The 134,665-nt window shown below is 47.1% G+C and overlaps 28 protein-coding genes across 28 annotated transcripts; 18 read left to right on the top strand and 10 right to left on the bottom strand.

Moving 5' to 3' along the window:
• Positions 1–927: 927 nt before the first annotated feature.
• On the bottom strand, positions 928–2,592 carry F5J12DRAFT_783530 (uncharacterized protein; the record flags this gene model as incomplete). The annotated part of the gene is made up of 8 exons (XM_051742859.1): positions 928–1,462; positions 1,536–1,558; positions 1,688–1,855; positions 1,906–1,966; positions 2,008–2,102; positions 2,152–2,256; positions 2,398–2,500; positions 2,543–2,592. The coding sequence occupies 8 exons, from the start codon at positions 2,590–2,592 to the stop codon at positions 928–930; spliced, it is 1,140 nt and encodes a 379-aa protein (XP_051598995.1).
• Positions 2,593–14,782: 12,190 nt separating this feature from the next.
• F5J12DRAFT_906149 (uncharacterized protein) lies at positions 14,783–19,047 on the top strand (the record flags this gene model as incomplete). The annotated part of the gene is made up of 18 exons (XM_051748748.1): positions 14,783–14,810; positions 14,920–14,993; positions 15,018–15,078; positions 15,130–15,375; positions 15,431–15,522; positions 15,571–15,804; positions 15,856–15,914; positions 15,945–16,294; positions 16,350–16,638; positions 16,696–17,029; positions 17,110–17,169; positions 17,212–17,377; positions 17,433–17,788; positions 17,915–18,026; positions 18,131–18,283; positions 18,342–18,473; positions 18,513–18,706; positions 18,760–19,047. 18 exons carry the CDS (start codon positions 14,783–14,785, stop codon positions 19,045–19,047), a joined length of 3,228 nt encoding a protein of 1,075 aa, XP_051598994.1.
• Positions 19,048–19,573: 526 nt separating this feature from the next.
• Positions 19,574–20,105, top strand: F5J12DRAFT_893642 (uncharacterized protein; the record flags this gene model as incomplete). Its single annotated transcript, XM_051747676.1, has 3 exons — positions 19,574–19,903; positions 19,959–19,993; positions 20,024–20,105. 3 exons carry the CDS (start codon positions 19,574–19,576, stop codon positions 20,103–20,105), a joined length of 447 nt encoding a protein of 148 aa, XP_051598993.1.
• Positions 20,106–21,877: 1,772 nt separating this feature from the next.
• Positions 21,878–24,403, top strand: F5J12DRAFT_783528 (uncharacterized protein; the record flags this gene model as incomplete). Its single annotated transcript, XM_051742858.1, has 9 exons — positions 21,878–22,150; positions 22,270–22,485; positions 22,543–22,618; positions 22,747–23,038; positions 23,169–23,241; positions 23,282–23,560; positions 23,621–23,885; positions 23,917–24,101; positions 24,155–24,403. 9 exons carry the CDS (start codon positions 21,878–21,880, stop codon positions 24,401–24,403), a joined length of 1,908 nt encoding a protein of 635 aa, XP_051598992.1.
• A 436-nt stretch (positions 24,404–24,839) lies between these two features.
• Positions 24,840–26,882, top strand: F5J12DRAFT_783527 (uncharacterized protein; the record flags this gene model as incomplete). The annotated part of the gene is made up of 11 exons (XM_051742857.1): positions 24,840–24,882; positions 24,930–25,097; positions 25,152–25,229; positions 25,280–25,476; positions 25,606–25,759; positions 25,815–25,889; positions 25,963–26,088; positions 26,140–26,342; positions 26,396–26,497; positions 26,522–26,713; positions 26,745–26,882. The coding sequence occupies 11 exons, from the start codon at positions 24,840–24,842 to the stop codon at positions 26,880–26,882; spliced, it is 1,476 nt and encodes a 491-aa protein (XP_051598991.1).
• A 13,202-nt stretch (positions 26,883–40,084) lies between these two features.
• On the top strand, positions 40,085–41,123 carry F5J12DRAFT_837968 (uncharacterized protein). Its single transcript, XM_051746019.1, has 2 exons — positions 40,085–40,273; positions 40,342–41,123. Exons 1-2 carry the CDS (start codon positions 40,196–40,198, stop codon positions 41,083–41,085), a joined length of 822 nt encoding a protein of 273 aa, XP_051598990.1. The 5' UTR covers positions 40,085–40,195; the 3' UTR covers positions 41,086–41,123.
• Positions 41,124–41,917: 794 nt separating this feature from the next.
• On the top strand, positions 41,918–44,593 carry F5J12DRAFT_837967 (GH3 auxin-responsive promoter). The gene is made up of 9 exons (XM_051746018.1): positions 41,918–42,781; positions 42,841–42,877; positions 42,935–43,176; positions 43,233–43,382; positions 43,438–43,620; positions 43,674–43,811; positions 43,871–43,878; positions 43,935–44,101; positions 44,162–44,593. Exons 1-9 carry the CDS (start codon positions 42,167–42,169, stop codon positions 44,416–44,418), a joined length of 1,797 nt encoding a protein of 598 aa, XP_051598989.1. The 5' UTR covers positions 41,918–42,166; the 3' UTR covers positions 44,419–44,593.
• Positions 44,594–46,486: 1,893 nt separating this feature from the next.
• F5J12DRAFT_913681 (uncharacterized protein) lies at positions 46,487–50,514 on the top strand (the record flags this gene model as incomplete). The annotated part of the gene is made up of 11 exons (XM_051749099.1): positions 46,487–46,610; positions 46,674–46,902; positions 46,957–47,158; positions 47,212–47,432; positions 47,478–47,567; positions 47,633–47,758; positions 47,824–47,908; positions 47,993–48,288; positions 48,345–48,531; positions 48,654–50,406; positions 50,458–50,514. Exons 1-11 carry the CDS (start codon positions 46,506–46,508, stop codon positions 50,512–50,514), a joined length of 3,351 nt encoding a protein of 1,116 aa, XP_051598988.1. The 5' UTR covers positions 46,487–46,505.
• A 58-nt stretch (positions 50,515–50,572) lies between these two features.
• On the top strand, positions 50,573–53,620 carry F5J12DRAFT_154292 (uncharacterized protein). The gene is made up of 9 exons (XM_051738171.1): positions 50,573–51,006; positions 51,066–51,089; positions 51,142–51,159; positions 51,209–52,012; positions 52,076–52,277; positions 52,335–52,423; positions 52,475–52,513; positions 52,566–53,271; positions 53,361–53,620. Exons 1-9 carry the CDS (start codon positions 50,605–50,607, stop codon positions 53,459–53,461), a joined length of 2,385 nt encoding a protein of 794 aa, XP_051598987.1. The 5' UTR covers positions 50,573–50,604; the 3' UTR covers positions 53,462–53,620.
• Positions 53,621–60,497: 6,877 nt separating this feature from the next.
• Positions 60,498–62,255, top strand: F5J12DRAFT_783522 (uncharacterized protein; the record flags this gene model as incomplete). The annotated part of the gene is made up of 5 exons (XM_051742856.1): positions 60,498–60,871; positions 60,922–61,013; positions 61,077–61,358; positions 61,405–61,478; positions 61,707–62,255. The coding sequence occupies 5 exons, from the start codon at positions 60,498–60,500 to the stop codon at positions 62,253–62,255; spliced, it is 1,371 nt and encodes a 456-aa protein (XP_051598986.1).
• Positions 62,256–62,429: 174 nt separating this feature from the next.
• On the bottom strand, positions 62,430–62,747 carry F5J12DRAFT_722564 (uncharacterized protein; the record flags this gene model as incomplete). The annotated part of the gene is made up of 1 exon (XM_051741385.1): positions 62,430–62,747. A coding segment is annotated over one exon (318 nt), but the record flags the coding sequence as incomplete, so codon positions are not given.
• Positions 62,748–67,733: 4,986 nt separating this feature from the next.
• On the top strand, positions 67,734–68,169 carry F5J12DRAFT_783521 (uncharacterized protein; the record flags this gene model as incomplete). The annotated part of the gene is made up of 2 exons (XM_051742855.1): positions 67,734–67,869; positions 67,904–68,169. The coding sequence occupies 2 exons, from the start codon at positions 67,734–67,736 to the stop codon at positions 68,167–68,169; spliced, it is 402 nt and encodes a 133-aa protein (XP_051598984.1).
• Positions 68,170–71,334: 3,165 nt separating this feature from the next.
• F5J12DRAFT_154272 (uncharacterized protein) lies at positions 71,335–73,375 on the bottom strand. Its single transcript, XM_051738170.1, has 3 exons — positions 73,258–73,375; positions 72,571–73,196; positions 71,335–72,516 (listed from the first exon to the last, which is right to left on the bottom strand). The coding sequence occupies exons 2-3, from the start codon at positions 73,121–73,123 to the stop codon at positions 71,516–71,518; spliced, it is 1,554 nt and encodes a 517-aa protein (XP_051598983.1). The 5' UTR covers positions 73,124–73,196; positions 73,258–73,375; the 3' UTR covers positions 71,335–71,515.
• A 1,379-nt stretch (positions 73,376–74,754) lies between these two features.
• On the bottom strand, positions 74,755–75,846 carry F5J12DRAFT_722504 (uncharacterized protein; the record flags this gene model as incomplete). The annotated part of the gene is made up of 6 exons (XM_051741379.1): positions 74,755–75,018; positions 75,076–75,129; positions 75,186–75,389; positions 75,448–75,460; positions 75,525–75,623; positions 75,683–75,846. 6 exons carry the CDS (start codon positions 75,844–75,846, stop codon positions 74,755–74,757), a joined length of 798 nt encoding a protein of 265 aa, XP_051598982.1.
• An 886-nt stretch (positions 75,847–76,732) lies between these two features.
• F5J12DRAFT_837913 (uncharacterized protein) lies at positions 76,733–78,137 on the top strand. Its single transcript, XM_051746017.1, has 3 exons — positions 76,733–77,255; positions 77,315–77,369; positions 77,439–78,137. Exons 1-3 carry the CDS (start codon positions 77,116–77,118, stop codon positions 77,955–77,957), a joined length of 714 nt encoding a protein of 237 aa, XP_051598981.1. The 5' UTR covers positions 76,733–77,115; the 3' UTR covers positions 77,958–78,137.
• Positions 78,138–78,447: 310 nt separating this feature from the next.
• On the bottom strand, positions 78,448–78,708 carry F5J12DRAFT_706623 (uncharacterized protein; the record flags this gene model as incomplete). The annotated part of the gene is made up of 1 exon (XM_051740571.1): positions 78,448–78,708. A coding segment is annotated over one exon (261 nt), but the record flags the coding sequence as incomplete, so codon positions are not given.
• A 1,506-nt stretch (positions 78,709–80,214) lies between these two features.
• Positions 80,215–81,798, bottom strand: F5J12DRAFT_837909 (uncharacterized protein). Its single transcript, XM_051746016.1, has 5 exons — positions 81,672–81,798; positions 80,772–81,615; positions 80,658–80,723; positions 80,538–80,612; positions 80,215–80,483 (listed from the first exon to the last, which is right to left on the bottom strand). The coding sequence occupies exons 2-5, from the start codon at positions 81,411–81,413 to the stop codon at positions 80,400–80,402; spliced, it is 867 nt and encodes a 288-aa protein (XP_051598979.1). The 5' UTR covers positions 81,414–81,615; positions 81,672–81,798; the 3' UTR covers positions 80,215–80,399.
• Positions 81,799–83,982: 2,184 nt separating this feature from the next.
• On the top strand, positions 83,983–85,686 carry F5J12DRAFT_722558 (uncharacterized protein; the record flags this gene model as incomplete). The annotated part of the gene is made up of 2 exons (XM_051741384.1): positions 83,983–84,432; positions 85,447–85,686. Coding segments are annotated over 2 exons (690 nt in total), but the record flags the coding sequence as incomplete, so codon positions are not given.
• Positions 85,687–89,924: 4,238 nt separating this feature from the next.
• Positions 89,925–90,828, bottom strand: F5J12DRAFT_837897 (uncharacterized protein). Its single transcript, XM_051746015.1, has 5 exons — positions 90,678–90,828; positions 90,547–90,619; positions 90,447–90,499; positions 90,312–90,400; positions 89,925–90,247 (listed from the first exon to the last, which is right to left on the bottom strand). Exons 1-5 carry the CDS (start codon positions 90,773–90,775, stop codon positions 89,982–89,984), a joined length of 579 nt encoding a protein of 192 aa, XP_051598977.1. The 5' UTR covers positions 90,776–90,828; the 3' UTR covers positions 89,925–89,981.
• Positions 90,829–90,923: 95 nt separating this feature from the next.
• On the top strand, positions 90,924–92,600 carry F5J12DRAFT_906145 (RNA polymerase Rpc34 subunit-domain-containing protein; the record flags this gene model as incomplete). The annotated part of the gene is made up of 7 exons (XM_051748747.1): positions 90,924–90,992; positions 91,059–91,139; positions 91,192–91,219; positions 91,446–91,534; positions 91,638–91,786; positions 91,858–92,035; positions 92,097–92,600. 7 exons carry the CDS (start codon positions 90,924–90,926, stop codon positions 92,598–92,600), a joined length of 1,098 nt encoding a protein of 365 aa, XP_051598976.1.
• Positions 92,601–95,348: 2,748 nt separating this feature from the next.
• Positions 95,349–95,678, top strand: F5J12DRAFT_893626 (uncharacterized protein; the record flags this gene model as incomplete). Its single annotated transcript, XM_051747675.1, has 1 exon — positions 95,349–95,678. The coding sequence occupies one exon, from the start codon at positions 95,349–95,351 to the stop codon at positions 95,676–95,678; it is 330 nt and encodes a 109-aa protein (XP_051598975.1).
• Positions 95,679–96,633: 955 nt separating this feature from the next.
• On the top strand, positions 96,634–97,857 carry F5J12DRAFT_154005 (uncharacterized protein). Its single transcript, XM_051738168.1, has 7 exons — positions 96,634–96,682; positions 96,740–96,847; positions 96,897–97,078; positions 97,133–97,165; positions 97,215–97,387; positions 97,460–97,542; positions 97,598–97,857. Exons 2-7 carry the CDS (start codon positions 96,775–96,777, stop codon positions 97,843–97,845), a joined length of 792 nt encoding a protein of 263 aa, XP_051598974.1. The 5' UTR covers positions 96,634–96,682; positions 96,740–96,774; the 3' UTR covers positions 97,846–97,857.
• Positions 97,858–110,910: 13,053 nt separating this feature from the next.
• On the top strand, positions 110,911–113,394 carry F5J12DRAFT_783511 (uncharacterized protein; the record flags this gene model as incomplete). The annotated part of the gene is made up of 8 exons (XM_051742854.1): positions 110,911–110,993; positions 111,068–111,144; positions 111,195–111,511; positions 111,686–112,184; positions 112,231–112,418; positions 112,512–112,694; positions 112,745–113,266; positions 113,377–113,394. The coding sequence occupies 8 exons, from the start codon at positions 110,911–110,913 to the stop codon at positions 113,392–113,394; spliced, it is 1,887 nt and encodes a 628-aa protein (XP_051598973.1).
• Positions 113,395–119,756: 6,362 nt separating this feature from the next.
• F5J12DRAFT_783510 (uncharacterized protein) lies at positions 119,757–120,517 on the top strand (the record flags this gene model as incomplete). The annotated part of the gene is made up of 4 exons (XM_051742853.1): positions 119,757–119,829; positions 119,982–120,065; positions 120,101–120,289; positions 120,315–120,517. 4 exons carry the CDS (start codon positions 119,757–119,759, stop codon positions 120,515–120,517), a joined length of 549 nt encoding a protein of 182 aa, XP_051598972.1.
• Positions 120,518–121,308: 791 nt separating this feature from the next.
• On the bottom strand, positions 121,309–123,597 carry F5J12DRAFT_783509 (uncharacterized protein; the record flags this gene model as incomplete). Its single annotated transcript, XM_051742852.1, has 11 exons — positions 121,309–121,589; positions 121,678–121,764; positions 121,793–121,916; positions 122,029–122,114; positions 122,158–122,289; positions 122,532–122,577; positions 122,697–122,726; positions 122,949–122,996; positions 123,056–123,198; positions 123,235–123,461; positions 123,554–123,597. 11 exons carry the CDS (start codon positions 123,595–123,597, stop codon positions 121,309–121,311), a joined length of 1,248 nt encoding a protein of 415 aa, XP_051598971.1.
• Positions 123,598–127,555: 3,958 nt separating this feature from the next.
• Positions 127,556–128,087, bottom strand: F5J12DRAFT_722565 (uncharacterized protein; the record flags this gene model as incomplete). The annotated part of the gene is made up of 2 exons (XM_051741386.1): positions 127,556–127,800; positions 127,838–128,087. The coding sequence occupies 2 exons, from the start codon at positions 128,085–128,087 to the stop codon at positions 127,556–127,558; spliced, it is 495 nt and encodes a 164-aa protein (XP_051598970.1).
• A 1,300-nt stretch (positions 128,088–129,387) lies between these two features.
• F5J12DRAFT_906144 (uncharacterized protein) lies at positions 129,388–130,291 on the bottom strand (the record flags this gene model as incomplete). The annotated part of the gene is made up of 4 exons (XM_051748746.1): positions 129,388–129,564; positions 129,670–129,792; positions 129,859–130,005; positions 130,061–130,291. 4 exons carry the CDS (start codon positions 130,289–130,291, stop codon positions 129,388–129,390), a joined length of 678 nt encoding a protein of 225 aa, XP_051598969.1.
• Positions 130,292–134,156: 3,865 nt separating this feature from the next.
• Positions 134,157–134,655, top strand: F5J12DRAFT_783506 (uncharacterized protein; the record flags this gene model as incomplete). The annotated part of the gene is made up of 4 exons (XM_051742851.1): positions 134,157–134,204; positions 134,286–134,371; positions 134,417–134,542; positions 134,587–134,655. Coding segments are annotated over 4 exons (329 nt in total), but the record flags the coding sequence as incomplete, so codon positions are not given.
• Positions 134,656–134,665: the final 10 nt, after the last annotated feature.

Genomic DNA, 134,665 nt, shown 5'->3' with positions numbered 1-134,665 from the left:
ATCAGAGTGGCCTTGAGATGCCAATCTGTGTAAGATGCAGTAGTGGCAGTATCAAGGTTTGTGAGGCAATTTAACTCATTCTGGAGACCATGCTACAAACATCTGAGTGTATGTTGGGGTGAGAATGATTGTAATATAGCAAGGCTGGATAGCAAACAAGCCCATTGGGGCCACTTATCAGCAGCCTGGTCTCAGAAGGAGCACTCTGCATTTGAGAAGGGTGGGACAGCCCCTGGTATTACTTCTACTCCAGAGAGTACAACTCACAGCTCAAGTTATCCCCATTGACTCACCATTCTTCACAATGATAACATCTGGGAGATCTGTGATGATCATGACAAGATAGCTTGCCATCATTATTTTGCTGTCTGGGCCTATCGCCAGGGCAACATATCAGAGTCTGAGAAAGGAGAGGAGGAATTCATTGAGTGGATCCATTGGGCCACCTTGCAGAGCCAAATGGTGCTGTGGAGGCTTGTTGGCTGGATCTTGAGTGCATGGGTAAAAGCACCATTGCAATGGTGAGTTGTCCATATTCTACACCAAGTGGGAATCTTGCATGGAGCACAGGGGCATATTTCTTTACTAGATAGAGTATCCATTGCATGGTCAACCAATGAGTGGGAACCAAGGATTAGAGGCCAACAAATGCATTCTCTCTGACCCATTGGTCTGGGACCAGATGTGACCAGATGCCTGTGAGGGGCTGGGTGCTGACATCATCTTGAAGAAGTTAGTGGATGCCACTGGCACAGCCTAGTAGGCAGTGTTGCTATGAGCCTACTAAGTGCATGATGTGGAAAGGGTATCCGACAAGTGGTTATAGCTTGTGCCAACATGTAAAAATGATAATTCAGGATAGCATGCAGATTGTATTACAGTACTTGAAATGTATAAAGCATGTAAACAACTGGTAGATGCACAAAATTACAGAGGCTCTGCAGCGCAGATTGTGTATTTAAGCCACCCAGATGTTGTGTTGCCATGGACCACTTCATATTCAACCAGTAGAGGCTGAGTACACACTTCAAAGCCACACTTTCGGCATGTGGATACTCGAGTCTTTGGGTGATAACCAGATGGAGGATGAGAGTCAACCTTCAATTGTGCCCATGGATGGATGGCACCACATTTCAGGCATCTCATAGACAGAGAAGTGCCCCATGGGCGCTGATGGCTGTGGTACCATGAGTACTTGTATCCAGCAATGAGAGGGGTGGTGGTGAGAGGGGAGGGGCTAAGTAACCACTGTGCCCATGGTAAACCTAAACCTGAAATATGAAACAGCACCACATCAGTGTGCATCCAAAGTTCTAGTGAAACATTGAGTAGGTTGTGGATAATGTCTTCCAGGGCCTGTCCTTCAATCAGGACTTTGACACCATAAGACACAATGAAAGTTTTGATGACTGCATTGAGGAAATCCTTGGCAGTGAATGCGACCATATACTCTGGCCAGAGTCTTAGCAATGGTTAGTAATGTTCTTTACAGATCAATGATCGATAGCTTATGGTGTGATAGATTGCTTCAACACCCCAAATGACTGTTGAAACGATACTACAGGACCACATGTCAACATAAACAGGGTAGAACCATAGATTATGTTTTGAAGGGGCAAAGTGAACAAGCATTTCATGAACTGAAAAGGATGAGCATGAAAGAAACCTGATTATTTCAGTCACATACCTCACCAACCTCCATTGCAACATCCTCACCACTCTCGCCCTTCCCTGCAAACAGGTTGCCATGGGTGACTTCACTATGGACAGTAATGAATATTATCTTGCACTTGAAGCCATATGCAGTCAACTTTTCACCCAATTTCTTGATCTTCGTACTCCACCAATTAAACTTCTGTTCCGTACCAAAGTCAAAGACCATTTTTTGATACAGAAGGGACTCACTTGTAATATTCCTTGATGGTTGTCTTGAGGAGCAACAGCAATGAACCTTGAATTTCCATCCCTGTGCAGATGAGATCCAGAATAAGTGTGGACTCAGCACACACTTGCAACTTTGACACCCTTTCACAGATCCCTGAGATGATAATTGGCTTATCCAACATAGGAACTCTCTTCCCATGTACAGTACACTTGAATGGCTTGGATTCATGTCAGCTTCATTCAGATTGTGAATCATGAACAACTCACAAAGTATGAATGTAATTCCTTGTGCTTCACACCACCCTCTTCAAGTTTGTGGCAGCCAGGACATTGGAAGTCAATGTCTATGGTGTGTGCCTTATCCATGAGCCACTGGGGTAATCCTAAGCAGTGGTCACACACGATGTGAGGGCAGGAATAGCACTTGAACAAGTATTTGGCTCCATTGTGGCAAAGGTAGCAATACTACTTATCATGTTAGCCATGACAGAATGGAGGACTTATAGTACATACCCAGTTATGCCACTCCTCAGACAGAGGGCTCTGTCCCTGAGATGAGGGAACAGGTGCCAATGAACTCAGTGACAAACTGGCCCAGGATTCAATGGATATGTGTCTGATGGGGTTGGCATGAGCAGCACAAATAATTTGCACTCACAGCATGGTACTGGATGTGGTTTTATTCGCATTCTGCCTTGTTCTGGCCATGAATAGTTCCTTACCGAAATATTAACACAAGTGACAGATGAGCTAACTTGGTTGCAACAAGAAATATTAATACTAATTGACAGAGTTGAAGAGAAAACAAGTCCATACAAGCTAACCGACCACAGTACATCATGCATGTTCAAATCTGTCTTGGCAGCTACTCTGAGTCAGGCTAATACTCTTGAACACTGCAGGATCATTGAAACTGCTGGCTGACCTCTGTCACCCATATCACTTAGTGGGTGTTTACGATTTCTCTGCTCATTGAAACAGTTGGCCAATGTCTGTTGCCTGTTTCACTGAGCCCTACTGCTTGTGATACTGTTGGCTGACATCTGTTGCCCATATCACTTAGTAGGTTTTCATGATTTCTCTGCTTGTTGAAACAGTTGGCTGACTTCTGTTGCCCTTCCCACAGTGTCTGCTATTTCCTGCAGCTTCCTTAGGAAATCAAGGACTGAACATCCATCTTGATGACATGCTTCAAACTTATCATGCTGTTGCATTCAGAAGTCTGCAGGGAATATGTAATCAAACAGTTCTTCAAAGAATGTGGTAAGGGTATATCTTTTCTTTCAGATCAAGTACATTTCATCTGTAGAATCAGTAAGCATGGCCACTAAGGTACTTCCCAGCAAGCCTGATACACTTTTTGCAGTCCAGTCGAGCATGTGTCACCCAATCATGTAGCTATCACCCAGTGTCCTAACAAGTCCTGAGGACCTGTGAGCTAGCAGCAAAGTCATCTCATCAGGCATGGTCTGATAACCATAATCAGCACCCCTTGTGACTCCTCCAAACTGGATTGAGCCAACCCATTCTGGCTCAATAGCCCAGAAATGGCATTGGATTTCCTCATTTATAGCTTTTGGGTTAAAAGGAGAAGACATCAGTATGGACATTAATGTTACAACTATGCACCGGTTGGCCAGACCAATAGTGAGCAAGCAATGTCAAAGTTGTAAGACAGGTTTTAAGAGAATAAGAGCAGAGGTTATGGAGGCAGTTCAAAATATGTGGCAAAAGTGACACCAGAGTCTGCTGACTTTGACCAAGCAGTGTGGTAGTTACCAGAAAAGCAGTTACAGAATTCATGGCAACTACCACTTCTCAATATAGACAATGCCCCCTGAGTGACAACCTCTGTCAGTGTTTGAAAAAAATTCAGATTGGAATGTTCCCATGGCAGGTTACCCTGTCACAAATATTGATAATTTGCGCCTGTACTGTGGCTATACAGATGAGCATGTGACCAGTAGATGTGATGGTTATTGGCAGAGGAATCCGAGGATGGAAGGGGAAAAGGGCAAGAGCTTAAAGACAAGCACTTGCCTTTATGATTGGATAGAGCGTTGAAAGTAGTTTGGTATTTGAGTAGAGCTGTTGAGGCTCATAGACGATAGAAGAACAGTTAATTTGGTGAACTGAACTGAGGGGATACAACAGAAACCCCTTGGTTTATATACATGCAGGTATGTGCACAGACCAGGTGACACATTTAGTAAGTAAAGTTACTACCTACTATGTAAAGTAATGAATGTCATGGAACACCATAGAATAAGTGGAGTAAAGTGACGTCATTGTGGAGTCACTTATAAAGCAGGACATCATATGAGTAAAACTCATCCAATAAGCAAGTCTAGAACTGGTAATGAGAAACACCATATGCTGGTATTTCCAACACTCCCCCTCACTCTAGAATGGTAGATTAATGAGACCGAGCAATGAGCAATTGGTTTCGAACTTCTGCCACATGAGAGACTTGGTTAATCCATCAGCCTTTTGTCGGTCTGTCTGGATATATTCAATGGCAAAGAGATTATCCTGGACACATTCTTGAATGAAGTGCCACTGGACATCTATATGCTTTGAACAACCATCTGAGACAGGATTCTTGGCTATAAAGCAAGCACCCATATTGTCACAGTAGAGAATAGTTTTCTCTAATTTTAGGTCAAGTTCATCAAAAAGCATATTTAGCCATTTGATTTGATGGGCAGAATTGCATAAAGCCATATACTCGGCTTTGGTTGAAGAAAGCGCAATAGTCTTTTGTTTGCATGATCGCCAAGAAATTAGGGAGGTGCCAAGAAACATGGCATATCCGGTAGTAGAATGACGAGTATCCACATTGGCAGCCCAATCAGAGTCAGCAAATCTGAAGGTGCGAGATTCGGTCCCAGATTAGTAAAGTGCAAGTTTTGGTGTTGATGCAACATATTTTACTATGTGCAGCGCTTTTTGTTTGTGATCTTCTGTAGGATTGGCCATGTATTGCGACATGTGAATGACCACAAAAGCAATATCTGGGTGAGTTCCCAGAGCCATATAAAGCAGAGATCCAATAATAGATTGATACTGGGAGCGAAGTGAAGAAGAAGCTTGATAAGAAGCTTTGGGTTTCTTCGGTTGGTAGCCAGATGGAAGTGGAGTGCAAACATTGTGTGCATTCTCCATTTGGAATCTTTTGATCACCTTTTTGACATAAGGGATCTGATCCAGGTAGATCTCGTGCTTTGCACAATTTCTGTGGATCTGAAGACCTAGATATTCTTTACATTTGCCTAGATCTCTTGATTCCCATTTCTTCATAAACTTGTCTTTCTTTGCTTTTAAGAGTTTAGGATGATGATCCTAAGAATAACCCATTGTCAACATAGACTGAGGAAAATGACCATGCCTGCATTGGATTTAAAATATATAAATCCCTGCATCCACTTTGGATCGAATGAAGCCCATGCGAAGTAGGGAAGCATGTAAGGCTTTGTTCCATGCTAATGCTGCTTGCTTTAAGCCATAAAGAGCATGCAGCAACCAATAGACCTTGTGCTCTTGACCTTTCACTTTGAAGCCTTCAGGTTGTTCCATATATATTCTTCATCCAGATTGCCATATAAGAAAGGCAGTCTTGACAGTCCAGGGTGCTCATTTCCCAGTTTCGTTGAGCAGGCTAATGATAAGTATTATTCGCACATGTCTCAAAATGAGTGACCAGTGAGAAGGTATCTTCAAAGTCTGTTCCGAATTCTTGTGTGAAACCTTTGGCCACAAGATGAAGCTTTATAGCGACCATTCGCTTTTTATAGTGCAAAAACCCATCTGCATTTGACTGGTTTGTGATCTGGTTTTGGATCCACAAGAGTCCAAACATTTCTCTCCTCGATGGATTTAATCTCATCCTTCATAGCATTGAACCATTTCTTCTGGAGTTCTGGATTAAGTTTAAGGATGTCTTTATAATGTTCTGGAGACTCCTTTATGCATGCAACAAGAAGGAATTCAAAGGTATTGGCAAAATAGCCTTTTTGGTCTTCTTCTTCTTCATCAACACATGTGGTTCGAGAAGGACCTGCTTCAGGTGTAGGTGGAGTAGTTGATTCAGGTAAGGGAGTTAATGGAGATGTGGGAGGATGAGAAATCCATTCCCTTGGAACAACAGGAGCCTGTGGCCTAAAAGGTGATGGAGGTCTCCTTTCTTCCTGTGTTTGTCTCCTATATTCCCTAGAATTGCAAGCATGTTGCTCAGCATTTCTAATCCACTCCTGAGCAGTGTCTCTATTTTTGCAAATTTCCCTTTCAATCTGAACTGGAGGTTTGGCTCCATAAACATTTTCAGGTCGAGATGTGGGAATAATTCTGTGTTTAGGATGAGGTTCCCTTTGTTTAGCTTGTTCTGGGTGTGCCCTTTGAAGTTTTCTATTATCACCAGGAACAGGATATGGTTGATGAGGATGCTGAATAAGATTGGGAGGAACACCAGGTGCTCTGTGTGGTCTTTGTGGTTGTTGTACTGGTCTGTTTTGTTGACCACCCTGCTGTGGGTTTTGATTACGAGGAGGTTGTTGTGGATTCTGTGGTTGGACTGGATGAGGTCCAAGGTTGGGAGGATCAAACCCAAAATCTGGTAGGTTTCCACCAGAATCGCTAGAACCAGAAGATTGGTCATTATCAGAATCAGGGTCACTTGAGGTATTGGATTTTCTTTGAACACTATCTGAACAGAATGGAAAGGAGTCTTCTATGAACTTGGCAGTACAAGATAATATGATCTTTTGACCATGGAGAAATTGATAGCCTTTTGTTTTGGGTTTTTATCCTAAAAATACCATTTCAATTGCATGTGGGTCCAGTTTGTCTTTTCTTTGTTCCTTTGGCACCCAGACATATGCCTTGCAACTGAATGTGCAAAAATAAGAAATATCTGGAATTTTGCCAGTGAATAATTCAGCTGGAGTTTTGAATTGAATCCTTTTGAGTGGTGTATGATTGTACACATGTAGTGCACAGTCAAATGTGAAGTTCCAATATTTCTTTGGAACACATGCATAATGACGAATTGCTCCGGATTTTTCCAGAATAGTTCTGTTAAACCATTCTGCACAACCATTTTGTTGCAGCTGATCAGCTATAGAAAGCTGATGTGCAATTCCTCTTGAAGTGAGGAGTGCTTTGAAAGTATTTCCCATGAATTCTCCCCCTCGATCCAAACGGAGAGTACCCAGTTCAAGATTGAGTTGGCATTGCATAGCAAGAAGCCATTTGGTAAAGTGTTGATAAGTATCAGATTTCTTCCACATATAAATGCAGAAACTGAAGGAAGAGTAGTTGTCCAAAAGTGTAAGAACATATTTGGGCTGGAAGTAAGAAGCAATGGGAAGTTCCAAAAGGTTGGCATGAACAAGTTCCAATGGGTGAGTAGCACATTTCCAAGATGGTTTAAATGACTCGGAAGCCATTTTGCCTTGTGCACAGCCCTTGCAGGACTGAATTCTGTGTAAAGGAATTTCAGGAAGACCTAATTGGCATAAATGATGCATGATGTTGTTGGCAGGATGTGCCAGCCGATTGTGCCAGAGTGTTTCTGTATCCATTTTGACCATCAGGCAAAGGACTGAAAAAGCATTGGTGGGTGGAAGCGGAATGCCCACAAACCAATGTAATGGTGAATTAGGTGAAGCTAATTGTGCTTCAACTAAAATCTGGCCATCAGGTGTTTGGATTACTTCATTGTATGAAGTTGCTTCACTTCTATATCCCCTGTCAAGAAGCATATTTTGAGAGCATAATCACTTCGAAAATTGAGGGCTATACACCACATTTTCCAAGGAAAGAGTGGAGCCATTTTCAAGCTGCAACACTACAGTTCCTTCACTGATTATGTTGACTCTTTGTTTTCCAGCAGTATTGGCTAACTGCAGAGAATTATATTTCTTGAATGATAAAAAGTCAGAATAATATGTGGTCACATGATGTGAAGCCCCTGAGTCAAGCATCCAAATAGACTCGCCTTTGGGAAGTATGATGTTAGCTGACATGTCACAAGGGTAACAGTCATAAGCATCTGATGCATTGTGGTCGAATTCACCAGGGTTGTAACCACTGACAGAATTCTCTGGGTTAAAATCAAAGTCCGGTACATCAAGACAAATAAAAGGACAAGGATGAATATAAGTCCTCGGATTTGGTACACTCACATGAAATTCTGCTAATGATAATTTAAGTGGTCTGTGAGATTTTTGGGAAGACTTGGTAAAATGTCTGTTTCCTTGAATAACCTGTGACTCATTATCTGCAGAACTCCTCTCTCTTGCCATGCGTAAACCAACCAGGCTGGTAGCTCCCATTCCATTCTCGGGTTGGATGGACAAGCTATGTACAGCCCTGGTTCTTGACTCAGTAGAGGGAAACGGAATCCTCCTCGATAGAGGATCCGAGTTCTCCCATTGTAGGGATTCCTGAAGGGATGAACCCATTCTGAAACCCATTGATTCTGAGGAGCGGTAGGAACGCATGCAAATAGTGCAGAGGCAAGGAGAATTAGATCTCAGTATGTTGACACGAGGAGTTACTGACTCAACTTCAGTAGTGAAGGAGTTCTGAATCTCCTCCTGATACCATTCCGAGAGAGTACCATCTGGTTGGATAGGTAAACTTGGAACATGTCCAACATGTTCCATGGTCATTTCAATCTCCTCAGTGGTTAACTCAGGACTAGGAACCCGAGAAGTGAGAATAGTGTGGGAACCAAGTGTGGTTTCCAAAATAGGATGAGAGTTTTGAGTGGTTTCGTCATCCAGAGAATACTCTGGGGAAGTATGGCGGAAATTGATTGCATTGATGTCAAAATCATCAGAAGGGTATTCCTCTGGAACTTCTTCAATAGATGCGAGGTTAAATTCCTCAGCACCTTGTCCAGGGATGTCAAGCTCGTTGGTTTGGGCTTTTGCCTTGCCCTTACCATGGCAACGATTTTGGTTTCGTCCATGAGTAGATGAACCTCCTTGCTGATTATTTTGATTTTTTTGAGGGTATGGCTGATAAGAGCCTCCCCCTCTTCCGCAATTTCCACGAAAACCACCACATCCTCCTCAGCCACAAGAAGAGCCACTTCCACCACAATGGTCTTGAGTATTATGAGAACCTTTGCAAATATTGCAAAGGGGCAGTTTATTCATGCAAGATAATAAGGAGTTAGACTCCTTTTTAACTTGAGTGGTAGAACTCGAGGATTCTCCAATATGTCTTGGTAGCATAGATTGTCCAGACCGATGAGACCATAATTCCTTCATATGAGGAATTACTGCATCAGGGCCTAAGTGTGCAGGATCGATGGAAGATAGAATATTTGTGGGAGCTTGGTCCCAGGAAGCTGTCATGGAATGAACGAGAAGCAATGACTTCATTTTATCATCCAAGGTTATGCCCTGACCAGTAATGGTCTTAAAGAGCATATTGATCTCAGCAATTTTAGCCATGAGATTGTCCTTGGGTTTGATTTGGATTTTAAGGAGTCTTTGAAACTCCATGAATGTCATCATGGCAGAAGGTTTGCCATATTTAGACTCGAGGTCATCCCATTTTAATTTTGATGTGGCATGTGCATCGACAGAAAGTGCAATCATCGGATCACAGTAAAGGGTGATACACCCCTGAGCACGTGAGTCCGAGATCCGCCAGATTCTAGCTTCGTCGGCATCTGCTGGTAAAGCTTCCATTCCTGATACGATTCCCCACACTCCAAGAGTTTGAAAATAGGCCTTCATCATGACTTGCCAAACAGCATAGTTCATCCTGTTGAGTTTCAGGATGTTCTTTCCAAGACCTCCTTCAGAAGACATTCTAATAAATGTCGAGGATTAGATGGTCATAGAGGAAAGTTTTTCTTGGATCAGTGATAGCAGGATTAAAAGTTCCTTGGAGGACGGTACACATGCGTTTACGACGCTTGCAGGTGCGGGACTTTTGTCTGGGTCGATTCTGAGTATGTGGTGATCGGCATTTTATTTTTGGCTCTGGTTCCATGCCTTTCTCAGCGTAATGCCTATCGGCGATGCGAGAACTTCGCTGAACATTGTACTCAAGAAAATCGAAGCACAAGTCAGGGAAGTAGTGGTAGGATAAAAATGACCAGCCCATTTCATGAAGACAATGGGGGTTCAAAAAACCTAACCACTCAGAGGCACAAGAATAAGGAAAAGGAAACCAGCCATAAATCTGATTACTGTACTCCCTAGAAGCTAAGATTTCGTAGACATTGTACAAACTATCTAGGCAGGGTTCGAGAGATCCATCAGGATACTCGAGGAATCGGCCTGCAGATGCATATGGTACGTCCATGGTACTGGGGAGAGGATAATTTGTGCTTAACTTTGGCAGCTGCACAAGACCAAGCAAGAGCACTGGCAAGTAATCCACGACATCTGGGTTGGATGAAAGACAACCCAGTATCACAGGCCATCGCATGTTCGAGGTTAGCCAGAACCGATTCTGTTCCTGGCCAGTAAATGAAGTGTTTGTAACTGGTAGCTTCAAGGTACCAAAGAGTACCTCAAGTTTTGTTGTAACTGGTTCAGGTTTTGTCCATATCTGCAGTCGCCTTAAAGTTGTTGATGAACTCCAATAATTGGAGGTCAAACAGATGTCCCCTGGGTCGTCACTCTCTGAAGAAGAGGGGGACACAGTCGATGTTGGTAATTCCTTCTCTCCAAAGTCCTCTGTAATGGCCTTCCAAATTGTGGAGGCCAGTATGGTCCAGAGGGCAGGATCTTCATAGGTTAGACTGGGCAGGTCACAACCATTGAAGTGAGCGATAGCATTAGGAGAGGAAAGGAAGGAAATTTTAGGGGCGAAGTCAGTAAGGTAACTGTGGTAGGCAGTATGGATGCCCAGGAGTTCGAACAGTGTGTTGATACCTGGATAAGTCGGGAAGCCATCCCAAGTCACCTCAATCTGAGAAAGAGGGACATGGGCGAGCAGTGGTTGCGGGCACATGAAGAAGGATCTACTAGAGGGTACTGCATAGCACCAATGGGAACAATCTCTAACATACAATGCCTCCATATATTCAACGACTTTCTTCACATACTCCTCCCTCCATTTATTCCCAGCATACATGCCATCACGAGAGTGGGCAATAGTGATTTCGGTATGTTTTGCGATGACGAGAGACATGCTATTGGAAACGCATAAGATTTCGTTCATAAATAACAAGGGATGCAGCTAAAAAAGCAAATTGAACTCGGTGTTGTCATTACCAACAGCGAGATCAACCTCAGCGATCAGGTGATTAGCCTGAGCGAGTGCATCACCGAGTGCCAACACGAGCTCCTGTGGAGGAGTTGGTTCATGACAAGGAGGAAGAGGATCAGCTCCTCCGTCAATTGTGTAAGGTGGAACGGGATTGAGGTTGGCATTGTCATCATGATCAGGAATAGCATGAAGGAGATAATGGGGAGGCGGAGCCTCAACCATAGGAGGGTGAAGACCGTCGTGAATAAGACGTAAATCAGCTCCCATGGCAGCAGCTATGCGAGTGTGTACCCAGTAGAGATAAATGTTGTGCCATAAAGGACCAGCTAAAGCTGCAGTCCAGAACACGACCAAACACACAAACATCTCCCTAAAAGGTCCTTATCCTCCAAGGGACAAGTAAAATATGGTAGTATAAAAAGCCATCAAAAGTGACACAATGTAAGCAATAATGCTCCATCCTAGCGCATCTGGGCTGTCAAATGGCATGCTGATATGGCCATCACCAAAGATCAGTAAATGCACATAAGACAATAGCACACTGACGGTTTAGACATCGGGGCTCATAACCTATTGGCAGAGGAATCCAAGGATGGAAGGGGAAAAAAGGGTGAGAGCTTAAAGACGAGCACTTGCCTTTATGATTGGATAGAGCATTGAAAGTAGTTTGGTATTTGAGTAGAGCTGTTGAGGCTTGTAGACGATAGAAGAACAGTTAATTTGGTGAACTGAACTGAGGGGATACAGCAGAAACCCCTTGGTTTATATACATGCAGGTATGTGCACAGACCAGGTGACACATTTAGTAAGTAAAGTTACTACCTACTATGTAAAGTAATGAATGTCATGGAACACCATAGAATAAGTGGAGTAAAGTGACGTCATTGTGGAGTCACTTATAAAGCAGGACATCATATGAGTAAAACTCATCCAATAAGCAAGTCTAGAACCAGTAATGAGAAACACCATATACCGGTATTTCCAACAATGGTCACATGATGAGTGACATAAGCAGGGATGACCCTAGTGTTGGCATTTTCATTTCCATTATATCTCAGCAACTACTGGACCAGACAGCCTGTGCCTTTGACAATGTGTAGCAACATGGTAGCCTATTCTACACACAAAAATTCAGATCCATATGTCAAGAATTGAATGGGTGGGGACACAATTCGCATTTTTAGCACAGCCACAAATGCCCAGCATGCAAATAGGGGGGGATTGCTGGCCATGTGATATGGATTGAGTCACGTGCAGAGCGCTAGAGGTGAGATCACATGATGAGTACAGTCATGTGACCTATTACATAAGCCAATGGTTCAGAGAGTTATTGCCACATGATCATTACATAACAGGTCACATGATCTATAATTGTACCTTGTCATGTGATGCTGCAGGAGTGGTCACATGTCTATTGTCTCACAATCATGTGACCCATTACATAACCAAGTGTTCTGGGGAGAAACTGACATGTGATCATTATGTAATAGGTTGGATGATCTATGATTGTACCTTTTCATGTGACATTGATTAAGTCACATGCATATTTTCCCACAATCACATGATAAATTATGTAACAGAATGCTCCAGAGGATCACCATCACATAATCAATTGCATAAAATCATGTGATCTAGGGTCATCCCTGCTTATGTCACTCATCATGTGACCATCACATCTACTGGTCACATGCTCATCTGTATAACCACAGTACAGATGCAAATTATCAATATTTGTGACAGGGTAACCTGCCATGGGAACATTCCAATCTGAATTTTTTTCAAGCACTGACAGAGGTTGTCACTCAGGGGGCATTGTCTATATTGGGAAGTGGTAGTTGCCATGAATTCTGTAACTGCTTTTCTGGTAATTACCATGGTCATTTGGTCAAAATCAGCTGATACAGCTGAAAGTGAGTTCACTTTGGTCACATGGGGGTAGTCTGCCCATTCTCATAGCCTAAGAGTTGTTCTTATGGTCACTCAGGAAGAACTGGTTGAAAGATCTTTGTTTGAGGTCGACTGGGGAATACATCAGTATGTATGACTTATATATGTTCAGAGTGCAGCAGGAGACAAACAAGTAGCTAAAACAGGAGGCATAAAGAAAAAGAAAGAAAAGGGAAACAGTAACTACATTCCGAGGCATTATCTGTTGTTGACAATCATGAACCATTACCCCCATATGTTGTACCTGCTTGACCTAGAAAGAGAAAGAGACATATGATTGGCATGGTGGTCATGTATAAGCAAGTATCGTAGATATAGTTGCACTGTGTGATGTACCAGCCTGACTAGACCCTCCAATTATTCATGTTCATGGCCTCTTCAGATTGCTTGGTAAACTGTGGAAGCCTCTGTGGCATATGCAGAGGTACAGCTGCTGGAACTTCAGGTGGCACTAGGCCCACTGGAGTCATCCCCTGTAACATGTGAGAATAGCCTCCACCCAATTGAATCCCCCAAGTTGCATTGAACTCCCAATCAGAGATATAGTGAATCTTGACACTCTTCACCATACTTTGGAATTTGCCTGGGGGTGGATCCCCATTAAAGACAGCATTGTCCAGTATGCACCCACAGCATCTATGTTATCACAGACCCAATTGGAGTACTGGAGGTGCTCAAAACCAGCATCCTCTAATTGCACAGCCAATTCACAATATGTGGCCACTATAACTTGATCAGTATGATTTGTCATGATAAGGCTTATATAGTGAACTGAACTGAACTTACATGTGTATGAGTTTCACCCAGCTGGCAAGTCATCTATAGTGTTGTGGGTGTAGATATCATATAATAAGCCATAGGTGCCTTCTGGCATGTCAAGCAGACCTTCATAGATCATAACAGGAATGAGAGGGACTCTGTGAGCATCCATGTTGATCTGAGTCCAAGTCAACACTGGGTGATCAACTGCAATACATATACAATGTAGATTCAATTGATTTATTCTTGTCACCCATTGGGGTTGGAGCCTGAGATGAATATGGTTCACCAAGGGGAAGTAACCTACATACACAGCTCTGTTCTCATAACAGGAACACTTAAGGGAAGTATGATGTGGTCATACCAACTTGGAATTCTGCAGTAAAATGAGATGAATGCAATGACATCTACAAAATTTTTATGGAGGTACAGCATGGGGGCACAACTCTTTAGTCTGCAGATGATGTTTTTCTGTATCATCATACTGCATCTGCAACTTGAAAACTACCTGAGGGAGTGAGCAGGTTATACCTGCCTCCATTTGGAAGTAACTTGTCATAAGACTTGCTAAGACACTTGTTGGCCAATGAGAAGGCTCACTCAAGTGTGAAAGAGCTGTTAACAGCTGTGTCACATAGCTGTTTCCCAGATGTGGGTGCTCCTTTACTATGGTTGTACCATATGGCACATGTGACAATGCTACATGGCCACTCTTGTGACACAAACAAACTGAGTCTGAGAAATAGGCAGAACTGCATCACATGAAACATGAGTTTGACACAGTCCTGATTAGGTTGGATAGCATTTTCACTATGGTTTGGGCTAGACACAATCTTAAAAACTTTTTTTTTTGAAACTGTAGTGGATGCAAATGAAATGCATCTTGACATTTGGAAGCAGTGCTTAATGTACTTTTTTTTTTGCAAAGTTCAACTCTCCCTGTTGTATTATAGCAATGACCAAAGAGTTTGCACATCCCAAGTGTAAGTCCCACCCATAACTCTGGATTACTTCAGGTTACTACATCTAAGCCTCAGCCTCCACATTGCATCGGCATTGCCAATGCATTGACTCCACAAATGATGTAAACAGTCTGGGCAACAGGTGTTGGTCACAACCAGTACAAGTGGTCATGCCTCACCTGCAAGGACAACAAGTGGCAAGATGTCTGTTCTGCTTGACAACATGAGAAAACCACTCTCCATCAAGAGAACGTTGGCCACCTTCTATCCACTCATCTTTGCCCTTTGAGTTCCCCACCCTGACCTGACCTGACCTTGCCCCTGCTTAACCTTTTAGCAGATTTCTTGGAATCAGGATCCCCTCCTCATGGTGTGCCATGGGTGGCTACTCCCTCTAATAACGATGGTAGTTTTCAACTTGACTGGGATGCCATTGACCATGAACAGCTCTATTTACCATCTGCACAGCAACTAACAATGATGGCCAGCAGCTTGGCTGCATGGTTGGCTGATGGTGATGATGCAATCTCCTCTGATGAAGATGTGTCCAACTCCCCTGATGTCGAAGGCAAAGAATATTGTCCAGGTAAGAAGCAATATACGCTTGTCACAGGTTATTGAATGCACTGATCCTTCCACAGAGCTGCTTCAGCCAGGCATGACATGCTCGTCTCAGCATGCAGGTGATGCTGCACCTGCAAATCCTGCATGGTTCCTGTGGCCCAATAAACAGGTATGTCGTTTCATATATAATGAGAGCATCATTTCACTCAATTGACAGACATGCATACTTGATATTCTACAGCACCTCCTGCATTTGTTATTTTCAGATGTGCAACTTCAGGTCATCCTCTGGAGACTTGCAATCCTCAGAGTTGATAATGTTCCCTCCACAAAGACACTCAAAGATATTGACAATTCCCTCCAGGCCCAATACAGGATTCCATCAGTCCATTATCAAGGTGTACTCAGCCATATCTATTATGTCAACCACCTGCCTTCTATCATCACACAAGTTCATTTTTTAGCTTGTGATTTGTTAACCAATAACAGTGCACCCTTGCAGGAAATGGTGAACCTGCACATCTGCCCACATATCCACCATTACCCTGAAGATGCTGGGGGGTGACTTGACCAGCTGTGGCAAGCGACAAGGTGGCTGTATGAGATTGATCCCACTGTTGCCACACCCATGATTCACAAAGGCCATCAAGATTTTTATGTGTTTGAGCTGGCAAAGTTGATGGATGGCACAATGGTCATTCCCAAGCACTGGTATACAAAACCCTCTGCATTACTAACTTCTCCTCCCTTTGAGCTTGAGTATTGGGCCTGCACATGGCAAGCTCACCCCATCATGAATGGTCACATGTGTGGATATGTTATCCACACATATGATACCATCAAGGTGCCAGTGAGCAGTCTTCTCCTCTCATTTCCACACCTGCTTCAAATGCATCAGATCAATGGTCAACCTGACATGTGCAATATCATAGGTGTGTATGGTACCCATCCTTCCCCTCTATTCATTTCAGACTCAGCATGCATTAGGTTTGATAGAGACGAGAGGACATGGTGTCCTCCCATGGACATTGACTGATCCTGTGGTTGGGAATATATGGCACATGCATGTGAAGGGGCACCATGTCCTCAGTTACATGATATGGCTTTATTGTGACAACACCTCCAGCAATATGTCAAAGAAGTGGAACAAGCACAACTTGTTTCTCTTCACTGCAGCTGGTCTCCCACATTCTCTGGTCCACAAAGAGAGCAACATCCATTTCCTCACTATGTCTAACATTGCTCCCCCCCTAGAAATGCTTGATGGTATTGTGGCCCAACTTGAGTAAGTTTTATTTCAACCCTTCTGACCATGTCAGGCTTTCACAACATTGTGCTACAGACATGCACAAATGCATGGCATTTGGGCTTGGGACATAGAAGCAAGGGAGATGGTTCTCATGATCCCTGCTGTCCTGGTGATGCTTGGTGACAATCCAATGCAGAGCAAACTTGCATGCCATGTTGGTCTGCAGGGTAAATTTTTTTGTCACAATTGCTGGGTGCAAGGGGTAGGGGCAGAATCAAGTGAACACCCACAGGCACTGCAACCAGATGACAACACTTGTTCCATTGAAACTGCATCACACATGACTGACTTGGACAGGTCCACTCATGGGGGTGTCACACAACAGCTGAAAGGCAAGGGCCACCACTTGGAGACAATGCAAGGTCTTGTTGATTGAGCAAGGCATTTCTTTGGAGTAAGTATACAATTTGTTAGATTAAGGTATACTGATGTCTCAACATGCTCAAGGCCAACACACCTCGCACCTGGCAACACATGGTGGAGAAACTCCATAGCATGTTCCATGAAGTCACCAGTGGCATGGGCAAGACATGATATGTGAAAATGAAGACTGACATGGGCATTAAAGATACATACATGGACATGTTCATCGAGTGGATCCTCAAGCATGTCAAAGGCATTTGTGTGGGAACAGATGGATTTACTGAGGCTGTCAATGCAATTATGCAAGGCTGTTCAGTGGAAGAATTCATTAGTCCTGTTTGGAGGATCAAAGGTAAGAATCCTCTGCATCAGTCTCATTGTTTCATCACTCACTTACTCAACTTCAGGCCTTGATCCCCATCAAGACACCCCTGTGGAAGTCCTGCATCTCATCTTACTCAGATTCATGAAGTATTTCTGGTGTGATGCCATCTCCAGGATGAATGATGATCAAAAAGCAGAGCTCCAGGTTCAATTGGCATCATTCAATACCTCAGGACTTGGCATCCCTCCATTGGCAGCCCAAACATTCATTCAATATGCTGGGTCTCTCACTGGATGTGATTTCCATGCCATATGCCAAGCAACACCCTTTGTACTCTATGACCTTGTTCTGCATGAGTGCTACAAAGCATTTCTGGCACTATCATCTCTGGTCCCCCTTGTTTGGCAACCATGCATTGACAACATCAACAGGCACCTGGTATGTTGTACATCAACTTTTTGCTAAGACCAAGCACAACTAATGTACTTTTAGGCCAACTTGCATGCTGTGATTGACCACTTCCTCAACTGCATGGCCCACTGGACACCATGATGGTTCAATAAGCCAAAGTTTCACATTCTTCAGCACCTCCCTGACCACATCCAGTGTTTCAGTCCTGCAATCCTATTTGCTACAGAAGGGTTTGAATCTTACAATGCCATGATCCATGACCACAGTATTCACAGCAACAGACAAGCACCTTCCCAAGACATTGCCTGTGGAATGGCATGATGTAATCATGTCTGCCATCTTTGTCCAGTGGTAAATTCCATGCTTGAGGACTCACTGAACTCCCCTACAGTGATAATGAGCATGAGTGGCTGGTGCCTGGCTCTGGGGTCAAGTCACTGACCAGCCTTGACATCCCAATGTTCTGCAATGTCATTGCAGATTACTTCAGGCTCACAGACAATAGAGATCCTCTTGAAGCTGGTGAGTCAATCATGCTTCTGTGGAATACACAAACTTAGTGATATCATTTGCATGCCAGGTTCATGCATGCATGACAAGACACATCCATGGCCACTTGAGAAGACAAATATGGCATTATGGGTCCCATATGCACTGCCTTGGGTCAAACATCATCTTTATCAAACTTGTCACTCCTTTGTTGCAACAAACAGTGAAATATGCCACCTTGGAGACTTTGTCCTCACATGAGAGCCTCATGCTGCTGGCCACAAACTCCCCCTCATTGGATCTCTTCATGAAATTCTTCAGATTTGTCACTCACCAGCCCAACAGTGCAATCAAGCGAACTGGCTATTGCTCAAGACATTCAAAGTGACTGGCTCTGCAGATATCTATCACCTGCAATGCATTCAGCCACTATGTTGGGTCATGTTACCAGTGACAGTAAGTGAACTGTTTTTTTGTATGGACTTTGTTCTGATTGCACTTCATTCCAGGCTGTTATCTGTTGTGTCAATGTCCAGCACAATTGTGCAGGACACAGATGCACTGGTTCATCTACAGTATCAGTCTATGAAGAACATGAGAAAATGACAAAGACTGTGAAATGGATTGAGCACTGTGAACCCTTGGACCTTATACTGAACACTGCACAGATGTGTGATGCCTCTCATGTGCAATGGTTCCACACTCTGGTACAACAGTTGGATCATGATTGGGCAATCCACACTGGTGCAGCTGCTGAGTTCAATGCACAGAAAATCAAGATACTGAAAACCTTGTGAGCCAATGCTACAAAACAACCTCCTAGAAGCATGTCCCAGGCAGTACCAACACACTTTATCAATGTGTTCCATCAGACTGGTAAGTCCATACATCTTCACTGGTCAATCCACACATTTGACTGTGAGATGCAGATTCCTCATGACCATGCATTACATATGACTCAATGTTGCATGGTGAGTGTCAATCAACCTCTCAGAAATTGTTGACAGTGCAATTTTTTTAACAGATGACACTGTTTGGTCAGCCCCAATACCTGGACCTCATATAAGACAAGTCATCCCCCTTCTTTTTTTTCTAACCCTCACAATCAAGTTCTCATACAGATCAGTCCATGTCATAGCAGCACAATCAATATGGCCACTATGTTGCCTTTGAAGATCTGGGAAAAAGCTTCCCAACACCAGAGCTCAGGTCACATCAGAGCATGACAGGTAAGCTTCATGTAATCAGTCGAGATAGAAGATTCAACCTGCATGTCAAGGAACACCATGCCTTTCACAGGTGACTACATTGCATGTGACTGACATGTCTCAGGTGACTCCCAATGTCTTGAATGCAACACATGTGATAACTCCTGATGCATCTCATGTGTTGCCTGGTCTTCCAGGTTCTGATGTGTTGCATCCAATGTCAAGGGCATCTGATGACAAGTTCCAAAGCCAGTTTTCATATGGCAGTGGTGTCAGGGATGCTCTGACAACCCCTGCTCACACACACATGTCCTCCATGTCTGACAATGTTGACAGAGGAATTGAGCTTCTGGAGGTCAAGTGGCTGAAGCTGTGGGCACAGAAAGTTGCAACCAAGTTTGAACTCAAGGCATCTCAGTTCTTAGAGCTCAGCATGCTCATTGATGTAAGTGCTGCATTTGATGATTAATGTTCATACTGATATTTGTCTGCATGCCCAGGTTGGCAAGACCTTGCAGACTGGTGACCTTCACTTGTGAATCTGGCAGCAGGTGACCAACTACAGGGTGTTAAATGGGATTGAGGAGATCAAGATCGACTCAGCAAATATGAAGAATGCTGTGGAGATGGCCACTGCAGGGCTCTGAAGTGGGTTCCAACTTAATGTTGACCAGACAGTTTGTTGTTTACTGATTTCATTATAGTGCATGCTGAATAGCAACACCAGATGCAGATTTTGATTGTATGCAAAGATATGCTCATGCAAGCAGGCCAAACCAAGTACAAGACCCTTCATGTTGACATTGAGGCACATCCCAGCACATGCCATCTCTTACAAACCACTTACATGTATGCACAGGAATGACTCAGATCACATGCCAATTTGTTAGGATTTCTGAGTGTATTCAACAACCCTGCAAATGAATGTGTGCTTTGTGCAGCCATCAAAAAGGAGTGCAGTGCTGTTCGAAACAAGTTCTGCACACTGGTGGATGCTCCATCATGATGAAAACACATCATGTTTTCTATTGACTGCCTACACAGCTTCTGGACAGTACCAGCCAGGAGGAAGGGAAGATGCACATGATGCTGGAAGAACTTACATGGCCAGTACTCAGCAAATCCAAACATGGTGGTGTAGGTTCAGGTTTGAAGGCCAAGTGTCAGCTACACTTTGCCTTCCTGGTACATCACACAAGACTCTTCTCTCAACCTTTACTGATTGACCAAGCTTGCAGTGTTATTATGGGAGGGCCCATCAATATGTTGTGGGGAGAACTGTGAGCAATGATAGTGACTTGGAGAGTGGTGGTGAAGGGGCTGCACAAGCAAGTGCCAAAGGGTCCATGAATGAACCACCTGCGAAATGTGTCAGGACAGTAAGTAACAAGGCCCCCCCTGGCAGAGTCAAAACAGGTTACAACTTCTGGAGCATAATCGACCACATGTTTTCAAAGGATCTTGACTGGCTTGGAAAGGACATGAAGAACAATAAATGGTGTGAGTAAGTAGCTCAAGCTTGTTATTGGTGACTGATATTTATATACTTGTAGGTTTTTCAACTTGATTGTCACTCAGGATCAAGAACTGTATGGCAAGAACATTGGATCCATCCTACTGCCTCTCCCCAGCATGTACACAGAATCACCAGCTACTGTTTCTTCTGCTCCTCATGCACTGCCTACTCCTGGAAATCACAGCACATCTCATATAACCCAGCCATCTGTCATTAGGCAATCCTCCATGACCAACACATCACTGCAACCTGCCTGTGGTCATTGCTCAGAGGGTTTGCATGCCAAGGACAGTAATGAGGATCTGCTGAGCAAGAATTTCTAGTATTAATGGGCCATTATCTATGCTTTACCATTTCTATGTTAACCTATGCATTGATTTATGTATACATGCAAGCTATGCATTTTTTATGTGCAGGGTGAATGAGCATACTGTGATCAGGTGAAATCAGGAGCATGATGGGCAGCCCAAATTGACAGCTCTGGAAATTGTGTCAGCCTCATATAACATTTGGAGCAGGCACATCTGTCATCAATATCTGTCAAACACAATCTGTATGTTGAAGTGTCTGGTCACAATTTTCTAGGTGTCAGGCTTGTGTCACTGTCAATGCAATCCTGATTGTGTCTACAGGGTGGCCATGTATGTATTGCACCACACAACACAACATAGCACAATCCATAAAAGGAAAGTCCCATAAACATTACTGGCCATGTCAATGTATTTTTCATATTGACTCCATATCTCATTAGCTGGGGTCACAAGGCCTGAAGCTTGCAGCCATGCAGCACACAATAACATAGCGTCATTGCAATTGCAAGTATATATGCCCCATAAGGGCTGTGTATACCACCCACCAACCAGTCAAAGCTTGAGATTTGGTATAGAAATAGGGTGAAATTTCATGGGTACAATACAGTATGAATCAGATGCCTGGGATCAGACAGAAAGAGATGATGCTGATGGTGAGCAAGACATAGAACCATCAGATGTGGGGGAAAGGGAGGAAGAAAGGTTTGAAGTGGAAGAGTTGGAGATCCTTGGGCACCAATGCCAGGAATGGAGGCAAGCAGGGAAGAAGAAGAAGCCTGCAGTTCTGCTATCCATATGGGAGGAGATGCAGCGATTGGACAGGAACAAGGAGTTGAGAGGGAGCAAAGTCCAGATGAAGTGCAAGGTATGCTCTAAAAGTTCTGATTCAGATACTCACAGTTCAAAGCACCCTTGTAGCTAATACAAGATTGGTTGAAAAAGCCCTGCATTACCCTTAGATCCAGTTAAAAATACTCTGTGCAGGCAGTGGTCCACAAATTGTACCAAGAGCAAATACAGGAGAAGCTTGCAAAAATGAAAGTAGAAGAAGGCAATACCCATGGAAGCAAGCAGATCCAACAGTATCAGAATGCATTGATGGCTTTTATTCAGGATGACCTGACAGAGGAACAATTGGCTGCAGCTGAAGATATAGCAGAAAGGTGGAATGGGTGGGAAGGCCCCATGCCAGAGACAAAAGTAAGGTGTGATTGTATGAGGTCAACTTCCCAGTCTTCAATTTATCCTGGTTCCCAGGAATGCAGCCAAGTATGGGTACAAGTATGTCTGAAACTCTGTGATGGAGATGTGGAGGTATTGCAGAATGTGCATAGTGTGTATGGCTGGGTGGAAAAATGAGGAGGGAACTATACAGGCATGCACATGAGTCCACCATATTCTCCTCTAGGCCTAGGTAAGACTCATGCAATGACAGTATGGACTTCAATAATGAAATCACAGATGGGATCCCCTTCAATGATGTCTGCACACTGGAAGGAAGCTGGCAAGAGTACCTTGGGGAGACATTTGAGGAACCAGGAACACCACCCAAGCATGATGGTGAGTCAAGTCCTGAACATGCTCAGAAAAAGACAGTGGCCAAAGCAACAAGGACTGGCAAGGTTGACTCTGTGAAATTGGTGAAAAATGCCAATGGAGAGATTTGGATAGGAGAAATCGCAGGCCTTAGCCAGGACCAACTTCAAAAAATGGTTCGCAGATTTGTGACTGCTCACTACTGTGAGTGGCCAGAGTATTTAGTGTCCTCAATCTCTGATGAGTGCTATCAGGATTAGCATGCAGAAATCCCTTGTCAGCAGTGCCATTCAAGAATTTTGGTCATCATCAAGTGGAAATGATAGCAGCCTGCCATCTTCCTGAAGGATTTACCTTCAACTGCAACCCAAGTCACATGTGGATGACAACAGCTACCCAGCCACTGTCCTTTTGGTGCAAGTGACAGGAATCCCATCCAAATGATGTGTTTGGATTTCAGAAATGGATCAATCAATCTGGCAAGCTGCAGCCACCAGTGGATAGAACTTTGGCACCCCTCCAGGTTGTGAGGCAGTGGAAATACCAAAAGACACCTGCCCCCAAATGCAAAAAGAATCCCAGAAGGAAAAATGTCAAGGGCAAGGGTAAAGTGCAGGAAGAGGGAGTGGCATATGATAGTGTGGATGATAGCATGGACAACAGCACAGATGACAGTTTGGATGACCACAGCAAGGCTGAGGTGAGCAATGTTGGAACAGATGGTCCCTCTGCTAAAAAGGTGTGCCATGTGTGATTTTCATGCACAACAGATCAGTGCTAATGCAATTCTTGTCTTCAGGTATCTGGCAGGAGGCAAAACTGTGCCAAGACACCATTCCCTTCTCATTCCCACTCAAATCCCCCACCAGCTGATGGTTCCCATAGTGAATGGCTCTCTGCACCTCCAGCCCATGCAAAGACCCCAGTGCATCGTCCACAAAATAAAGTGCTAACTGACTATAATGGGCAGGAAAGCAATGGCCATGCTTCCGATGATGAAGCTGATGAAGACACTTATTTGCCCACCCTATCCAATTCAAAGAAAACAGCAACATCCTTGAATAGTGAGCTTTCCACTGTAACTTGTATTTGCAGCAAACCCTGATCTGCACTCAGGGAATGAGTACACAACTGAACTACAGGACCACTCAGAATACACAGATGAAGATGGATTGGAGAGCATTCCTTTCACTGACCACCCAACTGAGGAGGGGTCAACAAGCAGAAAAAATGGTGGAAAGCTGAAATCTGCCCTGAAGCGCACACACCAGGCAAGTTTGGTCATGTTGAATCAGCTGTTATGGCTAACAAGTTTGTGCTGTATATTAAGCAGGCTCTGTCAGAATCTAGTGAGCCAGACGTGAATCGACATCAACCTGGGGCCAAATACTTGTCCAAGTCCAAACATAATGGATCTGTGACCACCAATGCAGCATCTGCAAATGTGAAACAGGGCATCCCTGGGGGCACCTGGAAGTCACCTTGTGTCAGAAAGGCCCCTGCAAGGCCAGATGCAGATGTTCCATCCCCTGATGCAAAGAGATCACACAAGCAAACAGGCAGCAATCAGAAGTGGAAGTAGTTGTCGAATCCCTCAAACAGTCAGAGTGGAAACCTTTTTTGGAACTCATGTATGGTCTATAGAGGGCTTAGCCTAGTGTGACACATTAGAATACAAGTGTATGGCATGTATGGTAGCTCATGACACCATGGTGGTTGTGAGAGGCATCTTTGATATCAGAGAGAGGGATAGTTAAGTGGGATGGTTGAGCACAACAATTGAGCAGAGAGCTGAGCAGGACAGGTCTATGTATTGGCCATGTGGAAGTGACTGGTAGCTATCTATGTAGGGAGATATTTCTGCTCATCTCCCATGTATTGCTGTTACCCAAAATTTGGCTCTGTCTGCCATTGTCCAACCTTGCTTCCCACAGTGTGAATGATATTCTTGCCATTGTTCCTACAAGTTTAAATCTTGATTGATCATTGACCTATCAGTGAACCCATCATCATCAAATATGTCTGCTGAACAGTCCCACAAAGTTCATTTCCATTGTCAAGGTGAGGTTGTCTTCATTGTTGGATCCAGCAACCTAAGCCATCCATAGCTAATGTAAGACCAATTGAGCCAAGGCAATCTAGCTCCCATGTGAAGCAGTCCAAAAATCTGGAGGAGACACTAGTACAACTGCATGAGTTGCAAAAGCCAACCCCTCCACCAATTGTCTCAAGTGGAAGGGTGGATATGGCAGGGTCGAACATGGATATCACAGCCAGTGAGTGAACATGATTTCTCTCCAAGCTAAACAACAAACATTCTTTTGCTATAGATTCATGTGAAAGCTTGGTGGATCAGTTCCTGCAGGAAAGGGAGCCAACTGCTCTGGCAGAGGGCAGAATTGCAGCCAGTGAGTTGGCACAATTGCCCTTCAAGCTAACAAACAAACTAATTTTCTAGTAATAGATCCACACAACAACTTGATGAATCGGTTCCTGAATGAACAGGAACCAACTGCTCCCCCAGCAGATGGTATGAACATGGATCTACTCAAGCAATTGCTGAATGTGTGGGAACCATCGGCACTGCCAGTCATGCACAAGAAATTAAACAGGATGGATGGGTCTTCAACACCTACACAAGACATTACTATGCAGGTTGATTTTCTGGCAGACTTGCAGAATGTGTGGGAACCATCTCCTCTGCCCATCACCCACAAATCATCAAATCTGAGGGACCAATCTCCTTGACCTGATTCTCCAACTAACCTGCTTGCTCAATTGCAGGATATGAGGGAACCAATGCCTCCCCCACTTGTTTCAAATGTACCTGTCAAATCTTTTGACTTGGCAGCAGATGAGGACAATGGTGCAAACCATTTGACTTTTGGCATGCCTGAACAATCAGAGATGAGGGATCTTTTTGAGGAAATATGCAATGGTGAGCATTTATTTGGTTCTATTCATGTGATCAGTGATATCCATTGATTATGTAGGTGAACTTCCATCCACACAGCAATCTCTTCAAATGGAACAATGGGGATTGGCACCTGTTCCACATTGCAATCAAGGTATGGGCATGAGCTTAATCTGATACACCTTTGACATTGATAATTTTAGTCCTGCACACCTTACATGCCACAGTATCTCACTATCATGGAAACACCACTCCCAGTGACATGCTGTTTGATCCCACCCTCAATAGGCACCTTGTGCAGGCTGTGAATGCCATTGCAAGAGAATTGGGCACAGCTGCAAGGGACCAGTATGGTGCAGCCTCTCAGGGCCTTTGACTTGTCAATATGCTTGATTTGATGGAAGTTGTTCATTATCCACATTCTGCCTTTGAAAATTGTCCCAAGCCATTCATCACCAACCAATCACGCCCATCTTGCCAGTCTGTGGTAGAGATGGGTATCCTCTACTTGGTGTGCTGGATCAAGGTGGCCTCTGTACATCTGAAGCAGACTGCCAATATTGTGGGATGGCCTGTGCATTGGTTTGCAAACCTAGCAATGGACTTGGTAGGTTTTACATCAATTTTTCACAATGTGGGACTGATATATAATTCCTTCAGAATCAGCTTAATAGCTTGATTCTGGTGATGGTGTTGCATGCCAGTTATACTCCTCCCCTCCTGGCATGCTACCATGTGTACCTCAGACACCAAGATGATGAGGTTAGCTTCTGCAATCAAATGCAGCTAATTCCCCTTAGTGCATTTAGCATAATTGACAATATCAACGCCATTGTCTCACATTGGACCCCACATGCAGCTGATCCCAATTCTGGCTTTGCATTCCCTTGGTGGCTATATCATTCCAAGGAATATGCAGTGGATTCCCAAAGATTGCAAGGCAAGGGATTGTTTTCCATGGCCTGGGATTTTTTTAAGGTATGCTGCTTATTCTTGTCACTGCAAATAGTTGATGATGGCCCAGGGCTTATGGCCATTGCCTGAGGTGCCAATTGCAGACTGTCTCGATGGCCATATCAAGGAGCAGGTAAACTACTGCATCGAAAATATTCAGAAATATGCTGATGTTGTCAATGGTTGGGGTTGACAAATTGACCATTTCTACACTAGGTGGTGGGCATTGTGTGGGTTGTTGAGCATGCCACTTCAATAGTTTACATGTTTTTGACTGTGGAGTTGGTTGAATATACATTGCAGTGAATGTTGATCATTTATGAGATGCCACCCATTCTCATGATGTCTGAACCCATCCATGCGATGTCCAACAATCTGCCCATCTGCATGATGGCCTGAGTAGGTTTATTTTTTTTGCAGTTTATGATGCACACCCTTTAGCTCTGAGTACCCACCCAATCTATGATGTTGAAGCACCCACCCATTTGCAAAATCTTGGCAACACCACCTGTCCAAAGTTCAAGAGCCAGCATATCCTAATAAAATACAAGATCTGCATCGCCTACTAAATCTTACATTAAATTTTGCAGCTTCAAATCAACAGTTGTCCAGTTGCAACTGGTCTGGGTAGTAGGTTGTCCATCCACAGTGATTGACACATGAGAACATGCACCAACTGATGTACATTGGCATGCATGTAGTATGCCAGGCATGCTCTGTCACTGTCTACAGCTCCCACCCCATGTTCCAATGCTGAACCTGAAAATGCAATGATTGTCCCTGGGTTGTAGCACAGCCACAGATTCAACATTGGAATGACAAAGTCCAAGGGTGGGTAGTCACCCATGGTTACCAGCATATCATACCATGGATCCTGTCCATTGATATCCCTGTGGTAACAAGTTGCCCAATTCACCATCATGGACATCCTGCTATATGTGGAGCTCCATATTGGCAGTATGGAGCTCATATCCAAATCTGCCCACTGTTCCACCTGTTTGCCAAGGTGTATCAACGCTTCCCTGCCATCTGCATACATTCATGGATGGATGACATGCAGGATTGCAGATAACAGGGCATTGGTGTTGGACATTTGGTTGACCCATTCCCTTGTAGAAGTCCTTTCTGTCCTGGATTTGAGCAGCCATGAGGCTTCCAGGAAGCCATTTTGGGGCTTCAAGACAGATGAGCACTTTATTCACAAGGAAAGAAATGATCACCCACCCCATGACCCTGTTGAAACCATGCAGGTGACAGGTTGATGGCACCTTTCAACTCAGCATTATCACAGAAATATGACTTGTCCATCCACCATGCCTGTGGGGAAGCCTTTATGCTCTCCTGCAGTGGTTCCTTCAGAAGATGAAGGTGGTTCCATACATTGGCCTGCCATTGCATTAAGTCAGTAGAATATGAGATTCTGCATTCCCTTACCCTTCTTTTTGGGCTGAGAGCATCTGGCAAATACCAAACACAGATGGCGTTTGAGTCAGTCACCAGAATGGATGGCTCAGTCACTTCCATGTATCTCTCAGCAACTTCTGCATTGCAGGTTTTTCCACCCTGATTTTTCCTGATGTTGACTGCAGAAAGATGAAAACTTCCATTGCACCATTATGATGGACTTACTTGAGTGACGATAGGCCTGTGAGATTACTGACAATATGTGATCTGCTTCACATAACACTGGAAATGAAATCAATATATCTGGAAGGGTGTGAGGTCTGCTGAATACCTCCTCTTGAAATCTGGCTTTCATGTATGACACAATGCAGTCTGTTAGTTCCATTTGCCATCCATGGGGGGTTTTAGACATGTCTTGCATAGTATTCATGCTTGGGGTGGATGAGGTCAGAGTTGTATAGTGGGCAAGCTGCTTGCAGCTTGTTGGAAAATTACAGCATGTCAGGATGCTTGCCTCAATATTTTGCTGTGATCCAATCAATATGTTGTGACGCTATACATGCTATTGGTGTTGGGCCCATCTTATGTTGTGACAGGGGTGGATCTTACTAGACAGACCCATCCTTGTTTTATGGTGATATAAAAGATATTACTGAAGGGCCTGCCCATAAGTTATGACCATATAAATAATACTGCTGAAGGGCCTGTCCTTATGTTGTGACTGCATAAATGATACTGCTGAAGGGCCCTTCCATATGTTGTGATGCTATAAATGATATTACTGATGGGCCCATCTTTATGTTGTGACAGGGGTGCATCTTACTGGATGGGCCCATCTATGTGCTGTGACACTGTAAATGATATTACTGACGGGCCTGTCTTTATGTTGTGACAGGCATACATGTTGCTATTGATGGGCCCATCTATGTGTTGTGACACTGTAAATGATATTACTGACAGGCCTGTCTTTATGTTGCAACAGGCATACATGTTGCTATTGACAGGCCCACCCATGTGTTGTGACCATGTAATTGATATTGCTGAAAGGCCCATCTTTATGTTGTGACATGGGTGCATCTTACTAGATGGGCCTGTCCATGTGTTGTGACCCTGTAAATGATATATATTGAAGGGCCTGTCTTTATGTTTTGACAGGTACATCTTACTATGGACAGGCCTGCCCATGTGTTGTGATGGTATAAATGGTATTTTGGAAGGGCCTGTCCATATGTTGTGATGCTATAAATGACATTACTGATGGGCCCATCTATGTGTTGTGACACTGTCAATGATATTACTGACGGGCCCGATGTGAGTCAAAGTGAGGTTCAGTGGTGAAAACCAACCAAAACCAACACAAAAGACAATGAAAGCAAGTGGTGGTGTGCCTATGTGGTACCTAGATGGTAGAACCTGTTCTTTGGGAGGGTTTTTGCAAGCTACAACACTCAAAGATGAGTGCTGAGGGTTGGGGGTGCTCCTGACGAAGAGGGAGCAAGAATGTGATAGAAAGCGATAGGGTAGACTGCTGTCAGCCTACAGAAGGATGGATGGTGACTTAATTCGATGTCCTAAGCTGTACCGAGCTCAGGGAGGGCTTGGAGTGAAGTATATGGATGATAGATGATGATAAGCAAAGTAGATGATAGCTAGACCCTTAATAAAGTCTCAACTATTGAAGCTGATGAATGATTTACTGAGAGATGATAAATTGCGAACAAGAGGGGCTCTCTGATGTCTTCTTTTTTTTTTTTGCTACCTAAGTACAGTGACTTATATACAGTACAGGGGCGTTGCCTATGGAAAACAAGGTGCAAACACTTGGTAAGTGATTGGTAACTGATGAGTAAGGAATGTAAGCAATGGGTAATCATCTTGGAAAGCATTGGTAAGCATTGGTAAGGATAAGTAAGCCAAAAAGCGAAGAATCGGTAAGCAAAGTCAAAAGATTGGTAAGTATTGGCAATAGGTGAGTCAAAGACAGTCAGAATGTCAAAGTATGAGTCAAGTAATGTCAGGGACTGGGAAAGCACACTGGAATTGCATTAGGGGGAGGCTGTGCATGTCACATCTCGAAGAGATCACTTCTAGGCCAAAGTGGGATGACAGAGAGGCAGCGCTGATCTGATGCCGATATAGTACATCCAAAAGCAGACAGGGTGAGTCAGATGTCAACAGGGGTCAAGCTTTGGGGGTCTGTGGGGTGACAGGAGCATAGGGGATTGCAACTTTCCCCCCCAAACCATCCTCTCAGTGAAGCAAATAAAAACTTCATGAATGAGGCTCTGTTGGAAGAGAGGATGAAGGGGGAGGGTCTTCTGCTGTATCTTACAACAAGGAGGCAAGATGTGCATCATACTCGTCATGGATGCGATCAGGGAGAGTGGAGAACAGTAGATTATACTGTAGCTGTCGCAATTTTGGAAGAATGACGGACAAGACTGGTATGAAGACATTGCAGGGGGCAGGGAGGAAGGATCCATATGCTTCTTGGACTGGAGAGACTGAAACGACCACATAAGACCTTTCCAAGTGAATGACAGACCTGAGGCGACCAAAGAACGTCCTCCTGGAGGTCATACTGACAAAAAGAACACGCTGTCCAAGCTGGATGGGCTGAGAGGGGGCAGATGAGGGTGGGATGTACCAGGATGCTTCAGGATGGAAGCTGGTAGGAACTCCTGGTAGATATATGTAGCCATGGTCCCTAGCAAAGGGGACAAGCAAAATGACTGATGTGGAGGCAGCCATATCAGAAGAATTAGCAAAATGAGCATCTTTTGGAGGGAGTGCTGTAGAAATGTGTGGAGTGCACAAATCCTTTCCAATCTTGGAAGGTAGGATCACGTGGCTGAGCACTACAAGCGAGTGTGGGAATGGTTTTGGTGTCTGCAGAATTGGTGGAGATATGTTGAAAACTGGAATGCCATACATGGGCGCTTAAGAATTTTATTGGCACTTAACCTGCCTCCTCCTTTTTCTTTGGCATTGACAACTTGTTCTTGTGCAAGGGATGACTGCCGACATTGCTGGCTGTCCTTCTTCGCATGAGGGCTATGGTCTTCACCTCCATTCATCAGCTACATCCATGTCCACCTCACCAAACACCTTTGGTGTGTGACAGCAGGTGGTAGGGAAGTAAGTGGAATGCAGCAAAGCGGAGTTTGGAGATGGAGCCATCCAGCTCAGCCAGCAGGTATGAACCCCCAGTGGTCCAACGAAGGATGACCATGGGACCAGTGTACCGTGGTTCTACCATCTAGGTACCGCATAGGCACACCACCACTCACTTTCATTGTCTTTTGTGTTGGTTTTGGTTGGTTTTCACCACTGAACCTCACTTTGACTCACAACACCAGGGAAAATGATTTCCTCTTTGACAGTGGCTGCATGTGGGTTGACTCATGGAGGGTTGGCAGGATGTGCCACGGCTCAAGCTGTGATTTCAACTCTGTCGAAGTGGGCTTTCTTTCTGCAGGGAATGACTGCTCCCTTGTTACCTTTATCTGCTTGGTAGGTAGCCCAAGCTTGAGCAACATATGCTTGGAAGTCAGGGTCGGCTAAGTCTGCGACAGGTTCATCGGTGTCTTGGACAGTGTTTAAGAAGGCAGAAGGCAGGATTTCCAACTGCACATCAATTTCAGGATGAGCAACACAGAAGAGGTTAGTGGTGCCTTGCATGGAGCAGCAGGAATCGCAGCATGCACACTGGCCTGGTCTCTGTCAGCCATGACGTGGTCAACAGCCTCTCTCAGTGAGTTACATTCAGGGAAACGTGGGATTTGGCTCCCATCTGCCAGATAGAGACGGTTGTCTGTACCTCTCGTGATCTTACCAGTGCAGATATAAACTTCAACGAGTGTGCACATCCTTGTCCAGTGGTTGGGGTCCGCACAGAAGCTGCAGCTGGGTCTGTGTTGCTGCAGCGGAGGCTGCATCTGGAAGTTGTATTCCTGTTTAACGACAGTACCAGCAGGTGGCACCTGTGGCATGTAAGCCGACAAGGGAGGTGCAGCTGGCAAGGCCACAGTACCCATCGTCGGTACCATGCTATGAAGAGTGGATCCTGTCAGAAGGAACTTGGCGGCTTTGACAACTTCTGCGAGCAGGTATGGATTGTCAGGGTGGAGGTTGGTGCAGACTATAGAGAGTCAATGATGAATATGATCTGCAATTGCCCTCGGGAAGCCATTCAGGAACATGGAATCCCGTTCTGTCTCTGCAAGCTTTTTAGGTTTAATGAGCAGGGCAGAAATCTTAGCGAATTTCCGCTGGTATTCTCTGAGGTCATCCTGGTTCTGCATAGGCTTGGACTGATATTCTTCAACGAGGTACTGCAAGTCTGCACAGCAGTAGCAGTCATCACCCTCACAGCCAGGGTACAAACCCTTAACAGCTACTACGAAGGCATCCCAGTCATCAGCTGCAGGAGCGGCTTCTGGGAGTGTTTGCCAGACCTCAGCTTCTTCGAGGTCAGCATAGCGGATTGCAGCTCTGATCTTGCCATGGTCATCAAGAGCAGCGAGAGTACTGAGGAAGTCGATGTCTTCGAGGTAGCGCAGAAGCTGCGTGGGAGAATCTCCGCTAAATTTAGGTGAGTTTTGTGTTCCGTGGAGTGGCATCTGAAACTGAGGATTAGCCATTGGTGGGTTAACCTGTGGTGGCAGTGCCAGATTGGCAATGGATGGAATGGGTATTGGTTGTGGGTGCGGAGTGGTTGGTATAGTGCACAAGCAAGCTGGCAGAAGTGTTGGCAGGTTACTAATTGGCTGATGGGTGGTCTGTGACCGAGTGAGTGGTCGTGGCAGTGTGGCAGATGGAACTGAGAGTCTGGGTCTAGATTCGGAGGTGTCAAAGAGACAGGAAAAAGAGGGTGTCGGTGATGGTGAATCAGATGATGTGACGGGTGTTAAAGGTGATGGTGGGGTTTCGGGCCTTCGGGGAGTCGAGTGGATAAAGCCACCAGGAAAATCAGGGGCAGTGAGATCTAGGCAATCCAATGCGGCGGATATCTGATCTGCCAAGATATCAGGAGGAGTGATTGCAGGTAGTACCCATGGAATGTCAGCAGGTAATTGTGCATGATCCAGTGTTATGGGTGAAACAGGGCAGAAAATGTCAGAGTCTTCTGACAGGTTGAGATTGCGAAAGTGCAGGTGTAAATTTTCTAGTTCAGTGTGTTTGGTGGTGCGCCTGAGCAACCTTCTGGAAGCAACAGCAGAATCCCTCGCAGTGGGCTCCAGTTGTAGGAAAAGTCCAAGTAGCTGTATAATATGAGCTAGATGGCTTAGATAACAACAATAAAAAAATGAAGGGAACGAATTGCTCATCCCAAGGGATTCTGGACTGTCGAGACTAGAAGGTGAGACCTAGTGCTTTGTAGTGGTAGTGGTTCGTGACGTGTGCGGCATGGTCTGCAGAATAGTACTGGTGATGCGAGCAGTGCAAGCAGTATACATAGTTTGTGCATGGTGGAATGTGAGATGTGCAGTATAGACAAAGTGTAAAGGAAACTTGTGGTGACCTTCCAAGTGCCAAAAGGTATCATTCTGTACCTAAGTACAGGGCTTTATAGTCCGGACAAACCCAGAACCTAAGTAAGACAGGGTACAGTAAGGGAAAGCCATGCAACAGCGCATACACAGAAGACAGGCCAAAACAGAGGCCAAGGGTATACTACAAGCACTAAAGGAATAGAGACTGTGATAAGAGAAGGAGTCCGAGGAAAAACAACAACCGGAGCACAGTGGCTGCGGGTATAGCATCATGCGAGAGGGAGTGAGGGCATGGGAAGGTAGTGTGTGAACAACGGTGAATGCGAGAGGGGAGTGGACGTAACAGTAGTCACAGAACGGTTAATGATAGGGGCTTACGTGTCCAGGGAATGCGGATTCCTCACAATGGGTACTCACAATTCCGCCTGGGAGGTTTTGCCCCAAGATGCATCATGGGCAGGAATCCACAAACACTATCATAATGCTGTCCACTCCACTGATCCTCTCCCTGTGACTCCCTTCATCCCCATGCCTACTGATCAACTTTGCTATTACCTCGGAGGGCAGTCTCCTGTCCCACCTGACCATGTCCTCTACCACCATGCCTGCTATCAGTGCCATTACCTGGGACATTGGTTGTGCCACAATGGACATGGCTCCTGCTATACTCCAGCCCTTGAGGAACCACCATCACCCATTGCTAGTTGGATGCGCTCCCACGTCTACACTACTCGCCGACCCCTATCCATCTGCCCTCCTAACATGACTTCCAGCCCATCCTCAAGGGTCTGAGGACCTTAGAGGGGGGGTGATGTTATGCTTCCATCAGGGGTCTTTCCTTTTTTGACTTCTCTTGGTCATGTGTGTCACATGCCTCATCACATCCCTAATAGTCGTTGCCATCCTAGGGGCTCAAATGCTCCAGGGAACGTTCAGATCTCCCGTTGTCAAGGTATTTCCAATACCTGTAGAGACCACATTGCCACTGTGATCTGGTATTCCACCACCCTCTCTGATGGATGACTTGTTACATTTCCCACTTTATGACTCATCTCTGACTCGTCTATATTGCTCATATGTTGTACTATAGCTCCAGTGTCTGGCTCCTTGCTGCGCATTGATTGTGCCAGCCAGTATAGCCTTCGTTGCCTCCCTACCCCCATCTTTGACATTGTCTGACTCCTATTTATTTGACTGATCATTTTGTTGGTTACTGCAGATACATGTCACAACTGTTACGGTACTCATACTTAGGGGTACATAAACCTGCATACTCCATCCTGTATCTGCAGTTTTTCAATAGCTTGCAACTGAGCTTCATCCCTTCATCTTTATCCTTGTTCTCTCTCCATGCAAACAACCTTAGGGACTCACCAGTAGACAGAACCTCTGTCAGATCAAGATGATAACTCAGCCATAGGGGTTACAACAAGTTCAGCCCATAGACTCCCACCTTGCATGCTTCATGCCTATTCCATTTGAAGAAGTCACTGTGCTCAGGCATAACACAGCACTCCCTCCAAAAGATGCTCATTTCACTAAATTCTTCTGATATGGCTGCCTCTACATCAATCATTTTGCTTGTCCCCTTTGCTAGGGACCATGGCTACATATATCTACCAGGAGTTCCTACCAGCTTCTGTCCTGAAGCATCCTGGTACATCCCACCCTCATCTGTGCCCTCTCAGCCCATCCAGCTTGGACAGCATGTTCTTTTTGTCAGTATGACCTCTAGGAGGATGTTCTTTGGTTGCCTCAGGTCTGTCGTTTGCTTGGAAAGGTCTTATGTGGTCATTTCAGTCTCTCCAGTCCAAGAAGCATATGGATCCTTCCTCCCTGCTCCCTGCAGTGTCTTCATACCAGTCTCATCCATCATTCTTCCAAGATTGCAACAGCTACAGTATAATCTACTGTTCTCCACTCTCCCTGATTGCATCCATGACAAGTATGATGCACATCTTGCCTCCTTGTTGTAAGATACAGCAGAAGACCCTCCCCCTTCATCCTCTCTTCCAACAGAGCCTCATTCATGAAGTTTTTATTTGCTTCACTGAGAGGATGGTTTGGGGGGGAAGGTTGTGATCCCCTATGCTCCTGTCACCCCACAGACCCCCAAAGCTTGACCCCTGTTGACATCTGACTCACCCTGTCCACTTTTGGATGTACTATATTGGCATCAGATCAGTGCTGCCTCTCTGTCATCCCACCTTGGCCTAGAAGCAATCTCTTTGAGATGTGACATGCACAGCCTCCCCCTAATGTGATTCCAGTGCACTTTCCCAGTTCCTGACATCACTTGACTCATACTTTGATGTTCTGACTGTCTTTGACTCACCTATTGCCAATACTTACCAATCTTTTGACTTTGCTTACTGATTCTTCACTTTTTGGCTTGCTAATCCTTACCAATGCTTACCAATGCTTTCCAAGATGATTACCCATCACTTACATTCCTTACTCATCAGTTACCAATCACTTACCAAGTGTTTGCACCTTGTTTTCCAAGGGCAACACCCCTGTACTGTATATAAATCACTGTACTTAGATAGCAAAAAAGAGAAGACATCAGAGAGCCCCTCTTGCTCACATTTTATCATCACTCAGTAATTCATTCAGCAGCTTCGATAGTTGAGACTTTATTAAGGGTCTAACTATCATCTACTTCACTTATCCTTGTCTATCATCAATATACTTTGCTCCAAGCCCTCCCTGAGCTCAGTGCAGCTTAGGACATCAAATTAAGTTGTCATCCATCCTTCTGTAGGCTGACAGCAGTCTACCCTATCGCATTCTCTTGCATTCCTGCTCCTTCTTCATCAGGAGCACCCCCAACCCTCAGCACTCATCCTTGAGTGTTGTAGCTTGCAAAAACCCTCCCAAAGAACAGGTTCTACCATCTAGGTACCACATAGGCACACCACCACTCACTCTTTTTGTCTTTTGTGTTGGTTTTGGTTGGTTTTCACCACTGAACCACACTTTGACTCACATCGCATGTCTAGGTGTTCAAAGTGTCTGCTGTGTACTCTGCATCTACTGTGCCTTCTGCATTTCTGTGTCTTGCCTCCATGTCTCATGAGTCTTGGAAATACTTCTTCATGCCAAGGTCATCACTTGGAATTTCACAAACAAGTCTACTCATACCCAATTCACCTACATCTCTGCAGAATTATATTCCATGCCCCACATTCAACTCCTCAATCAACTCTACCATCATATTCTACATTTCCTTCCTACTCAGTGCCCCTTGGGTCAAGCCTAGGGATTACCCTGCAGCTTCACCCCCCCCCTAATCACATGCTACCCAGAGGTAGTGTCCCATAACAGATAGTTGGAAAATTTGATTGAACAGATATTGGATGAAAAGCAGGCTGGGAGGATGAAGAAGTACTTGGTGCAGTAGCTGGGGTATGGGCTGGAGGATGATGAGTGGTTGACAAAGAAAGATCTGGAGGATTGCAAGGCCTTGGATGTTTGGGAAAGAGAACACCCACCATAGGGGATGTTGGTGGTTGGGGTCAAGAAAGGGTTGGTGTAGAAGGTTGAGGAAGGATGTTGATGTGGAGATGCTGACAAAGAATACTGAACACATGTGCTGCTCCCCCCATTGCCTTTTTCTTATGGGTTGGGAGGGTGTAAGCATAGTGCTTACCACTAACATGCCACTCACACTATTGACATCACTTGTGCTAACATGTCACACTATCACACCTCCTATTCACACTTTCATTCAGGTCATGCAGATCCCTCCTGTGTTGTGCTGCTTGGACTCTGAGGGTATATATACTGGTGCTGTCTGTGTCCACAGGAGATATCTCTCTTTCTTCCCTTTCTCTCTCTCTGTCCATCATCTTGTATCAGTGTATATGCTTGATTGCTCAAATCCACATGCCTGTCCATGTTCTGTCATTGTTGTGATTGGTTTGAGTGTGCTCACCCCTCTGTGGTGAGTTCCAAATTAGTTCCTAGGTCCCCCTAGCATCCTTGTCATCACGCCATATCCATCGTTGTGTGCTCAGTACTCTCTCAAGTAAAGTTCATCACTCAGACATAGAACACGCTCTCTTTTCATTCAGCTAGCCTCACGGACAGCAGCCGGGTGTGTGTAGATAGAACTTAATGTCTGACAGAAGTATTAAGCCATGATCCCCAATTCAAGGCGGAGCGTCTAAAACAGCCACCGGGAATGGCGGACCGGTGGGGAAGACAAACTTTATCCTCCAGCAGACGCCGGTCTCACATCCACCTTCTCGCGCACCTCACATCCATTCCCGGCCGATTCATTTGTTTCAGTCCCGTAAGACCGGTACACCCACCTGATCCTGTGTGCCTCCGACGACGTCACTCATGGTACTCCCCGTTTGCTAGAGACTCATCCGCCACTCACAAGCGCAGGCGCAGCGGCTGAGAATCTTGCGCCTTTCAAGTAGTTCATCGTGTCCCGAGGGTAATCCAGCCCGTTCATACGCTAATCCGCATTATGGAAGTTGGTTCGACGTGGCAAGCACACATGTTACATACAGATCTCAGTTAACCACAACATCATGCGTCGTTCAGGTAACCCCACGACCCGCTGCCGATGTAGTATTAGCACTCCGGGTATCAAAGCCACCCCCACAAGTGTGAGGGGTGGCCTGAATGAGAGGAGATCACGACTTGAGCATGATACATTCCTCTCACGTCCTGAAAATGCGTGCAGCTCTTCCAAGCGATCGATATCATTCATCCAGTCAGCGGAGAGGTCACTAGGACACTGATCTTCGCGCTTGTAAAGTATTTACACGTTTGCAAGGATGTACTCGACGAGCCTGGGGTTTCCTGATATCACCAAGGATAAGCCAATCGCACGATCGGGGGACGTCTCCTACAGAAGACTCGGTGACGTGGAAAACTATACCACGATGCTAAATACTTACGTTTGTAATACTATCATCCGCGTGCATCCGTGTTAGTGGGGATGGTGGCATGGTGTTCAGTGTTGAAATCACTGCCAAACCGATGGATATATTCTCTTGGACAACTACTTAATTACTTACCTCCAAACAACCTGCCTCGGTTTTGGCTGTCTTGCACACATACCATAAGAGGAACAAATGGCTGTGTGAAGTAAAACGGATGCTGGTTCAGGGTGAAACAACCTCATGTATATTTTCCGTTTAAATCTCTCTGTGGGCGACTTGGAAGGTCAGAAAATGTACTCCGATTGGCTTGCTGTGGACTCCAGAGCTCGTGGCTCAGTCACATCGTCCCATCGCACAGATTCAGCGATCATAGGCTGTGCCATAGGTGTGTACACCGTATCAACGCAATCGCTGCTCTTGTTCTTTATCCCCCGGGGCCTCTTTTTAGTAGGTGTCAATTCCAAGCCGCAGTATTCCTGTGGTCCACGCGACTTAATGGGTGAGGCAATCGACGAAATTCGAGACGCGATAAACGATCGAAAAATATTCGAGAAACTCGATGCGTCCGCTTTGAGTCCTAGGGATGTATAATTCTGGTTATGTTGTTGTCCTTGCCATGCTGTTCCCCGTCTAGAAGCATTGTGTGTGGGCTCACCACTCGTCGTCATACTGCCTTCCCTCTGTCATTCTTTCTTGTACCGAAGCCGTCCAGCAGTACGTCACTCGCGCCCACCGTGTCTATTGTCTTCATTCACTGAGGAGTCATCATCCTGGCTCTGTACTGCAGGGATGCCCTTACAACGCTTTGACAGCACTGCCTGCCCAGGAATTGTACTTTACTATGAATTGTGATGGCGATTTCTTGAGTGCCACTCATTCCCTTTCTCCCTTTCTACCTCTGCTCAACCAGACCGACGTGGGCGGCGTCTTCCACGACAAGGCTAATTGGTAACTCGCAAATTGATACGTTGTCGCTGCAATGAGCCCGCGCGACGAGATTAGATATTGGCGCAACCTCGCGATGCAGCGGGGACACGAAAGCCTTGACCCCGACTACATTGAAAATGCTATAAGAGACATATATGAACATGATCTCCTCCCCGGCGATGGCGATATTCGTCAAACCAGGCGCTCTCGTACCCCGCATCCTCCTCATGCTCATCCCCCGCACATCCCTCACGCCAGTACCTCGCATGGCACGTATGGCAATGAAGCTTATCCTCGCGCCCAAACCCAAACTCGTACACAATCCCGTCGACCAGTCACATCTCCAGAAGAGGTGTTGACCCCTGTCACTCCCTCTAGTACGACACGTGATCAGCTCCCACATAATACCCGGACAAGATATTCCTCCTCAGGAATCGAATCTAATTCGCTACAACAACCTCCTTATCATCGCTCGCCTCCACCTTATCAGGAACGGCCACACAACTCACATACACCCATATACCATCGAACAACGGAATTCGACCCCTACCCCTCACACGGTCCCCGCCACTCTTTCCCGCCATTCTTGAATGAAGGAATTCAGATTAATCCAGGTACGTGGGTCTAGTTCCTCCAACTTTCGACGCCACATATCCTAATATGGGTCACAGAACCAACGCTATTAATTCACCATATACAATGGAGTCCGCCGATCGCCCGTGACACCTCAGAAATGTGGCGAGCACTGCAACGAAGTCCTGCAACCACCCCAGGATTATATGCATTCCGTTTTCCTCTTCGTCCACTACCCCACCTCGATGTGCCAGCGGATACCTTCGGGTCCGGAGATACCGTGTCTGGACAAGAACCCGCGTCAGCACAACAAGGGGCTGTGCCGCGAGCGCAACAACCACCTGATACCCACACGGAAGCCCATCTATGGAGTGGATGGCTCCTCTCTAGTCCATCCTCATGGTGGCCCACATGGGCACCGGGCGTTACACCTGGCTCTGGTAGGGTCCCGCATTGGAATCCAGGCACCTGGCCACCAGTACCACGGGCCACTGAGGTTCCCATCCAACTCTCCCCATGGCTTGCTCCAAACCCCATAGATCCCAATGTTCCCCAGATAGAATGGGATCTGGGTACGCATCCCGCAACAGCCCGATGGTTCACTGGTGCGCATGTTATTCTTCCCCCGGACTCGGCAGGGGGTGGGAGCATGAGCGCTGGAATAGGCCAAGAACCAGCGACCTCGCCTGCATCTGACAAGCTTTTTGTGCTATGTGATGTTAGCTCGATAAACCGATTCTGGGGCCCAATCGTCATCGAACGACCGGGCGGAAGAGTCACGATCAGTGACCTTCTAGAAGGTATCTACATCTTCTTCCAGATGCACCTTTCACGTGCAGAAGTGGACTATATCTCCTCTCTCGGGCCAGAATATTATCGTTTACCACTAGCTGCTTATCAGAGGAGGGTGGCACAAAGAGGAGTACCAAGAGATCGGGATGGGAGGGATGGGATAAGGAGGGTGGATTGTCTTGGGGATGGAAGGCGGTGGTGGGGTGCCTGGGTAACACATAACCCGAATGGCACATGGCAGTTAAATCTGGAACTTAGCTTAAACCGCGATAGTATAAGGGTCACTAGACCATCACGCACTTAAAGCAATGATATTAAAAAAAAAAAATCTGGGACTCGTGAACCTTCCTCACTGAAATACATGACCGGTGCTTTCATATGATATGCCAGGTACTGCTGTATCAGACTCTCAGAATATATAGTGGGTAACTGACAACAACATCAGCTAGGATGTGAATGATCAGCCGCCCCTAGCGGCTAATTTTGGAAACGAGAGGGAACGTGAACGCGCATTACAATATATATTTCCACAGATCATCAACTTTGAAACGCCGTTTTGTACCAGTGCGGTACATCGCATTTGTCGCGCAAGTCTGATATGATCATCCAGTGATCGGATTCAATATTCAATCTCCACACGGCTGTATTCCATTTCTTATGGCTGGGAGCTGTCACAGCGCAGCCCTATCCCAGTAAAAGTTCTGATATTACGTATATGTATACTTCGCTAATTCGTCATGGATGCGGGGCGACCAACCATATGCAAAGGGCCTGATAGCAACTGTTACCTTAGTTCTTTCTCCTTATTTTCTAATGACAAACTCACTGACTCGGAATTTCGATGGCATCGCCGTATGTTATCATAACGGTGCACACTACCGCTTCTCTGTACACTGCTGATCGCATCAGAAAGAGCCTCTAGCTCAGTTATTTATATGTTGTACTGCCCAGGCTATGTAGTGCCTGCGAGTACGGCGGAAACATTTTACGACGAAATCACAATATTTACGGCCATCGCCTTGAAGTAAAAATAGAACAGGAGCATATTGGTGCTAATTATAGCACTACCGCCACAGGGCGGTTACGTACCAAAATATGACCGTTGATCGGTAGTTCCCATTCAATTCAATATATTCATGAAGGTTGCAGTGATTCAATGTCGCCTCAGTCCATGAGAGTTGCATCAGACAGCGACAGATCATAGCCACGGATGGCAGCCACGGAGACTCCGACTCTTCAACGGGTGCAGGCGTATAGCCTTGTCGATCTACCTGGTTGTTATAAAATGACCATGGACTGGTCATGGGGGAAGCAATCACGCCAACCACTCCAAGTCCTTTCGTCTTTTTTCACTCCTCCACTTGATCTCTGTTATATCGTCCTAGATGGATAGACCACCCGCACCCATTACCTCACTCACCCCCGAGCTTGCTGAGCAGCTCCGCGGACGCGCGCTGGACGTGCTTTCGTACCTCGTCAAGACCAACTCTGCTACTACCTACTTCAAGGAATCCGACGTTCTATCACGGTTTCGGTCTGCGCTTCATCTCAGCGATGGCAGCAATGGTTTACTGCAGGCAGTTGACCAGACCTGCTCTTCCAAAGAGTTGTTCGGGGTCTATCACAATAACGTGGCGTTGAGTGTCTACGAGGACTACCTTCCATTTATCTCGCGTTTCTTCGAGCAGCCATGCAAAAAGTCCTCGGTAGAGAACCTCATGGCCCCCGGACTTCCCTGCTTCATTGCGCACTCCTCCGGCACTTCAGGTGGTGCAACGAAGCACTTCCCAAAATACCGCCACCCGGACCATATGTCGATGTCCACGTCCGAGGCGATGAAAATGTCGAACCCGACGAGCAAGAGTGGGGGCAAGAACTGCATCATGTATTCTCTGGGACACCGTCAGGTCGTGGCTCCGCTGAATGAGGATGGAAATATGGACGGACAGATTCCTGTTTGCCTGATGACGAGCGGCGTCATCCGTGTGAGTAATAATATGGTATGTCGTGTCAACAGAACAGACTTTTCTAGCATGTGCTGACAACATTCACTTACCAGGTGGTCGAGAGGGACGCTATCTACTCTACCATAAAGGGTGAGTATATGATTTCTGCGTCTGCATAGCGTCTGAGTGATCCATCCTCGCGTGCAGTTCCCAATTGCTCGTCGCCCCTCGCTGTCTCCTTCATCCCAAATTACAAGTCTTTCTTGTTCATGCATGCTCTCTTTGCCTTGATGGAGCCCAAGCTCGAGACGATCAATACCTTGTTCACCACTACGTGCAGGGACCTATGTCGTGCTATACATGATCAGTGGGGTGATTTCATTCATTGCATCGAAACTGGTACAATCCCAGACCTCGAAGGCATTGAACAAGTGAAGGACGACCTTCAGGTTCGTCGGCAAGAATGCATGCGAGGTTCCAATGATGCTAACTCTTTGATCGACAGCGTTTTCTTAAACCTAATCCCGATCGGGCGGGGGAACTGCGGGAGATCGGAAGGGCGACTGGAGCCCCGGGATGGTTCCGACAGATTTGGCCAGAGCTACGTGCCATCCTGGCAACTGCCAGCGGTCCGTTCGCCACTGTCATCCCAAAGGTATTACCTCTCGCCCCTATTTCTTAGATGCACGGCTTCTGACACCCATAACTAGATTAGGCACTACATTGGACCTGATGTGTCTCTCCAAACTTTGAGTATTGCTAGTAGTGAAGCATTCCTTGCCCTGGCATATGACCCAACGGACCTCAATCTATACAAGATCGTAGGTTCCGACGACGTAATCGAGTTCTTACCTGTGGATGAGCCTGAGGAGTCGAAATATCTCGCTCAAACGGTACTCCTGCCACAGGCTTGTGTACGTGTGACTAATGCTGACCTTTGTACCAGTGGAACGTTGAACTGGGTAAGAAGTACGAAGTGGTTCTCACGACGAGAGACGGGTTCTGGCGGTACCGCTTGGGCGATGTTGTTGACGTCGTTGGATTTGATCCTCGTGATGGGCAGCCCCTCGTCAGATATATCGAGGTATGTTTCCTAGTTTCCCGGTCCATCCGTTTTTTTCTGATCGTCTCTCTGTTCGGTAGCGCCGAAAGTAAGTATTCTACAATACTGGTGTAACAACTATTCAAGATGGGTTATCATTTTTAGCATGCATATCCGAATTGCAAACGAGGTGACAACAGAGACGCAGCTGCGTAGTGTCATCGATACGACCTCAGGCCTATTGGGAGGAGTGTCTGAATTCTGTGTTTGCACTGATTACCGTGAGAGCGTTGGTCGGTATGCTTTCTTTGTGGAACTACAGGGAAATCTTGGTAAGTCCTTTGGAACGCTCTAGGATTATACTCAGACTGATATGTACCTTCCTCTTCAAGGGAAAGATAGTGCTACCGCGCCTGCTGCATTGCACGATGAACTCCAGAAGCTCAACGAGAATTACCTTAGAGACAGTCAATCCGGGAAAATCGGCGTCCCGGCTGTTAGGGTGCTCAAGCCGGGTACCTTTGGCGATTTCAGAGAGTGGAAGATCAGGACGAACAACATCGCTGCTGGGCAGGTGAAGGTTCCCATTGTCGTTTGGGATGAAGTCAATCGTGCATGGTTGGAAGAACGAGTGATGCGTGATATTTGACTTGAAGGTGGGGAACAGCACGGTGAATGTGAATATACTTAGTTGAACGATATTTCTCTGTTGGACAATTTTCCATGATCACTGTACGCTACCAAAGACTACGCGCAACTTTGTCTAACCTGATGATTATGTAATCAAACACTGAACTTGTGAGCGATTTAAAGCAGCCCTTCGGAGTATGCCATAGATCGCACCTTCTAAGACAGCCATCGGCTCTTCGCACGCTACCACTGAGCGACTCGCAGATGCACTGAACCGGGCAGTTGGGTGCGTGAGAAGTCACGCATTCATCCAGTCCACAAATACTCTTGTAGTCTATTTCTTTATCGACAACAAGCACTGACGTAATGCAACGCTTCGATGGCTTCACAGACGTCATCGACACCTTGCATACGACCGTGCTATTGAAAACGATCCACGGGTAAGTGTATTTTCTCAGTGATTTCTGAACATTCCGAGGACTTCATTGGCAGCGTTCACCAGGGGCACGGTAGCGACGTTGCACTCTTATTCCTCCCACCCAAGATATGATATTCCAAAGGTGAATCCGTCACCTGTGGGGGGCCAGAGTGGCTCAACTGAATTTATACAGTGTTCGTTCGCCAGGAACAGAAGCGTGTTAATCCTATGACTTCCGGGCCCTTCTAAGAGTCGTACTTCGATACCCAGAATTCACCCATGGGCAGGCGTTAGACACATTCGAGCTGGAATGGGAGAATCAACAACAAGCTCGGGCAAAGCTTCAACCGGGCAAAGCTTCAACCAGGCCAACCCCAGCTAACCTTCGATACAGGCAAAACGGTACCAACGGTACCACCGATACGGCCGTCGGAGTACGTGATCATTCGCCTTGAAGCTTTCAAACATGTTTCCTTACGGTTCTTTACACGCGAGGGACTAAAAGGCGCGGCAAGGCTAGTGGACTCGAAGCATGTCAAACTCGACTACGATCCCTCCTTCATCGAATTCTTGTTCGCGAAGAACTATTTCCTGGCCCAGCTCGAATTGACCAAGTGGTCTGCCAGGGTTATAGATGCCTTCCATCGATTCTTTTTCTACATAGAAACACACGAGCTACGACTGGAAGAAGAGCGTGGTGAACGAGTCTTGTTGCACTATGCAAGTCGAGTTAGGGCTGACTGGCACAACTGCCCGCCTACGGAGCGTTTCGATATCGCAATCATCAATGACTCGCTGGTCAATGCGATAGCCAGATAGCTAGACTTCAAGGACAACAGACGAGACATAGAACGGTGAGTGCCGTTCACATGGAGTCTTAACAACGTTTAACATTAACCTAACCACACGTTGCTATCAATGCCGCGCGAACATCACCTTTGCCTAAACACACCTTCGTGCTCTCATATTCACGTAAAATAAATGAACCACCAGATTTGAAAGGGTCCTCAGGCCGAACAATACCTCGAGCTTCGGCAAGTGAAGAACCGGCGAACGCTACTCAATCCAGGTGAGATTACGCGAGCGTGGACGCGCATCTCAAGAAGGCTGGAAGATTTCGCGCGTAACCAGACCAATCTGCCTCAGCGGAGAGGTGCATGATTTGGCACGGGTCATCCAGCGCCCCCGACTTTCATCAGTGTGTGCAGCCCAATCCTAGGCTAGTGACACAGCCCGCCTGCCACACCATATCACCGCGGCGAGACACTCCCCGCTATGGTCACATACTTAACTCACTAACTAATAGCTTTCAACGCGCATACCCACCAAGTCTCGTCCACATTCACCCTCCCGAATCACCCGTTTGCTGAGTCGATAGAGAACTCATTATCTGGGACCTTCTTTACGCAATTCGCTCGGACGCACCTCAGCCCTCTTTCCATTTTTACTTTTGATCATCATTAACCTGCTGTCTCGTTCTTGTATCCACATATACCCTCTTCAATTGATAGTATCAGGCCAATAAGTGTAAACTACTCCATATGCTTCCGCTACGGACCCGGTGATCGACTGCAATACTACGCATTCCATAGATGGTAATAAAGATGGACCCCTATTCGATCTGCGATCTCTCGGCAACACCTAGGGTAAGTAACGACAGCCGTGTCGAGGAAGGGGTATGATATGTGATGGGCCCATACGACGACCCCCACATTCGCGACATTCTCTTACCATATGCACGTGCACATCTTACCACCGACTATGTCGAATACACGGAACAGGGAGTGGAGCAGGTATGTGTTATCATCGCTCTATACATAAAAACGCCCGCTAATACACTGAGCACGCACGCATAGATCCTGCTCGAGACGCTGGCCTCCGTGCCATTGGCAGACGCCACGTCTTTCTTACTCCCTACAGACCCGTTCGAGGCGCTCGCCAAACACTTGGACTCGCTCGACCTTACACCGTATCAAGAACGATGGTCTGTCCCACAAGGCGCAATCGAACTCATTAGAGATGTCTTTCCGCCACTCGCCGAACTCAGGTCCGAGAAATGCTGTCTCGAACTACAGAATGATCCTTGTAAGTCGGCAGGCACCCGCATATAGTCATACACGAATATTATACGATGCGCAGACGACAAACTTTCCGAGTTGTATAGACCAATGTCGCCCGTGCTAACTCAGCGAGCGAGACGCGAAACGCCCAAACTTGGTTGCACAGGAGTCCTGGCCTCTATCCCACGGACTAGGTCGTCCCTGCAGGGTCATCTGATCCTAAAACCCGTCCCCGACGAGGTGATCACAGAGCTTCCTACTCCGGATATAAATGACGTCTTGTTAGTAAAAATATAGTCGGAGTGGCCATGTTTACTGATGCATTGTTGCCTAGGGACGTTCGGTACAAGATGGATGCAGCAACACAGGCGAACGTCCGGTTTTTGTTACAAGCAATATCCAAGCCTCACGAAAACGCGTCAGACGGACTGCACGTTGCCAACTTCTTGAGGTCCGAGTCACCAACCCGCCAGATTTCTCTCTTAGATTCGCCTCCGCTCTTTCCGCGCGACAGTGGAACGGACAACCAGTTAACACGGAAACACGGGAACATCTGTGAGAGGACTCCTGGACTCAATTGCGCGGCTGACGGCGACATAGTACCTACACTTGAGCACGCAGCAGAACAAGTCATCGAAGAGGAGGAAGGCGGTCTGCATGGACAGCACATGGAGGTGGTGAACGGATGGTGTGCGTCGATAGCAGCGTTGTGTTGCTGTGTGCTCGACATTGGAAAATGACATCGTTTTTGATAGGTGCATACGTCGTTTCCTCGCCACCGTCCTACCACTCGGATTCATCGTCAAATAACGACGTGGACGAGTTATGGGACATGTCACCACCACAATCACCACCCACCTCGTTGGCTGCTGAAAAGATGGGTATGTTATCCATTTATTCTGCGGCCGGAACGTTGCGACATATCCGTGACGCTTCTCCCTCTTAGAAGAGATCGAAATACCCAGGACTAGGATATTTGGGCGTGGAAACGAAAGCCATAGAAATGCGATAGCTGATGTCGTTGGAAAGAGGTGCATTCACCTTTTCTCTCATTGCACTTGATCTCTGGGCACATTTCGTCATGCGTCTTTATATGCTTATCTGTTCTGTTTTAGCGCTGGGTCTTTCATTACATCAGTCATCTCATCTACTCGCGTCCCGGCGGCGAAGACCTACAGGGCCTCCCCTCTCAGTCCCGCCAATTCGATGCTCGGGCAACCTCCATCAACCACCACAGGGCACGATCACATCGTGGATGTAAAGGTACCTCCCGTCATCGACGCAGTTGCAGACGTAGATTCGGAAGCGGACCTCGACGCCACCCTAACGAAGATCTGCGCGTTGCCTCGTGACTCAGTAGCTTATATTTTGGAGGAGAGACTGGACGAAAAAGATGTATTGTTGATGGATGGTGAGGTCTTTGGCTACTTGCCTCCCCGCTGTGATTCCTAACCTTTGCACGCACAGTGCCAACTCTCCGGCCACCTACGAAACGTCCAGGAACGCTCTTTCCACAACGGATGGCGAACCTGCTGGCGTCAGAGAGGGGATCTAAAGTAGTCACTGGTGCCGTGGAAGAAAAGACCGCCGGCATGCCGCCATTTTTGGATCCTGTGAAGGGATTAAAGGCCTTGTCACTTAATCTATCATGGGTGTGCGTTTCCTTTCGATCGATGGTTTCCGCAATTGTGGGTCGTCGCTTTCGCTGTTGGCATCGCAAGCGCTTCCTACTAGTAATTTTGTTCCGATGAATGCGAAATGCTGAAAGTTTGATAGGCCGTTTAAATTCGGACGATCGATCCCTACAGACGAAGAAGTTGCACGGGTCGATGGCACGTTAGATGTGGTCGACGCCGGTACAACAGGTGCTATCCATGCTGTGAATGACCGAGAAGACGGGGTGGGCGCAGCCAATGTTTTACGGGGATTCGAAGGGTTGGGTGCGAGCCCTACTCCAATGTGCAGACAATCTAAAGACGAAGAAGTCGAGTACGTGCTTTCTCGGTGGGAGAGGGATAGGATTGCAGGGGGTGAGCCGGATAAAGAGGTCCGGAGTGAGGATAGGGAAACAGATGGCAAAAAAGACGAAAGGGCGGAGATGAATCAGTGTAACGAGGAGCTCGATGAACCCCAAGCCGTGGAAGACAGCGATGTGAATCCATGCCTTGACGCAGACCAACGTCCTGAATGCGCGGCACCTCGAGTCACAACTGCGAATGCGGGTGGTATCAGATGCATTGAGGGACCATTCAGTGACGATCCGTCGTCCTACGATGTGGGGTATGGAGATCATTGCTGGGGCGAAACGGACGACGCTGACATGGAAAACATCAATCCCTTCGGTGGTGTCCACGGAGACGGGACCACGCACGGCACTGAGTTCCACCCGCAGTTCTTGTCCCAGTCACCCCCGGGCACGCCTCATCCGGAAGGACCGATGGATTCCGTCGGATTCGTTTTTCACGCTCCTGAGAATGTTATGCACAGTTTCGTGGAAGAACGGCAACATGTTGGTGGTACAAATCCAGAAAACCGATCTTCCAATCATATGCCAGGAATTTCTCGCGACGAGATCAATTCGGCCCGTGCTACAAAACGACGTAAACTTGACCGCCTCGTCCCTACCTCTGCAAGAGACCTCTTCGCGACATTCATCGGACTTCGTAATAAGGGTATCGTACCCCTACCTACGTCGTCGCCAGATCGTCCCGAGACACCACACATGCAAGCCCCGCTAGTTCTCGCAGAATCACCACCGCGGACGGCTCCCGACGAGGTCATCAATCAAAACACGGTTCTACTCCCACCACACTGGATCGATGCGACGACAACCCATCGATACATGGCATCTTTATCCATGATTCAAAGACGCGCCATCGTTCAGGAATTACAGGGCGATGCGTGTAGAGTGATTCTAGTCGAACGGTATTCCCTCGAGGGGGGCGACATCATCGTCGATCCGGGCCGGGCAATTATTTTTGCGCCCTTGTTTGCCCTGCCTGCGCAGATTGAGGTACTCGCAGAGAGGATATCGGGGGAGTCATGGCGGTATGATGAGATTCTTGTCGTGTTCGAGGCATATCCGAGTGCAAGAAGCTACCGAGCGAATGATAAGAGTGGAGATCGAGGTGGCTTGGGGCTGAACGCGTATACTCCTCCGATCCTCAAAGCGATTAGAAGGTTGAGAAGGATTGTGAGTATCGCGGAGGGGTGCAGGACAAAGGATAACAAGTGTTCGGTTATATGGGCGTTTGCAAATACAATCGAAGAAGCTGCGAGGGTGGTAAGATGTTTCGGTGAGGAAGCCTGTGCGAGGGCTGTACAAGGGGGAGCAGACGTGCTGTGGGGAGAAAGGGAGTGGCTGGAAGAAGAGGAAATGGAAGGCGAAGCAGATCTTGCGGAGGCGGATGGTATGAATGCCTTTGCAGCATTTGTAATGTTGTATGGGAGGACGTTGGAAGATGTGCTTGATATGTCGCCCGAGAGCAGGGCGGAGGAATTTGCGGCGTTGGTAGGGCAGAAGCGTGTGGTACGTGTGTGCAGATTCGTTGCTGTTATTTTGCTAATAGACGGGCACTAGGAGAGGCTGAATAGGACGCTAGGGCAGCGAATGTTGGAGCTGGGATCTGAGATCTGAGAACAGGTGATGCCGCTTATGACGCGACATGTCACACTTCGTAATTAGTTGTGTCACGCGTCAGTAGTCACACTCCACCTCATAACTCTCATGGGCGACATAAACCCAAGGCCGCAGAAAAGATTGTGCACGGACCCAAATCTCGTAGATTCTCCGGAAACAGCGTCGGATACACACTGTCCGCCAGCGTTGTCCTCTACTTCTGTACTACCGGTTCGACCACCGACGTCGCCAGGCTTGAAGCCTCTGCCTCCTCATGTGCTGCTCCTGGCTTTGCCAGCGCTTCTTCTGCATCCCCCGACACACGAAAAATATGCCTTATCCCTTTTCTTGTCACTAAAGTCAATACGGTTGTGCTTGCAACTACCGGCTCTGGCCCCTGACGTGGAGTGCTATGCGTGGACCGCTCTTGCAGAGGTGGGTATGCGGGTTATCAAGAGTGGGTTTTGTAAGACAAGTGAACATGATTGGACAATGGGACTCGAAGAAGAAGTGAGTATGTTTATCTGGAGAGGATCGTGTCTGCTTCCACCATTCACCATGTCTCGAAGGTCGAGAAAGCAATTGGGAAGGGGGTAAGTTCGGATCCCTGTCCCTCTCCTATCACTCTTACTCAGGTTTTCGAAGCTCTTACTTGCACAGAAGGTATGCCAGATGCGCATATATACAAGTATTTTGTTCATTGCTTCTCCAGCATCCCATTCTTAGACATCTCCGTCACCATCTCTCGCTACTAAACGCCCACTTTGCATTTTGGCGATCCAACACAAGGTTTGCACGTGCTGTTCTCCGTAGATCGATATCGACCTTCGTTCCATCGGATCCTCCTACAATCGTATATGCGGCCCATCTCACGCTCATAACTCAACTTATATCCTCCCCGCCTGCATCCCCATTTTCTCACGGCAAGGGTACAGAGCCGTCTGTTTCCTTCCATCCACATGCGAATCCTCCGGAAGTACAGGCTGCTCTAACTGCTTTAACAAACCTCTCAGCAATCGCTGCACAGAACCAGCATTTCTCGATGTTGAAACTAGTCGCTGTGTTGCGCCTACGGGTGTTGATTGCGGCTGAGATGTGGGACATGGTGGGAGATGCGCTAGAAGGTGCTGAGAAACTGTTGCTGTTGGTTTTCGACGATGGCAACAGTACCAAGGAAGGCGGTCAGGAACGTGGGATGAAGAGGGAGGCTTCTGAATTTTTGACGCGCTCGTACTCGATAACTGCTCAGGAAGTGCACGATAGTGCGGCATCGCAGTCAAGGCCTCAGACGGCGTCTGACAATAAATCATTGAAGCAACAACCACCCGCAGACGTAAAGGTCGCTGAGGAAGATCCCTTGACTGCTGCCCTTACCGTTCACACCCTTATGCTCGGCATCGTCTACCATACACATGGCGGACGTGCGCGAGCTACTGAACATCGCCTGGCTGCTCTCCATTCTCTAATGGATAGCGGTGCACCAGTCGGAGGTGTCAGCTCTGACGGCCTCGTGGAGGTTCGTGTCTGGCTTGTTACTTCCTAGTATGGCTTCTAAATTCGTGGTTCCTGACTACTGTAGGTTCCCCTCTCTCTGCACCCTCCGATACACCTCCGAGTCAGCCACCCTCGAGTCATCTTCCTACTTACGTTCCTCATCTCCGCTGTGGCGAAGCGTGATCCCGTCGGGCGACGTCCAAAGAAGAAAGTGTTTGCCGAGTCTGGCATTGTTCAATGTAAAGTGGGATGTGATGAAGACGGGGGCAGCGGAATCGAGATAAATGGTAAAGTTCTTTCGTTCTCTGTTCATTTTGAGATGCACTTGCGCTTACGCTATCAAGTCCCGCTTTGGTCTTCACATGGAGATGTGGAGAATATCGATCAGAGTACGCTCAGGATCGAAGCGGATTTGCTGTGCGAACTGGCTGCTGTAAGGGTGCCCTCATGTCAACTAAACGTGTCCTGTTCTAACGTATGTCAGATATCGATACAACGATGCGAATTTGACGCTGCTGAAAAGGTATGTAACACGTTCAAAGTTACATCACTATTATGCACCTACGTTATCGCAGTATCTCGATACCGTTGTAGCCCATACCCGGACACACGGTTTTTTCTCGGAATATGCGCCCCGTATAACGCTCCACTATGCCCACCTCGCCCACGGAATCGGGGATGCTGACCGAGCTGGTACATGCTACCGCGTCGCTGCTTATGTTGCCGGTGCAGGACCTGTTGGCGCGGCCAATGCAAATACGGGTGGGTTCGTAGCTGCCGCTGCAAGAGCTGGTGAAGCACTTCTTCGTATCGGGCTTGCTGCTAAACAGGCAGCACCGAATATGGCTTCCGATTTTCCTATCGTGATGGGCGAGGAATCACACTCGCCTTACCTGAACGAATCGACAATTGCGCTCACAAAAGATGCCATCGCACGTTGTTCAGCGAGCGCTTCCGCACCTCTCCCTGCTCTCGCGGAGCTTCTCTCAGCGGCGCTCTCACCTTCTCAAATCATTCGATCTAAATCGCTTCTGAAACATGCTCTCGCGCTATCCGGCTCTGCAGGTGACAATCACACGCGTGCGCTCGTGCTCGCGGTCGTAGGTGTGCAATATGTGCACACCGCCCCGGAGCACGCTTTGGAGGTTTTGGCCGTTTGCGAGACGTTAGGTGCAGGTATGGGTGCGAGTGAGAAGAAACCTGCTGGAATGGAGTCCCAGCCAATTGTATGTGGAGTAGGAAATGCGGCGTTGCGGCTATGGGTGGGGGAGAGGTTTCTCGGTGAGCGCATCGCATCTGGCTGCTGCTATCCCAGTTTGACATTGACAACAACAACTTTGGCGGGTCGTTGACCTGTTTCGGTTTCGTAGAATTATTCAAGCGCGCGGGTAAGGAAAAACGGGTACAGAAACAAGAAGAGTTTAACGCGTTGTATCGATCTGCGGTCGATGCTGTTCGGATGGGTAACTGATGTATCATAGTTATAAAGGCTCTTTTCGGACTTGGAAGGCGCATTGCTTGCGCTGCTGTGCTACATGGGCGATCGATGCTTTGCTATCTTATCAAACAGCTTCCCCCCTTCCCTTCGCAATTGCACTCATAGACATCCAGGCATCCGTGAAAGTGTAGGATAACCAGTTTGGACATTACGATCATTATTGCATTGGTAGTGCTTACTGTACAGTGGTGGTTTCATCAGGAAAATAATACTTTACTATTTTTGACTTTTTGTGACTAATGTGACTTTTTGGGAAGGAATCTACTATCATTACCCATGTCCTGCAGGTATGGCTGCACTTTTCTTGCTGATTTTGGCCTTGTTCAAACCACCTAATTCATAGCTTTCAGTAGACACCACATACATTCAAATTGATGGAGGTTCCAAAGAGATATTGTGATTTTTCTCTCAGACAGTGTGCATCATACCAATGGCTCAATATCTCTGAATTTTCAGACATTTTCTAGTCTTCTTGGCTTAGATATATCATCACTTAGTTGTCTCAATAGATTCTGTTCTCTTTTCATTCTTCAAAATGCTGTATATGGTCAAAAAAAAAGTATGGATAGTAGGTTCCTTCCCAAAAAGTCACAAATAGTCACAATAGTCACAAAAAAGTCACAAAAAGGTCAAAAATAGTAAAGTGCTAATTTCCTGATGTTTAATTGCATAGAAGTGTCCCTTGCCTCCAACGAGTTCCCTCCTGAACATGTGGTATCACAGAGACTCTGCATTCAGTTTGAAATCTAGGTGGTGGCCAAAATGCAAATACACAGCTAACAAATTTGGACACTCAAACTGGAAGCTGCAAATATACAGCCTGGAATGTCTGAGGCAATGATGAAGTCTCAGTGCACAGGGGGGACATGGTAGATGGAGAATGTAGCTGTGAAGAATGAGGAAGAGTAGTGAGTTGACCGAATGGAATGCTATATGGCAGCGAGAGCATTTCAAAATCACTCTCATTCTCTTTCTTGTGTGTCTGTTTCTCTGGGTGTGACTTGGAGCATGCGAGCAGAAGTGACAGAGTGCATTTGCATCCTCCATTGTTCAAGATTGTTGCATTCCTCGAGAACTCTGATCATCTACATCAAGAAATGAAGTCGAGACACAGACAAAAGCACATATGTTGTAAACATGGGTGGGTGGTGGGCTAGGCAACAGTAGTCCTGCTTGACCATGGGGGCCACCTGGATCATCCACCACAGATGCAGGTTGGCAAACTGTCCCAAGGAGTACTCAAAGCAGAAGCCAGTACCCAAGCATCTGTATGTTCTGGGAGAGATCCCACTATTGATAGGAGGAGATCTGCGACCAGTGTATTACCTCAAGACTACATCAGGGTGTAGTAGGGTGATACCACTTCCATGGGCCATCAGCAGCAATATGAATATGAATATGGGAGTACATGGAGGATTGGTAACCAATTGACTTGTCCTTAGTGGACTGGTGTGTCAGAGTGATTGGCATACTCTAGTCTTCAGAACTGAATGCTGACTTCACATTGGCATTATCATCATGGTCAATGTTAGGTGGTGCCATTTTCAGCATTAACAACCAGTCCTCAAGGCATCACACACAATATCTGTCCAATGTAATGTGATGGGCAGGCCATCATTCTCAGCTTTCACAGTACTGATTAGTTCCAGGACATGTGGGATTGGTGAGGAAACAGTGCAGGAGATAACTACCAGCAGGTTTCTGAATTGACCAATGGTGCTGATAGCATATTCTATTGATTACACTATAGTGTACACCAAATTTGCTGAGGTTGCCCTGAGAGAATGTCCCTGATGAGCCAGAATGTTGATTTCTTGACTTGCATTACAACAAGGAGGCTTAGTGGTGCAAAATCACTGTTTGGCTTTGTTTGTTTGTTGACAAATCATTCAGTAGACCATGTGATATATTACATAAGCATTGGTGAGCTTCTCACCATGTTTTATATGTGTTCTCAAGGACTACATCCCCAGCATATCACAAAGTTACAAAATTGTCCCAATGAGCTCTCATTTTCATTTGGGTATTCTGTGATCACTTTCTATCCAAATATTATGTAATATGGCTTATCAGAGAGCCATGACTGGCTGCTTTGACCATCCACCAACACCTTGGACTCAATCATGATAGTTCACAAACTACACCATGATTAATGAAAAACATGCAAACATTGGGACAATTTTGTGAGCCACTGTAAGTTCTTCCTACTTCATCATGGTGATGACAGTGCATTCAAACCCATGAACCCAGACATAACAACTGATGATCTGAAGTTACCCTGAAAACCCACATAGAACCAACATCCCATATCAACCTGAAACCACAAGAAAAACATGAGTCAAACCCACAAAACCTGCACATACAACAATGCCATCCCCCTCATGCACATGACCAACCTGCCTACCAGAAGACAACAACTGTGGCTTTGCAAGAACCCTCCCCCATAGATATTCTGCTAATGGATAGCAACCTTGCCCTCATGTCAGAACAAGAAATCACAACAGACTTGCCACCAGAGTATGCATCCATGTGAGCCATTCCCCCTACAAGTCTGCACAGCCCAGGGTCAGACAACTCAAACAGAGACAGCAAAGAACAGTGGTCAGGTGTGCCAGGACTACCAATGTTCTATACAGGATGACCACCCACAACATGACCCCAGTTCTGGACAACAACATAACACCAAACACAATGTCCACTATAATATCTCAACCAGCACTGAGATACACACCATTCCCCAACCCAATACCAGCACCCACATCTACCACTACCATCATTCCCACACCCAGCCACCCAACATCTGGATATTTTGACTGTCCTTGACTTATTTGTTGTCAATACTTACCAATCTGCTTTGCTTGCTTGCTTTTCATTTCTTGCTTACTCATCATGGTTACTCATTGCTCACATTCCTCACTCATTACTTACCAAGCATTTGTGCCTTGTTTGTCATAGGCTGCACTCCCCCTACAGTAAATAAACCCCCTGTACTTAACTACAACCCAAGCAATCAGAAGTCAACCAGTTCAGTTCTTCTCAGACATAACTCATCATTGACAGTTGAGGCTCATTTGGAAGAGTCTATCTGTCATCATTCATATCCTTGGTAATTGAGGCTCCATCAAGGGTCTATCTACCACCATTCTATAACTGAAGTATCATCTGTGCTTAGTCAGCACATATGCTTATTCATCCCTCCACTCCTGCATAACTTGATGTCAACTTGCATCAGGAGCACATCCCATTGAAGATCATCACTCTACTCAGCAGCCCCCATCAAGTCTTCATTCATTCACTTACTCCTGCATAACTTATTGGCAACTCATGCTAGGAGCACCTACCACTGAAATTCCCCAGCTATAGATTTGTCTGCCCTCCAGGTTCCATGGAGGTACACCACCACTTGCTCATTATCTGTCTTTGGTGTTGGTTTTGGTTGGTTCACACCAGCTTTCCACACTTTGACTCACAATGGATGAACAGGGAAATGGGGAAGGGTCATTGTAATGGACAGACCAATGACCCCACATACAGCAGATCTTCAAGTATCCAGTATGACAACACATGTAATGACTAACAGTGGACTAGCTGATATATGCACCACAAGTCATGATGTAACAACACTCAAAGAGAACAAGACTGTCCTGTTCATTCACTACATAACAATCATCAGCAACAGTGGAGAAAAAGTATGAGCACAAGCCCTCTTTGACAATGGAGCAATGATCAATGTGATGTGCACCACTGTCTATGAGGCAATAAGACATAGATTAAGGGGGTGGTCAAATTGCTCACAAACACTGAGAATGGCTAATGGCATGATCACCCTAGCAGTAACACAGTGGATGGGACAGATAATGATTGGACTGTATCAAGTCTGTGACATCCAGGTTTGAGACCAGACCAGAGACTGATGCAGGCACATGAGGCTGAAGGGTTGGGAGTATGAGGGGGGGGGGCAAAGGTACAGGGGTGGACTGATTGGACTTAGCAACTGAGGATGCAGCACTATTCCCTTGTGTGGGTTGCAGTCTGAGTCCAAGGCTGAGACAGAAGATTTCAGGGGAGACTTGTTTGATTTCAGACTGGAGAAGTACAGGCCAAGTATCTATGTTTATATACTGAAGATAAGCTATAGTACAGAGACCAGTAACACTGGTCTCACAAGGATTGCTAAGATGATTGGTAAGAATAACATTAGTAAGGTATGACAAAGATGACTGGAGACTGGGACAGAGACAGGGCAGGCTGGGGACAAGACCAAGGCAGGCTCAACTGAGATGATGCTTAGTAATAACACTGCAAAGCAGTGCTAACTGTGCTAGGCCAACTGGGGGTAGAGTTTGGTGAGGCTGAGGCCAGACTGAACAAGTGCAAGGCTGAGTCTGGCCAGGGTCAAGGCATGGCTATGACAGACTGTGTTAAATACAGATTTACCCTCAGGTGACCAGGCTTCAAGACCAGGCAACAGGGGCTAAGTCTGGGTGACCATAGTCAAGGCCAGGAGACAGGGGCCAAGTCCAGTTGGACCAGATTAAGGCTGGAGGTCAGGGGTTAAGTCTGGAGGACTGGACTTAAGACCAGTGTCACACACCAAAGGTGTTTGGTGAGGTGGACATGGATACAGCTGATGAATGGAGATGAAGACCATAGCCCTCATGCGAAGAAGGACAGCCAGGAATGTCAGCAGTCATCCCTCACACAAGAACAAGTCATCAGTGCCAGAGAAAAAGAAAGGGAGCAAGTCAAGTGCTGGCTAAAATTCTTAAGCACCCATGTATGGCATTCTGGTTTTTGGCATATCTCTGCCATTTCTGCAGATACCAAGACCATTCCCACACTCACTTGTAGTGCTCAGCCACACAATCTTACCTTCCAAAATTGGAAAGGATTTGCACACTCCACATGTTTCTACAGCACTCCCTCCAAAAGATGCTCATTTTGCTAAATTCTTCTGATATGGCTGCCTCTACATCAATCATTTCGCTTGTCCCCTTTGCTAGGGACCATGGCTACATGTATCTACCAGGAGTTCCTACCAGCTTCTGTCCTGAAGCATCCTGGTACATCCCACCCTCATCTGTGCCCTCTCAGCCCATCTAGCTTGGACAGTGTGTTCTTTTTGTCAGTATGACCTCTAGGAGGACGTTCTTTGGTTGCCTCAGGTCTGTCATTTACTTGGAAAGGTCTTATGTGGTCATTTCAGTTCCTCTGGTCCAAGAAGCATATGGATCCTTCCTCCCTGCTCCCTGCAATGTCTTCATACCAGTCTTGTCCATCATTCTTCCAAGATTGCGACAGCTACAGTATAATCTACTGTTCCCCACTCTCCCTGATCACATCCATGATGAGTATGATGCACATCTTGCCTCCTTGTTGTAAGATACAGCAGAAGACACTCCCCCTTCATCCTCTCTTCCAACAGAGCCTCATTGATGAAGTTTTCATTTGCTTCCCTGAGAGGATGGTTTGGGGGGGAAAGTTGCAACCCCCTATGCTCCTGTCACCCCACAGACCCCCAAAGCTTGAACCCTGTTGACATCTGACTCACCCTGTCCACTTTTGGATGTACTATATCAGCATCAGATCAGCACTGCCTCTCTGTCATCCCACCTTGGCCTAGAAGCAATCTCTTTGAGATGTGACATGCACAGCCTCCCCCTAATGCAATTCCAGTGCACTTTCCCAGTTCCTGACATTACTTGACTCATACTTTGACATTCTGACTGTCTTTGACTCACCTATTGCCAATACTTACCAATCTTTTGACTTTGCTTACTGATTCTTCACTTTTTGGGTTGCTAATCCTTACCAATGCTTACCAATGCTTTCCAAGATGATTACCCATCACTTGCATTCCTTACTCATCAGTTACCAATCACTTACCAAGTGTTTGCACCTTGTTTTCCAAGGGCAACACCCCTGTACTGTATATAAATCACTGTACTCAGATAGCAAAAAGAAGACATGAGAGAGCCCCTCTTGCTCACATTTTATCATCACTCAGTAAATCATTCAGCAGCTTTGATAGTTGAGACTTTACTAAGGGTCTAACTATCATCTACTTTGCTTATCCTTGTCTATCATCAATATACTTTGCTCCAAGCCCTCCCTGAGCTCAGTGCAGCTTAGGACATCAAATTAAGTTGTCATCCATCCTTCTGTAGGCTGACAGCAGTCTACCCTATTGCATTCTCTCACATTCCTGCTTCTTCTTTGTCAGGAGCACCCCCAACCCTCAGCACTCATCTTTGAGTGTTGTAGCTCACAAAAACCCTCCCAGAGAACAGGTTCTACCATCTAGGTACCACATAGGCACACCACCACTTGCTTTTTTTGTCTTTTGTATTGGTTTTGGTTGGTTTTCACCACTGAACCACACTTTGACTCACACTGGGAGCATGGGAATAAGACCAGGACTGTGGGAAACCAGCCAGTCTTGGAGTGCACACAGGGGGAAGCTGGTCCAGGGTTGGATCTACCTCCCTTGGTCTCAGTTTATGTGCTGTACCCCTATGCAAGCTGGGGAGAGGTCTGGGACAGGGGCCAGGGATAGCTTAAGGCTCAGCCTTAGCTATAGAGTAGATTTGGAGAGTAATACAGAGTTGAGGGTAATACTAAATTGATATTCTGACTGGAGTGCTACAAAGTATGTACAAGGGTTAAATACATGGGGCCAGTCTGGGGTAATAAACATAGAGCCAGACTTGTTAATAAGCTATTAGTGAGATGATTAGCAAGGAGTGGACAGCCATGGAGGCTGTGCCAAGACTAATAGTTAAAGTCCAGGTGACTGGCATGACTGGAGTTGGACACAGATTTGTACAGTAATGGTATTCAAAGTGCACTAAGCTGACAACTAAGCCAGCAAATTTTGCTCACTAAACCCTACTAAACTTTTCCTAAAATTTTCACCATGTAGATAATTCAAGTGGAGTTTTAAAGCATGCCTCCCCTCCACCCAAACCTTTGACATTCTGCTTGCCTACATGTCAAGTCTGTAACTATCATGGCCAGGGCCTCCTCTGTTGCTAGTACAAGAAATCCCCCCCCCCTGTCTGTCCCCCAACCCTCCCCCAATGCTGCATCATCCAAGCCCAAGCCAAGGGCTTCTGGGGGCAAAACACTTTACTGGGAGAGGTATTCCCACCTTACCAGAGAGCTACTGACTTGGCTATGGGAAAATCCAGCAGATTGTGCCATCTTATTCAATGAGAGGAGAGATCAGAGTGCCCTGGGGAATGCAAGGCCCCATGCCTGTCGCAAAAAAGAGATCAATGCTGTTATCACTCAAGTGATCTTCTCTAAAGATCTTGTATATGGGGCAGTTTATGTGACCCAGACTGAGAGGTTTGCTTCAGCAGTTGGTAGCCACCTGGCAAGGTATGTCTTATCACATTGTTCCAAGAGATTAATCAAAATCCTTGTTACAGCTTGAAGGCCAAATATCAGCAACAAGCATCAAGGTTTAAGTCCACTGGTGAAGGCATCAATCCTAACAATCCAGCTTATTCCAACCTTCTGGGTACATACCATGGTCCTCCTCTGTACACCATGTGGCTGATCTCACACATGGTTTTTATTTTAGAGGAAGTTATTGCAGAGTTCCCATTCTGGGAGGAATGCAATCACATGTGGCATGGGAACCCTACTTATGATGCAAGATTATTCAATCCAGCTCCTGGCACAAACTGGACAGGTGACTTTCTTTCCATCATGAACCAGGGTGGTACTACTGTAACTGTGACTCCTAGTGGCTCTACTGCAACTGCAACTGTGACTCCTACAGTCACTGATATGCAAGTCCAACAACCAACCAACCAGAACAATCCAATGGCAGGGGGCAATCTGGAGGTTGAACCTTTCAGGAGTTTTTACACTAATCAACCCTCAGGGTACTTCTGGACCTTTCACAGGTGAGGGTGCAAGTATCAATGACTTTTCTATGGGTGGGACAGAGCAGGGGGAGGATGAGGATGAAGAGGGGGAGGTATGTGAGGGAAGGGGGCCTGGGGAATGCCCTCAGTTCATGTCAGTTAATTCTGAACTAATGTTCAATGATGGTGCAGTGAATGACGCCTGCCACATGAGTTGCTATAAAACTCCTCACTCATGTTACTAATGGGAACCTTAGCCTGTTGATTCTACCCATATGATATTGCCATTCAACAAGCCTGGCTGTCAAACACTGTCATGGGACAGCTGTTCAGTATTCCAGATGTCTCCATATGCCAGATCCCCCCCCTCTGTTATCTCTACATCTACAATGACCTCTGCTGTCAGTGATGGTGCTAGCTGGTGCCAGGTGGCAAGCTCTGAGACCTCTCAAATGAAGGGGAAAAACATGCTTACTCAGCTCAAGGCAGATTTCAACAAGCAGCTTGGTGAGTTAAATGGAAATTCCTTGGATCAGCAGTGCCAGTTAGCTGCACTCAAGACTGAATGCAAAGTGATTAAGACCCAGGCTTATATGTGCAACAAGGAGATAGCTCATTTGGAAGCAGAGGGTGAGAAGGAGCATAGGGAAGCTCAGAAGATCCACAAGCATTTCATGGAGAGAAAAAAGTTAGACATACAATACCTCAAGGAGGAAGGGGAGAATCTCCATCTCAGAGTCCAACTGGCAATGCTCCAAGCTCAACCAACCTTGTCTTTGGACCCCAAGTCCCAAGTTTTCAATGGTGCCTCATCCTCCACCACCACTGCACCATCTCTTTATCCCACCTTGCCTTCCACTGCCTTTGATGATCTTGTTGCAGGTGCCTGAATACCAATCAACCTCATATGTTCTGTATCACCCTTCCCCCCAATCCCCTTTGTTTTTCTATCTTCCACAACTATATCCTACATACTTGCTGGTACAATGTATGTGCACATGTGGAATGAAATGGTCATCTTTCCTGTGATTCAAAGTGCTTCGTACATGCACATGTGGTGTAGTCTACATGTGAATCCCATGTTGCTCAAACAGCCTTTCCATCAGCACAAGGCAATGTTGCTGCCCCAGTGTCCCCCATTGTTCCTCACCTACATCCTCATTCCCACCACCATCCAACTCCTTGCCTTCCCTTATCACCCAGTGCAATGTTCCTTTGCCAAGCATATCCCTCTGTTCACTCTCAAAGTGAATGACCATGTTGTGTAGGATCATGCAGCACATGATCCAATACACAGTAACATGTAAGTTGCTGTCCTTATTCACCTTGAGCCAAAGCTCTTGCAATGACTGAAAGCAGCCTTTGAGGGCTGCAAATGCATAAAGGATTGGTAAGTATTGGCAACAATGAGTCAAGGACAGTCAAAATATCACAGTATGAGCCAAAGAATGTCAGAAACTGAGTAAGCACACTGGTATCACATTAGGGGGTGGCAATGCATGTCAGATATTGGTGGAGACATCAGTAGATCCAAAGATGGGATGACAGATGGACAGTGTTTCCAGACAGGGAAGCATTAATTCCAGAAAAGGATGGCATGAGTCAGGTGTCAAAGGGCTAGGGTGTTAGGAGTCTGTGGGGTAATGGGAGCATAGGCAATTGCATCTCCCACCCATTCATCCTCTCAGAAAAGTTAATAAAAGCTTCATGAACAGGGCTCTGATGGAGGAGAGGGAGAAGGGGGGATGTCTTCTGCTGGGTCTTGCAGTAAAAAGGCAAGATGCATGTCATACTTGTCATGGATGTAATCAGGGAGGCTGGAGAACAGTAGATTACACTGCAGCTGCTGCAATGCAGGGAGAATGATGGACAAGATTGGAATAAAGACATTGCAGGGAGCAGGGAGGAAGGATTCATATGCTTCATCAAGTGGGGAGACTGATGTGAGTCAAAGTGAGGTTCAGTGGTGTAAACCAACCAAAACCAACACAAAAGACACAGAAAGTGAGTGGTGGTGTGCCTATGTGGTACCTAGATGGTGGAAGCTCTTGTTCAGGTGGGTAGTTGCAAGTTACAACACTCAAAGATGAGTGCTGAGGGCTGGGGGTTCTCCTGACAAAGAGGGAGCAAGAATGTGAGAGGATGTGATAGGGTAGACTGCTGTCAGCCTACAGAAGGATGGATGATGACTTAATTCAATGTCCTAAGCTATTCTGAGCTCAGGGAGGACTTGGAGCAAAGTATATTGATGATAGGTGACAATAGGTGAAGTAGACAATAGTTAGATCCTTATTAAAGTCTCAACTAATGAAGCTGATGAATGAATTACTGAGAGATGATGAAATGTGAGCAAGACAGGCTCTCTGATGTCTCTTTTTTTCTCTATCTAAGTACAGTGATTTATATACAGTACAGGGGCATTGCCTATGGAAAACAAGGTGTAAGCACTTGGTAAGTGATTGGTAACTGATAAGTAAGGAATGTGAGTGGTGGGTAATTGACTTAGAAAGCATTGGTGAACATTGGTAAGGATAAGTAAGCCAAAAAGCAAAGAATCAGTAAGCAAAGTCAAAAGATTGGTAAGTATTTGCAATAGGTGAGTCAAGGACAGTCAGAATTTCAAAATATGAGTCAAGCAATTGTCAGAAACTGAGTAAGTGCACTGGAATCACATTAGGGGGAGGCTGTGCATGTCACATCTTGAAGGAATCCCTTCTAGGCCAAGGTGGGATGACAGAGAGGCAGTGCTGATCTGATGCTGATATAATACATCCAAAAGGGGATGGCAGGTGTCAGGTATCAAAAGGGGTCAAGCTTTGGGGGTCTGTGGGGTGACAGGAGCATAGGGGATCACAACTTTCCCCCCCAACTGTCCTCTCAGTGAAGCAAATAAAACTTCATGAATGAGACTCTGTTGGAAGAGAGGATGAATGGGGAGCATCTTTTGTTGTATCTTGCAACAAGAGGGCAAGATGTGCATCATATTCATCATGGATGCAACCAGGGAGAGTGGAGAACAGTAGCTTATACTGTAGCTGTTGCAATTTTGGAAGAATGATGGACAAGACTGATATGAAGATGTTGCAGGGAGCAGGGAGGAAGGATCCATACACTTCTTGGACTGGAGAGACTTAAATGACCACATAAGACCTTTCTAACCAAATGACAGACCTGAGGTGACCAAAGAACATCCTTCTGGAGGTCATACTGAAAAAAAGAATGCACTGTCCAAGCTGGATGGGCTGAGAGGGGGCAGACAAGGATGGGATGTACCAGGATGCTTCAGGACAGAAGCTAGTAGGAACCCCTGGTAAATATACATAGCCATGGTCCCTAGCAAAGGGGACAAGTGAGATGATTGATGTAGAGGTGGCCATATCAGAAGAATTAGCATAATGAGCATCTGTTGGAGGGAGTGCTGTAGAAATGTGTGGAGTGTGATGATCTTTCCCAATTTTGGAAGGTAGGATTGTGTGGTGGAGCACTATAACTGAGTGTGGGAATGGCATTGGTATCTGCAGAAATAGGGGAAAAACTGGAATGCTGTACATGGGTGCTAAGAATTTTTATAGGCACTTAACCTGTTTCCTTCTCTTTTCTTTGGCACTGACAACTCATTCTTGTGTGAAGGATGACTGCCAACATTCCTGGCTGTCTTCCTTTGCATTAGGGCTCTAGTCTTTCATCTCCATTCATCAGCATTATCCATGTCCAAGTCACCAAATACCTCTAGTGTGTGACACTGAAATGACCACATAAGACCCTTGTAACTGAGTGACAGACCTGAGGCAACCAAAGAACATCCTTCTGGAAGTCATACTGACAAGGAGAACATGCTGACCAAGCTGCATGGGATGGGATGGGGCTGATGACAATGGAATGAACCAGGGGGCTTCAGGATGGAAGCTGGTGGGAACACCTGGCAGATATACATAGCCACTCTCTCTGGCAAAAGAGACAAGCAAGGTGATCAATGAAGAGGTGGCCATATCTGATGGACTTAGCACAATGAGCATCTGATGGATGGAGTCCTGTAGAAATGTGTAGGGTGTGAGGATCCTTTCCAAACCCAGAAGGCAGAATCACATGGCTGAGCACTTTAAGCGAGTGTTAGAACAGAGTCAATATCTTTGGAAATGGTGGAGATATGACAAAAACTGGAATGCCATACATGAGCACTAAAAACTTTTGATGGATGCTTGACTCACTTCCTCTTTTCTCTCCAGCACTGATGACTCATTCTTGTGCAAAGGATGACTGCTAATGTCCAGCAGTCTTTCTATGCATGAGGGCTGTAGTCTTCATCTGCATGGCATGGCATGCAACTCATTGACAAGTTAGGCAGAGTCAGCTGTAACCATGTCCACAACACCTTTGGTGTGTGACACTGGTGTGCAGGGACCAAGTGTGGTTGTGCTGAGGGCACCAGAGAGGTAACAGACTGGGGTTTGGAAGAGAGTAGGTCACTAGTGAGGTCCCTTATCCCCCTCTTAGGGTAGACTTCCCAAGTCTACAGGGGTACAGGTGTGGGCCAGGACCACCAAGGGGAGTACTGGATGGGATAGTAGGAGTCCTACCACCAGAGTTGTAAATCCAAGTACTGAGAATGCAGAGGCCAGCTTAACAGGTGTCAAGACCAGTTCTGGGAAGCTTTTGCAAGGCTGGGAAAAGCTTTAAAACTGGAGATACAAAACCAGCAGGGCAGACTGGGCTGGTAAGGGGATAGTAAGGAGCATTGGGGTCAGTAGCAAGGGTATGAAGTCTGGAAACAGGAACCCAAGGGGAAACAAGGAGGCTGGTGGAGACCAGCAGGCAGGGCAGAAAGACAACCATTAAGACCAGAGTCCAGAGAATGGACAGGACTGGAGTCCCAGAGTCAATGGTGGGGTGACACTGAAATGGTTAGGGTGAGGGTGAGGGGTTAGCTAGTACCTGAAGGGGCCTTGTGAACAACAAAGTTTCAGGGCCAATGGGTGAGCTGCAAAGCAGACCAGCAGAGTCAGGGGTTTGTCAGATGGGCTGAGGCCTGGGGTGTCTTGCAAGCAAATCCATGCTCCAATGCAGGGTTGACATCAGGGGGGTTAGAAAACTTTAGTAGTAGGCAGGGATAGGTGACTGCACTACACTTGGCCACCAACAGGTGCCTATTGAGTGAGCTAGTCAGTTCCCTACAACCTAGATACTTCAGTTCCTAATGGGTTGACAATGCTGGTTGAACAGATGGTTGGAGACCAAGAGAGGACCAAGGCCAGGTCCACCAAGGACTGGAAAGGAGTGCTAGGTCAAGACCATAGCACTGAGGTAGAGCTCAGGGGTAGTTCTGGGATGAGGGATAGGCCCAAAGGCCAAAGGAGTGACAGGGGAGTAGCACAGAGCTACCCAAGGGGTATTGGAGGCCAATGGAAGGCCAGAGATGGAAGACTGGTCAAAAGAAGGAAGTCCAGAGTGAGCAAGGCCAGTCAGGGGCTATGAGGAAGTCTGGAGGTGAAAGACCAGACAAAGGAAGGAGGACCAGAGTTGGCAAGTCTGATCTGGGGCTACAATGTCAGGTGAGGCTGAGGGAAGGCCAGGTTGGGGAGACCAGTCATGTGTCGTGAGGGAGTCTGGAGGTGCAAGACTGGACAAAAGAAAGAAAGAGGACCAGAGTTGGCAAGTCTGGTCTGGGGCTAAGATGCCAGGCAAGGCAAGAAAGGGAAGACTGGAGTTGGGGAGACTGGTTTGGGGTCATAAGGCCAGGTGATAGAGGGGAGGCCCAAGGCTTGCAGGAAAAGCCAGGGGGGACTGCTAAGGGGCCAGAGTGATGCACTAACTGATTTGTCTCTATCAAGACCACCAGTTTGGCTTCTGGTGTACCAGAGTACCAACTTGCTGACCCAGTTAGGATCCTGGGGTAGACTCTAATTGTTTTGTCTCAACTGAGACCACCGATTTTGGCTTCCAGAATACAGAGTTACCAACTTGTTAACCTGGTTAGGATCCCAGGGTAAACAGAGGACAGGGAAGAGGTTGGGAATGAGGTCCAGGACTGGGATAGGGGCTGGAAGACTGGCAGACTGGTCCTAGACAGAAGGCCAGGGGCCAGGGGCAAGCCTGAAGGACAAGCGCCATCCCAAGGCCAAGGAGACTAGTGCAGGACCAGGACAAGGGACAGGAGACCCAGGAAGGGTCTGTGAGGAACAGGAGGGGCCAAGGAATGCCAGGACCAGTCTAAGACCCAGTAACAAGTCTAGACAGGTCTGAGTGAGGTGGCCAAACAGGCCAGTAACACACAGTCTGGAGGCCAAAAAAGGGGGTCGAGAGCTCCAAGGCCAGTGTAGCTGAGGCTGAGGGTGGAGACTGGACCAAAAAACTGCCAAAGCCAAGTGCCAATGGGGAACAGGGAAGGTGTTGAGGGCTGGGACTGGCCAAGTCTGGGCCTGGGGGCTGTGCCAAAGGTGCATGGAGGTCCAGAGACCAATATCAGGGGGTCAGGAGGTCAAATGAGTGATGCAATCCCAGTATCCAGTACAGTAGGAATGAACCAAGACTGCTGGGATAGAGTGCTGGGATGACCAAGGTAAAGACCAAGGTGACCAGCCAGGGGTCAGAGGTAGCTCAGGGGAGCTAACAGACATGAGTCCAGTTGTTGAGGCTGGCTCAGGGGCAAGTCTGGAGGGTAACTCCAACTTGGAAGGGAACTCAGATGTGAGTCCACATGGTGAGTCTGACTCAGGGGCTGACATGGCCAGTCCAGAGTCAGGAAAAAATGAGGGGCAGACAGGGGTCAGGAGTGAGGGAGTGGATGCATTAAGTTTTGACCACTAAGAACATAGTGTCAGGTGTAATGCAACCCAGGGTGTGCAGAGTGCCAAGGGTCACTGGTTACCTCTCTGCTTCAGCAGAGGTCTCCAGGTTGGGCCCTGGAGTCAGAGGAGAGGTAGCCTGATGAGTCCCAATGGGTAAGGTCATGGGTAGGGGCCTCTAGAGCAGGACCTAGACATGATGAGGTGACTTGCACAAGTGTGAGTCAGAATATACTGTCAAGTATGGGTTTACCCTTGGGTGACTGAGCTTCAAGTCCAGGTGACAGGGGCTAAGTCCAGTTGGACCAGAGTTGAGGCCAGAAGTTAGGGGTTGAGTCCAGAGGTCCAGAGTCAAGGCCAGAAGTGTGGAGAACAAGATCAGTAGCATGGGAAACCAACTGGTCTCAGAGTCCACACAGAGGGAAGCCAGTCCAGGGTTGGATCTACCTCCCTTGGCCTCAGCTTATGTGCTGTACCCTTATGCAAGCCAGGGAGAGGTCTAGGACAGGGGTTTGGGATAGACCAAGGCTTGGCCTTAGCTATTGAGTAGACTCAAGGGGTAATACAGAGTTGAGGGTAATACTTAATTGATATTCTGACTGAGGTGCTATGAAGTATGTGCAGGGGTCAAATACATGAGGCCAGTCTGGAGCAACAAACATGAAGCTGGACTTGTTAATAAGCTATTAGGAAGATGAATAGCAAGGGGTGGATAGCCACAGAGGCTGTGCCAAGACTAATAGCCAAAGTCTGGGTGACCAGCATAACTGGAGTCAGACACAGGATTCATACAGTAAGCAGAGATCAGGCAAGAAGACTAACTAAATATAGCACAAGCATCAGACAACAGACTGGAGTTACATCTGGGTGACCAAGACATGAACCTGGGAGGACCAGGGTGGAGCAGCACAAGGCCAAGAGGCCAGAGTGGACCAGAGATAGGGGTAAAACACCAAACTTGAGTTATCTAGGCCAGAGTTGGGTTATTTAGGGCCATAGTTAGGTTTTCTAGGTCAGACTAGGTTCAGACTTGACCAGAGATAGGGGCTAGGGGTCTGGACTAGGACTGGGCTTGAGTCAGGAGTGTGTTGGGAGTAATAGGGAATAAGCCCCTTGGTACAATGAACAACCTCATAGGGACCAAGGTAGTGCAGCTTTGATTTACAATCCAGTTCTTTCCCTACCTGTGTGTTGCAAACCAATACCAAATCTCCTGGCTCATAAGCAGACTTCATCAACCATAATGCATACCTCTTCTCAAACTGATCCTTGGAGCATAAACAAGACTTCTGCAAATTGGTGAAAGCAGCATTGATGTCTTCTTCTCTCTTTTCCAACTGATGAATGTGAAGTGCAAGGAGATCCTGAGAAGTCATACCAGAGTAGAATCCTTCAACAAGATAGGTAGACTTGAAGAGATCAAAAGGCAGGACAGGATCAAGACCATGTAGCAGGAAGTAGGGGCTGAATCTAGTGGAGAAATGAGTAGTGACCTTGTCTGCAAAGAATGCATGATGAACCTTGGATGGCCAAGCAAAAGATCTCCTTCACAAGCCTTGATGATAGCTTCTCTGATAACAGGGTGTCCATGCTCTACAACTCCATTTGCCTTGGAATTACATGGGGAGATACAAATCTGGGGGATGGAGTAGTGCTTCATGAGTTTCTCAAAGGCACCCTTGACCTCACTGCCATTGTCAGTGACAACCTGCACAATAATACCATAACAACAGAAGACTTCTTTCCAGAAGAACTTAGCAAGACTGTCTGCATTGGCATGTAAAAGAGCATGACCTTCTGCAGCAAGAGAAAGATCATCTTGAGCTATGACAAGCTAGTGATATCCACAAGCTTTGGGCATGAGCATAACATCAACATAGACCTTAATAAAAATTCTGGGGGAAGTGGAAATGGTGATGGGAACCTCTGCTTTACAAGTGCTTCAGATCTGGCATTCATGGCAAGAACAGACATGATGAGTGACATCTTGGTACATCTGAGGCCAGTAAAAGTGCTGTCTGACTGTCTGAAAAACTCCAGACTCCACAATGACTGAGTTCTTCATGAGCATGACTGAGGATCTGAGCATGGAGATCTGGATCAAAAATGACTTTGGCTGGAGGATGAGGACCTCAACATTTAAAGAGCCAGTCTCCATGAAGGAAGAACTGGAGGGATCTGTGAATGAAGTGCTTGTGAGCAGTATTGGAAGGGAATGGGGGTAGTTCTGTAGTATGAAGAAAGTGGAGGACTTGACATAAAAGGACATCTTGAGATGTATCATTAGAAAGGAATGATGGGAGTGTCATGGCATATGTCAACTCCTGTGCAAGTCATCAACAGGTTGCACAGACTGAAGATGGATGGGCATCTGTGAAAAGAATACCCTCCAACCACTCATCAGCTTCTTCTGCATCTACCTTGCCTTCTTCATACTCTCCTTCTGTAGGTTGATATCTAGAAAGGGCATCTGGGGCTTGGTGACAAATGGCAGGGATGTGAATGAGCTTAAAAGTCAAAGAGAAGTACATATACCCTTGATCCAGCAATTGACAGTGGTATCAGGCTGAAGATCTGGATTATTGAGCATACCTTTGATATACTTTGCATCAACCTCTACCCATAGATGATGAACACCATAGACATATAGATGATAGTGACAAAGCACTCTGAAAAGACCATAGAGCTCAAGCTTAGGCTGACTGTAACAAGATTCATGTTCATTGACGGGGAGTGAGCCCTTGCAAATGCATGTCCTGCGCTACTAGTTCCCTCGTGCTTCTCTCACCTTGTTTCCCCGTTATCCCTTCTGGAGACACCCAGTCTGTTCAGCTCCAACATATACCGTGCGGTTGTTCTATATCTCCCATAATGACCACTTCCGCTTATGATGACGGTCGCGTTCCGCCATACAGGAGGAATCGGGAAGGTATATGTACCTAACCTCAGCATTTTCACCAACATGAGGGCAACACAACGCCAGCTCCCAGCAATGAGAATACAACCTCAAGGCGATTTGAACGACCATGAATGTGCGACAAAAGTGATGTACAAAATGGTGTACGACATCCGGTGATCTGTAAAATTATTATCATGTGCGTTTTCATTCCCGCCCAGGGCTTGCTTCACCGACAGCATACCTTCAATCGTTACCGCTCGCGGGTTGTCACATCAGTAAGTTCACCAACCTGCCAGAAGCTCAACCTGTTCGCGTGACGACTGTCCAGTGCTCATATGCACCTCGATTAATATTTTTGTCAGTCGTCCCCGTTCATGCTTGAAAGTCTGATGACTTACCTGGCGAATCGTGGTGTATGCTCAACACAGATGATAGCACAGGTACGCATGCACCCCCATGAAAACACCGGTTATATATTCCGGTGTGCAGGATTCATGAATCCCAAATTTAAATGCCACGTCTCATCCGAATTATAGGTCACCCACACCCCCCACCACCACCTCCGATCCTGAAGACAATCCACCCGCCGCATCCCCTCCCTCCACTCCCAATCTCTCAACACACCCAAACGTCTCTGCGTCGTCCTCCTCTGGTAAGCGTCTACTAGCAAACCATAATTGTTTGGTTCTAGAGAGGAGATATACTCGACTTCAGCAGCTGTAAGGTGTGTTTGGAAGAACGCATATATACGTTCGAGAAGGTCACGAATCGTGACTCTTCCTCCCGGTCGTTCGATGACGATCGGGCCCCAGAGTTGGCTGATCCAGCCAACGTCACATAGCACAATTATTCTCTCGGATGGAGGTAGTGTCGCTGGTTCGCGATCTATTCCAGTGCCCGTGCTCCCACCCCCTCCCGAGTCCAAGGGTAGGATAATATGTGCACCGGTGACACGTCGAGCTGTGGTGGGATGTGTACTCACATCCCATTCTATCTGGGGAACACCGGGATTTACAGGATTAGGAATGAGCCATGGGGCGAGTCGGACAGGAACGTCAGTGGGCCACGGCAATGGTGGCCAGGTTCCAGGACTCCACTGTGGGACGCTCTCTGAACCGGGTGCAACGCCCGGTGCTAACGGAGGCAACCACGGAGATGGACCAGAGAGAGGCCATCCACCCGATAAATAGCCTGCCATGTACGGACCAGGTGGTTGTTGCACCGGTGCTGAGGCCGGGGGCGGTGCAGGTGCCGATCCGGGCGTTTGTCCATATCCGGTATTTCCGGTCCGGAACGTTCTCGCTGGCACATAGGGGTATGGGCGTGGGTAGGGTAGTGAATGAGCAGGAATATGGAACGCATATAGCCCGGAGGTGGGTGCAGGGGGTGGTTGCGGTACTTGCGACGTCCCTGGCGTGTTATGGTCGAATGGCGGATGCCATGGTGCTTGGTAATTCGATAGCATTGGTTCTACAATCGCCAAGAATATGTGGCGTCAAAAACTGTAGAGTTAAACCCACGTACCCGGATTGATCCGAATTCCTTCATTCAAAGGTGGCTGGTGTGTGTGCGAAGGGCGGGCAGAGTTGAGCTCTGTCACTCGATGATACGCGGGTATATGCGAGCTGTGTGGCTGTTGTTGGAAAGACGGTGGTGGGCGGAGATACGGAGGTTGGAATAGCGGATGAAGCTGGATTCCCGAGTAGGGATAGTCTGTCCAGGTAGATGACGGATGATCACGTGGGGTACTGGGGGGAATGACAGGGGTTACCACCTCTTCTGGGAGTGGGACTGGTCTCAGGAATGGAGCACGAGTTTGACTCTGGGCACGGGGATGAGGTTCGTCGCCACGATATCCGCGCGAGGTATGAGCACGAGGGATGTGAGAGGTGTAAGCTTGATGAGGATGCGGGGTACGAGATCGCCTGGTTTGATGAATATCATGATCGCTGCGGCGAAAGTTGTTTTCGTATATGTCCCTGATAGCACTGTTAATGTAATCGGGGTCGAGTCCCTCGTGTCCCCGCCGCATGGCGAGGTCACGCCAATATCTAACTTCATCGTCGTGTGGATTCATTGTGGCGCACACGTATCTATTCACGTGTTACCACAAGTCTCGTTGTAGAAGCAGAAGCCGCCGTCCAGCGGGTCTGAGACCGTCGTCCACGTCAGTCAGGTTGAACAGAGGGGTAGAAAGGGAAGGAGTGGCACCTAAGGAATCTCACCCAGTAAAATACAGTCCCTGGGCAGGCAGTGCTGTCGACGCGTCGTAAGGGCATCCCCACAGTGCAGAGCCAGGATGATGCCCCTCGCTTTGACCACTCAGTGAATGAATACAAGAAGAGACACGGGCGGCGGGAGCGACGTATCGACAACTGCCCCAGAACGACGTCGACACGACAAAGAATGGACGTAAGGTCGTGTGGCGGAGTGCCCGTAGCAGGGCCGTACACGCACAGTGCTTGCCAGACAGGGGGACAGCATGACTATGACAGCAACATAACCGGATTTATGCATCCTCAGGACTCAAAACAGACGCGACGAGTTTCTCGAGTCCATCTCGAACTTCCGTCGCGTGTTGATTTTCGCCGATTGCCTCCATCCTACCGGACGCGTATCGACCACAGGAATACTGCGGCTGGAATTTGACACCTGCTAAAGAGGGATCGATAAGGAACAAGTACAGCGATTTCGTCGATACTGCTTACTCCACAGTACAAGCACAGCCCGCGACCACCGTGAATCTGTGCGTCGACTCAAGGTGACTGGGCCACAAGCTGTGAGATCCAAGGGACATCGAATATACACCTTTCTGGGCCTCTGGGCTTCCCCAAGCAGATCCAACAATTCCTAAAAATGCTGACAAGGGACTCACGGGGAACGGACTAGGAAAAGGAAACCCGACTTCCTCCGTTTACAGTGCACAGCCACACATTCCTCTTATGGTATGTATGTAAGACCGGGGCCAAGTGGCGTGGGAAGCAGCTGAAACGTCCGGCCAAGATATTAAATCCGTGGGCCCACCGAGAAGATGCAATAAAGGGATGGCTGTCAACTTACTTCTCCAAAGAACATGGCACAGCTAGCACTGGTAGCAGTGACCCAGAACGCGCCCACAATCCTCACTAGAATGTGGGGATACACCCGGATGCAGGTCCGCTCGCCCCGTACACAGCTACCATTAGAGTATATTCCTGGATGCCGCTAGGCCCAGGTCTGTAAACTCTCTGTCGTTCATAATCATACTGGACCGTTAACTCTGGTCACGCGCAGAGGGGGGACGGGCCATGTCTTACACATGCCAGCTACTTCGATATAGAGAAAACTTGCAAATGTAAGAGCTATCCAGAGGTGTGAAATGCAGAATCGCTTGGGTATCGTCGACGCCGTTTGGACACTTGGGGGCCAAGTCAGCAGCTCAACTTCATTATACATCCCACCTATCCTCCAGGTCTTTTACCTCCCCACAATGGTTTCATTCATAAAACTCCACTAATACCGTACAGCTTCCCATTCCATTACACACACCATGATAACAGATCCCTTACATTGATAAGTAACGCTCCCTCCTTGTAGTGCTTTCGTTTGAAAGACTTCGTAACTATGGACACCACACGCTCTCTCCGAATGCGTCCAGGAGCGCCCGGAGGGCTTTGGTATGTAACATCGTGGTATACAGTGGTTTGCCAGTGGTCATACAGACCTTGTCTACGACTGCTCATTGTTCTCTAAAGCTTGTTCGATCTTCCCTTTCTCTTGTTCCCACACCGGTCTTGGTAACCTGAAGGCATCACCGATTCTGGCGTACGAGATATCCCCTAAACGCGCAATCGGCTTATACTTGGTGATATCGACAACCCCGCGTTCATTGAGGACATCCTTGCGAACGTGGATATACTTCACACGTGCGAGGATCAGTGTTGTAGTGATTTCTCCGCTGATGGGATGAGTGACATCGATCGCTTGGAAGAACTTCACATATTGGTAGAAGTGAGAGGAAAGTATCGCCACGGACCCACGATCTCTTACCTCGCATTCCATGCTGAACGCACTCTCCTTGACACGAGGGGCCTTGACATGAATCTAAGAAACAAGGTAACCAGGGGCATATCATATATTCGTAGCTCAGCTACACCCACGCTTGGCACCTTTGTCAGCCCGCTAATAGTCCATTCGTCGAAATCAGGCGGAGCGTCGATGGACGTTGCGTTTGCGTTCTCGGCGAATGGCTCGCTGATGATGTTGATGGTAAAGCCGAGACCATTCCTCACATTTGTCGGCGTGTCTTTGACGCGCGGAGTATTACTGCATGAGAACGAAACGAGCGGCGGGTTATGGGTTACCTAGACGACGTGTATTGATGTAGTCAAACAGACACCAGAGTACAACATATGAACTAACCATGTTGAACCAACTTTCATGACGTATTAGAACAATGTTTGAACAAGATGGTTCTCCTACGGAACTAACGATCGTACCTGAAAGTCGCGAGGTTCTCCACTCCGCTCTCAGAGATGGAAGAGACAAATGCTATGGGCCGAGGTACTATCGCACTGATCATAAGTGGGTACAGTCGCCTACAAAGGTTGTCTTTGCGCTCCGATGTCGAATGACAGGGTGAAAATCCAGGACTTACGAGGTATCTTCGTCCGTATTGATCACCTTCCACCCTTGTTCTTCTCCTTCCAACCATTTCCGCCCAGATTCCGTACTTTCGATCTTCTGACCGAACGTCCACAAAGTATTAGGTGTTTCGGTGAACTTAGTGTGGGCATCATGGTCGAAGGGAGGTAGGGACATGGCGGGTGTTTGATAGCGTCGACTGGATGATAAAGCCATCTTCATATAGGTATCCATGGGCCGGTAGCACGCCATCAGACGGCGGCACTTCGTAATTCCATTGATCATGATCACCGCACACGGTTACAAACGGCAACAGCACGATCCAAGGAGTAGCTTTCAGGCAAATGGCTTATCAGCTTTGGTCAGCATAATTACCTTTTCCCAGCACTTGCTCCTCCACATCTGAAAATGTGAGATTCAAATCACCAGTCTGTTCAGCCACCATGCTCCAAGGGGGAATGTCACATACCATTGTAGTAAATTTTCCATAGAAGCAGGATAATGATCAATTAAACATAGATTGGTCAATTCACATTCCAAGCCAAACACACATTTGCTATCTAATACTGTAGCGCAAAAGAATCAGAAGAAAGCTACATAACCTTTTGCATTCCATTTGCTGAGCCCCATGCCCTACCAAATGGTAGAGAAGTAGAAACACAACAAAAAGAAAGCAAAAGAAGCCAAGGATGCAATGAAGATCCCCTGACAACGCAAGCCGGTAAGGTGCAATAGCAAGGTCATCGCGTCACCCGGAGTTGCAAGCAGAGCTCACAGGCGACATAGGGCGGCAAAAATTTGCTAACCAACTAAAGGGGGCGGTGCCCCCGTTACAGCGGTTATGCTGTAAAGAACAGATACTACACTTGATCTAAGCCAAAAGGCCAGAGTGGTAAGGATTTAGGGATGTTCAGCTCGGGCTTATATAGAATTTCATTGTGCGCACGGACCATCGGGATTTTTTGTGTCGTTTCTTTCCTATTCAGGGCAATGGGAAGTATCCAGATTTGGACGACGTGAACGTCAAGTCGCGATCGGGACGTAATACGATGCTGCAACTGTATTTAGCTTAGCGATGCATGTTTTTTTGCCGATGCTCTCCCGCACATTTCCTTAGGTACTGTGCGCATTTCTCCTCTACACGTTTTGTGTGCCACGCACATTCTCGCAGTTCATTCTCACAACATAAACCATACTGTGTATTTCTCTAGCAACTTGTCCTGGCAGTCATCGAATTGAACTCCCTCACTCAACGTCAACAACATGACCGCTGCTCCGAGTCCCCAACACCATCCAATGTTTTATTACCCTGACGGTACTCATGTTCTTCGGGTGAGCTATGTGTACCACCCCTTTCTACTTACTGCTCGTCATCAAAATGGCATTTACGTGTAGGTTGAAAATACGTTAGTTAAAGTCCACGGAAGCATTCTCTCGGACAAATCCATGACTTTCAGGGACATGTTTGGCACCAATAGCGATGCTGGACTCGTCCCAGTTGATGGAAAAAGTGATGAGCAGCCAATCATCATCACTGAAGTCACGGCTGAAGGGTTCGAATTATTCCTCTCAGTTTGCTACAACAAGTGAGTCTGTTCAACCTACGAGCGTTGTGCATCGTCATGAACCATAGTGTTATTCTCAGGTGGCGTCCAGACACTGCAAAAATGCAGGACGAAGCGATATTTCAGCTGCTCGAAGTAAGTTGGAAGTACCAGTCAAAGGGTGCTCGTGAGTACGCCCTCGATCAACTCGAAAGCTGCCGTTAGGCTATTCACCCCGCCAAGCTGATCTCCATCTCACTGAAATATCATATTAAGGAGACCTTCCAATACGCGTTCAGCCGGCTTATTCCGCTTCTCCTGAACGAGTTAGATTGCAACCTTCTTACCCGCCCTGTCTGGAATACTCTCATCAGGGTCAAAGAGAAACTGGACATTCACCGCCGCATTGTGGCATGTGAACCCCCACCGATGATCCACTCGAAGCGTTGCCAGGACCGGAGGTCCTGCGCCAATGACTGGCGACAGGTCTGGTGGAATGGCATGGGTCGATCTCTGCTCGACGGACGTAACCCTCTCTCATACGCTGATGCAATGCAACAATTCCAACAAGTCGATTACGGACGTGTCTGTCCAGACTGCTGGAGACACATGCTTGATTTTTGCAAATCGGAGAAGGCGTTCATTCATGAGCGCGTGCTTATTGAAGCCACTTCTCAGGATTTGGCGGGTCGTCTTATCAAGGAACCTCTGTTCGACGATGCGGTCTATTCAGTCGACATGTAACGATCTCATCTTGAGGCTTCTTCTGTGCTTCGCTTGTAAACAGCTCACATGAATTTCGTGCACTATATTTTTTACTTGCGGCATCGCGTTCGGGTCTCGTAGTAGACGTCATTCTTTTCACAATACACAGGAACTCTAATTCTGCGGTGTTCGCACTGCCAGACCAACTGTGAATAGTCCACATAATGATATGTAATAATGATATCCGCCACAACGTACAGAAACAAACATGAGAAATAATAGTATGCGGTCTATAGTCCAAATGATACGACAATATTCACCCATCCCACCTATGAAAACGCCCGATCGGCGATTGGAAAACGTTTGAAATACGTTGAAGAATGATATCAAGAGAATCCCTATATCTGAAAGGGAAGAACTCCGAACGCACAGCACTCGCAGACTTGCCGCGAACACTAAGAGTCGTCCTTGCAATCGAAACAGCGTTCGCCGTATCCATATCCGTTTTCGGAGGTGGAGGGGGACCAACGACGTGTGCGGCTATGGGGAGGTTACGACCATTTCGGATACGTGTGGCGACCCAACACCGAAAGACGTCGTCCGTGCGGAAGTAATATTCGGGACCATCGAAACAGCTACCGCTAAATGCGACGTGGAATCCAAGCTTCGAAAGGAGTTTCGACGTGAATCGTTGTAGAGTAATGTCCTCCGGAACGCGAACTTTCCAGGTGTCATCGGTGTCTTGAACATATACCTTGATGATGATCATCCCGTCGACGGGGGCCCACTTTGGCAAAGGATCGCGTCGTTCCTCGGTGGTCGCACCCGCGGAGTCGTGATCGGACGGTCGTTCGCAACCGATAAGTTCTTCCACGCGCTTGACGTGCAGAGCCTGGCTCCGACGATGAGTGGGGATGAGTATCGTCACGTATTCCGATGCGCCAGGTAGCGGGTGGACTTCCTCGTCCTCGACGGGCTCGATCGATGCTTGAGATGTCGGGACAGGGTCCGTGGGGTGTGAGCCGGGATCTGCCTGCTTTCCCTGGCTCAGACTTGCCAACGAGTCCCAGCTGCTCGACATCGCAGGAGACGAAGAATGGGATGGTGCGCTTGTATTCAAATCGTGAATAAGACTATCGTCGTCCTTGGCACACTCGTCAGAAGGGAGAAAAGATATATCGTAGCGGAGTTCCCGCAGAATCACGTCTAGCTCGATGTCGGCGTCTTCGTTCAGGCTTTCGGAATGATGGCTCTCGCCCCCCTCCTGTTTCTCCATAGGAGTCGCAATCGTAGTCGCGTTATCGGCGCCGAGGTCTGGAAGGTCGCATGTGACGCCAGCGTCATCATCCGAATGCCTTGCCGTGTCGTCTTCTGGACTGTCGGTCATCGAGGGTTTCGCAGTAAATCGCAAAAGTTGGCAGTCATTTTCGGTTTCGACGACAACGACGGCGTTAAGCGTTTCTTGACAAGTCCGCCCCCAAATCGATGCACGGACAGTATCCGTGAGTGGACCAAGATCTATACCGACTTCGTCGATGATCGGAGATCGCGTCTCCGAATCGTTCGCCCCTTCTGTGTCCGATGAGGAACGTATATATCTAAGTAGACCAACATCGATGTCAGCTTCGTCGATGATCGGTGATGGCGTCTCCAAATCGTTCGCGCGTTCTTCGTCTGATGAGGAATGTGTATTTGCGAGTGGATCAACCTCGATGTCAGCTTCGTCGACGACCGGCGATTGCGTCTCCAGGTCGTTCGTGCATTCTTCGTCTGATGAGGGGCGTGTATCTGTCAGTGGACCAACGTCGATATCAGCTTCGTCCACGATCGGTAATCGCGTCTCCGGTTCGTCCGCGCACTCTTCATCTAACGAGGAGCGTAGATCTCTAAGTGGATCGACGTCGACGTCAGCCTCGTCGATGATCGGTGATTGCGTCTCCGGTCCGTTCGCACATTCTTGCTCCAAGGAGATTCGTTTACACGGTGGCCGCATCGGACTTGCAGGACCACTAGTCAGCAGTCGAACCTTGACTGGAGGAGAGAATCGAACCGCAGGAGGATACCATGCAGGCCCCGGAATACCAAGGTAAGAGCCTGGGCGGTGAGACGAGCCAACGAGTTCGAGAGAGAAGTCGTAACTTTTGCTGATAGTGTCCTCGTCCTCGTCTTCATCTTCGTTTTCGTTTTCGTTTTCGTCTTCGACGTCGACCTCGTCGTTTTCATCTTCAAGGACGTACAGGTCAGCGAGGGAACCGAACGATATAGGTGGGCTTATTTCGGGCTCTGAATCCCCAGGGACAGCACATCGGCCTTGCTCTACGCTGCAGACGGATTTCCCAGAGTCATCATCGCCACATTCATCGATATCGCTATCGTCCTCATCCGAAAAGGTGGAATGAAGAGATACCACCGCACTTCCAGTATGCTCGTCCTTGTGGGCCTCGCTGGGCTGAAGGACGTCAGATCTGCAGGGTCTCGTCTTCACGTACTCACTTCACTCCCTCCTAAGCGTTCTTCATCCGTTCCTGCCTGGGGCGTGTCAGTTCCTGAGGCGCACTCGAGAGCCTGTACGAAGGGGGGTATGTCAAGTGCACTACCTGTAGCAAAGAAGAAGCATACCGAGTCGTTGGCTGCATCACATTCGTTAACGGTTTCATGGCTTATTCGAGCCTCCTCCGACGTTCCAATACTCGTCTACGGAGGATAAGTACATATGGTACAAAATATTCGTACACCTACCTTGCGTACTACTGCCGGTGTGGAACGAACGCTCTGGGCGTCGTGTAATTGGGGTATATCGGAAAGCTAACCGAACGATGAGTGCTATTGCACGATGTCAACACGAACACTGACCTGAACGTCAACGTCGTTCGTCTCACTGCTCTCCGGAACAGGATCTGCCTCAGGGATGGGGGAGCTTGTCCGGAGGCGTGAGCGCTTCATAATGTATGGGCGAGGCCTGCGGTGCAAAGGAAGACCACCAGGGGTGTATGCATTGAAGCCACTCGGTCGGCGTGGAGGATGATCGCCCGGTTGGTAGGCATTGAGGCCGCTGAGTCGATATACAGCGAGACTACCCGGACGATACTCGCCAAAACGATGTGATCGATGCGAATATGGACGATCTGCGAAGTGCACACGGGGATACGTTGGGCGGTACGTCGCAGGCCAAGGACGAACTGGATCTCTGGGTGGGAGCGCCGGCAAAGGGTCTTGGTGGCTGGAAGTCGCGGTACGGCCAGTCCGGAGTGACCCAAGACATCGAGGAGAGTACCAGTGAGACGGGGATCGGCTACTGGGATCGGTGGAGGATGACGAGTTCCGGCGGCGTTCCCGACAGAAGTAACGTACGGTGGAAAGAAGAGTCACGGTGAGAATAACGACGCATATGACTGCCAGCACGACGACTGAGGTATCTGTGTGGCTCTCTGCACGCTTGACATGACGAAGGACGGTCGAGCGAGCGTTGACAACAGGTACCAGGGTAGGAGACATGGTGGGTGAAGAAAGAAAACCGGGCGGACGGTAGAAAACAGGGGGGAGGATACATTTATATATGTACTGTCCCTGTCAGCCACCGGTGCAAGCTTGCGGAGGCAACACATTCCGACACACACTTGCACGCTGCGGGACTGTACGCTCTCCTAAGATACGCAAGCAGGGAGGAACAGTCCTTGGACGCCGTGTTCCGATATCTCTGAGCATCTATGGGATGAGCCAAATGACGAGCAACGGCCAATCATCCAAACGTACCTGGAAGTAGAACACCTGCCATTCAGAACGATAAGACTTCCAGGGTGGTACGTACGCAGCGAAGCTTCAGTGTCATTTGTGTCGAGAAACATCCGCAGTCGTCGAGTCCATCGGCGAGGAATCCAACTGTCCGACTTACGTAATTCACGGCGCAGTGATTCCTAGTTGCGTTCGGATTTTCAGATGCGACTTCGAACTTACCCCGTTGCTAGTACTTCATACACCCTTCCTCGCTAATTAGCTGGCGGATTGTTGCCCCGTAGTCTCGTTCCAAAACTCCATACTGACTGACTCATCCCAGAAGGCTATCTCTGTATCCTTCCGGGACGAGTCGCTCAGTTGGGTTAGAGACTAGTAGAATTGAAAGAGTCTGCGGAACATATCTTGAAGCTTGAAGCGTCGGTGACATTTGTATTGACGTTCGCGGTCGTCAGTGAGGAACTTGTACGGTAAAATGCAGACCAGCCAACTGGTCGCAACTGATCAACGTTTTACCATACAACGTCCCCCAACTGTTTGACTTTGTGATCCATGCTCCCACCGAGCCTGTTCCATACCAACGCCGCGCTGAGCTAGCCTTGACTGAATCTCTGGAGTTGCAATCGATCTTGATGAGTTCTACCGTCGCGGCGTTGGCTTTGCACACGGATAAACCTCACACTTCCCATTTCGCTTTCCCGTTATCCTGCTGACTACCAACCCATAGTATCTGATAGGTACGCACAACGTCAAGCCCACTGATGCGAGACGTGTACCGTAGCCGGGACCACTCGCACCAGTGCATACTTTCCTCATCAACCGTTCCGAATTCTCGCTCTACATTCCACGTTTCCGCTCCGATACGCTCCTACATTCCAAAGCAAGCAAGGTCCCCTGGCAGCAGGCGCGGCGTCTGTACCGAGTTCTCGGCAGCAACGCCGTCCCCTAAGTAGTTCAACAAGGTCCGTGCTGTATCACGCGGTCGTTATACGAGCTGCGCTGCCCACCTCCCCCACATTCTCTGCCTTCGCTCCTCAGATATTAGTCAATACGACGGTGGCCGGTCCTGGCTAGATTCTCTTCTACCTGTGACGTGAACTTCCTCGTGTCCCAGGGGGAAGACAATCCACCTAGTATCAATACCATAGTACCACTCCAGGAAGTAGTATCCCCAAAACTGGTTCAACCTCTGACAGTCCATCCCTCGAGCTTCAAGGTTTGTTCCTTCTCCTTGTTTCGAGCCTTTGTACCGCCCGTTAATGCCCACCGCACCACTTGTTGCGGAATCAAGTTAATTGGACAAGCCAACTACACCCGAGTCATGTGTGTGACGTCGTCCACAGTATTCTCCAACTGACATGTTTTGACTCTATATTCTCATAACTCGACAACACCAATTTTCACATTTCGAACTTCTATGGCCAACTTTGCGCCTGGTTAGACATTCGGATTCCCCCATTCAGCCTAACAAACGTGGACGGCGGCTTTCACAACAATACTTTTTGTAACACGCGAATACGCTACGATGAATCTACAGGACGACGAAATGAGATACTGGCGCAACATCGCAATGCAGCAGGGACATCAAAGACTTGACCCTGACTACGTTAACAATGCCATAAGAGACATATATGAAAACGATCTTCGCCGCAGCGATCATGACGTTTATCAAACCAGACCGTCTCGTGCCCCGCACCCCCCTCGTACTCATACCTTGCATGGCCCTCGTGGAAACGAACCTCATCTCCATGCACACACCCAAACTCGTGCACAATTCCTGAGGCCAGTCTTACCCCTGGAACAGGTGGTAGCCCCTGTCGTTCCCTTCAGTGCGACACGTAATCAACTCTCCCATCAGCCTTCTACCTGGACAAGTTATCCCTCCTCTGGAATCCATTCCGATCCGCTACTCCAATCTCCGGATCGTCGTCCGCAACGGCCCTACCGACAACGTCGACACAGTTCGCATACACCTGCCTATCATAGAGCGACGGAATTCAGCTCCGTCCATCCTTCACACACAACCCGGCATTCTGTGCCTCCACCGTTGGATGAAGGAATTCGGATCAATCCAGGTACGTGAGTCTAACTCCTACAACTTTTGACGCCACATGTCCTGGCAGTGACAGAACCAACATTATCGGATCACCGTCCACAACGGCGTCCGCCATTTGCCCATAGCACCCCAGGGACTCAGGGACTACCGCAACGAAGTCCTGCACCCTCCCCCGAGGCATATACGTTCCGTTTTCCTCCCCACCCACTCTCCCGCCCACACCCGTATTACCCCTACACGGCAGCCCATATATTGGGTGCATGTCCGCTCTCTGGTCTATCTCCATGGCGACTACCACGGGTATCAGGTGTTACACCTGGTTTGGGTAGCATCCCCCAATGGACTCCAGGCACCTGGCCACCATTGCCATGGCCCACCGAAGTTCCTGTCCGGCTCGCCCCATGGCTCATTCCCAACCCCATAAACCCTGGTGTTCCCCAGATAAAATGGGACGTGAGTACGCATCCTATGACAGCTCGACGTATAACTGGTGCACATGTTATTCTGCCCCTAGACTCGCGAGGGGGTGGAAGCGCAGGCGCTGGAATAGACCACGAACCAGCGACTTTACCTCCGTCCGATAGAATTCTCGTGCTATGTGATGTTGGCTCCATGAGCCAATTCTGGGGCCCGATCATCATCGAACGACCGGGAGGAAGTGTCACGATACGTGACCTTCTCAAAGGCATCTATGCGTTCTTCCAGACGCGCCTTACGCGTACTCCTGTCACTCCCTTTAGTACGACACGTGTCAGCTCCCACATAATACCCGGACCTCCTCAGGAATCGAATCTAATTCGCTACAACAACCTCCTTATCATCGCTCGCCTCCACCTTATCAGGAACAGCCGCACAACTCGCATACACCCGCATACCATCGAACAACGGAATTCGACCCCTATCCTTCACACGGTCCCCACCACTCTTTCCCACCATTCTTGAATGAAGGAATTCAGATTAATCCAGGTATGTGGGTCTAGTTTCTCCCAGCTTTCGACGCCACATATCCTAATATGGGTTACAGAACCAACGCTATTAATTCACCATTCACAATGGAGTCCGCCGTTCGCCCATGACACCTCAGAAACGTGGCGAGCACTGCAACGAAGTCCTGCAACCACCCCCGGATTATATGCATTCCGTTTTCCTCTTCGTCCACTACCCCACCTCGATGTGCCAGCGGATACCTTCTGGACCGGAAATACCGTGTCTGGACAAGAACCCGCGTCAACACAACAAGGGGCTGTGCCGCCTGCGCAACAACCACCTGATAACTACACGGAAGCCCATCTATGGAGTGGATGGCCCACATGGGCACAGGGCGTTGCACCTGGCTCTGTAGGGTCCCGCATTGGAATCCAGGCACCTGGCCACCAGTACCACGGCCCGCCGAGGTTCCCATCCGGCTCTCCCCATGGCTTACTCCCAACCCTGCAGATCCCAATGTTCCCCAGATAGAATGGGATGTGGGTACGCATCCCACAACAGCTCGACGTGTCACCGGTGCAAGTGCTATCATACCCTTGGACTCGGGAGGGGGTGGGAGCACGGGCACTGGAATAGACCGCGAACCAGCGATATTGCCTCCGTCCGAGAGAATTCCTGTGCTATGTGACGTTGGCTGGATCAGCCAACTCTGGGGCCAGATCGTCATCGAACGACCAGGAGGAAGAGTCACGATTCGTGACCTTCTCGAAGGTATCTACATATTCTTCCAGATGCACCTTTCACGTGCAGAAGAGGAGCATATCTCCTCCTCTCAGGCCAGACTATTATCGTTTACCACTAGATGCTTATCAGAGGAGGGTGACACAAAGACCATCTGGAGTACTAAGAGATCGGGATGGGAGGGATAGGATAAGGAGGGCGGATTGTCTTGGGGATCGGAGGTGGTGGTGGGAGGTGTGGGTAACACATAACTCGGATGGGACATGGCAGTTAAATTTGGGACTCGCGAACCCCATGCACCGGAATACATGACCAGTGCTTTCATGGGGAAGGTGCGTGTCGGTGCGCTATGTTGAGCATGCACGAACAGCTGACAACCATCTCGGCCATCACTGGCAGATTTATTGATGATGGCGACGACCTGTGATTGGCCTGCAGCGACGATTGCAGTCACTTGCAAGGTATGCTGTTGCTACTGCTGGTGATGCAATTCCTGAATGCGCATAATTTTTTTTTTACAGATCACCGAATCTTGTACTTCCACCATTTGTACATCGCTTTCGTCGCATATTCCACCATTCATACAGTAGTGCAAATAGGTTGCGGTGTGCTGAAAAGGAAGACGCAGAACATGCATAAGAGGAGGGACATTTGCGGTTTGCATCAGCCTTCGACGCCTACTACACACTGCATCACGAGGCCGGGGTCGTTGAGTTTGACTTTGCCAATCGAATCGATTGTGTGTCGGATGGCGCCGTTGAGCAGCGAGTGGCACTAAGATTCGGGCTCCAAACGGGGAGAACAGAGGACAGGTGAGAAAACCTTGGAAAGACCGGTTGTTTGATGTCGAGTAGCGCCAAAGCTAGTTTGGGGGATACTACTTCTTGGGGTGATGCTAGGTGTTGATAATCACTGGACTGTCTTTCTTCTGGGATGTGAAGTTCACGTCGCATAATGAAAGACAGTCCAACCACGATCGGCAACCAGGGGGAATTAGCATCGACTGGGGCGTCCGTGTCGTGGGGAGGTGGAGAGGGATCTTGCACGACGCCAAGGAGAATATGACCTGGCGGATATTTGAACGACTGTATGAATGGCGTAATATGCAGCGAAAGCGATGTACAAAATAGTGGAAGTACGAAGTCTGGTGATCTGTAAAAAAAAAACGATGCACATTCAGGATTTGCATCACTGCCAGCAACAGAATACCCCACAGGCAGCTACAATCATCGCTGCGGGCTAATCACAGGTCATCATCATCAATAGGTATGCCAGGGACAGTTGAAATGGTTTTCAGTGGTTCGTGCATGCTCGACGTGGCACACCGACATGCACCTCTCTGATGAAAGCACAGGTCATGTATTCCAGTGTGTGGGTTCGCGAGTCCCAGGTTTAACTGCCACGTCCCATTCGGGTTATAAGCCACCCACACACCCCATCACCACGTCTTATCCCCAAGACAATCCACCATCCTCATCCCATCCCTCCACTCCCAATCTCTCAGCACTCCCAAGTGTCTCTGTGTCGTCCTCCGCCGATAAGCATCCACTAATAAATGATAATTGTCTCATCCAAGAGAGACGGTATGCTCCACTTCCGCACGCGCAAGGCGCGTCTGGAAGAATGCATAGATACCTTTCAGAAGGTCACGTATCGTGGCACTTCCTCCCTGGTCGTTCGATGACGATCGGGCCCCAGAATTGGCTCATGAAGCCAACATCGCATAGTACGAGAATTCTGTCAGACGGAGGTAAGGTCGCTGGTACGTGGTCTATTCCAGCGCCTGCGCTTCCACCCCCTCGCAAGTCTAGAGTCTAGGGCAGAATAACACGTGCACCGGTGATACGTCGAGCCGTCATAGGACGCGTACTCATGTCCCGTTTTATCTGGGGAGCACCAGAATTTACAGGGTTGGGGAATGAGCCATGTGGTGAGTCGGACAGGAACTTCGGTGGGCCACGGAAATGGTGGCCAGGTGCCTGGAGTCCATTGTGGGATGCTACTCAAACCAGGTGTAACACCCGGTACCCATGGGGGCCGCCATGGAGATGGCCCAGTGAACGGCCATCCACCCGGTAGTTGGGCTGCCGTGTGTAGATTAGGTACCAGTGGTTGCACTGGCGCTGTGGCTCATGGACGTGCAGGTCTCTGTCGTGCCGACGCAGATTCTTGTCCAAATATGATATTTCCGGCCCGGAACATTCCCGCTGGCACATAGGGGTAATATGGGTGTGGGTGGGATAGTGGACGGGGAGGAAAACGGAACGTATATGCCCCGGGGGAGGGTGCAAGACTTCGTTGCGGTGGCTCCCGCGTCCCTGAGGTGTTATGGGCGAATGGCGGACGCCGTTGTAGACGGTGATTCGATAACGTTGGTTCTGTCATTGCCAAAACATGTGGCGTCAAAAGTAGTGGGAATTAGAGCCACGTATTTGGATTGATCCGAATTCCTTCATCCAAAGGTGGCGGCATAGCATGCTGGGGTGTGTGTGAAGGACGAGCAGAGTCGAACTCCGTCGCTCTATGATAGGCAGGTGTATGCGAGCTGTGTTGCTGTCGGTAGGGCCGCGGTGGACGATGATCCAGAGGTTGGAGTAGCAGATGGAAATGGATTCCTGAAGAGGGTTAATCCGCCCAGGTAAAAGGCGGATGGGAGAATGTATCACGTATCGCACTGAAGGGAATAACAGGGGTCACGACTGGTCTCAGGAATTGCGCACGAGTTTGGGTGTGTGCGTGGAGATGAGGATCGTTTCCTTGAGGGACATACGAGGTATGAGTACGAGGGAGGTGTGGGGTAAAAGTACGATAGGAGTGTGGCGTACGAGGCTGCCTGGTTTGATGAATATCATAAACGCTGTGGCGAAGGTCGTTTTCATGTATGTCTCTTATGGCATTGTTAACGTAGTTGGGGTCAAGTCTTTGATGTCCCCGCCGCATCGCGAGGTTGCGCCAGTATCCCATTTCATCATTCTGTGAATTCATCGTGGCGTGAACGTATCTGTTCGTGTGTTACGAAAAGTATTGCTTTGAAAGCCGCCGCCACGCTTGTCAGGTTGCATGACGGATCCAAACGTCCAACCGGGCACAAGGTTGGCGGTGGAAGTTCAAAAAGTGAAAATTAGAGCTGTCAAGGTATGAGGATATAGAATCGAAACATGTCAGTTCGGGAATACTAAATACTATGGACAGCCTCACACACGTGATCCGAAGATAGTTGGCTTGTCCAATGAAATTGACTCCACATCGGGGGGTGCGAGCGGTAAAAAGGTTCGAGACATGGAGAAGAAACAAACCTTGAAGCTCGAAGGATGGATTATTTGAGGTTGAACCAGTTTAGGTGGATAATACTTCCTGGAGTGGTACTATGGTATTGATACTAGGTGGATTGTCTTCCCCCTGGGACACGAGGAAGTTCACGTCACAGGTAGAAGAGAATCCAGCCAGGACTGCCCACCGTCGTATCGACTGACATGCGAGGAGCGAAGGCAGAGAATGTGGGGGGGATACAGCACGGACCTTGTTGAACTACTTAGGGGACGGCGTTGCTGCCGACAACTCGGTACAGAGGCCGCGCTTGCTGCCAGGGGACCTTGCTTGCTTTGGAATGTAGGAGCGTATCGGAGCGGAGACATGGAATGTGGACCGAGATTTCGGAACGATTGATGAGGAGCATGGATCACAAAGTCACAGTTGGTGACGCTGTATAGTAAAACGTTGATCAGTTGCGACCAGTTGGCTGGTCTGCATTTTACCGTACAAGTTCCTTACTGACGACTGCGAACGTCAATACAAATGTCACCAACGCTTCAAGCTTCAAGATATGTTCCGCGGACTCTTTCAATTCTACTAGTCTCTAACCCAACTGAGAGACTCGTCCCGGAAGGATACAGAGATAGCCTTCTGGGATGAGTCAGTCAGTATGGAGTTTAGGGCGAGACTACGGGGCAACAATCCGCCAGCTAATTAGCGAGTAGGAGCGTATGAAGTACAACTCGGAATCACTGCGCCGTGAATTACGTAAGTCGCACAGTTGGATTCCTCGCCGGTTCGGACCGGAACTCGTCCATCCCAGCAGCCGATCCCCGTCTCACTGGTACTCTCCTCGATGTCTTGGGTCACTCCGGGCTGGCCGTACCGCGGCTTCCAGCCACCAAGACCCTTTGCCCGCTGGGCCAAACTAGTGACAGATTTAAGCCTCAGGCTCTCGGGGAACCAGTTTACATGGTATCTGTCAGTAAGCCGTGATCTTGTTTGCTTAGTGCATCTGGAGGAAGCTCTTTGAAAGCACTCGATGCTTCTCGCCGGCGGTCGTTTCGAGGGCAGGCGGACCCACCTAGTTCACCGACTAGTGCGTGTGCAACTTGTCTAACTTACGCCACGATGCATCAATAACATACTCACTAGTAGTATTTTAATAGATCAACACCTGAGCTAGGATCTGCGGTATTCACTGCACTCTTGGCCTGGATGCACGCGGATGTTAGTATTATAGCCGAGGAGCGCATTCATAACATTAAAATCCAAGGGTATGTTTGAAACATGCTAGCATAGCCCGAGAATAGCATCAGTAGAAAACCACAACTGATTCAATCAATCTCCTGGGATCAGTCATCGGTCAGGCTTGCATGGTCAGGTATGTGATGCTGAACCTCGGTGATATCGGGCCCATTCGGTCCTTCGCATTCTTCTTCCACTCGTCTGGGTAGTAACAAGTGCTGTCTCGTCTCCATAACCCACTCCGTGATACCAGACCGACCGTTGGACCGTACCAGCAAGACAAATCGAAAGACCGAATATAAAGAAAGTAAGAAAGTCGTCGCAAAGACTGCAACGAGAACGAGCGAGCACAGCGTGCATATCCCGATCGACACTGTATGGTTGGAGCGTTAGATTAAAAAAAGATAGTTGTAGGGCTATACGCTGCCTGAACATACCGATGACTGACTCGGTCACGAGGGAAGCCGTGATCGCAGACGCGGCAGCGACGAATACGATAGACGAAATGATAAAGATAGATATCCCGCTAGAAGCTTGTCAGAATTAATAGGCAGCACGGAATGTGTACGCACACGAACGACAATATTGGCAGAATAGCAAGGATAGAAAGGACGGTAACGAATGTCTACAGGGATTCAGCAAACGACGTCGATGACAGCGAAGTGGACGAACCATCATTATAGGTTTCTCTTCGAACTTTCTAATCCCAATTGCTATGGCTGGACGTGCATAGTTTTGCTCGATCCTGGCAAAAACTCCGTTAATCACGATAGTCAACCGTGGCGTAATGAGAATGGACTTACACGTCCGCATATTGTCGCACTAGCTCCGTGCACCTTTCAAAGTATGTCGAAAGGCTTTCGTTAACATCTTTTTGTTCGCCCCATTTGCGATCGGCCATGTCGCCGTGGTGGACGTGGAGACGGCGGTCGGGCCACGGTGAATGTTTTCACCAGCACTGCTTGATCGGCGCCTCGATCTCAACTGGTAACTGTCACGTGATTATTTTCTACTACTACCAAGTCTCAGTGACATCCACATACAGCAAGATGAGTGGCCGAAAGCTCAGCGCGGATGAGCTCAAGCTCCATCAAGCTGCTCTCGCAGCACACGACAAGGTCAGCCAATCCCCTCAGAAATCCCCTACCCAAATCGTGTCATAATGAAAGATCTTCATTCAACAGATACTTGCAGTGAAAGATGCTGACAAGGTTGTACCGGATGCAGCTGCTTGCATGGCTGCCATCAACTTTTTGCTCGGGACGGTAAACATTCCTCTAAACAGCTTCTGTGTGCCTTCCTGATTGGACAGTGCAGGGGATGTTCAAGGTTATGGCCAGTGCTGGTGGGGTAACTGCATTCTGAGCTGTGGCAAAGAATGAGATAGAAATGTGTGTGGTCACCTACTACTTTATGTGTTGTGTTCTCTTATCTGTCTGTCTCAGAAAGAAGGACATGATGCCTGAAGAAGCTATGGTCCTCAGCCACATCCAAGCATCCAGAAATGAAGGTGTGATGGAGCAGAAGTTCCTCATAGATCATCTTTCTTACACATTGAATGATCATTGCAGGAATATGGACGAAACACCTAAAAGCCAAGACCGAACTGCACCAGACTGTCATCGATCGCTGTCTGAAATCCCTAGTCCAAAAACAACTTGTCAAATCCACCAAAGCTATCTGAGTATGTAGATGATCCCACTGAAAATACTCGTTTTGTGAAGAATGGACAACTGATGGTACCATGCATATGCATACACCAGCACCCAATGCACAAGATATACATGCTTGCTCACCTGGAGCCATTGGTAGAACTCATGGGTGGTCCCTGGTACACTGACAATGAACTAGATGCTGAGTTTATCAAGCTTTTATCTTCTGCATGTCTCCATTACATCTGTGACTGCATAGGGTTTCTATTTTTATCTGCATATTTGGGGAGACTCACACATTTTCCCACCAGTCATTTCCGAAACAGAACAGAAAACATGTTTCACCTAATCAAATATGTTTATACGTGATAGGTGCAGCTTCATCTTACCCATCCGCACAACAAATACAACACTTCCTCAGCAAGAGTAAGATTACAGAGACAGAGTTGGGAGTTGAGCATGTAGAGATGCTCTTAAGAGTATTGGAGCTCAATGGTGAGATTGAAAAGGTGTGACAATTTGCCTTGCTTCATTGTCCCATGTTGAGTTCTTTCACTGATGACACCACAGATTCCTGCATTCAGTGCTGGTGCCTGGAATCCTCTGTCTGATTCTGAAGGAAGTGGTTCTGGCTTGGAATCTGAATTGAGTGAGGACAACTGCTCTTGTTCGAAGAAGCATAAGTGTGGTTCTAGCAAGACCAAAGAGTCGAGCAAGTGCAAATGGTGGAGGACAAAAGAAGACTCCAAAAGTGATTCAGACAGTGAATCTGAGGATCGGTCAAAGGTGAAGAGATGGAAGAAATGGTCAAAGAGAGACAAGGACAGCGATGAAGAAAGTTCTGCAAAATTGTCAAAGAAGAGGAAGTGCAAGAGTAAACATAGTGATTCATCTTCAGAGGAGGAAGAGGAGGAAGACAGAAAAAAGAAACATAAACACAAGTCAAAAAAATGCCAGGATATGTCTTCCACCAAAGAATCTGAATCCAGCGAGGTTTCAAATGGTACCTTCGTATATTGTGTGATCAGACAAGAGCATGTCATGCTTGGCTGGTCGCAGGCCCCTTGCAGGTGATGTCCTGTTTTTGATTTTTGTTGGGATAAGGGGCTGACAAATCCTCAGGAATGCATATATTATGAGGAGTGTTTTGCTTTGGGTGCAAATTTGCAGAAGGATGCAGCAACAGTGGCTGTGAAGGTGGAAGTGTAGAGGGGATGGAGAGGATCCAGTATGTTTATGGAGAAGCAATTGGTTGTTTATGATGCCATCAAGGTGTTGATGAGAATGTCCTCTTCAAACATCTTTTCTGCAGATGTCTTAATGATACTCCATCACTTTCCATGCATGTACACAGTATACAGTTGGCATTGCTACTTGCTGATTTCCAAAGCTTACTGGTTCATCTACTTCTCACTACAAGTCTAGGCAATCTGACAATGATGAATCATCCTTGGGAGGACAATGTGTTTATTTGAACTCTGTTTCAATTATGTAGATCTGCCCAGCCCAAGTCCTGTGGCAAGGATTCAGCCCAACATTTGATGGCTCAACTCTGGGGAACTTCCTTAAAAGGAAAGGCTGCCCTCAGGTGGGTGGGTGGGGAGGGGGTTCGAGCATTCAAGTGGGCCCTGCCAGGCATTGCAATGTCAGGGCTTGGGTGGGATGGCTTGGGAGGGTGCTGAGGCACTCTGTTCATGTCCTACACATGTTTATCTATGCTCTTAACCAACGAAAAGTGGGAAATTTGCATCAGGAATGGGTTGTAAAGTGCAAAATCCATTGTAAAGTGTGCTAAGTGACTTAGCACCGGGAAATTTGCAGCCAGATAAGCAAATTTTCCCAGGTGGGAGGGTGGCCCGTGCCAATTTTTTTGTGAGCACACGTTCGCACACGCGCAGCCAAGCCCGAAGTGCAAGCGCCACATGCGAGGCGTGATCACGTGACCGCTTCCCGTGCCCGAACACCACTCATCTAGCAAATTTGGGCGGGTCTCTTCACAGAATACCCATTTATTTCGTGAATAGTTACATGGCTGACATAGAGTGGCTTCCAGTAGCATTGAATTGAGTACAGATGTACAGGCAAGGGTTGTGCACAGCCCACAAGTCTCCCAACCCTCACTTTCTCGCACGCGCGCCTTCCGCTTAGTCAGCGAAATTTGCAGTGGCTGTAAGCACAGCCACCTGCAAATTTTTCGGAATAAACGTATACTTTACTGATGTAAGCCATTTTAACTCGACACCACCGGAAGACGAATTTCACCTTCACTTCGTGAATCGTTGTTGGTCTGTGGCACTTGTAATTGCTGTGCGGCGATAATGATCCATACTTTATTCCTCTGGACTATGATGGTGTAATTAAAATTGTGTGCTGGTTGCGAAACAGCGACTTGGAGTTCGCGCACAATATGCGTCCGCGCTAGGTCTCGGGGTTGTAATCTGTTCAGATCAAACAGTCGATGCTCTCAAGGCCGTGATCAAGAAAATACACGCGATCCCTGAGTGATGTACTCCTTGTCTTGCTTGCGCTATGTTCCGTCTCGAGCGTCGTCTCGAATTTAAAGGGAAAAAAATGTACAGGGGTACTTTGCTCCTTAGGAACAAAACGATATCGGAAACTTTTAGGGATCTTCCATTTACTTAAAGATACGCCTTTGATCGCTGCCGATGTTTGGTATGCTGAAAGTAAGTGATCTCAACTTCTCGTCGAACCATATTGATTCCCAGGTCCAGGGATACCAGCTCCACTCCCATATCCTCCCACCATGGAAGATCGTGCTGCTGCGGTCGTACGGAAAGACGTTCTTCAGTCAGAATCCCAAGGCAGTGCCTTCCAATTCCTTAAGTATAACATCGTTTCGGGAGCACCAGCACCTCGAATGCTGAACCATACCTGCGCCTGCTCTCAAGAGGCAGATGATACTATCCCTCTGACGCTACCACATGAAGATTTTGGCTAGTTCTTGGAAGACTGTCTAAATTACCAATACGCATGTGAGGACTATATGTTTGGTCAGAACTTTGCAGACTTGATGATGGAGGTTTATGAGTACGAACCAAGCACATGAAGGCAGTTTGCCAAAAAAAAAAAACTGTGGTTCGGACCTTACCAGCACCAAGATCAAGAATTTCGAGGCGGACGGCGAGTTGTGCGCCAGCGATCATCATTATTTGGTTGTCCAAACCTATAACGAGACTTCGAGTACATCCTCCGAGCCATATACTCAAGCTCTGTCATACTACATGGAGGCAAGTCGACTCGAGAGACAGCGCCTAAATTCACAGGATCTGCGCTGCCATGTTTTCTGCTCACAATTGTTGGTCAGTGAATGGATTGTTCCATCCCCCCTGCTCTTTCTTTCCTCTAGGCCCCATCATTGTTATTTATGGCGCTGCATGGAATTTGCGTCCAACTCGTGGAGAACCCTTTGGGTCTTACTTGCACTTTTCATTTTCGCGAGGTACGCAAAACCGAGACTTTTCAAGAGCATGCGGCTTGGCTGCGTTTTGGAAAGCTCTCTACTTGCTGAAGAAATACTACAACGAAGATCCCTAGTCTGCAAAATTAAACCCCCCCTCCTCAGCGGCTGCCCCCATATGTTCCTGCACCCCACGAGTTATCCAACGACTGCTGATGGCAAAAAAACCTAAGAACTCTAATATCGGAAGATGTCTAACCCCGACAAATGCTTATTTTTCGGGACTGTTAAACGCAATGATGATGAGATCGGCATCAGATGCGCCCGAAGTACACCGTGTTTTCAAGTCTTTAGGATGTACACCAACCCCGTGAGCTTCCGTAGAGATCCCAGGCAGCATGACCATGGTGGTCGTGAATATGCTCTCCAACTATGTGACGCTATGCAAGCAGCCCGCTACCGGGTCTGTCATGGATGAATTCAACGAGAAACTGGAGGCGTTTTACGCTGCAGGCTTCGTCCATGGCGATATTCGTGATGTGAATGTCATGGTGTCACACAATGGAAAGACGTTCAAGATAATTGATTTCGACTGGGCAGGGAGAACAGGTGAAGCGCGATATCCACTTGACTTAAGCAGGAGAGAGGTATATGGAGGCCGGATGATGTGGCCGGCATGGAATCCATCTGCAAGGAGCATGATCTGGGACAAATCTGTTCTGATGGTACTATGATATTGAAATGCCAGGGGATGTCGGAGACATGCCTTACTAAGCATAGCTAGGGAATCGTGCCCTAAGAGAACCGTTAGTTGATTTCGCTGATCATTCGTTGGTCTGATTATGTGATGCTGGATCGCAACATCGTGCGGGAAGGCTTAAGCATGGTACAGATGCGAGGTGAGATACCGTTGTGGGATCCAGCAAATCTGGCATTGGCGAAGGTGGCATTTGACAAGTATCTGAAAGAATGAAATGAAAATAGTGACCTGTCATGATCAACACCAAGAAACGTTAGGCAATGGGTGATATAAAAAGGACTTACCATTCTCTTCCTCCGTCTCTGTTCTAAACTCCGTCCCCATCGCACTCGTCCCGTCTGCTTCAAGGCCTCCCTGCACCTCCTTGTCCGCGGCTAGTACCAAATACGGGACACACTTAGCGATCGATGCTTGGGAATTCACCAGGCTGATGCAGATTCTGATGCCAAGTTACAGATCCTTACCCCTGCACAGGAGGTCGTGGTTGTGGACTTCAGCTACCCCACTCCATCCCTCAAGGTTCAGAGCTCACATTAAGGCAATTACGGTCGGATGCCATCACGGAACTAATTTATTAGAACGTACTGCTACGAATACTACTCTAATGCCTTGTTAGCTAATATTCAGCATGCGTGACTGGTCGTGACTTTCTTGTGACTGCCAACTGCTGTGTGCTGCCGATTGCACTGTAAGGAATAGTATACTTACTGCTCTCCAGAGAATTCTAAGAACCTGTCTTTTCGTTCTCCATGGCTCCTGGATGTTTCAGCGCATTATGGTCTTTACGGCGGCGGCTTGCTCGGGCTCGGAGCGACGAAGAAGTCGACCTGAGTGCTCTCGCTAGCACTGAATCTACTCGACTGGCCGCACCAGCAGACGATGCAGACGTCTGTGTCGCCACGTCACTCGGAATCATTTGTCCGCGTTCTCTGCCTAGCCCCAGCAGTGTGGATGATCCCGATCCCATCTCCGCTCAAGGTAGATGCACAGATTCTTTCATGTTCTGTCACGTATCTACTGAATTGGCGTGCCCAGATTCTTTACCAAGCAGTGCAAGCACCGCTGCTCCTATGATGACTGGCGTGGAGAGTCAATCTGCTAGTTCATGTTCTCTCCCTGGATGCGCTGGAGAAGTACCCATGGGCAGTGTTGTCTCTATGATGGATGATGGAGGTCTAACATTAATAACCAGAATTTCCCTCTTCCCGGCCTGCCTATTGCCTAGATCCTGTGAAAGCTAAACAACATGTTGACCGCATTCGTCACTTTCGCATTCTTGTTATGGGCAGGGCAAATGCAGGTAAAACAACAATTTTGCAGAGGGTTTGTAACACTATGGATGAACCGGAAATTGTTAATAGAGAAGGATGGAAGGTATGCATGATCTGTCATTCTTGCTTGAGATTAACACTGCTGGGGTATGACTAGCTGGATGCCAATGTAGTCCAGGCTTCGCTGGCAGTGAGTTCACCTCCCATTTGTCATCTAACTTACTGTTTAATGTATCCAGCATGGTGAACATAACATTGAGGATGAGCTGATCTTTCGGAGTCATCCACAGTTTATATTCCATGACTCATGTGGATTTGAGGCTGGAAGTGAAAAGCAGTTTGACATGATGAAGAAATTTGTGCTGGATCGTGCCAGGACACCCAAACTAGATGAGAGAATACATGCCATTTGGTAAGGTTACCACCATGAGTCCCACAGTGCCTCACTATCAGTGAACTGACATGATTCTGGTGATTGGTTTAGGTTTTGTGTTCCATTGAATGAGAGCCATAGGATGATTACAGCTGCTGAAAGAAAGTTTTTTGATGAGTGTGATACAGGGCATGGTGTGTGTATATTTTTATAAACTTATTTTAGTTTACAAATTTGGTGTTTCTACAGTTCCTGTGATTTTGCTGTCAACAAAGGCAGATTCTTTGGAACTTGAGGTCTTTGAGCAGCTTGAGGACCAAGGATTTGATGTAGATGATGCAACAAGGGCAAAAGAAATGGAAGAAGAGATTCTGAGCAATTATATTGTGAAGCTCAAGAATTGGTTGAATAACCTCGAATTTCCACCTCATGACTATTTGTCACTCAGTAGTAGGTACTCCATACATATGTTACATTGGGATTGTCAGATGACATAGGAAATCACTGCAGGAATGGATGAAGAAGATGCAGACTGCACAGCCCTATTAGCATGCACAGCAAATGCTTTGAGTAAGGAAGGGCTGCAAGAGCTCATCATATCAACACAGCAATCTAACCTGGGACTGTGCATTGAATTTGCTATAATGAAGTAAGTGGGGAAGTTTAACACCTAGAGTGTATTGACAGGTGCAAGAACATTGAAGAAGTGGATGGATAAGATGGCTGTCAAGATTATACCAGCTCTCCTGACATCTATGCTCTCAAGATGGTTTCCATTTGTAAGGAACAGCATGTTCTATGAACGAGAGCTCATTATTTAATAGAAAGTTGGTGAAGTGGTGAAAGTTGCTGCTTAACCATGCTAACCATGGTTGCTGTCTTGTTGTTGGCCTTTGCTGATAGTATGTGAGTGGAGTTATGGTGGGTGATTGTGGTGGATGTATGTATGCTGACCATGTTCACTACTGTCCTGTTGGACCATGGGGTCAAAGTTTGTGAGTGAAGTCATGGCAAATGGTGTGGATGCATGCTGACCTTGTTCACTACTAACCCATTGGACTTGGGTTCATAGGATGTGAGTGGTGTCATGGCCAATGGTGATAGGTTCATGTTAACCTCATATGCTGCCACCCTGTTGGATGTTGACTTATAGCTTGTGAGTGGAGTGATGGCAGGTAGTAGTGAATGCATACTGAGCAAGTTTACTGCCACCCTATTGGACTTGGGTTCATAGCTTGTGAGTGGTGGCATGATGGTGGATGTTTTATGATAATTTTCACTACCCTGTTGGTTTGGGTTTCCAGGAAGTAAGTGGAATGAGAACAGGTATTTTGGGATGTATGCTGATCATGTCTCTTGCCAATTTGGGTTCATAGGATGTGAGTGAAGACTTAGTGGGCAGCAGTGGATGCTTTATGACTTCATTCATTGCCACCCTGTTGGTCTTGGTGTCACAGGAGGTAAGTGGAGCCATCAAAAGTAACAAATGGTGGAATGATGGTCATGTTCACTACTATCATGTGGGTGCATAGAATGTGAGTAAAACCATGGCAGGTGATACATGCTGACCATTGCACTATTGGACTTTGATTCATAGCCAGTGAGTTGAGCTATCAAAGTTGGTTGTGGATCCATACTGACCCTGTTTGCTTCTACTCTGCTGGCTTGTTTCATAGTATGTGAGTGGTGTCATAGTGGTGGAGATGATGGATACTTTCTGATGATATTCACACCCTATTGGTTGGGGTTCATAGGAAGTGAGTGGAGTCATCACAGGTGGAGGAGGATGTATGTACATACATATGCTGACCATGGGTCATTATGTTCAAAGTTTGTGAGTGGAGTCATTGCTGGGGGAGGTGCATTCATGCTGACCTCATACATTGGTCTTGGACTCATAGCTTGTGTGTGGAGTCATGGCAAGTGGTGGTGAATACTTGCTGACCTTGCACACTGCCACCTTGTTGGACATGGGTTTATAGTATGTAGGTGGAGTCATGGTAGGTAGTGGTGGATGCTTGCTGACCTTGTTCACTTGCACCCTGTTGGTCCTGGGCTCATAGGAAGTGAGTAGAGTCATAAAAGGTAGTGATAGATGCATGCCAACCACATTCACTGCTTCCCTATTGGTTTGGGCTTGTAGGAAGTGAGTAGAGTCATGGCAGGTAGTAGTGGATGCATGTTTATCATGTCCTCACTGTCATCTTGGTGGACTTGGGGATCACAGTATGTGAGTAGAGTCATGACAGATGGTGGTGGAACTGACTGACCTTGTGGTGGCCCTGTTGGTATGGGGTTCATAGGAAGTGAGTGGAGCCTTGCTAGGTGATGGTGGATGCATGCTGAACTCATTCACTGCACCCCAATGGACTTGGGTTCATAGCGAGTGAGTGATGTTATGGTGGGTAATGGCAGACACATAAGGCTGAGCATCCACCACTACCTTGTTGGCTTGGGGTTTATAGCCAGTGAGTAGAGTCATGGATGATGGTGTTGATGATCACTTCAACTTGTTGGTTTGGGTTCATAGGATGTGAGTGTAGTCATATTGGAGGTGGGGATGCTTGCTGACCATGTCCAATACCACCCTGTTGGACTTGGATTCATAGGGAGTGAGTGGAGTGACTGCAAGTGGCAGTAGATGCATGCTGACTTCATTCACTGGTGCCCTGTTGGACTTGGACTCAGCTTGTGAGTTTCCAGGAATCATGGCAGGTGGAGGATGCATGGTGATAATAATTCACTGTCATGCTGCTGGACTTGGGGTTTGAAGCATGTGAGTGGGGTCAAGGCAGGTTGTTGCATGTTGAGTCTGACCTTGATCACTGCTACTTGGGGTCATAGCTTGTGAGTGTGATCATGGCAGGTAGTGGTAGATGTTTGCTGACCATGTTGATACCTGCTGCTGAACTTACTTGCCACCCTGTTATACTTTGGATATTAGGAAGTGAGTCTTGTGCATTGTGCTTGTTGAGTGGGATGTTGATGTTGAATAGATGGTAGGATACTTGATGACTATATTTGAGTGTTTGCTTAATAACACCTTTCAAGGATGTAGGTGCATACCTCTATGAAATGTCACTCTCAGCTTTATATCCTCTGCAGAATGTCAGTAACTATGACTCTTTTACACTATTGGCAACTTCAGACATATTTTACTCAGAATGTATGAAAATTTCATCTTAATTCAGTATCCCATGACACCAACAAGGATTACAGTTGGTTTGTGCCACCACTTCTCACCCACATTGGATCCTGTCCATGATATATTCACCAGGTTGTAAGTTCCCCCTCTTCCTGGCTTGTCCATCAGAGGACCATTACATGATTTGAAATGTTATAGTCCACCATTGCTCATCCACTGCCATTCATTACAATGCCAAAATTTTCCACCTTAAGGGAATCTTCAATGCAATTTATTGCAGAACATGGTGTTGGTAAATACATTTTTCTTGTTTTAATAACATAGCTGAAGATTGCAGGCTCTATACTTGTGTTTGAATACTTATACTTTTTGTTGCAGGTCAAGAATGGGAGGAGTGATTTGCAGAAGGATGTGACAAAAGCAGTCACAGAATATCAAACATCTGGTGTCCAAGCTCAAGTTACCCAACAAATTGAGGCAGCTTTTCAGGAGCATGGTGAGGATGTTGAGATTTTATGTCCTATTCTTGTGGATATTGCAAGGGGTAACCAGATGTGTAAGGCATTATTGCTTCTACAATCATGAAACATTCACTCTATTTTATGCAGCAAAAAGCATCTTGAAATGTGAAAAGACAGATAATTTAATTGCTCTGGTGGTTGGCTGAGATTCCTGTAAGCCCCTCAGGTTCTTATCAGCATGGAAGTGTGAACATAAGACCTCCAGGATTCTTACCCTTGCATTTTTTTCTTTGAATTTTGCCATTATGTGGACATTCCAAATTTGGAACCAGCTTTCTATGTTGTACTTGTACCAGGAATTTAACTTTATGCATCCAGCATTATTAAAAAATCCTCTATGCCTAGTTCAAATATGAACCTTGGTGTTCATTGTTCACAGTGATTTGCCAGAGGATTTGCCCACTGCCTTTCAATAACCACAGGTACAATACCAGTAGTTGGTGTCAACTTGGACTACTGTGATGGTAATATGTCAAGTGCCTGATCCATCTCAAAGTTGTCCACATTGCTCAGTTGTCTGAGTGTCACTGACTGTCATCTGCAATCAGAGTGAAGCTACCTGATCCCAGACCAGTCAGACCATCTGACACATTTCAGATACAATTTTCAATTGTAGCTAAGGTAGTCATCTTGTGGAAACCACAAACATCACATGGATGTGACATGGTGTCAAGTCTGGGGATACCAGGGTCAAGAATGGTCCAGAGTCCAGTAGGTACAAGTCTAGGTGATCTAACAATGATGAATTGTCCCTGGGAGGATAATGTGTTTATTTGAACTCTGTTTCAATTATGCAGAACTGCCCAGCCCAAGTCCTGTGGCAAGGATTTGGCCTGAGGTTTGACAGCCCTGTGTCTACTTCATTACTATTGTATGACAACTCAGCACTCAGTGCCCAACTCCATTTCTCATTTAGAGCTAGTTCAGAAACCTCAGGTAAATTACAATTAGTTCCTTCAATGCTTGTACATGTTTTTCCACTGGGGCACTTCACATAGTGAGTTTGAATTGAGTTTGAAACATGTCCTGTGATGGATTATGATGATCTGGATCAGCTTAGGCTTGCCTGGGTATTGGCTGCTGCCATTGTTTCCCTCATATCTCAGTACACTCTTGATTCACTTACTCACTCAATGCCTAATAAGACTAATGCTCCCACTCCATGAGTTCATTGGAACTATGAAGAAACCACTGCTCTTGTAAGGTTCCTGCACAACAACCAGCATGAGGCAGGCAATAATGGGAACTTCAAGATGGTTACATATCAAGCCACTGCCCTGCATATTGCCAACTATCACACAGATGGACCTCCTAAGAACTATCAAGTAGTGAGAAACAAGTGGACTGGCTATGTAAGTCAGCATTGTAAACTGCTTGTGATTTACTGATCTTCTGTCATAGATTTGAAAGATATATTGAGACATTGAGTACTATCAAGCATGACCATTCAGAGCCCACTGGGACAACAAGATGGGGGCTAATATTCAGGGTCAGCATGCTGAGCAGGTGTTCAAGGATTTTGTGAAGGTATTTTTATTTTTATTTTTTAATCCAATGGCTTGATGAACTGACAATTATCCTTAGAGTCACCCCCTCATTTGCCAGTTCAAAATAAGTGGATGGGATTTATATCCCTACATTGCAGATATCATACCCCATGGTGGTGCCTGTGGGGCCAACATCTTTAGTCCAGATAGTTCCAATGCCACCACCAACAGCCTGGACAATGGAGACAATGGAGTGCCAGCCTTCAACCAACCACTTCCACTTCAGCATCTGCTGAATCTACACCCTCCTCCACTTCTACACCCATTGAACCCATATCTACTTTAGTGCCTGCCAAATCTGTGCTAGCACTTCCCCTAGTCCTGCCTGGGTTGGATGATGACCATTTCCCATTTTTTGATGATCCACATCTACCACCAACCCATCTGACATTTCTATCCCTCCATCCTGTTGGAGATATATTCTCCCTGGTGTTTCTGCTTACTTTGGTGCGATGTTTGGCTGCTTACATAAGCTGTTAGAGCGCACTTACTGCACAGTCATTACACTGTTCCCTCAGTAGCTGGTTCTGAGGGTAAGATTACCATTCATTAGCAGTATTCTACTTACTGACTCCCTGTAGTTGCCTACAGGTATATCTAATATATCAGTAGATTGTTCACTATTAGGGTTGCCTATGGCACCCTTTTTCTATACATCCAGTGCTCTGCCAGCTAGTGGGAAGTGGTCTCACACTGTCAAGTTCATGAAGTCTGGGTTTGAGACTGGACTGGAGACCAAAGTGGGTGTGAGGCTGAAGGGTCAGGAACAGGTGGAGGGCAGAGGAACAGAGGTGGACTGGTTGGACTTAGTGACTGGGAAGGCAGCACTATTCCCTTGCATGGGTTTCAGTCTGAGTCTGAGGCCAAGGTGGGATTATCAGAATGAACTTAGTTGATTTCAGACTGGAGAGTACAGGCCAAGTATCTAAGAGTTTATATACTAGAAGTAGCTATAGTACAGAGACCAGTAATTCTGGTCTTGCGAAGATTGCTAAGACAATTGGTAAGACAAGTATTAGTAAGGTATGACCAAGGTAACTGAGACTGGGACAGGGTGGACCAGGGACAAGACTAGGCAGAGTTCAACCAAAGTGACATGCACTGCAAAGCAGTGTTCACTGTGCTAGGACATCTGGGGATAAGGGATTGGCAAGGCTGAGGCTGGACTGAATGAGTGTGAGACCAAGTCCAGCCAGGGTTGAGGCATGGCTATGACAGTATCCCCCTCTTAGGGGTCAAACCCATGAGACCCCTGTGAGAGTGGTAGGCTGAGTCTGAACCTTGGCTGAGTTTGAAAAAATGATAGTTGTGGCCCACTAAGCCTTTTGTGCCTTTCCTTTGTATCTCAACCATCATGTCCACCTTGAGACTGATCACCATGACTGACAACAACAGTGAAGGCCAGGTCATGATTGACTGGACCCAGGTGTTGGATGACACCATCAAGTACAACACTGATGATGAAGAGGAGATGATGAGGGCCAAGGGTAAAGAGAGGAAGTGGTGTAAGGTGGCTGAGCAAGCCTGGCAGGAGGAACAGGCACAGCTGGAGGCTGAAAGAGTAGAGAGGGAGTGGGTTGAGGCTGAGAGGGCAGTGTGTGAGGCTGAAGAGGAGAGGTGCAAGGCTGAGGAGGAGAAGGAGGCTGAGTGAAAATGCAAGGCTGAGGCTGTGAAGGGTGATGAAGCTGGGGCCAGTGGTGGCAAGGCCAGTGAGGTGAAAAAGGTGGTTATGGACCCTGGGTGAGTACCTTTCCAACCTTGTGCATACCCCTCTTAACAATGCTTTTTGTTGTACCCACTGTGCCCAGGCCAAAACCATCTGCAAATTTGTCATAGACAGTAACAAGAAGCATGTTGCCTGTGTGTGATGCAACCAGTCAAAAGGCAAGTGTCATTGGCCTGGGGATGGGAAAGACACTGAGGCTGGTCCCAAGGCCACCAGGAGGGTCAACAAAGGAAAGAAGAGGAGGATCAATGAGGAAAACACTGAGGTTGGGCCTAGTGGACAAAAGTGGGTGACGATGAGTGTGAGGCTGGTCAAGGTCTTGGACCTTGATGAACCTGAGACCAGCAGGAGTAGGTTGTGGGAGACTGGCACTGAGCACTACTTGACAGGGGCTGGGGATAGCTTAAGGCTTGGCCTTAGCTATAAGGTAGGCTTGGGGTGTAGTACAGAGTTGAGGATAATACTAAATTGATATTCTGACTGAGGGTGCTATGAAGTATGTATGAGGGTTAAATATGTGAGGCTGGTCCAGGATAATGAACATGAAGCCAGACTTGTGAATAAGCTATTAGCAAGATGATTAGCAAGGTGAGGACAGCCACAGTGCCAAGGCTAATAGCCAAAGTCTGGGTGACTGGCATAACTGGAGTCAGACACAGGATTTGTACAGTAAGCAGAGATCAGCAATGGGGACTAGACTAAATATAGTACAAACAAAGGAAAACAGACCAGAGTTATGTCCAGGTGACCCAGACATAGACCTGGGAGGACCAGGGTGGAGCAGTGCAAGGCCAGGAGGCTGGAATGGACCAGAGATAGGGGTAAAACACCAGACTTGAGTTATTCAGGCTGGAGTTGGGTTATCTAGGGCTGGAGTTGGGTCTTCTGGGCCAGACCAGGACCAGACTTGACCAGAGTTAGGGGATAGGGGTCTGGACTGGACTGGGATTGAGTCCAAGAGTCATGGATATGGCAATGAGTGGGGCTCTGATGGAGAAGGGGGGATGTCTTCTGCTGGATGTTGCAGTAAGAAGGCAAGATGCACATCATACTTGTCATGAATGCAATCAGGGAGGGCAGAGAACAGTAGATTATACTGCAGCTGTCACAACATGGGGAGAGTGGTGAATGAGATTGGAATAAAGATGGTGCAGGGAGCAGGGAGGAATGATCCATATGCTTCATCAACTGGGGAGACCAAAATGACCACATAAGACTTTTCTAACCAAGTGACAGACCTGAGGCAACCAAAGAATGTCCTTCTGGAAGTCATACTGACAAGGAGAACATGCTGACCAAGCTGCATGGGATGGAATGGGGCTGACAATGATGGAATGAACCAGGGGGCTTCAGGACAGAAGCTGGTGGGATTGCCTGGCAGGTATATGTAGCCACTGTCTCTGGAAAAGGAGACAAGCAAGATGATTGACAAAGAGGCAGCCATTTCTGATTGACTTAGCAAAATGAGCATCTGATGGATGGAGTGCTGTAGAAATGTGTAGGGTGTGAGGATCCTCTCCAAATTTGGAAGGCAGAATCATGTGGCTGAGCATTTTAAGCAAGTGTGAGAACAGAGCCAATATCTTTGGAAATGGTGGAGATACAATGAAAACTGGAATGCTGTAAATGGGTGCTAAAAACCTTTGGTGCATGCTTAAACTTGCTTCCTCTTTTCTCTTTAGCACTGATGACTCATTCTTGTGCAAAGGATGACTGCTAGTGTCTGGCAGTCTTTCTATGCATGAGGGCTTTAGTCATCATCTGTATTCATGGCATGGGCATTGCATGCAACTTGTTGACAAGTTAGGCAGAGTCAGCTGTAACCATGTCCACAACACCTTTGGTGTGTGACAACAGGCCCATAAGCACAATGCCACAACATATGGGAGGGCATGTGGAGAGTAAGGATGCTGCAACATATAGACAGGCCCATGACCAAGTAAGTATGCTGAGCTACTGTAAGACATGGACAGGCCTGTCCATGGTAGGGTGTGCCCCAGTCACAATATCAGGATGGGCCTGCCTATTGTATCATGAAGAAGGCTGCAACATAAAGATGGGCCCATCAGTAATATCATTTACAGGGTCACAACACATTGTGTTGCACAGGTCTCCAGCACACTCACCCAGGTCTGGTCCCAGTCCTCTGCCCACTCATATATTGCCTCTAAGCTCTCTTCAGGCTGTGGTGCTGTGTCGATTAGCACCCTAACATGCCTTAATGCTGCCGACAGCGAGGTGATGGCCTGGTCCCTCATGCTGCAAACTGGTCATGCATTGTGGATCAAGTAGGCTTGCATGGTGAAGGTTGGGTATGGATTGGGTAGTGGATGTGGGTGTAGCTGGGGCATGGATGTTTGATGAGTGGTGAGACACCTTCTGAGCGTGTTTAAATTCCACAGTGCCATCTTGTACAACGCAGAATTTCCCTCTGCACAAGGCAGAATTCTGACCATGCACCATCATTGTTACATAACATCTGCTGATATTCTGCACTTGTCTCTGTTGTGTCTTGGTTTGGTCTGACTGAGGACAGTCAGCATTCAAAGTTCCCAGGAGGTGTAGGGAGCCATATACTCCCTGAGGCTGGAACAGGAATCTGTCACTAAATTCTGCAGGCCTCTATGACAGACCCATTTCAGAAATTTTCCTGCTTGTGTCCTTGAGTTTCCTCCTGACCCCTGTCACCTTCGGAGTTTCTACTGCCCTTCAGCATGTCACTCAGTCATCAAAATGCTGATCTGGAAATTCTGCATTCGTGCAGAGTCACCTGGAATTCAGCAGCCATGCCACCACTCAGTCACATCACCAGTCATCCATGCCACTTACCTCTAATAAACTCTGGTTTCCCCTGTCACCCTAAATTTCACAAACTGGACTTTGTGCCAGTACACTATGCTCTGCCCCCCCTGTGCCACTCAGCTCCACCTCCCACTTGTATGCATACTCTCATTCTGTTGGAAGATACCCCTTACCATTGGTCCGTTCTTACTCTTGCTACCCACTGGACTATTTCATGTGCATCTGTACTTCACTGATGTCTGATGTCCATTCCTTTATTTTCTGGTCTTTTAGTTTTTCTGCCCCACCTTACTCCAACTTGTACCTGCTTCCCTTGTACTATATAATTCCACCATGATGTCAGAAATAGACCCACCCATCTTTTGGAGTCACTATCTGAGTCATTCACATATCTAAGTGTTCAAAAGTGTCTGCCACATACTCTGTGTCTACTGTGTCTTCTGTGTTTCTGTGTCTCACCTCCATGTCTCACAAGTCTCAGAATTACTTCTTTGTGCCAAGGTTGTAACTCAGCATTTCATATACAAGTCTACTCATTCCCAATTTGCCTACATCTCTGTGGAATTAAATTCCATGCCCCATATTTGACTCCTCAATTGACCCTACCACCATATTCTACATCTCCTTCCTACTCAGCACCCCTTGGGTTGAGCCTAGGGATTGCCCTACAGCTTCTCCCCCCTAATCCATGCTGCCCAGAGGTAGTGTCCCACAGCACCTTCTCTGCAGACTTCTCTTGCTCAGTGTTGGTGGAGTCATTTGTCAGGACAACCAGCTCTTCATCTGTGACTTGGGAATAGTTGCAGACATGACCAGGGGTTGGTTGGGGGGTTTTGCTCTGGCACTGGGAGGACATGATGATGGGGAGAAAGGATGAAGGTTCAGTATCCTAACACATGTTTTTAAGCAGTTCTTCAGACTCTGATGGAGCTCCACTGTGGCTAAAGCCATTATCCTTGAGGTGTCAAAATGGTTTCAAATGATCGACTTGTGTTGATCTCATCTCATACATGCAGCCTTCAGGGGTTCAGGCCCTAGGGGGGGGGCACTGTCATGACTGTGCATTCATCCTAAGTCCTCACTCACTCCACACCCCTTTCTGCCAGTCATTCACTCACTCCACACCAACTCCACCCACCCCCTGATGTTTATGAGTCATCTCCACTCTGACTGCTGTCAGACTTGTACTGCTCTCCTACCAGACTGAATGGACCATTCTCTAAGGGGTCATGTGACTACCTTCAGACTCCTCCCTGACAGCTCGCAGTCAGGTACTCTGCAGCATGCACACCACATGGTCCAGTGCCTGGACTGTTTCCTTTTCTGGATGTTCTATGTTACCCATTCATGTGTCCTCTGTCTACCCTTCATTCATTGTCTAGGAAGTTTTACTTGAAATTTTATGGGTCTCTATATGTTAGTTCTAATTCTGGTTACTGTACCTCCATAGTAGTATAAAAGCATGTATCATACTCTGCCATTCCTCAGTATGAATATTGACTTAGTTCCTACTCCCTCTGTCTCCATCTTCTGCCTGTCGGAGTTACCTCCGACTGTCTGTCTGTACTCCCCCTCTGAAATATGAGGGCTGAGATCATGCAAGGGGGTAGTGCATGAGCTAAACCCAACACCCTCACTTTGCTCCACCCTTACCTCAGTGGACTTCATTCTTGCCAACACTCTGCCAGTTGGAGTCCTGCTCTTTCTGTCAGACTTGCTTCCAAACCTCTCCCCAGACCTCATCCAGTGTCAGAGCTGGTTGGAGTAGGCCAGACTTGACATGAGTGAAGAAAAGAAGGCAAGGAAGAAGAGAAAATGGAGGATGAAACATTCACTACTGAGCTATTTATTTGGTCCTGGAAGAAGCCTACACACCTAATTCACACAAGCACCCTTGCTTCCTTCTAGCTTGCACAATCCTATTGAGAAGGGTCAATTGAATGGAAATCTGGCATTCAGGGCAGAGGAAAAATGCAGCATGTCAAACAATAGAGTAGGACTGTCATTGTCATTGTGAGCAGAAGATATAATAAAAACAAAAAGTTGATGTCATGATCAGATTCATAAATCTAACAAAAAGAGACTGACACATACCCAATAGTGATGATAAGTCAGCCCAACACCTGATGACAATAGATGTACCTCCAACTGCAATACAACAAGGAGTGGGTGAGTGAGGAATGAGGCAAGCACTGATGGAGATAATTTATACCTAGATATTACAGAACATGATCAGATTTGTAGGTCCAATGAAATGCAAAGGTAGGACATACCTCATAATAATAATAAGTGAGGATTGACAGTCAATAACTATGTATCTACCAAAACCACAATTCAACACAGAGTGGGTGGGTGTGGAATGAGGCAAGTGGTCAAGTGGAGATGAACAAGATAACTTATACCTAGATATTAAAGAGTGTGATTGGATTTGTAAGTTCAACGAAAAGTGATGGTAGCACATACCTTATAATAATGATAAGCAGGGATCAACAGCTGATAACAATACACCTACTGCAGACTGCAATAGAGCACAGAGTGGGTGGGTGAGGGATGTGACAAGTACAGACAAATGAAATGATTTAAATCTCATAGCTGATAACAAGAGTTGCAACAAGTACAGATTTGAACAAGATGATTGAAACCTCACACCTGATAACAATAATGAGTCAGGATCAACATCTGCTAACAATAGACATACCTCAGACAGCAATACTAGGCAGAGTGACAGTGACCCAGGAGAGAAATGAGATCAGTGCTAATGAACAAACATAGGTGTTTAGAATCAGCTGGAGAGAATAGTGCTATAAAACATACCTTTGCAAGCAGGAAGGAGAGGATCTGGGGTGAAGGGCAAGATGAACTCCTCAAGGTCTTGAACCCCACTAGCAGTGCAGTGGTGCTGGGGTGACCTCAGTGACACAAAGTCAACAGAGTATGAACTGCAGTGACACAAAGTCAGCTGCAGCTCTGAGTAAGCAGCACAGAGCCAGCTCAGGTTCAGCCAACACATCCAAACTTGAAGCATAGAGGTGGCAAGCAGGAAGATGATGACGGGGAGGTGAGAGGATGACAGTCATTCATAACAAAGTGCAGAGCTGCTGAGCACTGTGCAGCTGGAACACAGTCCTGTGACTTAGGTATTTTTGCCCTGGGAATTCTCCAGGCTATCACATCAAATGTCACTATCAATATATGTACATAAGCATAATAGGTAAATCCCTACAAACAAACAAATACTTATGATTTTCTGACTGCAGCTACTCTTCATCCTACTACCCTTGCCTTCCTCACTTTGTTGCTCAGTGCCTCCACCCTCAAGGTCTCAAGTCCCTCCCCACCACACACATCTTCTCCCATTGGGTTTGAGTTGGCTTTGTGTCACTCATCTTGACCTGGAGTTGACTTTGTGTCACTTTAGGTCACACTCTGTTGACTTTGCATCACTGAGGTCACCCCAGCACCACCACACTGCTAGTGGGGTTCAAGACCTCAAGGAGTTCATCTTTCCCTCTACCCCAGATCCTCTCCCACCATCATCCTTCCATTACTTTCTTGTATAAGGTGCATGTTCTATACATGCTATTCACCCTGTCATTCACCCCATCATTCATTTCATTGTTCACCCTGCTGTTCACCCCATCATTCACCCTGCCATTCTTCCTGGATCATCTTCTACCACTGTTGTGTTCTTATTTCCTTTCATAAAAGGTGTGTGTCAATTACATGCCATTCACACTGTTGTTTACCAAACCCTTTGCCCCAGACCTTCCCCTACCACTGTTGTACTCTTATATTCTTTTATAAAGGTGCATGTTTTTTACATGCCATTCACCCCATCATTCACCCTGCCCTTTATCCCAGACCCTCTCCTGCCACCAACATTTGTTTGCTTTCTTTCACAAAGGTGAGTATTTAATTACATGCCTTTCACCCTGTCACCAACTAATCTACACATGATCTGTCCATTATTCCTTGCAGCTCAATTCCAACACAAGTGAAAATGTCCTGGGGGACTGCACTTACCCACTTCAAAGTGTCCACCCAGCCTGGTGATGGTATGTTCCTCTACTTTTGTGTTTTCCTGGAGCTTACTTACCGTCCACAGCTAAAATTACATCACTGGATGCACGAGTGGTCACATGCAAGGACCACTGGGTGATCATGTCACCCAATGCAGACTTCATTCTGGAGCCATACATTTTTGAAGAAATCAATCTTTGTCTGCATGCTGATGGTCAGTTTGGCCTTGTCAATTGCATCCAATGGCCTCAAACATATGAAAAAAACTATGAATATGCTGTTTGCATACCTCAAAAAAATATGGTCCCTACTCTCAATATTGCTTGGTTCACTCCAACATCCACGGATTTCATCCTTCCACTTGGCTCTGTGTATCCAGTGGGAATGCTTGAAGAGGCAAAAGTCAAGGCCTTTGAAGAACTACTTCAGCAACTGTGCAGCTGCTATCACCCCCTCCACAATTGACCTGTGGGTTGAGACCTTATGACCCAACTAGTGTGGTTGGTTCAACATGAGGTTTTGTGCTTGTGGCATCACCCCCTTTTATTCTGAGACCTCATCATTTTTGTTGCCCAGCTTCAGCACAAGCTGCTTGACATTTATGCTTTGCTTGAATACATTGAGATCCTCTACCCACTTCTTTCATCTCCCCACTCAAAACCTGTACATGCAAACCCCACCTGGATGGGGTGCTTCACAAAGGATACTGCCACTTGCAAAGCACTATATTTTGCTGGGGTGCCAGTCTGGCTTGTGTGTACCAAGGCATACATCTCCCCTGATCTGAATATCAAGGAGCCTGTGAGATTGACATTCCCTGAAGACATAGTGAAAGCTATGTATTTGGAAACAGGGGTAGCTAAGCCATTCCCATCAATCTACCATGGTCCTGGTGGTCTCCTGCGCCACATTCACACTTGCAGGGACTATGAGGTTACATTTGCAGAGCAACCAGAGCCCCTGCAAGAATCATTTGCCACATCCTTGTCAAACCCATCTTCAAGCACTGGGAAGCAATCAGTGAAAAAGCAGACAAGGGCTGCCAGGGAACAAGCAACTGCAGGCCCCTCCAGAGGTATGTACCCTAATTTTCTTTCTGCTTGTTCCTAACCAACTTGTAGCTTCACACCCCAAACAATCAGGTGGTGGGGACTCAGTGAGGTGGGAAGAGCCTGATCTTCCAGAAATTCCCAAGCCCCACAGTCTGTTTGCATTGGCTTGGAGGAAAGCTTCAAAGGATATGTCCAGAGTCAAGTTGGGCATTGTGGACCCTGGTTATTGCTTTCCAAAGCCCACACTGTTGGTCAATGTGACCACCCCTGAACAAAAGAAGATGTACATGTTGAATTGGCTCTCTGCTCATCTGGCTTGGATGAATTGAGTTGACATTTGGTCTCTGCAGAAGAACCCTTCCCCTCAGATGTGGAGGGACTTCCTCAATGGTACTGACACAGAATGCTTGCCCTCTGGCACCCAGAGTGCATCCATGAAGTTGGTGGTTCAGGTGATTTTGGGGGACATCATTCAAGCAGCTTATGATGATCCTGTTCATACATTGAAAGAGATTGAGTGGAGGGGAATGCAGGTTAGTATTTCATCCTATTTAGATCTGTTCTTCATACTTATCTTGTGCAGGTCTGGGCTTCGAGCCTTTCAGACCCACCCCTTCATTTCACATGCTCCCTTCTATGGGAACTCTACAAACTCAACTTCCACTATGAACTTTGTGCACTCGATCAGGCCCTTGTCCCACAGTGTTGGCCCAATAGCCTAGACAAGTATACATGCCAATCACTTCTTTGGTCTATCTTCCCTGGTGGATGTGGTCTTTCAATTTGGTTGGCACCTCTTCCTTGGGAGCTGCATGATTTGGGGCTGACTGCTAGTGAGATGGAGGTGGCATTGCACTATCTGAACAAGTTCTGTCAGTTGCTATCTGCATGGCCAGGAGTGCCCTTTCATTTGAAGTCCCCAATTGAGCTGGATGGCTCTGGAAACCAAGCAGCATATGAAGCCTTCATCTTGGCTTGCAAATTCTACATCCAAACTGCATTTGATTATCTTGGGCATCAACCATCCCTCCCCCACATTTTTACCTTTGTCTGCCATCCTCCACTGCATATACTTTTTTTTTCTGTCCAAATTTGTTTAGTACAAGTATGTACCATGTCATAAAGCAGGCTGAATCAATTCAATGATTTGGAATGTTGCCTGTGACTGAACCTTAATCTCATGCTTTGTGCTCACTGCTTTTTTTTTGTTGATAGCAACATGTTATTCACTGACACTCCCACTGCCAGGCAAGGAATGTTCCCATCCCCCTTCACTGCTATTGATGCTTTATCTGCATCAAGGTCTGCACCATTTAATTCTTTGAGACTTGTTCTGCTCAGTATGTATGGCATCTTGATGATGGGGTTCCTGCTCACTGCAATGTTGATAGCAACTTTTGTTTTTAACTGCTTGAGACTTATGCTCTAGTAAGTAGGATCCCACTTGGCTGTATGTGGTGATCTGATGAATTTTCTGTGTAGTTTTTCCCTTCCAGAGGTTCATCATCTTACAGTGGTACCTCTGCACCTCTGTTCACATTTTCATTTATTCTACTGTTATATGCTTTGCTAATATGCCCTAAGTTCGCATTCCTACACTATACAGTGTTATGGTATGTTGTGACTGTTTGTTTTCCTTTGTTTACCATTTTTGCGCACTTAGCTGTTGTGTGTGCCCAGTGTATTTTCTCTTCAGTCTCTGACACTGGGCACAAGGCCTTAAGGCTGGGTGAAGTTAACACATCATCTGGTCAAAATCCCCTTGGACTGACACCCCCTGCTGACTTTGTGTCACACTTTCCACCACCTGTTGACTTTGAGTCCCAGGTGTACTGCTGTTGGCTTTGTGTTGCAGTTTCCAGAATGATCTGAGATGGCTGTTCACCATCCAAAGCCTCAGAGGCATCACAATGCTTTGCCTTCTATGAGTAATTCTAATATTGTGAGTTTTCCCTGTCTTCAAGCCTCATGTTGTGCTCATCATTTCTCTACAGGCCTCCTCCACTTAATCTGTCCAAGCTGGTCTGGTACCCAGTGTACTCACTGACCATCCTTCATCTTTGTCTGGTAATGAGCCATTGCTTTGTACTTCTGGCCCTTTGGTGTGTGCAATTTCATTATGGTATTCTTCATATCATCTTAGCTCCCCTACAGGTCTTATTGATGTCATCTGCCTCAACCAACTGGCTGCCCAATGTCACCACTCCATCATCAAACAACAAAGTGTCACTTGGTATACCTGCCCCTTCAGTATGTTCTGATCCTATGTCTAAGAGGTTATATGTGTTTATTTTTGGGTAGAATGTGACACAGTCATTGTTTGTCCCTCCTCCCCTAGCTCATCAACACTGCCCTTTTGGTATGAAAGTGCTGTACCTCCCTGCACCTTCACCTGTCTTTGTACTTCCAGGCTGCCAATGCTATGCTCAAGATACTGCTGCAATGCCACATTGCCCTCAGCACCAACCTGTTGATGTCTTCAATGCTGTGAATGAGCTTGAACTCAGTGAGGTTGGCTTGCCTTCACATCTGAGTGGTTCACAGAAGTGCAAGAACCAATGGCAACAGTGGTCACAAGATATCATTCCAGCACTTCTCAAGCCCTACATGTGCTATCTTGAGGCATCCCAATCCCTCCACATGGTGGTAGACCCCCCAGTCATCCATTGATGTTGCACTTGCACAGTGTATCAACTCACTGTTTGCTGTCTCTTCTTTGACTGTATGTGACCCTTTTGTTGTTTGCTCTTGTGATGCTCATGTATGCACAGGTTTGGAGGACATTGGGATAAGCTACTGTGCATGCACCCCAGCTCCTATATGCCTCATGGGCCATGGGTTATTTGCATCATCTCCTGTGGTACCTACTCTGGCAGTTGACCTTTGTGTACTGGAGTTTGTAAAGAAGCTCTTTGTCTGGCTAACACCAAACACAACTGCATGGTGTGAAGCACTTGAAAGCTTCCTGGATGGTCAAGGGTATAGACTGCAGTTCAAGCTATGTTCTTTTCCAAACACCATCACTGGATCTCTGCCTTTGTCTTCACATCCACCCTGTATGCTACTTGTATTGGTATATCCTCATGGTTTGAATGTACATGTACCCACACAAATATCTCTGGTGTAATGATGGGTGCTTATTCAAATAATCAGGACAATCTCTGGCAGCATTTCAGTAATGCTTATCATTGGTATACTGTATTGACAATATATGTGGAGGACCATATTTCTGCTATGGTCTGGTCCTTTCACCCAAACTCCATGCCACAGCAAGATAGCCCCTGGCCAAGTGACTACCTATGTGCTTGCTGTCCTCTTTGCTTTGGGGGAGGTGACTTACAGAGCTCTAACCCTCCTCAGGATGAGTGAGTCAATGACAAGCTCATTGTTGCTGACTAGATGACTGAGACCCAATAGCTTTGACTGCATTGTCTGCTTAGATACATGTTTCACTCACAAGAGAACCAACAAATCTGCCACTGATGACCTTCCCAATCCCACCAGCACTGTATTCATCCCTGAGTCAGAGGTGAAGGCCATGGAGGTTTTCATTGAGAAACAGAGATCCCTCCCAACCAGTCAACATCATTCTCAGACTCAAAACCAGCAGGACAGGTTGGAGGATGGAATGAGGGTACCTGCCTCTGTGTTGGATGGGTGTGGAGGTTCTTTCCATGCAGCAGATGAGAAGAGGAAAAAAGCCAGCACACAATTTTTTGCAGATACAGGGCTTATGGCATTGTTATGTCATCATGATCATGTCCTCTGGTTGGTTAATATGACATCAGCAGGGGAAAAGCAGCACTATGCCCTAGTGCTGGTGAAACATCTCTTTGACCATCTCCCTGCCAAGATGACTGTTGGCCTCTTATATGACATTGGTTGTCAATTGGAGTGTAGCTGTCAAAAGTGGAAACTCCTTGATGATGGGATACTCTCCAGGTTGAAGTTTGGTATTTCTGTCTTCCATGCTTATGGTCATCAATGGCCATGCCAATTGGTATATTACCCATGTAAATGTGTAGGCTTTGGCTTGTCAGATGGTGAGGGGTGTGAGTGACTATGGAGTGCTCTAAAAATGCTTATTCCAATTCTTTGAGTATCTGGGGTAGGCATTGACTCTTCAAATATAATTCCAGTGCTCATTTTACCCTTAGTATCATCAGAGATTATTTGTCCTTGACAATCAAATTCAACACTTGGACAAGAAGTCTTTTGATGCATTTGGCCAGTGGCTGAGCAGGAAATGGTCCCTCTGCAAAAGTAGGAAATTGGTGGCTTTGGAGGCTCTTCATGCTCTGCATGTTGACATGCAGACTCTGCAGCATGAGTGGGCTGCACAAGTACATGCGCGAACTCAACTTCTACCTTGTTAGTCGGTTCCCTTTGTGTGTGTGTGATCATATGACTCACCAACCTGTAGGTCAGTCAAAGAACAAGGGTTCTGAACAGTTGGCACATGTTCTTGCTCTGGAGAAAACAGTTGAGGACTATCAGTGCCATGTGGATCAGTTAGAGAAGGATCTTGTTGATGATCATGTCAATGACATTGTTGACTACAATCTACAACTTGCTGCAGCAAAAGGGTCACTGTCAAAGGCAGCCCAGGCCCTCAAGAAGAAAAAGGCTTCATTGGGACTTTCTGCCCAAACTGACCTTCATCTGCTGAGGAACAACAAGTGGCTCCAAACACAAACAAATGCACAAGCACTCAAGGTTTGGATCAGGGAATGACTTCATCAGCACAAGTTTGAGTTCCAGTGACTACAATGGTCATATGGGATCTCTTCCAGTAGTGAGCAAATTTTTATTTCTGGCTGCTATTTTCAATAACATCATGTAGAAAACCATTTACAGTCACATGTGGAGTCATCCATAAAACAATGAGAGCCTACCATCCTGAAACTTGTCACCACATACAATAATCTCTGTGGTGAACTGCAGAGTATGATACAACTGTGTAAGGCACCACCTGGTGCCATCCCTCACAATCCCATACCTTCTAAAGGTATCTTTCAGCTGGATGTTGATAGTGATATTTGGCAGGATGGTCTTGAGGAGCTTAGTGCTAGCACCCCATGTTGGCTTGCTGATGAGAGTGTGCACAAGGGAATCAGGCTGATGTTGGAAGTTGATTGCTGTAATGAAGAAGAAAGAAGGTTGTCAAGAGAGCGATTTATCATACAGGAATGGTTTTCCATGGAGTGGCTAAGTGTAAAGTCTGCTCTGGAAAATGTGGCAGGTGAGTGCAAATACCATGTTTATGTCCCATCTCATAGGGAGTTAGATGAATATTACAAGTATCACCTGCATGCCTACAGGGATTCCATTGTTGCAGTATATGTCAAATGGGAGGCCAAGGTTCAACATATGCCATATGCATGGGCTGCATCTAGGCCATGGGGACCTACAGCAGAAGACATCAGGGAGTGCCTTGCTGCCACACATAATCCTGGTGGAACTCATGCTTCAGAGGATCTAACAGCACCAGTATTAGAAGAGAATGACTCTGATGAAGGGGATGTAATGTCAGAAGGAGATGATGAGCTGTTGATAGCCATTGAAGAGATGGAACTGGAAGAGGAATGTCCCACTGAGCAAGCAAATGAAGGGGAATGTACAGAAGATGAGGATTGGTTGGAGGACATTGGAACTGGTGATTTGCCCTCATCACCATTGCAGGTGCCATCAAAAAGGTGTAGATACTAGATGCATACCTAAGCTTCATCAATAAATAGTTTGTACCCAGAGAAAAGATATGTATGAGTGATCTACATTCAATGTTACCCTAAGGCACTCTGTTGTATGGTGACCTGCAATGCCTTTGGCCTCCTGCTGGGTCAAGCATTATGATTGATTAAACTAACAAGAGAATGCACATAGTGCATTGGAAAATCCCCAGAGTGGGTGGGAGAATCCCCAGCATTGCCTGGAGAATCCCCAGGACAGAACTTGGAGAATCCCCAGTATAGCTTGGAGAATCCTCAGAGTGGGTGGGAGAATGCCCAGAGCAGGTTGGAGAATCCCCAAGACAGAACTTGGAGAATCCCCAGTATACCATGGAGACTCCCTAGAGTGGGTGGGAGAATCCCCAGAGCAGGTTGAAGAATCCCAAGCATTTCCTGGAGAATCCCCAGCAGTGCTTGGAGAATCCCCAGGTCATAGCTTGGAGAATCCCCAGAGTCAGTTGGAGAATCCCCAGCATTTCCTGGAGAATCACCAGCAGTGATTGGAGAATCCCCAGAGTGGGTTGCAGAATCCCCAGCAGTGCTTGGGGAATCCCCAGGACATAGCTTGGAGAATCCCCAGAGTTGGTGGGAGAATCCCCAGCATTGCTAGGAGAGCCCCTAGAGACAGGAGTTGGCTGGGAAATTCCAAGCATTGCCTGGAGGATCTGCTGCATACCCTGTGGATCCCCAGAGTGGGTGGGGAAATTCCAATGGCACCTGGACAATCTTTGAGTTGTATGCAATGGCCAACACTGGAGATCACTGAAGACTTGGGAAGCATGGTGAAAGTATATGTCTGCTGTGCCTGGGCAATCACCATCACCAAGTATATTCTACTCCCTCCATCAGATGTCACCAATCTTTCCTTAGTGGTCTATGGCCATGCTTTTTCATATATTGTATAGAGTGCTCAGATCAGATGCCATGGAAATAGGTACTTGGCATGATACACACTCCTGTCAGCAACATGGAGACTCCAAATCATTTTGATTGATCCTTCATGCTGTGATGGTGGTCTATTTGAACTGGAGGTTCCCATGATCATCTTGGAATAGGTCTGTTTGGGCTGGATGCCCTGGGAACAGGTCCATTCAGGCTGGGGAAACTCCCAGGATGCACTGGGAACAGGTCTATTTAGGCTGGAGATTCCCCCAGGATGCCCAGGAAACAGGTCCATTTAGGCTGTGGAATCCCCCAGGATGCACTGGGAACAGGTCTATTTAGGCTGGAGATTCCCCCAGGATGTCCAGGGAACAGGTCCATTTAGGCTGGGGAATCCCCCAGGATGCACTGGGAACAGGTCTATTTAGGCTGGAGATTCCCCCAGGATGCACTGGGAACAGGTCCATTTAGGCTGGGGAATCCCCAAGGATGCACTGGGAACAGGTCCATTTAGGCTGGAGAACCCCCCAGGATACCCAGGAAATAGGTCTATTAACTCACTGGGGAAAGCCCCATTTGGACCCCAGGCACTCTGTTATAGATGTAATAATCCTGGAGAAAGTCCATGTCTCACACCTTGCTCTGGAGAATCTCCAGGGCCTGGCAAATCTCCAGCAGTTGCTGGGAATACCCAGGTGGTCAACACCTATTAGGTGGATACATCTATAAGAATATATGAACCTAATAGGTCCCCTGGGGGGGGGTGACTGAAGTGGTCAGATTGGCATCCTGTACATAGTGCAGCCCAACATGACTACACAGTATGTCTGGTTCCAGAGTAAGCTGTGGCAGACACTCCAGAGCAAATTCCAGAGCAAACTGCGGCACATATGCCAGAGCATACCATAGCATTTCAGAGCACTCTGGAGCATGCCATGGCCCTTTGGGGTGAGCTGCAGCATATGTTCCAAAGCAAACTGCAGCATGCCAGCCACTCCAGAGCAAATGCTGGAGAAAACTGCAGCACATGTGCCAGAGCATGTCATGGCCCTCCAGGGTAAGCATTGGCATATGTTCCAAAGCAAGCTGTGGCATGCCAGCCACTCCAGAGCAAATTCTGGAGTAAACTGTGGCACATGTGTGGGAGCATGCCATGGCCCTCTGGGGTAAGCTTCAGCATATGTTCTGAAGCATACTGTGGCATGCCAGCCACTCTGGAGCAAATTCTGGAGCAAATGCCAGAAAAAACTGTGGCCCATGTGGGCACTCTGGAGCATGCCATGGCCCTCTGGGGTAAGCTTCAGCATATGTTCTGAAGCAAACTGCAGCATGCCAGCCACTCTGGAGCAAATTCCAGAGTAAACTGTGGCACATGTGCTGGAGCATGCCATGGCCCTCTGGGATAAGCTGCAGCATGCCAGCCACTCTGGCAAAAATTCCAGAGCACACTGTGGCACATGTGCCAGAGCATACCATAGCATTCCAGAGCACTCCAGAGCAGGCCATGGCCCTCTGGGGTGAGCTGCAGCATATGTTCTGAAGTGAACTGCAGCATGCCAGCCACTCCAGAGCAAATGCTGGAGCAAACTGTGGCACATGTTCCAGAGCATGCCATGGCCCTCCAGGATAAGCTGTGGCATGCCAGCCACTCCAGAGAAAATTCCACAGCACACTGCAGCACATGTGCTGGAGAATACCATCACATTCTGGAGCACTCCAGAGCAGGCCATGGCCCTCCAGGGTAAGCTTCAGCAAATGTTCAGAACCAAAGTGTGGCATGGCAGACACTCTGGAGCAAATTTGAGAGCAAACTGCAGCACACGTGCCATAGAATACCATAGCATTCTGGAGTACTCTGGAGCAGGCCATGGCCCTCTGGAGTAAACTGCAGCATATGTTTGGGAGCATTCTGTACCATGCTGACACTCCAGAGCAAACTGCAGCACATGTGCCAGAGCATGCTGCACTGTCCACAGTTTGATTACCAGTGTGCACCCTATTTATTACTGAAAGTGTAGCAGGGTCCACTAGTTGATTACCAACATTTTATTAGTGTCCACTATTTTACTAGTATTGCAGTATGCTGTTAGTGGTGTCTACATGTTTCATTACCACAACTGTAGTAGTGTCTGCACTTTTGATCACAAGTGTAGCAGGGTCTACTAGTTGATTACCAACATTTTGGTAGTGCACCATGCCGCTAGCATTGTTTCCTATATCATTCAGTGCCTGTAGTTTCATTACCAAGTGTCCATCCTGTTCTGCCATTCTGCAGACAACCTGTAGTATTTCAGAGTACTATATGGCTATACAGCACTGTGAATGGCACTCAGAGCTGACAGTAGAGCTTGGCATGGTGTGACATGGCTTGGCACTGTCAAGACCTGGCTGATGTATAGGGGTCACTGCTGAAGGATGGCTGATGGAGGCCAATGAGATAGGGGCTGTGCCAAGGCTGGCTAATGTATAGGGGTCACTGCCAAATGGTGGCCAATGTAGGTCAGTGCCACAGTTTACTCCAGAGTGCTCCAAAATGCTATGGGTATGCTCTGGCATATGAGCTGCAGTTTGCTCCAGAATTTGCTCCAGAGTGTCTGCCATGCCACAGTTTGGTTTGGAACATAAGCTGCAGCTTATTCTGGAGGGCCATGGCCTGCTCTGGAGTGCTCTGGAATGCTATGGTATGCTCCAGCACATGTGCTGCAGTGTGCTCTGGAGGGCCATGGAATGCTCTGGCACATGTGCTGCAGTTTACTCTGGAATTTGCTCTGGAGTGGCTGGCATGCTGCAGCTTATCCTGGAGGGCCATGGCATGCTCTGGAACATGTGCCACAGTTTACTCCAAAATTTGCTCTGGAGTGGCTGGCATGCTGCAGTTTGCTTCAGAACATATGCTGAACCTTACCCTGGAGGGCCATGGCCTGCTCTGGAGTGCTCTGGAATGCTATGGTATGCTCTGGCACATGTGCTGCAGTGTGCTCTGGAATTTGCTCTGGAGTGGCTGGCATGCCACAGCTTACCCCAGAGGACAATGGCATGCTCCAGCATTTGCTCTGGAGTGGCTGGCTTGCCACAGTTCATTTTGGAACATATGCCACAGCTCACCCCAGAGGGCCATGGTATGCCCTGGAGTGCTCTGAAATACTATGGTATGCTCCAGCACATGTGCCACAGTTTACTCCAGAATTTGCTCTGGAGTGTCTGGCTTGCTGCAGTTTTCTCTGGCATTTGATTTGGAACATATGCCAAAGCTTACCATGGAGGGCCATGGCATGTGCCAGCACATGTGCTGCAGTGTGCTCTGGAGGGCCATGGCATGCTCCAGCATTTGCTTTGGAGTGGCTGGCATGCCACACTTCACTTCAGAACATATGCTGCAGCACACCCTGGAGGGCCATGGCATGCTCTGGAGTGCTCCGGAATGCTATGGTTTTCTCCAGCACATGTGCTGCAGTGTGCTCTGGAGGGCCATGGCATGCTCCAGCATATGTGCCCCAGATTGTCACATGGTGCTGATCTACATATGCTGTAGCATACAACACTACACTGCTGAGCTATCCCAAATCATGCTGAGGTCTTGTGCCAACTTCCAGTGCTGATCTACACATGCCACAGCATGCCACTGGATAGGTGACATCTCACACTAGGCTACTCCAGGTACTACAGGGACAATTTGATTGTGGCCTACTCATGTGTTATTTGATAATAGAAGTTGGGCTGGTCTATACAGCAGGGGCATGACTCAATGTAGGGCTTGACCTCTGCTTGCCCATGGGACACAGCCAATTGTCAGCCTCTGCTGGCCCTGTCATATGGTACAATGTAGGTACATTATGTGGGTTGTCATGGAAAGTTCTGCACAAGGTGCCTTGGGGCCTGCCAGAAAGTCCACTAAGAAGACTACCTAAAAGTATTGCACCTCACCACAAGCATCTGGAGAGGGTACTTTGTACCCTGGAGGGGGGAATGTGAGGTTTTCAGCCCAATGTCAACTGGGTTTTCTCAGGAGCTGTTTGTTATGTGACAGATCCAATAAGTTTCTCATTTGTTCTTGCTGTTCTTACTTATCCTTATCCCATTCATCTACATTGACATATCTGTGCCTATCCTCTACAGTATAAAAGGGCCTGTGAAATGTAGAGTATGGGGACTTCTTTTCCCTACATCAATACAGACCACAAAGTCTGGATAACTTGTAGTGTGCTTAAGAAAATTCTGTTGTGTCTACATTGCAAGTTTAAGTACTTCACATTGGAGTCACAGGTGTTCCCTTCTACACCCACCTTTTTTCCAAACCATTGTGGTACTGTTGTTCTCAGTGCCTCTTCATCCTGAATGAGGTCTGACCACATCTTCTTTGGTTCATTTTCAATGTTAGTATTAATTTCAGGTTCATCATGCATCCAGGCAGGCCAATGGTTCTGATCTAACAATACAGAAGTTCGTACTAAAGAAATGTTACTTTGTGCAGGTGACCATGGCTTCATGAAGCCATCGCTTGCTGCTGCATGCTTGCCAGGTTCCACTCCAGTTGCTGCTGGGGGGTCTGGGGCACAGCCATCTGGCATGCTCCTGAGCTCATGGACTGGCTCCTTGGCACTGCTTGGCATGTTGTTCACATCACTTCCAGGGTTACAGGTAGTGATGCAGCCTTGGGCATCACCCATTGTCCCAACAGATCCCAAGAACCTGTGAGCTAGCAGGGAGGTCACATCATCAGGCGAGGTTTCATAACCATAATCAGCGCCCCTTGTGGCTCCCCCAAATTGGAACAGACCAACCTGCTCTGGCTCGATGGCCCAGAAGTGGCACTGGATTTCTTCATTTATAGCTGTAATGACTTTAAAATAGCAACTATGCACTGGTTGGCCAGACCAATAGCGAGCAGGCAATGTCAAGGTCGAAGGATTCAGGTTAAGATTATATGAACAGAGGGTTTTAGAGGTTGTTCAAAATATGTGACAGAAAGCAGGAGATTTCGTCACATGGGTAGTCCATTCTTGTAGGAGGTTGGTCTTATGGAGTTCAGGGAGAACTGGTTGAAAGAAACTCTGTTTGAGGGAGACTGAAAAAAAAGGACACAAATATCTACATCCTTATATATTGTGAGGGACAAGCAGGTAGCTAAAATGGGAAAACTAAAGAATGAGAGTGAAAGAAAATTGAGGGGTCAACAGTGATCCAATATGTCCAAAGCATTATCAGTGGAAATCAACTATGACATGTTACACATACAGTTAGCCACTGGTCACACCATCACTCTGCTCTCCCACCTCCATGGCACCAGTGGTTGCTGGTTTCCAAAGCTTACTGGATTGTCTCCTTCCTGCTGCAGGCCCAAGCAGCAGTTAAGTGTTGCACTATGTGTTCAATATGCTGTCCAGGTCCTTATTGTCAGGGTTGTTGTAGTATTGTACCACTGCAGATTGGTGTCTAGCCATTGACTGTAAGCTTCCTATATGTTTGTCAGATGCAGTGGAAGTTCCACATAATGTACCTACTTTGTACTGTATCATATGACCAAATGAGGTTGACAATTGGCTGTGTTGCACAGACTGGCTAAAGTTGAGCCCACCTCTGAGTTGTCATCGTATCACACAGCATAGCCATGATCATTGGATGTCACCATACTGCACAGTGTGGCTGAGGGGTTACTACTATATACATCTTGCCTGGATAATCCTGGCATGGATTCTGGCAAGTTGGGAAAGGTCTGGTACTAACCTGGTCTGGGCTCACTGGCATGAGCCCAGCATGTGTCAGTGATTGCCAGTAGGTCAGAAGGCATTCCACTGTAATTCTATTGGGTTGGTATGAATGCTGGGCTAATTCCAGTAAGCTGGGACAAATGCTGGGACAATGCCAATAAGCCAGGAAACATACCAGTCTTATGCTAGTGGGCTGGCACAGATGCCAAGGTGGTGATGGTCAGTTGGCATGGATGCTGAGCTAATTCCAGTTGGCTGGTATGGATGACAGCCACCACACTATTTCCAGTGGGTCAGAAGGCATACCAATGTACATCCATTGGGCTGGTATGAGTTACAGCCACTTCTAGTATGCTGGGACACATACCAGCCTTATGCAAGTGGGCCATGATGGGTGCCTGGATTATGGTGGGTAATTGGAATATATGGCTAGCCAGCTTTCATGCCAGTATTAGTAAGCTGGGACCCATACTGGTATAGTGCAAATATGCCAGAATAGAGGATAAGCTGGTGGTGGTTTGTGGGCATGGATGCTCATCTAATTCCAGGTGGGCCAGATGTATCACAGCCTCCAGGATATTTCCAGTGGTTCAGAAAGCACACTAGTGGGATTCTATTGGGCTGGTATGACTTCCTGACATTTCCAGTTAGCTGGGTCAGATCCCATGTTATTGCCAGTGAGCTGGGATATCTACTGGGCTGAATCTAGGGGACCAGCAGGGGGCCAAGGCCAGTGACAGTTGGTTGGCATCAATTCCTAACTAACTCCAGTTGGCTGGGATGGATCACAAACTCCAGGCTATTTACAGTGGTTCAGAAGGCATTCCAGTAGGATGGTATTGGGCCAGTATATGTTCTGGCCAAATCCAGTCAGCCAGGGTTAAATTCCCAATTGATGACCATGACCTGGGACACCTACCAGCCACAATATAGTGGGCCAGCACAGGTCCAGGGCTGGTGGCAGTTGTTTGGCATCAATTCTGAACCAACTCCAGTTGGCTGGGATGGATGACACCCTCCAGGCTATTTACAGTGGTTCAGAAGGCACTCCAGTGGGATTCTATTAGGCCAGTATATGGTCTGGCCAAGTCCAGTCAGACAGGCCAAATTCCCAGTTGATGACCATAACCTGGGACACATACTGGCCTTATGCTAGGGGACTGGGACAGGTGCCCAGCCTATGGTAGTTGATTGGCATGGATGCCCAGTTAAGGCCACTTAATGTTACCAGTGTAGATGATGGGCTAGTCTTTTGGCATCCCCTGGTGAATGGATGAGCCATACAAATAGTGTCCCATATATATTGGCTTGGCTGGGAAGCTATTGTCTATGGGGCTTATATATCAGTGGCCTGTGTAATAAGGCTCAGCTTGACCTGCAGTGTTCCATTTGGAATGGTGGGAGCATATTTCAGTGTGCCATGCACATCAGCCTCAGCCCAAATAGGAGTGCCCATGTACTATGGAGGGCTTATAGTCCATTGTACCATGTCCTTGGGGTGGGCCCAGATATTGTGATCCTGTAGGACAGGCTGGATGAATACTCCAGTGTTTCATGGTGTACAGGAGGCCCATGATACAGTGTCCCATCTATCTCAATTCAGCCCATGTATTATGATCACCAATCCATGTGGTCTGGCACATATGCCATGGTCTCATGCACAACAAGCAAGCCAATCTCCCAGTGTGCTGTCTGACTGGATTCAGCTTGAGTTGAAGTGTTCCACCAATTACAGGCCAGCCATAGTTGATATTTGGGAGAGGTATATGGAAAATAACTTGGCTTGGGATGGCATATAATATCTATAGAACTACCTTTACATGGACCCCCTTCTGGATAAGTGTAGGTTATATGGAATGTCCCACTGAACCTGCAGGCATCAACCAAGTCTGGACATTCTGAACTCTCATCCAATCCCCACAGGGTATCCCTATCCAATTGTGTATGTTGTCCCTCATGTAGTAGGCAAAGCAACATTGGTTCCCACCCACAGAACTAACCCCATGTTGAAGAAGCCAGCCAGAAAATGCAACTACAGTGCTGGGGTTGTAAAGGAACTGAAGGCCAAGTGTGGGGATATCCAATACACAATCTTCATAATTGCCAACTGTGACCAGCATGTCATACCAATCAGACCATGAGTGTGGGTCCTGGTGAAAGGGTGTGGTCCAGTTAGAGATTATGGAGACATTAGTAAAAACCAATGGCCAGTGCTGCAAGGCATCCTGCATATCTTGGTTATGCTGACTCAACCATGTGTCCAACAACTGCATGCTTTTCAGCAGGCCAACAACCCAAGTGATTGACTGCCAGATGACTGGTATTGGCAGGTTCAGGTGGAAACAATGAGTTTGTTGAAATGGATGCTGGTTTGCTGTGTCACACACTTTTCCACAGCATATATTGAAGCAGGCCCTGGCTACCTGCAACTCATATGGGACAATCATGAAGGTCCCATATGTTGCCAATGAACTGCTTTGGTGGATGGCCATACAAAATATGGGAGAGACCACCCTGCTGGCACACATCATGGAGTTGAATGTGCTGCAGGTCAAAAGAGGAGAGGTGAGATGTATGATCCACACCAGTCCTATGCCACATACCTGGTGGACAAGGGACCCTACCCATCTGGATGGGTATGATCATTGGTCATTGGAGGAAGTTTTGCAGGAGGCCAAGGAATTCTTTGTTGGGGTTGAGGTGCATGGTGGTCATTTTTCAATCATTCCATTGAATCCATCCATGCCATAGGAAGGAAAAGAGAGTCTCCCACTGCTGAGTGACATCGACTGGATGCCATCAGACAGTATTGGCCAGTTGATTGAAAGCTGTGATGAGATGATCCATCAGGAGGAGGAGATTCACCGGCTCCATGGTGTGATGGAATTCTGCAGTGAGCAGCTCACCCTTTTTGACAGGCTTGGACAAGTACAGGACCAGCTTGAGGACTTCCAAGTCAATTCAGTTACCCAGCTAGGAGCCAGAAATAGGTAGGGTGCTATCCTCATTACACATCTCATTAGAATCTTGATATGTAGTTTCCCTGGTTTCATACTATCTAGAGATATATGCACATTACTCTTCCAATTCATATCTTGAAGTACATCCTAGTGTTCTGGCTAAATCCCAATACATCTGGGACTGCCTAGCCATATAACATGTGAAGCCAGTATTGCCCACTGCCAATGCCTCCATATGCCAGCCACTCCAGAATTTCTCCTTGTGTAAGAAGAATTTCTGTGTCCACCCAGTCTCCAGTGTGAGTAACTCTAGCTCTTCTTCCCAGGAATCCCATAGCACTTTTGTACACAGCCAGTTGACTCAATAAACTGTGATAATTCAGTCAGTATTTCACACAAGCCCAATTGATCTGCCTACATTCCAACATCCTGTCATTCATGGCAGAATCCCAGGGAAGGTCCACAGTCCAAAACCAGGCCAGAGTGTCATCATGATGACCTCTTGCATTTGGGTCTGCAATTGTGGCACTCACAGTCAGGTCTGCCCTATTCAATTCTTGGTATTTGCCAAGAATGTCCTCCCCAGCCCCCAGTGCAATGAGTTGCTTTTGGCACTGGCAATAGATGGTGGCATGCCACTGAACCATTGCCTCTGCATTGGATATCTGCCCCCATGCCCAGGTTGTCATTTTGTAGTTCCCTTCTTTCCAGACATCTGTACAAAATATCATGGCCTTGTCCATGAGGGCCAGATGCAATTCATGCAATGCATCATTTGCCTGGCCCTGTCTCAGATGTATTTCCTGTTCCACAAGACTGCCAAGGCCAATGTCATGGAAATACTGTACTCTGATATATGATGGCAGTGGAACATCACTGACCTCCTGGTGACCAGGATGATCAGGGAGGAACAGATCATCCGTTTTGTTGTTACTGTCCCCATTGAATGGGGCTATACTTTTGGGCCTTTGCCAGGGGTTAACTTGCCAGTCATTTCCAATGAACTGGGCTGCTCCATGTACTAGTGCATCAATCTGTGATTGCAACCAGTCTTGCTGGCATGAAATTGACAACCAGTCTGCCTCTGTTGCCCTGGGGTCCATCTGTCATGTATCCATAGCAAGGACTATTTGAGACTGCTCAACCTTTAATGCCTATGCAATCCAAGTAGCTGAACCACATGAGCTGCTGAATGAATGGTTGTTATGGATTAGGTCAATCTCAATGGCTTTCATGGTGGGTGCTACCATGATGTATGTAAGTTATGGGAAAGATGATACAGTTGGCCCCCTTACCCTTCTCCAGCTGGACTTCATATATGTCCATGGCCTGTGGAGTATTTCGCTGGCATGACTGCACCACAAGTTCTTGTTCCACCCATAACCAATGCAAGCCATCCAGTACCTTGCTATCCAACTTGTCGAATTTATCTTGGATTGTTGCTAATGACTGCTTGGCAACCTTGAACTTCCATTTCAATTCTGATGCTATGTGCAAGTAATCAAGCAGTGGTCAACCAGGTACTGTGATGACATACACATCTGTATCATTTTGAGGAAGTTACTATCATTCATTTGGAAGTCCAGCAACTCCTGACAGTGTGCTGTTTCCATTCCCCAGGCTGATGGTGAGATTATGTTGAGAGAAGACCAGAGGGTCTCCATGATTTCACCATCCACCTGGCCAGCACCTGGAATAAAGTTTGGAGCATATCTGGCAAAGCACTCTGTCTGATGGCCATGGACATGCCATAGTCCAATGCTGGGCTGAATCTGTAATCTGGAAGGCAGAGAGAGATATCTATTTTCCTCAAGCTGGTGGGCCAAGTTATTGCTATACTGACAATTGATGTCACAAAAGGTTATGACCAGTTTCCAGGGGTCCAATCCATGGTGCACAGCATGGACAAGAGCATAATCCAAATTGACCTGCCTGCTATATTGTTAGTCATGAACAGGGACTATGAATTGGTGCATACTGCTCTCCCTTCTGAAAGTTGACCATTGCATGAGGTACAAAACAGCCATGCCTCACACAGGCACATCCACCAATCCCAATTGATTCCAACTTATTCCTTAGTGCATTTGCTTGATTAACAGCCTGGTGGTTATTGCAGTTGGATTTCTGCATGATGCAATCAGTCTGGTGCCTTTGGAGAGATCATGGCACACCAACTTCTATTCAATTTATGGTCCCAGTCAAATATTCCTTGTATGGAGCTGATGTGACCATGAAGCCATTTCCATCCATGAGCCAGACCTCTTTGGCAGCATTCTTGGGCAGCATATGCTCAGCCTTGAAGTTGCTGTCCATCACAAAGGTCCTAGCAAACTGCCAGCTACACAAGTCAGGCTAACAATGCCTTTGCAATAATGAATAGAATATGGACTCAGAGAGATCAATATCCTGATCCAGTACATTGATCCCTGGCTGGGGACAGGCAGGGCAGAAGAGGACAAGTTCACTGGCCCAGGGATCAGGCAACTGTTGATGGAATCCCTGCCATTTCAACAGCTTTAGGAGCCTCCACATTCTTGACACCCTGAGCAATTCCCTATACCTATTCTTTGACCAGCATGAGCAATGTGACATATGGTAGGCCAGGGGTGATTGCACTCACTGGTACTAAGTGAGGAAATGTGCTTGAGGTGACTCTCTGAAGTTTGCTATAATAGTTCATGGCAGAGGTTCCACATTCAACATTGTCCCTGATGAAGTCATCCAGCACCTGGAAAGTGAAAGCTGTCCTTGGTGCCTTAGTCATAGCTGGGAATAGGCTGGCCATGGTAAGCTGAAGATGTGAATCCTCAGGCCCAGGGCAGTTGCAATACTGCACATTGCAAAAGTGCATGCTGCCAGTGTCCACAACTTTCAGATAGTTTCTATCATCTGGTGGGTTGAGATGTGCTGGTCATTGACTCTCCTCAATGTCCTCCCACTCTTCATCTACATGGCTGGCAGCATCCTCCCAAGAACCTTCTCCTGCCAGGCATGGTGCCCTGGCATGGCCCAAGTGTAGCACCAAACCAACCTACAATATCAGTCATCACAGATGATGGGTTGAGACTGGAACTCACCAGCTGTAGAGTGAAGTCTTCAAAGAATCTTCCATTCCATTTTTGTACCCAATGGAACAGTCTGAGTTTGTGTTGCTCAATGCAACATGTTTTACAAGACAATGGGCAATGAGCACAGTCCATGCATCTATATGGTGCCCCTTGTGCTTTACACACAAAACAAGCCATGACATCAGGTAGGGCCTCCATGTCCAGGAGCACAGACAGGTATCTACTCTTATAGGGCAGCCACTCTTCCAGAAAACTGTTCTGTAATACTGTAAGGCACACATTGCCAGCACTGGGATGTTTGATAATGCACACCTGGCTTTTTGGAATTCTTGATGTCCTCAGTGGTGATGCATCATCCATGTAGCAATATAGGTCAGCATCATTATCCTGGAACTTTATTCAAGAATGGGTGACAGTAACTATGAGGAATGGACTCCAAATTTTCTTTCAACAGAGGGTAACATTACCTGCAACTAACCAACCCCAACACCTTCTCCAACATTCAGAATGGCCAGCAGCAATCACAGTACTAATTGTGTTAATACCTCAGATGAGGAGGACTTTTCCTCCAATGAGGAATCTAGCTTGGATAGCATGGAGACAGAAAAATCTGCACCAGGAAAGCTGAGACTGGATGAACTTCAAATCCTCCAAGACAGTGTCACACACCAAAGGTGTTTGGTGAGGTGGACATGGATACAGCTGATGAGTGGAGATGAAGACCATAGCCCTCATGCAAAGAAGGACAGCCAGAAATGTCAGCAGTCATCCCTCACACAAGAACAAGTCATCAGTGCCAAAGAAGAAGAAAGGGAGTGAGTTAAGCACTGGTTTGACATTACTTAACTCATACTTTGATGTTTTGACTGTCTTTGACTCACCTATTGCCAATACTTACCAATCTTTTGACTTTGCTTACTGATCCTTTGCCTTTTGGCTTGCTAATCCTTACCAATGCTTTCCAAGACGATTACCCATTGCTTACATTCCTTACTCATCAGTGACCAGTTGCTTACCAAGTGTTTGCACCTTGTTTTCCAAGGGCAACATCCCTGTACTGTATATAAATCACTGTACTTAGATAGCAAAAAGAAGAAGATGTCAGAGAGCCCCTCTTGCTCGCATTTTATCATCACTCAGTAATTCATTCAGCAGCTTCAATAGTTGAGACTTTATTAAGGGTCTAACTATCGTCTATTTTGCTTATCCTTGTCTATCATCAATATACTTTGCTCCAAGCCCTCCCTGAGCTCAGTGCAGCTTAGGACATCAAATTAAGTCGCCATCCATCCTTCTGTAGGCTGACAGCAGTCTACCCTATCACTTTCTATCACATTCTTGCTCCCTCTTTGTCAGGAGCACCCCCAACCCTCAGCACTTGTCTTTGAGTCTTGTAGCTCACAAAAACCCACCCAAATCAAAGGTTCTACCATCTAGGTACTGCATAGGCACACCACCACTCACTCTTTTTGTCTTTTTTGTTGGTTTTGGTTGGTTTTCACCACTGAACCACACTTTGACTCACAATGGTCTAAAGGATTGGAAGGAAGCTGACACAAACAAAAGGGTCTCACTGACAGAGGGCATGTGGAACAAAATCAAGTGGCTGGATGCCAACAAGGGCCTCAAACAAAATGAATGGAATAGAAAGTGGACAGTAAGCTTGACAGTGTGAGTCAAAGTGTGGAAAGCTGGTGAAAACCAAACAAATCCAACACCAATGACAAATAATGTGTGAGTGGTGGTTTGCCTCCATGGAACCTGGAGTGCAGAAGAAAATCTAATGTGGGGGGGGGGGGACTTCAAGTGGAGGTGCTCCTGGCACATGTCATTGACAAGTTATGCAGGAGTAGACAAGCAAGTGATGACTGGACAGGGGATGCTGAACAGAGTGAAGATGTTCAGCCAAAAGGACCTCTGGAATGATGGACTTTGATAAAACATGCTCTTGGTGCAAGTCAATGTCAAGTTATGCAGGAGTGGAGGGATGATTAAGCAAGACTGCTGACTAAGAGTGGAGAAAGCTTCAGATAAGGAATGGAGGTAGATAGACCCTTGATGGAGCCTCAACTACCAAGGATGATGGATGGTGACAGATAGACTCTTCTGAATGAGCCTCAACTGTTGATGACAAGTTATGCACTGAGAGAGCTGAACTGACTTCTGGATTGCTTGTGGATTGCTTGTTCTCTGGGGTTGTAGCTAAGTACATGGGGGGTTTATATACTGTGGGGGGAGCACAGCTTGTGACAAACAAGGCACAAACACTTGGTAAGTAATGAGTAAGGACTGAATAATCATGATGAGTAAGCAAGAAATGAAAAGTAAGCAAGCAAAGAAGATTGGTAAGTATTGGCAATAAATGAGTCAAGGATAGCCAAAATATCATAGAATGAGTCAAATGGAGTCAGAAACTGAGTAAGCACACTGATATCACATTAGGGGGTGGCAATGCAAGTCAGATCTCAGCAGAGACATCTCTAGATCCAAAGATGGCATGACAGATGGACAGTGTTTCCAGATAGGTCCAGAATTGAAGGGCATGAGTCAGGCATCAAAGGGGCTAGGGCATTGGGGGTCTGTGGGGCAATGGGAGCATAAGCTATCGTGTCTCCCACCCTTTCATCCTCTCAGCAAAGTTAACAAAAGCTTCATGAATGGGGCTCTGATAGAGGAGGAGAAGGGGGGACATCTTCTGCTGGATCTTGCAGTAAGAAGGCAAGATGCACATCATACTCATCATGAATGTGATCAGGGAGGCAGGAGAACAGTAGACTATGCTGCAGCTGTCACAGTGCAGGAAGAATGATGGATGAGATTGGAATAAAGATGGTGCAGGGAGCAGGGAGGAATGATCCATATGCTTCATCAAGAGGGGAGACCAAAATGACCACATAAGACCTTCTAACTAAGTGACAGACCTGGGCAACCAAAGATCATCCTTCTGGAAGTCATACTGACAAGGAGAACATGCTGACCAAGCTGCATGGGATGAGATGGGGCTGACAATGATGGGATGAACCAGGGGGCTTCAGGACAGAAGCTGGTGGGAACACCTGGCAGATACATGTAGCCACTATCTCTGGCAAATGAGACAAGCAAGATGATCAATGAAGAGGTGGCCATGATTGATGGACTTAGCAAAATGAGTGTCTGATGGATGGAGTGCTGTAGAAATGCATAGGGTGCAAGGATCCTCTCCAAATTTGGAAGGCAGAACTGCATGGCTGAGCTCTTTAAGTGAGTGTGAGAATGGAGTCAATATCTTTGGAAATGGTGGAGATACAACAAAAACCAGAATGCTGCACATGGGTGCTAAAAACCTCTAATGTGCACTTAACTTGCTTCCTCTTTTCTCTTTAGCACTGACAACTCATTCTTGTGTGAAGGATGACTGTTAACATCCAGCAGTCTTTCTATGCATGAGGCCTTTAGTCTTCATCTGCATGGCATGGGCATTGCACACAACTCATTGATGAGTTAGGCAGAGTCAGATGTAACAATGTCCACAACACCTTTGGTGTGTGACAATGGTTTTGATGTGCTTGCAGTTGTGTTAAGTATATTTTACAGGCCATCAAGAACTGGATGTATAACAACAGTTGGTCCCAGGCACAGAAGGCCCTGGTCAAGTATGGCTCCAAATGGATGGCCCTAAAGGTGATCAAGCTGCAGTGTAAGAAGGATATCCAGCAAGTACTTGTGAAGGCCAGAATACAGCCCAGGATGTTGGCTATGATCAAACACTATCAGCTGGCCATTCAGAAGGCAGTCTAGTTGTTGACCAAGGCTGAATTGGACCAGGCAGCCTGTTTGGTGAAAGAGTGGAATGAGAGAAAGCTGCCACCTGAAGCCCAGGCAGAGTAAGCATCCAAGTTCTCCCATGGGCAATACTAACTTAAATGCAGGGCAGCAACAAGTAAGGGCCAGAAGTATGCAAAACAGTTTGCATATGACATGTGGGAGCAGTGTGGGATGAGAGTGGTGATCATGTCAGCATGGAAGGATAAGGATGGTGAAGTGATGGTTGGAGTGTGAGTGCTTTCCTGACAGGCTTCACCATATCTGACCAGTGTAGGAATGACTTCAATGATGAGCTGGGTGATGGAGAGCTCTATTTGGATTGGGAAGACCTTCATGGAAAGTGGTCAGCCTAT

Source organism: Pisolithus orientalis (assembly GCF_024613125.1).
Source record: "Pisolithus orientalis strain OTSU chromosome Unknown F5J12scaffold_18, whole genome shotgun sequence".
Classification (NCBI taxonomy): Eukaryota; Fungi; Basidiomycota; class Agaricomycetes; order Boletales; family Pisolithaceae; genus Pisolithus; species Pisolithus orientalis.
The sequence above is the reverse complement of the archived record's forward strand: the minus strand, read 5'-3'. Positions and strand labels throughout refer to the sequence as shown.

Excerpts from the sequence above, each read along its gene's own strand:
- F5J12DRAFT_837968 (XM_051746019.1), top strand. The coding sequence starts at position 40,196 with ATGCATTCCGTTTTCCTCTTCGTCCACTACCCCACCTCGATGTGCCAG. Across the intron at positions 40,274-40,341 it reads CGGGTCCGGAGATACCGTGT|ACGGAAGCCCATCTATGGAG; the intron begins CTGGACAAGAAC and ends CCTGATACCCAC.
- F5J12DRAFT_154272 (XM_051738170.1), bottom strand. The coding sequence starts at position 73,123 with ATGAATCCACACGACGATGAAGTTAGATATTGGCGTGACCTCGCCATG. Across the intron at positions 72,517-72,570 it reads AGGAATTCGGATCAATCCGG|AACCAATGCTATCGAATTAC; the intron begins GTACGTGGGTTT and ends TGGCGATTGTAG.
- F5J12DRAFT_837967 (XM_051746018.1), top strand. The coding sequence starts at position 42,167 with ATGGATAGACCACCCGCACCCATTACCTCACTCACCCCCGAGCTTGCT. Across the intron at positions 42,878-42,934 it reads TATCTACTCTACCATAAAGG|TTCCCAATTGCTCGTCGCCC; the intron begins GTGAGTATATGA and ends CCTCGCGTGCAG. Across the intron at positions 43,177-43,232 it reads AAGTGAAGGACGACCTTCAG|CGTTTTCTTAAACCTAATCC; the intron begins GTTCGTCGGCAA and ends TTTGATCGACAG.
- F5J12DRAFT_154005 (XM_051738168.1), top strand. The coding sequence starts at position 96,775 with ATGATGACTGGCGTGGAGAGTCAATCTGCTAGTTCATGTTCTCTCCCT. Across the intron at positions 97,079-97,132 it reads TTAATAGAGAAGGATGGAAG|CTGGATGCCAATGTAGTCCA; the intron begins GTATGCATGATC and ends GGGTATGACTAG. Across the intron at positions 97,388-97,459 it reads GAGAGAATACATGCCATTTG|GTTTTGTGTTCCATTGAATG; the intron begins GTAAGGTTACCA and ends TGATTGGTTTAG.
- F5J12DRAFT_837897 (XM_051746015.1), bottom strand. The coding sequence starts at position 90,775 with ATGGCCGATCGCAAATGGGGCGAACAAAAAGATGTTAACGAAAGCCTT. Across the intron at positions 90,620-90,677 it reads GTGCGACAATATGCGGACGT|GATCGAGCAAAACTATGCAC; the intron begins GTAAGTCCATTC and ends AGTTTTTGCCAG. Across the intron at positions 90,500-90,546 it reads AAGAGAAACCTATAATGATG|ACATTCGTTACCGTCCTTTC; the intron begins GTTCGTCCACTT and ends GAATCCCTGTAG.
- F5J12DRAFT_837913 (XM_051746017.1), top strand. The coding sequence starts at position 77,116 with ATGACTTTCAGGGACATGTTTGGCACCAATAGCGATGCTGGACTCGTC. Across the intron at positions 77,256-77,314 it reads CTCTCAGTTTGCTACAACAA|GTGGCGTCCAGACACTGCAA; the intron begins GTGAGTCTGTTC and ends TGTTATTCTCAG. Across the intron at positions 77,370-77,438 it reads CGATATTTCAGCTGCTCGAA|GCTATTCACCCCGCCAAGCT; the intron begins GTAAGTTGGAAG and ends AGCTGCCGTTAG.
- F5J12DRAFT_154292 (XM_051738171.1), top strand. The coding sequence starts at position 50,605 with ATGGGCGACATAAACCCAAGGCCGCAGAAAAGATTGTGCACGGACCCA. Across the intron at positions 51,007-51,065 it reads CAATGGGACTCGAAGAAGAA|GTCGAGAAAGCAATTGGGAA; the intron begins GTGAGTATGTTT and ends CATGTCTCGAAG. Across the intron at positions 52,424-52,474 it reads TGCTGTGCGAACTGGCTGCT|ATATCGATACAACGATGCGA; the intron begins GTAAGGGTGCCC and ends AACGTATGTCAG.
- F5J12DRAFT_837909 (XM_051746016.1), bottom strand. The coding sequence starts at position 81,413 with ATGTCTCCTACCCTGGTACCTGTTGTCAACGCTCGCTCGACCGTCCTT. Across the intron at positions 80,613-80,657 it reads CACCGGCAGTAGTACGCAAG|ACGAGTATTGGAACGTCGGA; the intron begins GTAGGTGTACGA and ends TATCCTCCGTAG. Across the intron at positions 80,484-80,537 it reads GTGATGCAGCCAACGACTCG|GCTCTCGAGTGCGCCTCAGG; the intron begins GTATGCTTCTTC and ends CCCTTCGTACAG.